This window comes from Melanaphis sacchari, unplaced genomic scaffold (genome assembly GCF_002803265.2).
Source record: "Melanaphis sacchari strain LSU unplaced genomic scaffold, SCAv2.0 Contig105_pilon_pilon, whole genome shotgun sequence".
Lineage (NCBI taxonomy): Eukaryota > Metazoa > Arthropoda > Insecta > Hemiptera > Aphididae > Melanaphis > Melanaphis sacchari.
In genome coordinates, this window is record NW_020270395.1 from 1,237,075 (window position 1) to 1,347,369 (window position 110,295).

The 110,295-nt window shown below is 25.5% G+C and overlaps 8 protein-coding genes across 18 annotated transcripts; 4 read left to right on the forward strand and 4 right to left on the reverse strand.

Moving 5' to 3' along the window:
* Nucleotides 1-1,201: 1,201 nt before the first annotated feature.
* Nucleotides 1,202-14,357, reverse strand: LOC112602739 (vigilin). The gene is made up of 24 exons (XM_025350984.1): nucleotides 14,196-14,357; nucleotides 11,150-11,456; nucleotides 10,798-11,013; nucleotides 8,236-8,442; nucleotides 7,939-8,154; nucleotides 7,537-7,720; nucleotides 7,345-7,475; nucleotides 7,084-7,252; nucleotides 6,865-6,977; nucleotides 6,597-6,750; nucleotides 6,350-6,528; nucleotides 6,159-6,290; nucleotides 5,945-6,091; nucleotides 5,050-5,205; nucleotides 4,632-4,982; nucleotides 4,286-4,504; nucleotides 3,978-4,196; nucleotides 3,785-3,914; nucleotides 3,510-3,670; nucleotides 3,275-3,403; nucleotides 2,941-3,051; nucleotides 1,951-2,151; nucleotides 1,635-1,865; nucleotides 1,202-1,519 (listed from the first exon to the last, which is right to left on the reverse strand). Exons 2-24 carry the CDS (start codon nucleotides 11,381-11,383, stop codon nucleotides 1,265-1,267), a joined length of 4,245 nt encoding a protein of 1,414 aa, XP_025206769.1. The 5' UTR covers nucleotides 11,384-11,456; nucleotides 14,196-14,357; the 3' UTR covers nucleotides 1,202-1,264.
* A 3,824-nt stretch (nucleotides 14,358-18,181) lies between these two features.
* On the forward strand, nucleotides 18,182-18,659 carry LOC112603109 (coiled-coil-helix-coiled-coil-helix domain-containing protein 1). The gene has a single exon (XM_025351541.1). The coding sequence runs from the start codon at nucleotides 18,231-18,233 to the stop codon at nucleotides 18,594-18,596; it is 366 nt and encodes a 121-aa protein (XP_025207326.1). The 5' UTR covers nucleotides 18,182-18,230; the 3' UTR covers nucleotides 18,597-18,659.
* Nucleotides 18,660-21,556: 2,897 nt separating this feature from the next.
* LOC112602748 (UDP-N-acetylglucosamine--peptide N-acetylglucosaminyltransferase 110 kDa subunit-like) lies at nucleotides 21,557-34,454 on the forward strand. 7 transcript variants are annotated; one of them, XM_025351006.1, is made up of 9 exons: nucleotides 21,557-21,827; nucleotides 25,599-25,697; nucleotides 25,885-26,054; nucleotides 26,290-26,372; nucleotides 28,329-28,464; nucleotides 28,538-28,556; nucleotides 29,603-30,749; nucleotides 32,087-33,058; nucleotides 33,308-34,453. In XM_025351006.1, exons 4-9 carry the CDS (start codon nucleotides 26,293-26,295, stop codon nucleotides 34,395-34,397), a joined length of 3,444 nt encoding a protein of 1,147 aa, XP_025206791.1. In that variant the 5' UTR covers nucleotides 21,557-21,827; nucleotides 25,599-25,697; nucleotides 25,885-26,054; nucleotides 26,290-26,292; the 3' UTR covers nucleotides 34,398-34,453. The 7 variants fall into 7 exon arrangements, with proteins under 7 accessions (XP_025206791.1, XP_025206800.1, XP_025206781.1 ...); XM_025351015.1 differs by having other exon boundaries at nucleotides 25,932-26,054; XM_025350996.1 differs by lacking the exon at nucleotides 25,885-26,054 and having other exon boundaries at nucleotides 33,308-34,454.
* Nucleotides 34,455-38,645: 4,191 nt separating this feature from the next.
* LOC112603063 (thymidine phosphorylase-like) lies at nucleotides 38,646-42,939 on the forward strand. The gene is made up of 7 exons (XM_025351467.1): nucleotides 38,646-39,001; nucleotides 39,565-39,837; nucleotides 39,938-40,096; nucleotides 40,171-40,289; nucleotides 41,959-42,121; nucleotides 42,206-42,427; nucleotides 42,600-42,939. Exons 1-7 carry the CDS (start codon nucleotides 38,887-38,889, stop codon nucleotides 42,881-42,883), a joined length of 1,335 nt encoding a protein of 444 aa, XP_025207252.1. The 5' UTR covers nucleotides 38,646-38,886; the 3' UTR covers nucleotides 42,884-42,939.
* Nucleotides 42,940-45,186: 2,247 nt separating this feature from the next.
* On the reverse strand, nucleotides 45,187-58,902 carry LOC112602995. 2 transcript variants are annotated; one of them, XM_025351392.1, is made up of 9 exons: nucleotides 58,819-58,902; nucleotides 51,433-51,677; nucleotides 47,764-48,053; nucleotides 47,261-47,473; nucleotides 46,892-47,185; nucleotides 46,596-46,820; nucleotides 46,174-46,503; nucleotides 45,902-46,105; nucleotides 45,566-45,751 (listed from the first exon to the last, which is right to left on the reverse strand). In XM_025351392.1, exons 2-9 carry the CDS (start codon nucleotides 51,653-51,655, stop codon nucleotides 45,566-45,568), a joined length of 1,965 nt encoding a protein of 654 aa, XP_025207177.1. In that variant the 5' UTR covers nucleotides 51,656-51,677; nucleotides 58,819-58,902. The 2 variants fall into 2 exon arrangements, with proteins under 2 accessions (XP_025207182.1, XP_025207177.1); XM_025351397.1 differs by lacking the exon at nucleotides 58,819-58,902 and having other exon boundaries at nucleotides 45,187-45,751; nucleotides 51,433-51,655.
* Nucleotides 58,903-65,989: 7,087 nt separating this feature from the next.
* Nucleotides 65,990-70,953, reverse strand: LOC112603310 (E3 SUMO-protein ligase PIAS2-like). Of its 2 annotated transcripts, none has more exons than XM_025351823.1 (3): nucleotides 70,441-70,953; nucleotides 67,833-68,591; nucleotides 65,990-67,763 (listed from the first exon to the last, which is right to left on the reverse strand). In XM_025351823.1, exons 2-3 carry the CDS (start codon nucleotides 68,584-68,586, stop codon nucleotides 66,598-66,600), a joined length of 1,920 nt encoding a protein of 639 aa, XP_025207608.1. In that variant the 5' UTR covers nucleotides 68,587-68,591; nucleotides 70,441-70,953; the 3' UTR covers nucleotides 65,990-66,597. The 2 variants fall into 2 exon arrangements, with proteins under 2 accessions (XP_025207608.1, XP_025207609.1); XM_025351824.1 differs by lacking the exon at nucleotides 70,441-70,953 and having other exon boundaries at nucleotides 65,991-67,763; nucleotides 67,833-68,326; nucleotides 68,401-68,493.
* A 205-nt stretch (nucleotides 70,954-71,158) lies between these two features.
* LOC112603311 (zinc finger CCCH domain-containing protein 18) lies at nucleotides 71,159-77,779 on the forward strand. 3 transcript variants are annotated; one of them, XM_025351826.1, is made up of 16 exons: nucleotides 71,159-71,313; nucleotides 71,647-72,199; nucleotides 72,698-72,843; nucleotides 73,106-73,651; nucleotides 73,727-74,070; nucleotides 74,138-74,267; nucleotides 74,330-74,419; nucleotides 74,513-74,679; nucleotides 74,748-75,062; nucleotides 75,126-75,293; nucleotides 75,340-75,494; nucleotides 75,932-76,058; nucleotides 76,132-76,357; nucleotides 76,416-76,485; nucleotides 76,588-76,664; nucleotides 77,612-77,779. In XM_025351826.1, exons 4-16 carry the CDS (start codon nucleotides 73,130-73,132, stop codon nucleotides 77,708-77,710), a joined length of 2,490 nt encoding a protein of 829 aa, XP_025207611.1. In that variant the 5' UTR covers nucleotides 71,159-71,313; nucleotides 71,647-72,199; nucleotides 72,698-72,843; nucleotides 73,106-73,129; the 3' UTR covers nucleotides 77,711-77,779. The 3 variants fall into 3 exon arrangements, with proteins under 3 accessions (XP_025207611.1, XP_025207610.1, XP_025207612.1); XM_025351825.1 differs by lacking the exon at nucleotides 72,698-72,843; XM_025351827.1 differs by lacking the exon at nucleotides 72,698-72,843 and having other exon boundaries at nucleotides 71,162-71,313; nucleotides 75,352-75,494.
* A 1,541-nt stretch (nucleotides 77,780-79,320) lies between these two features.
* LOC112602978 (heparan sulfate 2-O-sulfotransferase pipe) lies at nucleotides 79,321-107,386 on the reverse strand. The gene is made up of 9 exons (XM_025351373.1): nucleotides 107,119-107,386; nucleotides 104,483-104,604; nucleotides 95,317-95,369; nucleotides 91,138-91,329; nucleotides 86,345-86,424; nucleotides 85,984-86,140; nucleotides 85,729-85,853; nucleotides 79,803-79,957; nucleotides 79,321-79,730 (listed from the first exon to the last, which is right to left on the reverse strand). The coding sequence occupies exons 1-9, from the start codon at nucleotides 107,217-107,219 to the stop codon at nucleotides 79,573-79,575; spliced, it is 1,143 nt and encodes a 380-aa protein (XP_025207158.1). The 5' UTR covers nucleotides 107,220-107,386; the 3' UTR covers nucleotides 79,321-79,572.
* Nucleotides 107,387-110,295: the final 2,909 nt, after the last annotated feature.

Here is a 110,295-nt window from a genome sequence, read left to right on the forward strand (position 1 = left end):
TCAAACGTACATTAAAAAATAATTTTAATACATTAATGGTTTGAGATAAATAAATTATAACCAAATTTGTTTAAATAAAATTAGTTAAGTTAAGTTAAGTTCATCTAACAGTATATTAAATAATATATATTTATTAGAAATTAAGTTTTTTCATAATATAAGAACTTTGTCAAATAAAATGAAACCAAATTTATATTAAACTGAAAAAAATAAATACTGATGTTCAAATTATTGTCTATAAATTAAACAATTTAATGCATAACTGGTAACTGTAGATTAAGTAAACATTTATTTGGAAAATGAAATCTAAATAATAATCTTGTAATTAAAATTTAGTTTGTGTCAATATGTCGTATAAATCTCATTCATTGCGTTTAATATATACAATTTATTGAAAAAGTCAACATTTGGCTTAGTAAATAAATCAATTTAGATACATTGTGCTACTATTTTTAAAAACCAGATCCAAAAAGAAATAATAATTATTATTGTAACAAAAAAATAACATGAAGTAACATGGAAATTTGTGTTATTAGAACTTAAATAGGCTAAAATGTTTGTAAAAAACAAATATAAAATTAATAGACAAATCTGATTATAATTACCTAATAAAGGTAATTAATATTTTGATGTTATTATTCACTATGAAAAAACCCTTTATGTTTGGGCCTCTTCGATTTAACAAATACCGTGTCACTATATCTGTTGAAACAGATGAAATATAATTTTTAAATACAAATAATTACGGAATATTTTTCAATTCAGTTTAAAAAAAAATCCAGAAAAATGTTAAAAACAAAGAGAAAAAATAACGCTAAAGGCATAACAAAATATGTTAACATTTTTTTTAGACTTAACATTACATTATAATGATATAAAAACATTTTATTTAGTATAATAATCTGTTAAAAAAACATAGCGGACACAAGAAAAAATGAGACCCAAATGGTTACAATCTATTATTTTTTACAGCAATTTTTTTTCACAGCCTGGAAAATATAGAATTTTTTTCCACCTAATGTTACAAAAAAAAAATATATATATATAAATGAATATATATTTTTTTTTTTTTTTGTTTTCTATTAAATAACACATTTTTTCTAAACATATTCTATTCTTAAAATATAATTATATTGTAATTTAATTACTTGGGAGAAATTCAGTTTAGTGACAACCAGACACTATATATATATATTTATAATTGAAATCGCAAAAAAATATTTAATTATTGGAAACAATAATTTTATAAATCGATTAAAAATAACTAACGACGCCCACTTCCCCAACTTGGAAGATTGGTCTTATCAGAACCAGCATTATTAGCAGATGTTGCAATACCAGCAAATGATGGAAAATCTCTGGTACTATTTGTATCAGGATGAGCTTTTTCCCACGGTGCACCATTGCCCATTACAAATCCAGCACCTCCTTGCGAGTTATGATTACCATTGGGAACAGATTGGCTCTCAGCTTTTGGTTTTAAGTTTGCTCTTGCTTCATTTTCTAATAAGTCAGTCAACTGTAAAAACAAAAAAAAAAAAAAAAAAAAAATATATTTCAATATTAATAAAAGTGAAAAATGCATAGATAATATACAATATGCTCTAAATAAAATATAAAATAAAAACAATTACATAGTCTTGTTGAATCATTTCTAAATAATCCATACAATCCAAAACATCATCCTGAGTGGCATCTTCACGGGCATATACAACTACTAAATCTGGATTAGAACTATCAGATTTTGAAAATCTAATATCTACATGATATTTATCCATAATTTGTGAAATATTACGTCCACGAAAACCAATCAATCTTGAATGAATTCTACTATCAATATAAATTTCTTCCTTATAAACATTTTTCTAAATAAAATATTAAACAGAATAAGTCAACAACTATAAATTTATGTAACCAGTTTTAAATACATAAAAAAAAAAATCAACTTACAAGTTTATCAACCATTTCTTGAATTTCATCTCTTGCTGATTCAGCATTTTGTTGGTACCCGACAACTGTCACTATGTTTTCATTGTTTCCTTCACCTCTTCTAGGTAGATTAACTTGAACACCATATTTGTTACGTAAATTGCGAACAGTATCTCCCTTTTTACCAATGATCATGGGATGGAATTCTGGTTCAATTGTCATCTAAAATTATAAAATTTATTGTCAATATTATTAGTAATATTTAACACTTAGTTAAATGATATATTTACAAGCAGTTTACAGGTAAATATCAAAAATCTGTTCAAGAAATTATTAAATAGAAAAATTGAATTTTGATTAACCATAATTCCTAAACAATAATAAATAGTAAAACTTATAATTGTAATAATACAATGTTCGGTATATAATAGAACTTTGATTGACCATAATTGTCAAAAAAAAAAAAAAAACTCTGCTAGCACCAGGAATTGCGTTGCGAGAGAATTGAAATCAAATTTCAACTATATAAAGTGTACTATTATTCTATATAGATCTTGTCAAATCAATCTAATATTGTTTTAACAAGATATGAAGATTGAAGCTATACATATTATACAATATTAAACTAAATTAATAAAATACAATATTATATACATATACAATGGACTGTCTGTAAACACACAAATGTGTAAATAAAATAATTGAAAAATTATTATTAAGTCTTTGATAAATCTTTAACCATAATCTTGATGGTGAAAGACCAGCAAAATTCTACTCTAACTAAATAAGAAAAAGAATAGACATTGAAGGAATAATATTAAATATCATCCACACATATTATATTCTACCTGTACTATCTACCATTCTAACTACAGATAATAGGCTTGATATCAATATAATACAATTCTTCATCAATTAAAATACTTAAAACATCCTGTCATACCTATTATCATCATTAATTGATTTTTTTTTTTTTTTAACATACAATTTGGTTTTAAATAATGAAAATACCTGAATTTCATATGAACGCAATTGCCTATCTTCTTTATCAGCATCATATAATCTCATTTCTTCTTTAATGGCTGCAACCACTTCATCAATATCCTTTTGCACCCCAGTAATCTAAACAACAAAAAGTACAATAACATTTTATAATAAAATAATTAATTTTTGTTATATTATTAAAAGAAAAAATATTTAAGTACAGTTTTTAAACTTTAAACTCACAATTTTTTTGATAGAAAATATACATTTTGCTAACCAATATATTTAGTACTAAATGATTAATATATATTTATCAATAAGATTAAAATACATTATTACTATTTAGTAATATAGGAATTACCTTTATAATATCAGCATTTTGTTCTTGGTTTGGAACTTTAATCTGAACATTATAATCATCACTAAGCTTTCGGATTGTGGCACCCTTAGAACCAATCAATGATCTATGATATTCAGATGGTACATTTAACTAAAAAAATAATAATTAAAAATATAAAATTTAATAGAATTCTGCGATAGTGAATATTCAAAAATTCATGAGCAAGTTCAGATATATTTTACAAAAAAAAACTTACATCAATAGTTTTGGGTATATTATCAATTAATATTTGTTTAGCTTTTTCACAATTTTCAGGTTTTCCAAAGATTGTGACTATATCATTGACACTAGGGGTTCGATTATCATCAGTATCTTCTCCAACATTAACATCTTCAGGTTCACGATTATACTGGTCTTCTATTAATTAAGACAAACATCAAGCAAAATATGAATTTAACTTTTATGAAAACTATTTTTAGCATTAATATCTTATTTTATCTATTTTTAAAATAATTAAAATTACTAAATTACCTGGAGGTCTTTCAGGAAACTTAATCCAAACATCTAAATCTCGTCTCATGCCTTCCAATAAATCTCTATTTCTCATCAAAACTCTATGCATTCTTTGAGGTATAATTACTTCAACAGTGATACGTTGCTCCTAAAAATAAAAATAAATTGTTTAAACCAATTATCAAAAACAATAGAAGAACAATTAAATTACCAAGTCCATAACAATATTATTGATTTTATTTTTGACCTTTTCAACATAATCTTTGTGACCTTTAATTAAAACTTCACTAGAGTTAGAATTAACTTGTGGAAATGTTACAGTAACTCCATTAAATTCTGCACTTATTTGATTTATAACTTCAGCACGGCGAGCAACAAAGTGTCGATGGTGTTTAGGAGGAACACTCATAGTTATTTCAACAATATTTTCCTAAAACATAAATTCAAACATAATTTAATAATTTTTTTCTAAAATTTTTAATTATTTAGAGTGATATATTTTTTTTTGACAATGCTCACCAAATCCTTAACAATCTCTTCAATTCTACGTTTTGCTTCTTCGGCATTAGATTTGTCACCTTTGATTATAACAACATCATCATTAGATGCTAGTTTAGGGAATGTTATAGAGACTCCATTACAATCATCAATGATTCTATTAATTATTTCACCACGTCTTGCAACAAAATGACGATGGTACTTAGGGTCAACATTAACTTCAACTTGAATAGTGTTTTCCTAAATAAAAAAACAAATAATTGTTTATAATAATAGAATAACAATGAATTAATTTTTAATAACAAAAATAATTTTAATTATCTATCAATATGATTAGATAAATGTAAAAACAAAATAATATACATACCAAAACTTTTGCATGGTCTAAAAGTCTCTGTTTAGCAATAGCAACATTTGCTTTGCTGCCTTTCAGTACAACTTTATCCCCACCACCAGGCTTGGGGAATGATATCTTAACACCACCACATTCTTCTTCCAATTTATGTAAAAATTCGCCACGTTTAGCCACAAAACTTTTATGATATTTTTCATTTATTTCTACACGGTCTTCAACAACATTACTGATATCAGTTATCATTGCTTCAAATTCTAATTTTGCCTTGTCAACATTTTCTTTTTTACCAACAATAGTAATATTTTCATTAACAGAATCAGTTTCGGGGGGGAAAATAATTCTTGTATTAGTTAAATCTCGAATCTGTAACCAAATATACAGAAATAAACATTATCAAATATTTATAAACATGATTAATTTAACAACATACCCTTTTAACATTAGCTCGTTTTTTCCCAATCAAATATTTGTGGAATTCTGGCTTTACTTTTAGATCAATAACTGAATTATGAACTTCATCCACCATTGTCTGAATTTGTGCTATAGCACTGTCTACATCATCTTCAGGTCCTTTGATAACGATAGTCTATAAATTAAAATATTTAAAAAAACAATTGTTTAAAGTTTTAGATAAAAATAAATGAATACTATAACTTTAAAATCTAAGAACATTAGAGTTTGCTTTTATAATATAAATATAAACTCCCACATCCATTTGTTAATTTTTCATTGATACTGTAATGCAGTATGATATAGATAAATTAATAAAAGCCATATAATAATAGTATTGGATAAAATATTAATATTCTGAAAGCAGAAGCTTTCATGATTAAGCTTAAAATCTGATAACTGCAGCCCAAGAGAGGAGTAAATTGTCTTCCAACCAAAACGCAAATAATTTCACGTATCCCTCCCTATTTAACATGCCAGTAACATCATGGTACATCACTAATAAGTCACATAATGGGGAAACACTGCCACAGTATGTGCACAAAACAATTTACTTCTCTCATGGAGCAGAGTATAAATAGCAATATTGAAATTATTTATTGTAGATATATTTTTAAATAATTTATGAAATTGAGTGTGATTTTGAATGTAAAAATTGTCCATAGACAACTTGTATTTCATACAAGTACTTAACAAATATGTACTATGATCTATTTATTAAAAAAATACTAAAATAGTTAATTAAATGAGATAAATTTAGGAATTTAGTTATTTTGAATGAAATTATATTAATGATTAACGACTACACATTACATGCATTTTATTAATCTAATTATATTTAAATAAATTCATTAAGTGAAATATATAATACTTACATTATCGCCTTTAACAGCTGGTAACTTTAATGACACATTACCTCCACAATCTTCTTTGATAGACTGAATAAACTTATTCCCAAGATTTACAATAACATTGCGGACTTTAACATTTCCTAACATAATTTCTTTTGTGACAATATCTCCCTAATAAATAAATGAGTTTATTAAATTCAACTTAAATTGAAATGCAATTATTTAATAAGTTACCAACCATTTCATTTTGTATTTTTTTTATCATATCACAAGCAATTAAAACCTTTTCTTTATTACCCATGACTTTGATAGTATCACTATCTTCACCTTCGCGGGGTAAATCAATTCTGGTATCAGTTTCTTCTCTGATCTAAAAAAAAAAGACAAATTTTAATAAATTAAACTTTAAGATAAAATAGTTAATAAGACCTTTTTAATATTAGCTCCTCCTTTTCCGACAACAAGCTTATGGAATTGTTTAAAAACAGGAATTTCTAATACATAATTGGCTTCATCTAATTCTTTCGCCAATTTAGCTAAAGACTTAAATGCTTTATTTACATCATCATTTAAACCACGTATTTTGACTAAATTGCTTTTAGCTTCAACTAAAATAAAATTATCAATACATAAATATTCTTTTTAATTTAATCATATGAATATAACATTATTTTACCAGAACTAGGAAATGTAATTTGAACGTTAAAAGCTTCTTGAAGTTCTCTAACTTTTTCACCTTTGACTCCAATTATAGCACGATGGTGACGTTGGTCAATTGATATTTCTTTTTCAACTTCATTCTCTAACTTATAAATCATTTCTCCCAATTCCTATTAAAAAGTATTTATTCAAAAATAATATTAAGGTTTTATAATAAATATAAATAATTTTTAGCCATAACAAACAAATTTAATTAATTAATTAATAATATGCTTAGAGCTTACACTTTTAGCTAATTCCACTCCATCTTTTCGTCCTTCAATTCTAATTATGTTAGAGTTATTATCAGACTCAGAAATATTGATTATAACGCCAGCATCATTTTTTACGCGATTAACTAAATAAAAAAATGTTTGATTATCAATAACTTATCTTCAGTTTTAAGAAGAAAATAAATATTTCGTCACTTTTAATGAACCTAGACATAATAAATATTTACTTACTATTGCTTCCATTTTTCCCAATTATATGTTTGAAAAACTTTGGATCAACTACAAGTTCAGTAGAAACATAGCAGTCAATAGCTTTTTTTAACGAATCAATTACTTTAGGTATCATATTAGTTGGTCCTTCCACAATTATCTTATTATCATCAGAAAATTCAACATGTACCTTTAAAATATAATGATATGTAATAAATTTTTCAAATAAAACAATCATAACTAATAATACTAGGTAATTTATTTATTTTAATTAATAAGCACCTTTTCATTATCTTCAATCAACTCTCTTAAATTGGAACCATTCTTTCCTATCAAAAATCTGTGCATCCATCCTGGACACTCAATTGTTTCAGCAGTCATGCTGTTTGCTTTTTCATACAACTTTGTTAACCCTACAATAAAAAAAATTAATTATATTTTAAATATAACAAATAATTCAAAAATAATATTTACCAGTGCCTAAATCCTTATACAACCCTCTTAAAGTAACAGTTTCTTTATCTGAATCTTGTTGAGGCATTTCTACACTAACATTAGTTTCCAATAATATATCTTGAATACCATTTCCTTTTTGTGCCATTAAATATTTATGTTTCTGTTTTGGTATCTCAACAAACACTGTTGCTGATTCTTTTTCCTACAATAAAAATTATGTTACTTATTAAAATTATTAATATTTCTACAAAAATTTAAAGTGTGTTAATAAAATATTACAATCATTTTTAAGTTATGACTGATAGAAAAGAATGTCTATATACTTTCTTAAAATGTTGAGGATTGTATAATGATAACTAATTTATCATGATGAACTTTTAATCTTGTGATATTGTTAATGAAATATAAAATATTACATACCATTTTTGCATAAACCTGTTTAATCTGTTCAATGGCTGATTGAACTCCTTCTTTATCTCCCGCAATTGTAATTTCATCTCTGTTAACTGACGGTGGGGGAACATGGATTTTAACACCAGTTTCTTTCATTAAATTATTGAGTTTTTCATTATGACCACCAGTAATAAAAGGATGAAAAATTTTTGGAATTTCAATCCTTTCAAATGCTTTTTTAGACTATGAAAAATTGTATTTTATTAGTAAGATAAATACCAAACTAATTAATATACATTTATTTTCATTATAAGAATAACTTACCAACTCATCTGAAATCATGCGAATTTCCTGAACAGCTTTCTCCACTGCATCTCTAGTTCCAGTAACATTGATAATATCAGAAGTATCTTGAATACTTGGCATTTGAATACGTGCACCAGTGCGCTGTTCAATTTCCTTACGACGAGTTCCTTGTTTTCCCATAACTTGACAATGATGTTCCTTTGGAACAGGAACTGCACTAGTAGCCTAAAATATTATGATAAATAAAAATTATAGTAATAAATATTATGAAACTTCTTTTAAATAATTTTGTTAATCAAATTATTTCATTTATTTAGCTTAATTAGCTTTAATATTAAAATGAAACGACTTATTATTAAACTTAAAGGTAAAAACTTAATCGGTGTTCATATTTTATAAATGTTCCATTTTTAAGCAAATTATGAGCATTATTAAACTGCACTATTTCATATAAATAAAAATTGAATATTGTTAAAAGCCAACACTTGAATACAAATAAACTTCTCACTATTAAATTTCATAAAGATTGATTCACTCTAATATAAAACTGACAAAGCTAAAATTTAACTGCTGAATGTAAATTTACTATGTTACACATTTGTACAACAAACACAAGTAAAGCATTCTTTTTAACATTGTATAAACAATTTTAATAAAATTAAAATTAACTATGCTAGCATTTCTTAACCTTTTTACGTGTATATACCCCTTGACCTCTCATCATATAACTTCAAATCCCCAAGGCTAGGGGGGGGATACCAATCACCTATGTTATGTTATACTTTTTATATTATGCACTTAAAATTATTAACCCTGATTTTTGTCTCGATAATTAAATTATTTAATATTTCACATAAATAAATCATTTAAAATACATCAAATTAAATTTTTGCATTCATAACACTTTTATTTTTTAATACCATCATCTCATACTTTCTCATGTACCACCAGTTAAGAAATGCTGGAACTATGTTAAAAATTCTAAAACAGAATGTCCCAAAAATAAATGACCTGTAATTTAAAATGTTCTTTTTTTTAAATCTCCTTACATACAAAGTAAAAACTACAAAATTAAATGAATAAATGAGATTTCAAAATATATGTAATTAATTTATATTTTTCCAGAATAATTTTTTAATATTAAGCTATTATTTGAAATTATGTAGAAACATTTTTATACGGTATAAAATTCAGATATTTATTTGCCAATACCTATATTTAACTTTGGAACATTTAGTAATGGGAGATAGATAGTAATGATAGTACGAGTATTTATAATCCTATCATCAATAAACTTTACAATATTGTTAGATAATTGGAAAAATAGATATCATTAATATAGGAATTTCAGATCTTCTCAATTGCACTTCATTAATCGATTGAAATTAACTCTTTCAAGAATGTCACATCTACATATTACAAACGGACAATATAACAAATTTATGTTAAAGATATTATAAACATTATTTGTGTACTCTTGTTGATTTTTTGTAACAAATTTATTTTTAAGAAAGCATTTTAAAGAATATTGTAAATTTATATTCATTTAAGAATTAAAGTAGAATAATAATAATAATAATAAAAAAAAAAACAGTAAATGTTGATGTCATGTATTAGTAAGACTGAAATGATACGGGCAGATATGACATAAACAAATGCCTATGAATCATGATTAATAACTTGAACACATAAAAATCAATTTAAGTAATAACAACAATCGTTTTTAGAAAATAATTTACTATTCATGTTCATGGTACAAATTTTAAATCGATCAAAAATAATAACATGGAACTATCTTTTGTATAAAATATTAGGACTTAAATCATCATAATCAGTGTCCAAAGTCAAAAATGGAGTATTTTGTTTTTCATGACATTACATTCTATGGAAGAGTAACATATAAAATTGAATATAAAATTTAGAGATTTTCCCTGATTTGATGACAATAATATAATAATTTGTTATAGTTAGACTAAGAGCTAAGATTTCTGGATATTATATTTGTCAACTATTTCTATAAATAATTGTTATGAATTATGAAAGTTATCTGAAATTCTTTCAAAATTTGCATCTATTCTTGCAACTACTGTCAAGATAATTATTTATTTGATTAATGTCCTTTTTGTGTCATCATTCAATATACTAAGCACTATACATACACGTTAGTGTTAGTGAAAGAATTAATTACTAATGGTTAGTTTTTCACATTATCTAAAAGATAATTATTTTTATTTCTGTTTTTAGAATACTTTAAGTATAATAATCATTTAAACTAATTAAATGTTCTTAATTGATATTTCTCAAGTCATATATTTTTTTTTTCATAAAATAATATGAACTAGGAAACCAATCAAATTATATTTTCTAGTTATTTATTTAATTTTTTTAGGCAATATTTTTAATGGGACATTATTTTTAGGATATATAATTTATGACCTTTGGTTGGGAAATTTTTTCACAGACATTTTATTCTGAAACCTATAAATTTTTTTTTATTTAATAAAACATTCTCTTAAATTTAACTTATGTTAGCAAAAAATATCAATAAGAAACAGAGTAACATTAAAAACAAAAATTTACTTGAGTTTGAAAGCTTGCAATAATTCTGCGTTTAGCTTCAATGACATCTGCATCTTTACCTCTCACAAGAAAAGTCAAATTCATATTCTTTGATGTAGAAATCTCAATTTCAGCTCCAGTTTCTCTTGTAATTTGACTACAAATGCGTTTAGATTCTCCCTCACCAAATTTTTCACTATTATCTGATTTACGGTCTTGAACAGAAATAGTGAATACCTAAAATAATTTAACATACTATTATAATTAATTTAATTTATGAAAAATGTTTTAAGATGAATTAATCTTTTAAAATTACTATAATTTATAGTTTTATCATTGGATTGATAATATTAAAAATAATAAAATTCTTTACATTATTGACAGTAGATGTGCGAACTTTGCTCCATCCTTTTGGTGGTACATTTGAAGATGCACATTGACCATTGACTCCAATATTCTTAGGTGCCAATGTTTTTGAGTCAGGTAAAGCTGGAAACACTAGGTCATAGCTGTTACCATTGTTACCTCCATCTTCTTGACCAGTGCTGTTAGACACTGTGCGTTCACTCTTCAACTTAGGGATATCTTGCTGTTGCAACTCCAACATAATGGCTATAGCTTCCTTACCAAACGTTTAGTCCAAATAAAACGAGTACCAAAGGTCTCTCCTTATTGAAACACTAAAATAAAAATGAATGTCTTATATTATATATGAAGATGTATAAATTAAGTAACAATATATTAGACATGTATCATATTAAAAACATCAAAAATAATTATATTAATATCAATTGACATAATATATTGAAGAATATAATATAATAAAATTATAAAATGTAAATAATAAAAAAAAAAAAAGTTAAAAAAGTTAATCGATGGTTCCCTAAACGCCCCTTCACTGCTCGTCCAAGTAAACTTTAAAGTTCCTCATCGGGCCACAAGGTCTCGAGTTCCTTTTGCTGTACCTCTCCACTGTACCAATTACGGTAAAAACAAACCAATTGACCGCATAATGCGGTTGGCTAACGAGGACCCCTCCTTTCTCAGTTTACCTTAATATTGTGTTATTTGTGCGCATTTATTGTATGTAATTTTACTTGTGTCCTAATTATTTTTAGTTTATATTTATTGTGCCTGTAATTCTGCTGTATTATTTTTTTTTTTTTTTTTTTTTAAAAAGTATAACACACCTTGTATATGTTAGCATCTTATTTTACTGAATTATTGTTATGTACTGTACTAAATAAGGAATTTTATTCCGTGAATTAATTAATAAATTAAATTAAATTAAATTAAATAATGTTACCCATCTAAAATTATATCATTGATAAAATTTTAATAGTAGATACAGCTTTTTATACATTTCAATTAATAAAAACAAGATAGGTAATACTTAAATAAAATTTTAATCGAAATGTTTAGATGGATTACCCAACTTTTAATAGTATACAATATAACTATATAACAATTTTGAAAAAATAAATATATAATAAACATATTAAAGGTAGGTATATAAGATTTTCAAAAAAATTATTATTAATACATTAAATAATAATAGCTAGTTGTATCAACAAAAACATATTTATATTAATACAAAGTGACAACTACACTAATCCAAAACTTTAAGATTAGGTTTTCATCGTTTTAATCTAGATAAGTGTTTTATTATTGTTATGAAAATTCAATTGAAACCCCTCAAAAGATTACTGCAATTATAAATTATAAAATTTAAAAGCAAATCAAAAGTTACCGAGTAAAATAAAAAAATCACTTGAATGATTTTAGTTATAGATTTTCATGTTAAAATAGTTTACTACCTACTTTATCTAATCAAAATTAACAACCACCTATAATTCAGAAAAAATAAAATTATAAGAAACAGTTTTAATGAAATTTTAGTATGCCACTATCAATGATTGTATCATAATACTTGGGTTAACAAATGGTAAGTAATAGTTTTTTTCTCTTAATATTGTACTGACAATTTTCAAATGTAACCTCTCAGATGCATCAATTAGATCTTATTATCTACCAAAACCCTCTCTTGAAGTAGATGAATTGAGCATTTTTCTACTATAAAGTAAAAAAGCACATAGGTAGTGTAAAATTAACATATTTTTCATTCCACTTGAATCTAAAATTATAATAATTTAATTTTTTGAGTATTAAGTAAAAGAAGATGTAGTAGTGATTTTACTAATTAGTCAAATCTTGGAAACTTAAATCAATAAAGGGGGTTTTCACCATTAGTCTGATACTATGTTTCATTTGAAGAAAATAGATTAATTTGAAAGTCTAACAAGTATTTATCATAGTTTTAGGCATAAATTCAAATTTAAACTCCATACAACTAAACTGTTTTTTAAATAAAAAAATAATTTAAAATTTTGCAACTGATGAATAGATTTGAATATGTTTTATAGTTATATTCTTAAGTAAAAAAAATTTAAAAAATTTTCCAGGACAACCAAGTTAAATATTTGTCAAAGATTAACCTAAGTGGTGATAATAGGGTTATAAAGTTGTTTAAGCTAATTGATATATCTTAACATTTCATAATTCTAACGTAAGAAAATAATTAAATGCAAGTATAATTTGTATGGTAGTAAAATTAAACACAAGTGAAATTATTAAAAATACTGTGATTATTTGATGACAGAACTTGGCAACTCCAATATACCAATGTTAATATGTGGATCTGTATGAAAAGTGAACAAAAATATGGATGAGACAGCAGAAGAGTATAATAACCCAACAGATCAAATAGAAAGTAATGAAGAATGCATCCAGTGCAACATCCTATGCCATGAGTAGCTCTAAGTACATAATTATTAATGATTTCATGATTCTAAATGGTTTTAAACGAAATGGCAATAAAAAAAAGAATCACAATCATTGATATTGTTGGTACGGGCTGCCACGGTGATCAAAGACCTAAAAAAACGTGGGTCAGCTCAGAATTTTAAAACGAACGCGATTAGGGGCAATTGCAATCCTCTAGGGAGAAAGGGTTTTTAACTCGCGCTTAGTAGACTAAATGACGAGCCCAATAGAAAAGAAATTAAACAGACCCTGTGACACACTGGATTGCGGGTGACGGGGGGTGGTCCTAAAAACCAACGGCACCACGGTGACCTCCCCATCGACGAGTGCGTGGCAGTGAACGGGTACGGACTTAGTTAGACAAGGACCTAGGACCTAGGCCCTAGCAGCCCAAATAATAAAAGGCCCGATCCACAAGGAGTTGACGTGTCAACCCACCGCGCTTGTTGTATGTGTGGTGTGCGTACGTGTGCGCGTGTACTCGCGCGCCGCACGCATAACCCCAGACCGATCGCATTGCCATGAGGTTTAACAACCGTCGGTGGGCCGCACCGGACAAGGCGGTGAGCACCATCGGTTAACGCAAAATCACTTACTGTAATCACGTTGTATGCCTGCCGCGAGAACGAGACGGTGTGTGTGAGATAGGTATTTGCGAGACGCGTAAGCACGAAAGAAACGAGCGAACGACAATTCGATGCAAAACCGAAACGATTTTAACACTGCAAAGTAACCAGCCGCACCGCTATCAAACCATTACACATGTAAAAGATTTTTTTTCACCTTTCCGCAATGCTGCCACCACACCGGTAGAGAAATTTTTAGACCACCGGCGTTCCACCAGCCGACACTACGTTCGACGTCGATGCCTTCCACTGCGGCGACAGTGAATAGTTGTATAATTTAATATTTATTTTAATCTGGGGGAGTCACCCCACGTCACCACCAGTACCGCTGACTCGACCTTTTGAGCCGTTGCCCTTTGCGCTATTTTACACACAATAATAATAATATCAAATATGGTTATATTTATGTCGAATGTCGATGTTAGTTACATGATTACTTGAGAGTTCAATCATCATTAGCGGGTGTACCTACATAAAGGCTACGTAAACACAATCTTAGAACTGCACTAGGATTAAATAATGCATTACTATTTATTCATATTGTTTTCTTCATAAAAATGTCTTTAAAATGATTATACATGTTTATATTTTTTACTTTTATTTAGAAGCTTAAGTACAGCTAAAAACCAACTTTCCAATAGAACGATATATTTTTAGCTTTGAAACTTAATTTTAAAAGTGAAGCGTCATATTATATTAATGTTATTCGCGAATAAATTATCATAAACCCGTTAAAAAGTTATGTATCACTGTACAATACATATTAGCATTACCCCAAAACTGAAAGTATTAAAATATACTAATAGGTACATAGTTGACAGTCCGTACATGTTCCATGTTCTATTATGAAAGAATGTAATTTCGTATAGGTACATAATAAATGGACAAATCATAAATAGTTATTTTCTGTAAAATCGTTCCTTCCAAATTTCACACATGTATTCTTCATATTTTTAATTTTTGCCTTTCTTTCCAAATATATTATATTACTACGGAGTCGACCACCCTCGTTATATATTTTTATGTATATGACTTTGTTCTTTACTTTTCCTTTACTAAAGCTATTTTTTGTTTAAATGTGTTTAGTTTTCTATTCTTAAACGATAAGCTTTTGTACGTGGAAGTTATGTTTTAATAACTTAATAACTCGTAGAATAAGTACTAGGATTTGGGATTTATACGGTATTTTTTGTACCGCTAAATTGACGACGAACAGTTATGACGACATTAGATCCACGACGCGGTGATGTCACACAGTCACACTCGTCGCGGTAACCAACACGTTAACACGAATGTACGTGGAAAGTGGAAATGCATTATTCAAATAATTGACAGACTAAATTGTATCTACTAAAGTAAAGGAGTGTGTGTTATAGAGTATTGACATCTACAAATATTGAATGATTATAATGTATAGGTTTACACTTTACGTATATATACAGGTATACTATAATATAAATTATAATAATAGATCATACAATATGGTATAATACTGTATACCCAATACTATAATATTATACATACATCTGTCATATTAAAAAAGTATCTATATACATTTATCATATGTTTATTTATCATAATGTCATGTAGTTGCATAGTGCGTATTGCGTAAGTACCTACCTACTAAACAACTGATTTTATATAATATTATTTCGATTATTTCGATTTAACTCTCCGAGGTTAAAAACAACACGCTCAGAAATAATATATGTATAATATAATACTACTACGTATGCAATTTATACAAGTAGTGACTAATACATAATATTTTATTCGTACGTTTTCCTATTGTAATTTCATAGGTTCATAGGTAAAATTGATCGATTGTAAATTATAAATGGATACCTCTATTTAATGACAACTGACAAGTGACAGTAAATTATATTTGATCGGCATTTATGAAAATTTGTACGTGTCTGAAAGTTTCATCGTTTTCCTATATATTAATTCAAATATTATTTAATATAGTGATACGTATTAATAAAACTTATTTTTTACGATAATATCTAGTTCATTTTTTCCTATTTGAGCATATTTTTCTAATTTACATTATAATAATTAGGTACCTACTCTTTACACCTACTTTTTTCGTTCCTCGAGATGAGATTAAGAAGTATGTGATTGTCTTAGAGTTCATCTACTGATTAGCAGATATTTAGTTGAGAGTTATTTTATTATTTTAATAATATTTTAACTTTTTAAATTATTAATTGCAATATCTGGCGTGGCTCTGGGATATATAAAAAAAATGCAACCTAACCGTGGCACTATAAAGCTGATTGGTTTTGTATAAAATTATTATAATTTAATTACATAATTGTTTTATTTCCAACTGGTGTCTACAATGAATTAAGATACAATTTAGATACCTACTTACGAATATTAAACTATGTATTATACCTATTATTATAGATATAGGTTTTTTTAATGGTCAGTCGATTCAAATTACTTATATTTTTAATTGAACGATGGTAGTTTTGGTAAGTGTAATAATTTTAGCTAAAAAATTAATGGTTTCATTTAGTTAACTGTCTCTCAGGGGCGGAATAGCCCACCAGGCAACCATGGGACAATGCTCGGTGGTCTGGTTTGCTTAATTAAAGAAATAGCCTGGTCCTAGAGTGATGAAAGTAATTCAATTAATCAATCTATTTATTAAATGAACTATTCTATTCATCGTTTTACAATTATATAATAATTAAAGTTTTAAATATATTATGTAAAATCAAAATAAGAAATAAAAGGACAATAAATCTTGAAAAAACGTTAAATGCATATTAATTATTTTATTAGGTATAGGTATCTAATGGGTATTTGAAGTATTTCTTCAATTATTAGTAAAAACGTTATAAATGGTTTTTGTATCATCAGTATTTATTAATTTTACATAGTACATTCTTTAGAAATTTATTTATTATCTTTATAAATTTTGATTAGGTAATCTTGATAAATATTATATTTAACGCTGTGTTGACTGACACAAACATCAAAAAAAATTGTTTTTCTTAACAATAAACTAGGTTAATGAGACATTAATTGATCTTAATTCTTACTGAAAATTAATAATAATTTTTAGTTTAATTAAAGCTAAAATAATGTATGTTATCATTTATTTATGAGTGTTTTCTAATTTATTTCCACGTCGGAAAGTCAAATCATTTTTGGATGACCATTTTAAATTTAAAATTTTTACAATATTGGATATTTTAATATTTACCAATATAATAATTAGGTACCTATTTCACTTTCACCTCAAATAATTTTTATTTTTGGTAGTAATTATAAATAAATAAATATAAATATAATTTAAATTATTTCTATTAACTTTTTAAGGTAAATCAACATAAGTGAAATAGCCAGTTGGGCAACAAAATGATTTTTGAAGGAATTTATATGTTGAGGGTTTACATTTTCGGCATTTTCCTGTATTGTACAAAAACTTGCCATTTACTTGGCATTTACAATATTTACATATATTTAATTAAATATGGTTAAAATAATTTATAAATTCTACAGTTTGTTATATTATAGCCACACTGATATACCAGTTGGTCCAGAAGATACATCACATTGTTTTATGCTATACACTTCTGTATTGAGGAAACATGCTTGATGCCTGTACATGTAATCAACAATTTTACATAAACCATATGACATAACCCCATATCTATTTTGTAACATAACCTCATTTTTTATAGATAACGATATTCAGTACATTTAATGTACAATAAATACAATAATAATATATTATTTTTAATAATTTTGATAACTGTTATGATAAAGGCAAGGTTTATAGATAATAATAATATCATTTATAGACCTTGTGATTGTGATAAAGGATAGATCGTAATAAACATAAAATTATATTAAATTATTTTGCTATTTCAATAGTTTAATTTATTATTTTTAAAAGTAAAAAAAAAAGATACTCTTTAAATATTTTCAATTTTTTTTTTTTTTAAATTTAATAGTTAACTATAGTATTTGTATAATAATTACTTAAATATGCGTTTAAACAACATTTTGAATTATCGCGATATGCGCCGATATACAAAAAATCCACTTGAAGTGAAATTTGAAGAACTGTTGCCGCTTAAATTGAAAAATAAAGTATCTGGCAAAGGAGATAGATCCAAAGAACGTGCATGTGTTCATGAAATATCTGTTATGTTTGCCTGTTTCAAAAAAAATGAATTTGACCAAGCTCGCTGTTCAGATGAAATAACCAAGTTTCAAGCATGTGCTACTAAAAATTATGCTGACAAGTTCAAAAGAAAACAAGACAGGCAAGAAGGAAATATTTCGTTGGGGAAGGATAATCTTACACCTAGAGAAATCAATTATCTTCTGAAAAAATATCCAAATCCGTAAAATTTGTATTTAGGTATATAGGACTTATGTGTAGCTATTTAAACTTAAATATTTATTTAAAATTTACAATTTGTTTGTCAAAATTGTATTTCATATGGAAATATATAAGTTTAAATTTTTGTTACTATTAATATATTGATGGATTTAAAAAAAATGTTTGTTATTGATAAATTGATACAATCATTTACTTTTTTTGTTTTATTTTTTGTTCTTATCACAATTAAATGTTATTAATGATACTTTTAAAAGAATAAACTGAGTAGTGAGTAATATAGAAAATATACTAAATTTATTTAAGTTATTTCTTGAGCATTTATATTAAATGTCTATCCTAAATAGTAAATCAATATCAACTGTTGTCAATGTATCTTTACTTAACTTATTTTTTTTAAACATAACTAATTTTTAAATTAATTTTACTTTTTGTAATTACTGTAATATCCACTAATATCTATACAATATTTAACATATAAGATCATTTTAATCAATAGTTAACTTTTGTTAATACAATTTAAGAGGATGTTACACAAGCATTTTTTGTCTCTGTCTTACAAGTGTGTAATATAGCAATTTACATTCAACAATCAGGTTAAGCTTCATTAGTTTAAAAATTAGAGTTAATCGACTTATAATGAAACTTGATGGTAAGAATATTTTCTTTGCTTGTATGTAGGTTTTTACGATAATTCAATTTTTTAAATGAGTTATGGGCATTTTTAATTTAGTATATTTTACATTCACTAAAAAATTGAACTATCGTAAAACACCCAGGTACAAACACAGATAATCTTCTCACCATTAAGTTTCATTATAGGTAAATTTACTCTAATTTTTAAGCTAATAAAGCTAAACCTAATCTACTGATCGTAAATTTGTTATTTTACACACTTGTAAGATAGAGACAACAAATGTCTGTATAGCATCCTCTTAAGGTGTTTATTAAAAGGTACTTCTACACATTTTAAGTAAGTAGTGGATAGATGGAAATGAGTAAACATAGTATTCCAAATTAGAATAATGAACAAGGATAATCACCAATATCTAATCTGTGTATACATGGTGATTTATTAAATATACCAATCTCTTTCAATTATTTGAATTCTATTTCTTGATATTGTTGAGTTTGTTTAAAAAAACCTATTTTAAACACTTACATTTTTTTTTATGAATTTGGAATTACCTTGGAGTGAAAGGTTGATTTTTTTTTTTTTTTATGAAAACTGACAACTGCTTATTACTTATTTTATTATTTATATTAATAAATAATATTTTATTATGTATGGTATCTTGACCTAAACACTTGATCCCTTTTCAAAAGTTCAAAAAAAAAAAAATCAAATATAAAGTGTAACCACTGATTTAATTTTTTTTGATGTAATTCATGTTATATTTATTTATAGCTCATATTATTATTGTAAATTAAGTTTTACAGATTGTATAAATAAATTTAAAAAAAAAATAAATATTTTATTACCAGTTGTATAATGTTAATTGAGCATATTTGTTATTATATTTCCAAATATATTAACGAATCAATGTCACACATAGAAAGGAAAGGATTAAGACATTAAGAGGTTACAAAATTGGGAAAGCTAAATATCATTCTACATCAAAATTTATTTCTAGAAAATAATATGTAATCTCGGAAAAATTATTATTAACGACACAATAGCTCTTCCACACAAAAAATTCTGAGTTATACTGCAAGTACCACATATCTTATTAACTCATTGTCTATTATTTGTCTTGTATTTGCATAACAATTCCTTATTAGCCTGATAAGCACAGAAGTCTTAGCTTAATAACTAGCTTCTTGTTAAATCAAATATTAAATATTTGTTTTTTAATTTTTGTATTATATATTATATTAATTCATTATTTATGCTTTTTTACTTATTAATTACTCGAAATGAATTGCCGTCTAACAGAAATACATAAAAACCATTGGTTTTTAAATACAGTTCACATAAATAGGTATATTATAAAATCAATGATTAATACCAGAATACATCGAACATTCGAACCAAACCAGGATAGGTCGGGTGATTTATAGTTGCCCTAGAACTAATAATACCTATACCTAGTAGTAATATAATAAATCAATAAAATTGTTAAACTTTAACTACATCTTTGTATTATCGGTCTATTGGGTTGAATACTTGAATGGTATAGTACGTTATAGCATAATAAATAATAATTATAGTAATTGTATGATCATTCTTTATACTCATTGTTGTGGGCCTATGATTAACGACAGCAACTACATTATTAGTTAGAACTTAGAAAGCTATACTACCACAGACATTATCATGAATTATTTTATTTTTTTGTCGTACTTATTATTGGCTATATTATGTGATTCTGCTCTGTTTAAAAAATTTAAAACCAGCAGGTAGCTAATCTGAATCTGAATAGTAATCTCGTTTTCAAAGCAGGCGGCACTGGCTAAGGCCTGACAGGGAATCACGATTAAAGATAATATCTAATGAAGTAATGACTAATCTCAACACAATCCGCGCCAGTACGCAAGTCGTAACCAAAAAAGTAAAAAAAAACAAAAGTTACTCATAAAAGAGTAAAATACTGACGTTCGGACTGTTCAGAGAGGCATGTGACAAGGTTCATAGTGTTCATACTTCGTACCGCCCTCAGAGATTGGAGTTAGGACTAGACGTGACAGTCACAGCAGACGGAGTCATAACTCATATTTCATAAGTCATAACACTCATAACCGACATAAACATTGTGCCGGTTCATGTTTCTATGCAATATGCATGTATATGTTATTTTAAATCATGTTTATAGGCGGAACACCCGGCTCACGGGCCAATGGCGTTGGTTCATTGTTTATTGATTATTTGTATCAGCACGGCGTTATCGGTGCGCGGTACACCAAATAATAGTATACGATATATATGTATATTCTATAGAACAAAATAACAAACATCCTTATCATTTTATTATTGATGAATTTTCCATGTCTAATTTGGTCTATAGCTGTGAAAGTTTGTTTACTTCGCTGGGATTAGTGGGATTAAATATTTATTAATTATTTAACGTTTGAAATAAATTATAGTGGTTTGGCGGGGTACGTGAGTCTGAAACTATAATTTGTTTTTTACGTCTAGAATTGGAATATCTTTAATACAATCTGTATTTTTGTGCCTTGCGTTCTTGTTGCTGCTGCCTGCTGAATACTACTATTATTATACTTGTAAACAGATATATCTTGTAAGTATGAACGCTTTTATTATTATCATAAGTTGTTTTATTTTATTAAATTAATACCTTGTAAGATTGTCGTTAAATCTACAATTTTAACCATAAACGTAAAGTACTTAAAACTACATATTATGATTGCGTCGCTCCAGGATCGAAAACTAAATTATATAAGACAATAAACAATAATACAACACTTAAATGTTGTTTTCAACTAGATAGACATTACTAATTAGTGATTTTTTGATGTGTAAGTATGTAGATATTCTTATATTCTTTAGTTTTATCTTGACTACTATATGAGTTGTATACATTGGTCATACAATATTATAGACATGGTATGTTAATATATTGTCATTAACAAAACCAGTTATTTTGGTAAATTTTTGTTGATTTTGAATTTATTTTCAAGTTGATGTCATGCCCAAATATGTTGTATTTGTCTTACTAACACTCAATATAGTAAATTTGTGTTCAGTAGAATCCATTTTATGCTATTAGCTTTTATATTATAGTCAATTAACCTATAATTAAACTGAAAGCCATCATTAATAACTTGGAAATCACATCTTAGGCTTTAATTGATATTTTCATTTTTAACTGAATTATAACTATGTAAAATACTTTTTTTTTATTTTTAAACAAGAGAATTGTACAATCTGTAATTTAAGGTTTACAATAAGCACAAGTGATAATAGAATAATATAGAAAAGACGAAATAACAGGGTAATAGAACATGTAAAATACTAAAAATTTAAAATGTTCATTACTCTTTAAAATGTAAATATTAATAATTGCCTATGTGATCTACTGGTGCTGACTTGTATTTAATTTAGTGGTGCAAAGTATAAAAATTAGTTACCACCGTTCACCACCACCCACTAACTTAGAGTAAAATAATGACTGGCTACATAATTAAATTGTAAATACTACCACCACAAAAACGTTACTATCTTATGATTATACCTTTATCATACATTCATACCTCAACCTTTAATATTGATATATATAAAACATCAATGTTACAGACTATAGCCTAAAAGTATTATTGTTAAACCTACATTTTTAGTATTTTTTTTAAATATTTTCTATATTTTTTTCGATAAGTGTATAACATTTAAAGTTCAGAGTATTCAGAAATATAACTTGTTAATAGTAGTGTATAAAATAACTAACAAATAATTAAGACAGAAATAATTATCATTGCACATATATTATTTTCAAATGATGATTCACGGGGCTATTGGTAATTTAACTATCTTAAAATTTTATAAGATGTGATTTGTATATTGAATCACTTTTAAACATTGATAGGTGCTTAACTTCGTCATGTTTTTAATGCCAAATAGTTTTATACGTCAATACGTGTCTTTATACTATATAAAAACGTGCATTGACAAAGACAGAAAATGCCGATATCTGCATCATATTGCTCTATCATATCATAGTATTCTGCTGTCTACTGATTGACTGTTATGTAATTTGTTTATTCCTAAGATTTAAAAACTAGAATGTCTTGGTTTAAGCTAATTTTATTTCAAACATTTTTATCATATATTTTATCAAAATTTAATATTTATTATTTGTTGAAGTAAATATAAATTGTATACTGTTTTTAAGTTCTATAAAGGTGTAAAATAATACTTTGTCAAGTAGAAAATTCTAGTATGTATCTAATTAATATTATTGATTAAGAGCCTTTTGTTTTTTGGTAAGTCAATATTAATTTTATCTACTTAATAGAAAGTTAACTTTCTTGTTTGATATCTTGTAGTAATCTTAGTAATGTAATAATGTTATTACAAAGAACCTTCTCAAAAAAATTATATTTTTTTATCACAAATATTCAACGCCATTTTCAGACTATCATACATTCCTAACACTTGGAAATACTCGGTCGTTATTCTAATACCTAAGCCCAATAAACCACCACAAGATCCTGCCTCTTACAGACCCAAAAGTCTTCTCCCAACCTTTTCTAAAATTTTTGAGAAAATTCTTTTAAAAAGACTCATTCATTTTGCTTCTTCAAAAAACATAATTCCACACACTGAATTCAGATTCAGATCAAAACATTCTAGATTGCACCAATTACACAGAACAGTCGATATCATATCCAGCTCCCTGGAAAAAAACAGTTCCCAAGCCTTTGATTGGGTTTGGCACGACGGACTAATGTACAAACTTAAAAAGTTCTTACTCACCCCTCTTTTCCTCTTGATAAAATCATATCTGTGAAATCGTTTTTTTACTGTTCGCCTAAACAATACCTACTCAACCCGTTACATTATTAGAGCTGGAGTCCCATAAGGAAGCGACATCGTCTCATTCCTTTACTCGATTTTCACTCATGACATACCCAAGACATTTTATACATCTTTAGGTATATACGCTGATCACACGCTAATAACTGCCCCCCTACGAAAGCTATGTCACACCCAGTGAAATGATCCAAAACCATTTAAATGTTTGCTTGTGGGCAAACAGATGGAAAATCAAAATAAACGAAGCTAAATCTGTTCAAGTAACTTTTTTATTACGTAATCTCGATTCTCCACCTGTTACATTAAACAATATAACAATTCCTAAGGTAAATAAAGTTAAATACCTTGGGCTAACTCTGGACAATTGCTTAACCTGGAGCCCACACATTAAACTTAAACTTAAAACTGTTAACTCTAGACTTCATATCCTTAGACCACTCTTAGAATCCAAACTTTCCCTTTCCAATAAACTTACTATATACAAATTAATAATTTGACTTGCTTGGACATATGGTATCCAGTTATGGAGCTCCGCAAAGCCCTCTAACACTAACAAGCTTCAAGCTTTTCAATCTATCTGCCTACGATTAATAATATTTCCTTAGTATTTCACAAACAATAATCTTCATAAAGACCTAAAAATTCCTACACTTAATCAATTAGCAAAAGTACATTACTTTAAATTTCACTCCAACTTATACTTTCACAGTAATCCATTAATAAAGCAACTTTCTTCCACCTCATTTCCTGGCAATGTACACAGAAGACTCAAAAGACAGTAGCCTAAAGACCTACTAATATAATAAAAAAAAAACGACATTTAAAATGTTCACGGGTGGTGCTGCTGAGTGCCTACCCACAAATGTTAAATTCTGTTACTTTATATTACATTAACTATCAAATTTGCTCATTGTACATAATGTTGTATAGATTGTAAATTACTTAAATATATAAATAAAAAAAAAAGAAAATATGAATGAAAAATAATACCAATATTAAAAGTAAAATTCAAGTATTCATTTAAAAAAAGTAATTTTAAATTATAGAACACATTGAAATTTATTTAAAAGACTGCTTTGATTATTTTTATATTTTAAGATTTTCTAGTATAGAATAAATCATTTAAAACAGTAAATTTAATGTTAACTTTTTTTATTATTGTTCAAAAAGTAAATTGTATTAGTTATTTAAATGTTAAGTTTTAAAATATATCAGTCATTTTAAATTTTAGTGCAATTTTTATTACCTATCTATTAAAAAATGTTTGGAAATTTTAGTTTCTAAAGCTCTGCTACATCTTTTATTTTTACAAATGATAACATGAAAGTATTGTCAAAGAATGTAGTCTGGACAGACAATATTTTTAGATTGTCCTTAATGATCACTATTAAATAGTTATGTACATATCTTATTAAAATTATTTGTTGTTTATTAGTGTAAATCATAATATAAAGATATTATGTATTAATTGTATTTACTGTAATACAATTATTAAAACAAGTATTTTATTTATTTGCAGTTTATTGTCAAAAGCCTAATCATAAGTTTATGTGGATCATTAAAAACTATTTTTATTTAAAAATTCACTCGTGTTTGAACTATGAATACATTACCATCTGTAAGTAATGTATTAATAAATTAATTACATGGGTATATTTCTGGGATTTTTGTACTAACATACGATAATGATATTATGTTAATGAATAAAATCCTATTTTGAGATTTGGGATTTTTGAAGTCTTTAATTACTGAATTGATAAGCTTTTATTGTTAGATATTGTAATGAAAAGTAGATTCCCTTACAGATTATGTGTTCTTCAAAATTCCCATTGTGATGTGTAACAATATTGAGGTTTTCAGATGCTGGCATGACATTCTTTATTATGAAATATGAAATATCATAAATTACAAATTTTGTTTATATGTTTATAATTAAGAGAATACCACATCCACATTTGTTGTCTTAATATTACAAGTGAGTAACAGTAAATTAATAAGGATAAATGTGAGCTGTTGTACATACATTTGCTATTTTATATTAGCATACATAGGAGTTTTTTTAAATATTAAATAAGGTAGTTGTCTAAAAATTTCACTTTTGAAATAAATTACTGTAAGGTTTTGATAAAGACAAAGTTAATTTTATTTTATAATTTTTGATAAGCTAGTAAAACTAATTATGTTAATTATAATGTTTATATTATTTACAGCATATGTTTTGTTCAAAACATTCAGACTGTGAAGCACCAATATCTGTTTTAACAGATATCTTGTCAGAAAATGATCCTATAAAGTAAATAATTACCAATATTATTGTGTATTAGGTTCTAGATTTCCTTTTTTTAAATCTAAATACTTTTATCTGTTAAAAATATGATTCACAAGTATTTATTTAAGTCTTATACAAATTATGAATTCTCGATTTATATTTATATGATTTGGATATAATACCATATACTATTAAATATACTAGATTTTAATCATTTACTATAATTTACTTTTTAATGAAATGAAAATTTAAAATGTATTTTATTAGTTAAATAATGTTCAAATGTTTTACTTTCATACTATACTACTGCCAGAGGAAAAGAAGTTAGGAATTATCTCTCTCTTTTCATTGTTATATTTTTTAGCTATCCTATAAGAGCTGTTATTACTCATTAATTATTATCTAGTACTTACCTACTATATTTTATATTATAATATAACAGTACACATTTAAAACCATATTAAATTTGGTACCTATTAGTAAACTTGTGTGTAATCGCTAGGGCTATGGACTTATACAAGTTAGCATAATTTCCAGTTATCATTCAAAATAAAGCTAGATAATATAAACATTTGTTTGTAGTATTATGAATTTATGGTAATTTTTTTTTTTTCATAATTAACATATTTTAACTCTTGTTCAAATGTGTTGGTGTATATTTTACATATTTTTGAATTGGAATTAAATTTTTCTTTTTTTTTTTTTTATTATTGGAATAAATGCCAATCAGCATAAACAATTTGAATAAAATATAACTAAAGTATAGTACAAGTTGAAAGAATAAAATGATGAGATGATAGAGTAGATACAATATAAAATCAATAATATATAGATGAATAAAGTATTACAACAAAAAGGGGAAAGCAAAGGTCATACTTAATTGGCCTTCCTAAATATTCTATTCATTGGATGATTTTTACCGTAAGAATGTAAAATGGAGTTTCATTTCTATGTGAAAAAAACTTAAAATGTAATATGGTAGAGGTTAGATGTATTAATTAAATTATTGAGAAGAGCATAAAATAATCTGATATTCAATATTTCCCAATGAGAGGACAGCGAAAGAATATGTAGGTAAAGGCTAATATCTGAGTTGTATGTTAAGTTTAAAACAATTCTAAAAGCAACATAAGAGAAATTTATGCTAAATTTTTAAATCATCAGTATATAGAAAGAATTGAGTTTTCTTAAGGTAACTTGAAATAGAATTGACACATAGTAAAAAGAAGAGCGCATTCAAGTATACTTTGTGAGACCCCAGAAGTGAAATCAACTAGGCTTGATAAGGCACCAACTTAATTTGACAAATTGCCTCTAGTTCAAAAGGTATAAGCAGAACCAAGATAGTAGAAGATCACTAATTCTAAAACGGTTAAATTTATTGATTAGATTTTGATGAATAAAGTCAAAAACTTAAAAAAATTAGTGAAAATTACAGCATCTTGTGAATCTTAGCTAAAGCAATCAAAGATAAAAGAAAAAGAGACACATTATAGGTAATGGTTATTTTTCCAGAATAGAATTCATGCTGTTGTGGGATAAGAAAATGATGAAGCTTAAGAGCTCAATTGTATTGTAGACAATACGTTAAAATTATTTAATAATGTGATGTAAAATGGATATTGGCTGATGATTATTTATGAGATGACATGAAAATAAGAATGATAGAGAAGATTTTTCTAACTGATGGAAAAATATCTTTGTTTTAAACATTCTAAATAAAATGCTTAAAGGGAAGAACTCTAAAAGACGACAGTGAAGAGAAGGTTTGCTAAAATGTTGTTAGGGTCATAAGAAACATGTTTTAACTTATTGAGTGCATAAAAAATGTGCTTCAAAAGTTTAATGTAGTCATAATCATTTTGGAATATAATGATTTATTATTACTTCCAAATTTAGTATTGTAACACTAATATTACATGTTTCCTCATTCAATTATTACCAATTTATTTTATAATAAAATGTTTTTGTTTTTTTAAGATTCAAAAAAATCTCCGAGGAATTTGAAGTATTAGGATTTAAAAAAGTTAAAGATTTGGCACAAACCACCTTTGGAAAAGCCAGTTCGATAAAGTTGTGTGGAGATTCATTAACACTGCTTTATAAAGCTTTAGAGGTAAGAATTAATAGCAATAAAATTCAACATTTTTAAGATTATATTTTAATAATTTATTGTTTTTTTTTTTTAGATGTATGATGAACACCTTGGTAAGTTTTTCGCAAAAATAATTATCAATATTATAAATTTCTATGCTATACTCTGTCCATCAAGAAAACCTGCATTGGTCTAACAAATTATTGTTTAGTAGAACCTATTTTGTGTTGTTTGATTTTATAATAGAGTGAATTTATTTATTATAAAAGCAAAAGGTTAGAACATTATCTATTTAAAAGCAATTGTCTTTTTTCAAATTATATTTATTAAGTTAGATACTATGAGCATTTCTAATTTGTAATATTTTACTATACTCATATTATGCTTAATAATTAAAATATTACTTTTGATATATTTATATAATAATATAAAAGTAATACCCAAAAAATTGGTTCTACTAAACATAGATTTATTATGTTGAACGTTTGTAATATGAAGATAATGTATGCGAGTGTACTGTTCTCTTAATTTGGCATCCATTTTAGTACACTTGCCCCCTTCTCTTAGCATGACCTTGATTGGATTTTATTAAACATACTGATTAAGCTAATAACACAATTTATAAAGATTTAAAAGAATTTCATATAATATTATTATGTAATTTAAATTCATCATTTATAAAAAGTATAATGTATTCATTATTCTCATCTTTTTTTTACTTTTTTTATATTATTTTTGATTACAGTTAATATTTTAACTATCTATTAGATTTCTGGAATTAAAATTAAAAGAGCTACACAATTTTAGAATATTAGAAGAATGACAATGTCCTCTGTCTGAACAAAAGAATTTTGACTGGTTAGGTAACTTGAAAATGAAAATGAGACCTCAACAAGTGCTTAGTTATTATGCACAAAATCAGTGTGTTGTCTTGATGGACAAAGTATAGTTTTAATCTTTCCACAAATCTATGGATTAGGGTAATCTATTTTAGCTTTGGTTCTGTCACATTTTGTCATAGAATGAAACTATTTAAATTTAACTGCTATTATATTAATATATTTATTACAGAAATAACCTAATATTAAATAGTTAAATGTTTTTAAATACACTTATATATGTATATATATTTACTTTATTTATTTATTTATTTATTTAGATAATCTTCTAAAATCAGCAAAATTAGAAAATAAAAATGGAAATTTTAACAAAACTCAACAAATATGTGAAGAAATACTTCAGCATAAACCTGATGATTTAAATGTTATAATTCTAATGGCTGAATCATTTTTTAAAAGTAGAAACTATGAAAAGTCTATTAGTTTCTTGAAATTAGCTAAAACTTTGAATCCAAATTCTTTTGAAGTGTTGAATAACATTGCATCTAATTATTGGAAACAATCTCAATATGATTTAGCAAAATATTACTTATCTGAAGCTATTTTTAAGAAACCTTTTTATAATAATGGTTGGATTAATTATGCTGAAGCATTATTTAAAACAAATGATATAAAATCTGCTGAATATGTTTATATCCAAATTTTAAATTTAAAACCAGATTCATATACTGTAAGAAACAAGTATGGAAAATTTCTGCTATCCATAAATAAAAACAAAAATGCTAAACAGCAATTTAAAATTGCCCAGAAAAGTGCGCCAGAATTTCAAGAAACTTTATGTAATTTAGGAGACGTATATTTTAAGACTGATAAATTTGACAAAGCTATTTTAAATTATCATAAAGCTTTAGAAGTAAATTCTAATTTAAAAAATACTTTAGTTAATTTAGGATTAGCGTATCTCAAAGTAACAGAGTACTCGAAAGCAATTACGTCATTTGAAAAAGCTATTGAATTGGATCCAGATAATATCTCTGCTTTAAGATACTTAGCAGTTACATATTGTTATCAAGATAACATGTTATTATCTGTTGAAACCTACAAAAAATGTTTAAAACTTCAACCTGATAATTTAGATATTAATTTAGAATTGGCTTTGGTTTACTTTCATAATCTAGAAAATTTTCAAGAAGCTGAAAAGTATTTTGAAAAATGTATTGAATTGAATTCACAAAGAGAAGATCTGTATAAATATCTTTTTGCAGTAAACCAAAAGTTAAATAAATATAAAAATGCATCAGATATTTGCATTTCATTGGGCGATTTATATTTGGATAGATTTGATCTAGAAAATGCAAGAAATGCATTTACTACTGCTGTGTATTTTAATCCTGAGAATGCGCATGGTCATTGGAAAGTTGGACTTACTATGCATAATCTGGGTCAATTTGATTTGGCTTTAATGAGGTAATTATTAATCAACATAATAGTCAATAAATAAATTTTTATCTAGTAATATACTGATCATCTATGATATCTTGGTAAACTTAAGTTTAAACAATTTAATTTATAGATGAGTTCTACTATAAATTTTACATAAAAATAATTTTTATTTATTTTAGTTATTAGCTTATAAATATATCTTATCCCTTCTGTTGGTTTTTATTCTCAACTTGTTAAAAACTTCATATTTATTTAGTATAAAATTTTGCCTTTCTTATCTTCATATTTATTTGCTTATTATCAGTAAGTATTCACCCTCCTCATTTTTTATTTTTATTTTTTTACATGATTTAATGTTTTAAGCATATTTAAAATTTGAAAGAGCCCCCTCAGTTATGAAATTAACACAATCAAATATTTTTCATGTTTATTTACAATTTAGAAGTAATTAAATAAAAATAATTTTTATTGTTTTACTTATATTTATTATTTAAATAAATAATTATCAGGTGATACATTTGTGTATGCAAATAATTATAAATTGATTTTATTTTACATATTTTACAATATTTGATGTGTCAAGTGTTTATATTTGCATGTATACATATAATTAGTGGCTAGTGCTTTGCTTTGATTGTTGATTATTAATTGAGTATTACTGTTTTATTTAATTTTATAATTCAGTATAAGATATTGTATTTGAAATATGTCAATTAGTATTATCTTCTTTGTTATTAATTTCTTTAACATATTACTTGGTTTAATTAACTTTTATAGGATGTCTCTAAAAGAATGCCTGACTTACAACAACTATTATTCAAATTTATTTATATAAAAATAACAACAAAAAACATATCATTCTATTCAGATGAGATTGAGGTTTTAACATGAAAAATATCAGGCATATACCCTCTCCTATCTTGCCTTATATGTGATCACTCAGTCCATGAAATTCTTCATCGTCTGATCACGTATTGCCCTATCAAGTAAGTGCATGGCGACCAAACCTACTCACTTCGATCTTGTGTTTTGAAACTGTGTGATTTTTTCCTTTGGGGATTCACTAAGTTACAAGTTTACTTGAACCACACAATTTGCTGGATTTTAAAGAAGAAATTGCTCTCTACAAATTTGATGACATATACCCGATATTTTTTCCATGTTTAAACCTCAATCTCTTCTAAAGAGAATGATGTTTTTCTGTTAGTTTTACATAAATAAATTTGATCTATAGCAGTTTTAAATCCAGCGTTATTTTTAAAACATCCTATATTATTATTATTTATTATCCTTTTAAAATGCATTTATTTAACATAATTAAGCATAATTATTAATTTTATCATAATTTTTATTTTTAACAGGTATAGGAAAGCTATTGAATTGAAACCAAACTTTGCCCATGCTTACTGTGATAGCGCAATAATTTATGAAAAATATGATCTTTACGAAAAGGCTTTAAAATATTATAAAATGGCCCTTCAACTTCAACCAGACCATTTAAATGCTTTGATTAATATGTCACTTCTAAAACAAAAATTAGGCCAGTTTGATGATATTGTTGATATTTATAAAAGAATTCTTCAAATTGATGAATCTGATGCTTTTGATGTACATATGAATTTAGCAAATATTTTGCACAAAGAAATTGGAAATCTTAATGATGCTCTTTTTCATTATGAGAAAGCTTTGGCATATGACAATACATTTGTTGAAATTTATGTACGTATGGGTATTATATGTACTGAGTTAAACATGAGTAAAAAAGCATTAAGTTATCTTTATACAGCAATCCAACTTGATTCGCAGTGTTTAGAAGCTTTTATTAAGGTGGGTTCTATACATAAAGATAGTGATAATTTCATCGATGCGATTCGGGCTTATGAAACTGTGTTAAAACTAAAACCAGATTTTCCAGAAGTATATTGTAATTTAGTACAATGTTTACAAAAAGTTTGTGATTGGTCAGATTATGATTCACATATGGCTAAGTTAAAAGAAATAGTTAACCAGGAACTTGAAGATGATCAAGTTTTGTCCTTATTACCTCATGATTCATTGTTGTTACCGCTATCGTTTGAAGTACAAAAAAAAATTGCTACTAAGTATGCTCAACATTGTGTTGAGAAATTGAAAAAATCAATTGAAGAACCTCAACAGTTTATTTATCCTACATCTATAAAATTTACAGCTGGAAATCTAAGGATTGGTTTTGTATCAACCAACTTTAATAAATACCCAATAACAACGATTATGGAATTCTTATCCCGGTTAAATGACGACCAAATATTTGTCATTTGTTATTCTATATCTGCAAATGATAATATTCCATCCTGGTAAATATTTGATTTAAATTATATTACTAAAATGATTTTAAAATTATAATAACTAAAGAATTTTATTATCATGTAGTTCAGATCTCTTAAAATCGGTAACCTTTACTTTATAATTAAAAATAAACTAATTTATTCAAAACATTTATTGTGTAATAATAAATTATGTATATTACTTTGCCATTAAACTATTTAATAACATTTAATCAGTCATTCATTATTACTGTTTAAAATATTTTTTTTAAATTTCAGGTTGAATCTCTTAAGTAACTTTAAGTATAAAGATTTGTCACACCTTAAAGTAAATGATGCTGCTAAAATTATAAATAATGATGCAATCCATGTATTGGTTGACATGTGTGGTTATTCAAAAGGTTCTAAACCTGAAATATTTGCTTTAAGACCGGCTCCAGTTCAAGTTTCATGGTTTGGTTATCCTAATACTAGTGGTGCATCATTTATGGATTACTTAATTACAGATAGAGTATGTTCTCCTTCTGAACTTCAAAATTTATATACTGAAAAATTGGCTTATATCAATCAAACTATTTTTATTGGCGATCATAAACAGAAGTTTTCTAATTTACGTCAACTCAAAGTCGTAGATACTACAAATGATATTTCACATAAAAACATTTATCTTAATGGAAACAGTTTTAATGAAATGGAATCAGCTGAAACCATTTGTATTGATGAAGAACCCTCAACATCTGTAATATCTTACTCTAAATCACGGTTCAACTTACCAGAAAATGTTGTTGTATTTTGTAATTTCAGTAAGCTATATAAAATAGACCCATTTACTTTTCGTACATGGCTCACTATTTTAAATAATGTTCCTAATTCTGTACTATGGCTTCTACATTTGAATGATGCTGCTGAAAATAACTTAAAGAAATTTGCTGATGACTTAAATTTTGATTCATCACGTATAATTTTTGCTGACTTTATTCCTAAATATCAACATTTGAATCGAATCCAGTTGGCCGATATTTATTTGGATACACGTTTATATAATGGACACATGGCTTGTTTGGATGCATTATGGGCAGGAGTTCCAGTAGTAACATTACCTGGAGAAACATATGCATCTCGTGTAACAGCTTCACAATTGACTTCTTTAGGGATTACAAATACTATTGCTCAAAATGAAGGAAATTATATTGAAATTGCAATACAATTGGGGTTAAACAAACAAGTCTTGGAAAATATTAAAAGAAATATTTGGGAACTTAAAATGCAAAGTGATGTGTTTGATATAAATACCTATGCAAAAGAAATTATTTTAATTTTAAAAAGTATGTGGAATAACTATTTGTCTATACATGAATTGGATATGTAGAAATGAAAATGAAAAAATCTGCTATTTAAAATGTTTAAAAGTTCAATTTTTTTTTTATTTTTTTTATTGTAAATATTAGTAGTTTTAATTTTAAAACTTAAATTGTTTTTATTTATTTAATTTATAAGTTGTACACATAATGTGTAACATTTTATATTTTCAGACTAGTAAAAGTAAAAGTATATTAAGTATAATTTATTTATTAAAAACTAGATAGTAAATATTAATAAGTTTAATGATTTACAGATTATTTACTCATTATTTATTTCTCACTCAGTAAATTTATTTAATTATTTTTTATTTTGGAGGAGATGTTAGCCACCTCTCTAGGACCGTCTCATTATACATCTAGTTTCCATCCATCCCAGTTATTTGTGCTTTTCAATCTGTTTCTCTCTTTCTCCTAGTTCTTCTACATCATTCTTTACTACATTTTCTCACCTCATCCTCTGTCTTTCAATGAATCTTTTACCTATTGGATTCTTCTCTAGTACTGTATGGGTAATAGATTTTGGCTTCTCCAAGCGTGTGCCCTGCCTATTGAAGTCTCTTATTTTTGATTGCTTCACCAATATTCAGTGTTTGACAAAGTGATTTTAACTCCTCGTTTTACCTTAATTCTCTAATCATTAGTTATGCTGTCTTTCACAGGTTTGAAAATTCTTCTCATGATCTTTTCAAAAATGAAGAGTTTGCTCTCGCCGGTTTTTATGCTCAGATTTCACTGTATGTAACCATTGATCTAATAAAAGTAGTTTAACTAAATGCAAGAATGTTGAGAATCTCATTAAGCTATACATTAATGGTATAGTCGGCAGTCAAATTTTAAATCGCGATATTTACGTTGTTATATCGTGTTCGATTGTGTTAGTTTATGAATGCAGGTTTAAGTTTATAGGGTCTGTAAAATAAAACTATTTGTATTGATTCAACTACTTGATTCTCAAGACGTACTTAATAAATATAATCACGTTGCAGCATACAAGGTTTTGTGTTTTATTAGTTATTATATTATATTACTTACATATGTAGTATTTATGGTTCCATTATTTTGCATTAGTATTTTAATATTTTATTCACAATCGATTTTTGATCAGTGCTTCAGATTTTAATCACAAAATTTCATATTGTTATTCATAGGGGTTTGTTGTGGCAGTGGCACAAAAATAAAAAAAATAGCAAATATATATTAAATATCAAACACCAGAAGCATGTGTACTTGATTTTAAACCCTAACCTTTCAATATATTGAAATTTGAGACCTTTAAGGTTATATTTTATATTCTGAGCAGAGGAATGAATTTATTTAGTATGGATAATTTAAATAATTTTTTTTTTTTTTAATAAAATAAGTTTTACGTGGTTAAAAATTGAAAATTTAATACAAGGTTTCTCATATTTTAAAAATAAAAATTTTTGCCGGAAAATCAAATTAATTTTTGATGAGCATTTGAAGTTCATATTTTAATGACGGTAAATATTCACTTGTATCATACTATTTCTCTTAAAATAATTTTTGATATTTTCCTGTAATTATAAAACTACACTTTCTTACAAATCAGTTGTAATGTGCTTTAATTGAATTTTGTTTTTAATTTTCATAGTTGTTTTAAGTTATTAAAAAATTTAGATGACTTTAAACAGTTACCTATATTTTATTTATCTAGTCATATTTTTTGATTAAAACTTAATGCAAAGGCTTAGATATATTGTTCATACTTTATAGTTTATTAGACTTAGCGATTAGCGACTACAATAGACGTTGATGTAACGCGGTTCCGCGTAATATCCGTTTGAATTCAAACGGCCTTTACGCGGAAAACCGCGGAATCGCTTCTCTATCCAACCGCCAGTCGACGACGGACGACGTCGACGCACGATAACGGCGTCGAAACGTCTTGATCGCCGACACCGCGAACTGGTCCTAGGACTGGAATTAGTTAAACCCACCACACCGTACACGATCGTGCTTTTGACCAATTCCATACAGTGAACATTTTTCAAATATATTTCTCGTTTTCTCAAATTGTCAACTTTAGTTACCATCGCTTAATTTGTCACTTCGAGTCTTATGCGGTTTTTTTATTTTAATAAACAGAAAAACACATTTAAAGTAACCGAACCTGTTTTTTTTTTATTGCATTTAAAACCTTCTCGTCGCTGTTCTCCTTCCTGTCAAAGATAACACCAGGTTCGCAACAGATGTATATAGGCTACTTTGCTATACAGTAAAACGCCGATTATCAAGTTAATTAATGATAAATATGGTCCGCAAATATCTAAATAATTGAAATAAAAAACATTAAATTATTATTATTATTTTTTATTTTACATTGATATTTATTAGGTAGGTAATTATTACGTGCATAATATGTAAAAAAGTTTTAAACGTACAAAGATTTGAAAAATGATGGATTTTAGTCAGATTCATAGTTGTTCAATATCTACGATAAAAGTCATTATTAAAAGACCTTTTAAAAATAACAATTTAATGTTTTACACTTCAATTATTGGAATATTTGTGGACCAACCCTCAACATTAATTTGCTTGATAACCGGCATTTTCTGTATAAGTTTAACAAAGTAACCTATACATAAACGTGTATTGTGTAGGTACGTATAGATACTGCAATTAAATCTAGAATTTATTTAATGTATTTACGAAATCTATCAAAAACGCGAAAATTTGTAAGTAATGTTGAAGTTGAAAAATCATAAAATTGTTTGTGTTTATAACTAAGGATTAAAAATACTACACTATGTTTTCCCTAAGTTTTCCTTCAAGTAGCTATAGTGTAAAAACTCAAAGCATCATTATTGGAAAAATTTTAAGTGCGTTTGAATTTAAAATTTTTACGAAATAGCGTAACGATAACGATTTATCCTTAAACGATTTTAAATATTTGTTAATATTCAAAAAAGTATAAGTCGTAGATACTTGAAAATTTTACCAGTTATTTAGATTGGCATATAGTTGAACTATTCAATACTCAAAAAAGACATTAAACTAAACATTAGAAATATGATTGATTATTTGCTTCTAAAAAGCAAAAGCTTTTAGATTTTTAAATTTAACTTGAATAATAAAGTTACATTCTTATCATGAATGAGTATTCTATTTAATTCTGATTTATGGTATTAACTGTTAAGATATTTAGGTATATTATATATTAGATTTTCACCACACAAATAAAAAAAAATGTTGATTATCATTTTATATTAAAAATACATTTTTACTACTCTTATTATTTGTCTTAAACGCGTGTTTTTTTTGTTCTAAAAATTACTAAGTATATCTAATGAATAATGTTAAAATTAGTGATATCTTCCAAAACAAATATTTGGATTACTGATTTAGACATTGTATTTGTATTCATGTACCTATACAATGAATAGAATAAAATTATTAAACGGCATAGTTAGCCTATTAAATATTAAGCAACTACAGAATATGTAATTTTTGAGTAGGTACCTATATTTATATTTTTTTTAAATTAAAAAAGTAGATTTTTCTTATAATTGATACGTGCCGAAGTATACGATATCTTTCATTGTGAACTAATAAATAAATAAATAAATAAATAAATAATTGCATATTACTATAAAGAAGACCGAAAAATAAGTTCACTCATATATCACATATGTAGGCGGGTAAGTACGGGTACTGGGTAGCAGTGCAGCTTGTTAATCATAATAACATGGTTGATTGACCATACATTCCCCTGTTTTCGAAAACCAAATTATTTGCAATACTCATAATTTTATAAATTTTATCAATCATTTTTTTTTTTTTTTTTTATTCACTTCACGTACTATACCATATCATAGGCCATAACATATATCTGTAGTCGGTATATTATGTTAGTATTCAATTTATAAAATTAGTATATAATTTTACCAAGCTATGTATAACAAACGTATACATATTTGTATTAGACATGTGTGCACTCCCGGGCAGTGTTTGGTATTTAAAATAATAGTACGAGTATATTTAAAAAAATAATTTAATTTAAACTTTGCTCTTTTAATTAAAATAGAATAAAAAAATAATAAATCCCAGTAAATTTTTATTATTTTATATAGAAAAGAATAAAATGCATCTATCTATTATTTATGTAGATAACATTTTATATTATAAAACTTACAACAAACGCGTAGCTTATTAATATTTATTAATATTAATTATCTCTTATATTATAATAAAAGAACAGGTTATAGGTATGCATCGATATAGGTATAACATCGTTGAAATAATTTATGACCGTGATAGTTTTCTACAAAACATCTTCATTTCCACAACTGCATACAATATAATCATTAAATCGAATAAAAGATTAACCATGCGGACCAATAGCAACGGAGTTCCATACAAACGTGTACCCACTTACCTAATACTGTATAATATTATTTTAATAGCAGTTTACATTGCGCGAGCTACTGCAAACTAACGTTATTTGATCGATTGATGCATATATTATAAAATTACGCGATGAATATCATATCGATAATAAAAAAAAAATGCCAAAAAAATGAATTGACCGAAGAGGAAATCAATTTTTTTGTAAAATGTACAGTGGACGGATGTATAGACCAATGTCAAATCGGTAAAGTAAACTATTAACATTTTTGAAAATATTATTTTTTTTCATAATTTTCAGGTCATTGTAAATTTGTAAAACAATATTTTTGAAAACAAAATTATTTTCATTACTTTATATCTTCATAATCTTTTAAGGTTTTTTTTTTTTTTTTTGAAACGAACATTTTAATTTTATTTTTCGAAGTCAATTATTATTATTTGGAGTAATTTGATGTATTTTAGGGTATTTGGGTATTTTTGCTTTTTAAGATTTAATGTTAAAAATTATGTTGCACGAGAATTTTGAATTTTGAGTTAGTTGTTATTTTTATTTATTATCAAAACTTGTTAAGTTATAAAATTATAAACATGAACGTCAAATTTTGAAAAAAAAAATACAATACAACTATAGGTAGTAGGTCTATAAGTATATTATAATATATCAAACATGAATATCATATAATATGTGGGACTATCTTTTTTTCATCCTGTACAAATGGTGTAAGTTGTTGTAAGTGGTAACATTTTTTGATGCCAAGGTACTATTGACTATGTTATAAAATAATCGTTGAGTATTAATTTACGCAGGAGCGATGTTAATGGCTTTGTATTTAAATGAATTGACTAATGCTGAAATCTCTAATATGACCATGGCCATGGCGAATTCGGGCACAACACTCAAATTTAGACCGTCCGCAATAATTGTGGACAAACACAGCACCGGAGGCGTTGGTGATAAAGTCTCGATACCGCTCGTACCTGCTCTGAGCGCTGTACAAGAAGATTTTATCATACCTATGGTGTCTGGCAGGGGACTCGAATTTACCGGTGGCACTTTAGATAAGCTCGAGAGTATTCCTGGTTAGAACAGTAGTTTAAATATATTAACGTATCCGTTTATTATAGATAAATAATAATAATATATCTTATCACAATAATACTAATAACTATATCGTTTTAGGATTTTCAGCGTTTAGTTTCGACGATCAACAACTGTTGGATATAGGTAATAATTTCGGATGTTTTATCGTTGGCTCAGACGATTTATCACCGGCTGATTCTGTTCTTTACAAAGCTCGAGACGTTACTGCCACTGTCGACAACGCTGGATTAATTATAGGTAAATAATTTAATACCTCTATAAATAAAAAAAAAAATTGTTTGAATAATACATGTTTTTCCCCATTTTACTAGCATCCATCATATCTAAAAAAGCAGCTGCTGGTATTAGATATTTAATACTTGATTTAAAAGTAGGAACAGCAAGTTTTTTCCAATCAATCGACGAAGCTAAAACCTTTGGAAAGCAATTTGTGAGTTATACTAATAGTTTAACATATAATATTATTAACTTATTAGTTGAGTACCTATATTATAAATTAACTATAATTTATACAGTTCATCTTGCAATATTTATTGAAGTATATTTATATATTTAATAGTATATTAATATTAATATAATTTGAATTGTAATAGGTTTTAATAACTTCTGTATTTAAAAGGAATGGAATTGGAAACGATGATTTTATGTCTATCTTATACTAGCTACACAATATATAGGAATTTAGATATTTTAAAATATCGTTTTCAATTTAATGATGCGAAGAACACTTAAAAAACAGATTTTAATTTCTGTCGTAAAGTTTACTTGAGATCGATTTTCCTACATTTTAAATGTTTGCCTCAAATTTGTTAAAAAACGTAATGACAGATTAAAAGTTCTCATTTATCTATTTAACTTTGATGTAGGCGTGTAGCAATAAAGATAAAATCAAAGGGAAAGTCAATTTTAAATAAATTGTTTATTTATGAAAAAGGTTAAGGGGACTGTAGTTGCTGTATAAAAATGTGTAATTTAATATTCAGGCATATCATATTGAAAAAACTTTATAGATTTAAGGTTAGACAGATTTTAATTTTTTAAGCTAATTTCAATTAATTAAAAAGTTTACTATATTTAATTACGGCCATTTTAATATCGTTAGCATGTGTGAGTTAGTCAATAACTTATTTGAAATTTGTAAGACGCTTTTTTTTTTATCACATTTGATTATTGTCTGTTAATGATGTTTGGTAACATAATTTGTTGCTATGATTAACGCATAAATAATACATAATTTTTAATTTTTTTTGTTTTGCAATTAAAATAAATATGTTTATGATTCAATATCTATCCTAACGACGAGAATAATCATTATAATATATTTTTATTGATTTATTCAATCGCTATGTTGGAAACGTTTAAAAACATAATAAGTAAATTACTATTATAATCAAAGGTGGGGCATGTTAATGAAAATAATTAACTCAAATTAAGTTATGTTAAAAGAACATAATATCGGTAAATTAAAGTTATCTCTTAACAATAAAATTAAAATTTAATATGGAGAAAAAATTAACTTGACTCAAATTTCTTTTCTAATTTACTAAATAATTATAAAAAACAATTTTATTGAACTTTTATTATAATGTGTATTGTACAGTGTAAATACCTTTTTACCTTACATGCGGTTATTATTTATTAATTTAAACTATACACATCTCAAATTAATAATTTAACAAATATTTTTTTTTTATTTAATGTAGCAATTGAAGTTCATTTAACATTAAAACAATACAATTTATAATTTTACTAAAAAAGTGTTTAATATCAACTGCAAAAAGCTAAGTTATACTGACTATTTAATGGCTATTGTGTGTGTAACGGGCAGGACAACACATTGAACAAATCACCACTTCAAATCCCTTTTATTGAAATTATAGCAAGATAAAATAAAGATATTACAGTTATTCGAAAGGGAGAAGTAAATACTCATTATTATTTACCTATATTATTAAATTCACTTTTATCTCCTCTATTTGTGTATGTTTTTTAGGGAAATAACTGTTGACGTTGCGGACATTAAATATTTCAATTCTATATTACCTATATGTGTTTATTATACATTTATATAATAAGACGTAATTTATGTAACGTTGTAGGTTCTAGTGGCTAAATTGATGGGTATTGAATGTAGAGTGTTGATGACTAGAATGTCAGCTCCAATCGGTAATTATGTCGGTAATTCTTTGGAAATATTAGAATCTATAAACTGTTTAAAGGGAAAAGGGCCAAGTGATTTACAAACGCTCCTTGAACTAATCGGTATTTATATATATTTTTAAAGAAGATAATTATACTAATGGATTATATTGTTGTAAATAATAATTATTACACTAAATTTAATAGGTGGACATTTATTACAAATGACGCATAAAGTAAGTTCGGTGAATGAAGGTCGTAAGCGGATGGTCGAGTCGTTAACTAACGGAACAGCTTTAGAAAAGTTTAAACAAATGTTAGTCGAATTGAGTGTCAATGAGTCGATAGCACACGAGTTATGTTATGGAAATACAACTGCCGTTTTACCAATGGCCAAGTACAAAATCGAAATAAAGTCTCTAACATCAGGTAAATACAATTGAATATTTTAAATTTGGTAATATATTTTTGTATTGATACGATGAGAGAGATAAGTGTACCTATTTAAATAACGGTTTTGAATATAAAACTAGTAGGCAAAAAAAAAAATAAAAATATTCTATTTTAATATAGTATACCTGCTTTATATTTACCGTTATAGGTTACGTGAATAACATAAATGGTATGACTATTGCTAAAGTTTGTAACAAATTGGGTGCCGGGAGACAGTTTTCTAATCAAGCAATTGATCCAGCGGTTGGCATTCGTTTGCTTGTAAAAAAAGGCAATTATGTGGAAATTGATACTGTTTCTATGATTTTGTATCACAATGAGACTGATTTAAACGAATCATATTTAATTTTATTACAACAATCGATCGAATTGGTGAATGAAATTAAAGAACCGGAAGATATTTTGTTAGGAGTTATTGATTATAGTTTATAATTTTCATGATCATTTTAATTTCAAATGTTGTTTAAGGCCTAATTAATAATTATAATGTGTATATCTATTTTTACGTTTGATTGAAATAATATGAATTATTATTATACATTTTATTTATAGTGTTAACTGTTAAATAATTTATCAATACTTAATCTATAAGATTGTTAAAATATTGAGCTATTAAATGAAATATAAAAAATAAAATTATTTTAATACTCTAGACATTAGGGATCAGTATATAACAGTAACTAACGATAAAAATGTTGTACCGGCAAAGCGCGTATAATTATGTGTTTCATGTGTTAAAAAAAAAAAATTATTATTTATTAATTTTTTTATCAAAAATTACTAAAAAAAAAAGGATCACGATTATTTTAATATTTATATGTTTACCCGTGAACTTATTGTTTTTATAAATGTGATTTTTTCAAAGAAATATAAAAAAAATATATTATCACGGTTTTGTTTTTAGCTAATATATATATATATATACCTCGTATATGTTTTAATTAAATTAAATGGGGTAAAACAATGTAGTACAGCAGAGAGAATTGTAACATTTTGTTATAAGTATAAAATAGTTATAATAGTTAATTCACTTCAAATGCTTATAAAAAAATTCGTACCTTGTATCTATAATATTTTGAAATAGCTACATAATAACAACTTATATGCAAACCTTGTAAATTGTAGCTATTCAATTTTTAAGCAGTTTGATATAGTGAAAATTTTTATCAATGTTTATCAGTATATGTATCTACAAATAGCCTAATTATTTTGAAAATAATCCAAGGTTATTTATTATTGAGTTATACAAAAAATCAAAATCAATTTTGTTAAAATATTGGTTTTACGTACAATTTCCCGTTTTTCCTTGATTTGTATTTGTTAGTTTGAAAAACACTAAGAATATCTTTGATCTCCCAAAGCACCGATTAGACCTAATTATCAACCAGAAACCTTTTTCAAAGTTTAAAATTGAAGAATCTTCACTATTTAAAAAAATAATAACAAACAACAAAAAACAAGTCATTGTTTAATTAATATATTCACCGTTTCGGATATAATGTAATATCAATAATCTGTATATTATGTATCATTATTGTATATTACACCAAAAACTGAGTTAAAATAAATTAGCTTATTTTCATAGAAGTTTGGATATCGAATAATTAAAAAATAAATAAATAGTATGATCCGATATCATAATATATTTACAATTTTAAGTTTGGATATTTAATACATATGCAAATACGATTGCATTATAAGCAATTTTATTCATACATGTTTGGACAAAACACATTGGTACCAAGAAATTTAGTTAGAGGGATAATTTAATATAAAATAAACATGTATTAATTGTAATAAGTAGAATATTTTCAATAGATTTATTTATTTAACAAACAAAGATATATAGATAATTCAAATTTATTAAATATTTAACAACTGTAAAATATAATTATATATAAAAAAAAAAAAACATTATTATAACTATTGCATTGTTTGTCCTTGGAGCGACTTTATGGCTTATAATATATATTATATTATATTATATTTAACATAATATCACATTTTTCCTATATTTTTATTAGCGCAGTAAGTAATAAGCGCTTATAAATTACTACAATTATATAACAATTAACATTTTATTACAGAGGTATTTTAATACTATACAGGTACATTTATACTACGTTAAAATATATTCTATAGATATTGATCCCCATTTTTTCGACTTTGACTAGTTAATTTTTACATTTAAAATTTTGTTTAGAACACTATGCACTACGTGTGCAGATTTAATTTATATCAAATAAATAATAATATAAACTAATAAATAACAAGATTTAATTTTACATATACGTTCCTATGATACACTTAGTTAATATATATGAATATATATACGCACCTATAGTGAATGATTATCTCGAAGACTCCTCAACACTGAGGAGTTAATATATTATAATATAATAGGAAACATTAAATACCAAAATAAGATACTTCAAAATTTTAAAATATTAAATTTTTTTTCAATTTATTATATAATACTTAATATGTAAGAGATCTAATTTAAATAGAAACATTTCCTAAAGCGAACCACAAGAATATATAAAGTACCCTTATACAGTGAATTATTTACTCCATTTTTTATTTGAAAATTAAATTAGATAATCGTTTTTAAATAAAATTCAACTATTGGTGTTAAATAACAATAATAATTCAAGATCTGAGCATTTAAATTTGATTGGTTTTATACCCTACTTAGTACATAGTGGAAGTCCTAAAATTTAAAGTTTTTAAAAATATTTTATATAATTGTTTTTCATGCACTAATAAGATAGCATATCATGACTATGCAATCATTACAATTTAAAATTTATTGAAAAATAATCTAAATTTTATGTGCATATTTATACAACTAATACAATTATATCTACAATTTGTGAGGAATTTGTGCCATAAAATTACATATATCTTTATTAGCTGACAATATGCTATTAAATGATTTGAACAATTTATAGAAATACGTTTTACACCATATAATGGTAAGAACTCAAAAGTAAGTTAGTTAAGTCTTTTAAAGAGTTAGCCCTTCAATTCAAGAAGAAATATCTGAGCTAAGGAAGCACAGATTAAAAGATGTTCAACCCTATACATAGGATAATTCAAAAACTGAAACACCATTTAGATCTGAGTGAGCAGTTGTTCCCTAGGTAATCCTAAAAAATTGTCTTTAGCATAAACAGTACTCTTACAAATATGTATTTTAGGACGGTAATCTTGAGCAGATTGTGCGACAAATATATTAGTTGCTTCTTGTAATTTTCTTGTAGATTGTACTAACCTTATTTCTTCTTTTTCACAACTTAACTAAATTGAAAAAAAAAATTATTGTTACTGCTTTTAAATTTCAGTATCTATACATATTATATTCAATATTTATATTAATTAATCATATTAATACTTATGCGTTTATATATTTTTTTTTCATTAATAATATAATCAATTTATGAATAATACCTTGGACTTAAATGGATTTGAACATCCCAACATTTTCTGTAAAATATGCCTTTTATTTTTGTGTTTCCTTTTACGTAATTCTCGAAGTAAAATCGAGTATTCGCCTTTTAACTGATTTACATGTCTTATTCCGTCATCGTTATAAACGCCTAGTTCTTTAGCCATTTGTAGTTGTAACTGAACATCTTTCATTTTCCCTATAAGCTAATATATATATATATTCTTTAATTATCCTTAATAGCAATAAGGTATATTTTTATTTTGACATTTACCCCTTCAATATCTATTAATGATAAATCTTTAAAATTATTTGATATTAAAAAATTGCTCTTTAAATCCTTTGGTATTCTTCTGTATCTTAATAGCTCGTACATCTGGTCAATTTGACGTTTTATGTTGAGCAATAAAGTTTCACCAAATCCTTCACCAATCGCACTGTCTGCACTAACACTAATAAATATATCATCAGTGTATGTAAATACTGAAACTGAAACGCCAATTGTCTGTTGAGACGGCAGTACAGAGTAAACTGTTTTTAATGGAGATCCTTTGATTATAATTCTTGACCTTGGGCCAGAGACCCAGCTAAACTGTAGACATGCCTTAAAATATAATACATAGGGTTTCAATTTGTATATTTATATAACACATTTAACATTGATAGCATAGTTATAGTTAAGTATTATATTTTTACCAAATTGTCTGTGAGTCCAGATAACAGTGTTCTGGTCCCCGAAGAATGGAGTGGCATTAATAAAGAAACTATTGCTGGCAGTAAGGTTTGATCCGATCGATACATATTTTGCATTGCTTTTTTAGTAAACCACAATCTTGGTATGGCACCTTCAATACCTATTGGTAAACGAATGAGAACTGGTGACGAGTGATCAGTGTTCCCTGTTTGCACAGGGTAAACAATCTAAAAATAAAAAAATATAATTAGTTTAAAATAACAAATTATTGTGTTTAATTGAAAATATATTGCAATACATTCATGTTGTCGAGTTGTCGTAGTCCAATAACTTTCATCATGACATGCAACGATCCGGCAATAGCTGACAAAACCACATAACTATTTGGAGTTTTAGTCACTTGATTAATTCGGTTTACTTTAGATAGAGTACCTTGAAAACAAGACCAACTTATGTTATAATTTAACGATAGCGGATCAGGAGTCACTATGTTATTATCGTCGATCGGGGTAATCATTTTCCATAATATTTCTGCAGGTCCAGTCATTATAGTTCTTGCTACACTTGTCCAATATCGAATTTTTGTTGGATTCTGAAAGACCATTACTTATATTTTAATCTCTGTTGTTAAATTACTAAAGTTATTAGGTAAGTTAAGTTTTTATACTTCTGAAGTATGGTAGTATGGTTTTGTATCTGATAAACAAGTGCACAATAATTTAGCCAAAGAAATCCAATCTGATAAACACCGGTGAGCAAGAAATACCATCACTGCATCCCGTTTTCCCGGCATCACTTCATCACGTTGAGACAACAAATGCAATTCCCAAGGTGGTTTGTCTATTGATAAACCTCCAGAAACTAATTCCCCAATATATTTCTAAAAATTGCATATTACAATTTTAAAAAATTATATACATACATTCATATAGAAGATATTTTTAACATGAAAAGGGAACATTGTTGTTTAGAAAATATGTAATTTAAATTATGCTTTTTTAAAGACTTTTGAAAAACCAATCATAAGTAAATTGTAAATAATATAACCAATAAATTATATATAAATCGTGTTTTGCAGCTCAAAAAACAATTAACATAAATTATAGGTGATAAGTATTATAATGACCTATATGTATTGATAAATTATTAACATATTGAAATATATATTACTTGAAGCTCATGTTTTTCCATTGTGTTTTCACACGATTTGAACACGTGTTGGTTAATATCGAATGAATTACGATCAGACATCCAATAATACGAATTCCCAAATAGATTTGTCAGGATTACAGGTTTTTCAGTTAATCGTGGACACTGTGGTAATACTTTTTTCACGACGAGTTGTTGTAAAAATTGTAATTCCATTTCGTTGTCAAGAATGAAAATTGCAAACACGGTAGAATGACGCCAAGAACCACCCAACCAACGAATTTCATTGTTTGTCATTACGTTTCCTAAAACTAGTAATAAGAAATTACACATTTCAAAAAGTTTAATTATACAGGTTATACATTAGTTTTATCATAATAATATAATGATAAATATAAATTTATTCAAATTTACAAATAATAATTAAAAAATGAGCTAAATTCGATTTATGCAAGCAGCTAATGATGAAGGATGATTATTTATTTTATAATTGTTAAATCTGATTAATTTTAAGTCTGAATAGAGAGATGAATATACTAATTTTACAATGCTGTATGTGTTTTTATTATTTGTCATCACCTTTAAAAGCAGTAAAAATGTCCAGAACTTTCCAAAGTAATAGGTAAACCAAAAAAAATAATAAAGAAAACAGAAATTTTTACGAAAACTCAGTTTTTGACAAAATTGATTTGGTTTATTTTATGTACCTAACTTAAAAAAAATAGCCACAGATACTTAAAAATATCATTATATGTTCCAAATTTTTATGCTAACCACTTTTTGTATATAATATAATTTTCAAAATATTTTGAGTTATTTTTAAACACTTAAAATTTTCTATTTTTTAAGTTTTATTTCTGTAAATATTTCTAAAAATTTTCAATCAATCGAAAAGTATTAAAATCCAATACAAAATCCCTCTCATATTGTTCTTATAGCTATATGAAAATATTTAAAATACATAATCATAAATTATTTTGACTAAAATTAATTTAACTTATTATATTATTAACAGTTAAATAAATACCTAATACCCTATGGCCTATAGCAATATCAAAAACATAACATGAAATAAAATTAGTGATTTAGGCTGAAAACCGTTTCTAATGGTAATATATTATTGAATCCAATTTTAATATATCCATCACAATGATCCAATCGACACCAACTATTCGCCATAATAACACCCAATCGCTTAACTTTTAAAATTCTAAGCAGTGTGTGATGTATGATGATTTTATAATAAATTATGTATTTTTTTACATGTATACGCGTTAAGTTGCCAAAAAATATTATTTTATTTTCTACTATGAGATGAGAGTAGATTTGGATATAAAATTAGATCTAATTTGTACTTAAGAGAAATTTTTGGTAGGTATTTTACAAAAAAAAAAAAAAAGAACAAACTGTACATGAAATTTTCAACAAATGTTAGCATTTCCTTCACATTATATAATTTTCAAAATATCCTTACTATTTTAAGTTTTTTTCTTACGTTTAAGACTTCTATTTAATTTTTTTAGTTTTATTTCTGTAATTGTTGTTGAAAATTTTTTCGCTTAGTCAAGAAGTGTAAAATTTAATATAATATCCCACATAAGTTGTTCTTATAAACACGTAAAATACTTTAAAAATATTTAAAATACATAAATAGGCATTTAAAGTTAAACGTTGACAAAATTCGTTGAGATTACTAAAATTTGTAAATTGCTATGAAGTTAAAAAATATATATAATGCTTAATTTGTATTGTGGAGATTTGAAAAATTAACAAAACATTCCTTATAAGTATTTCATATTTAAATCGAAAAATCTAAAAAAATGTATGAGTACAGTTTTATTTATAGACATTTAAGTTCAAATTTGAACGAAATTACATATTTAAACTATAAATAACGATATTTATATTTTAAAAACATTGTTTGTAGAAATATACAACTTTTACATACCTATATCTATATCATATATATTAAATATACATAATGATATTTTCAAATTCAATGTTTCGGAAAAAATTAATTCAACCTATTAAATTACTAATAGATAAAAAAAATACTTGGTGATATACTGATATAGACTGATAGATCATCACCATTTTCGCCTAGAATCGTTTTTTTTTTCAATTAAAGTATCATTAAATTCAAATTTAACACATCTAGATGTATGTTAAAAGATTATTTATTATTTAATCGTTCTGTGATATAATTCATTTTATTCATTCACATTGCTTTACTGTATAATGTATACATTTATATTATAAAAATACTAAAATACTATATGTATCAATAAATATCTTAATTTCACTAAATTAAGATTTAAAATAACCATAGATAGATACAATATTATTATGGGTATAATCCATTATTTTTAAAAAGATATTTTCACATTATTTATACTAAAATATATATTAACAACAATTAAAAATTCTTAAAATTAAATAAAATATATTAAAATTTAAAAACAAAATTCTAATACATATAGTAGATATTTTGTACAAATTACTTGTTCCAAGTTATAAGTATTAAATAATTTATAATCTATATTACAGTGTTTCTCAACTTTTGTGTTATAGCAATTGGTGATACACTATTAAAATATTTCATACTTAATAACTAGAGCGCGGATTTCTATGCAATTGCATATTTTTTTCCTTTTAATATTTTTGGATTTTTGTCAGTTATCTCCACGAATCATCATAATTTGAAGCTAATGGTGAAATCTTTTTTTGCATATTTCTGCATATTTAAAGGTTATTGCATATTTTTGCATATTTTGGCAAAATTCAAAATTTATTGCATATTGAAGCGAAAATTTAAAAAAATTTAAAAAAGTGTATAAGATAATATTTTGACAAGTAGAATGATTTAACATTTATATCTACTCATTTGGCATTTTTAGTGATAGTCATAAAAAAAACTGAAAACTCGAAATATAACTTTACATCTAAGCTTTTCAATAATTGACGAAACGAAAGAAAAAATGCATTCTATTTCTGGATCGAAAGGTGTAACACTTACAACAAAATTAAACGAGCTTTCCAATAAAAATGAAGGTCTGAAAATTCTACGGAAAATTAATTCAGTGTTATTAGGCGAAAACGTTCAGCTCAAAGAACTTTATCAAGATCCGATAATACTAAGTTGCTTCAAATATGCCCCAATAACTTCGGTTGACGTCGAACGTTCGTTCTCAGTCTTTAAAAATATGTAAACCGATAAACAATACAGCTTCACAGAAGAAAAACTTGAAATGCATATGATTATTCATTTTAATAATAAATACAATTTTAAAAATAAATTAAGTTTAGAAAATTCCCTAAATTTTTTATTATTAAGTATTTAAGTAATTAATTATTATAAGTTTTATTGTAAATTTTAAATAAATAAAAAATTCTTGCATATTTTCATAATTTTGACTGCATATTTTCATGATTTTTACTGCATATTATATGGCATATTTCGATACTTTTAAGTGCATAAAAATCCGCGCTTTATTAATAACACATAATAAACAAATAACACTAATGGATAATATTTAATTTTAATTGGTAAATATGTTGATGATCAAAAATGTTTGAATATTTTGTGTCATTTAATATATTAATAATATACTTTGTTACACATTTTGACTTATTCAACGATAAATTGGTTGAGAAACACTGATCTATAGTATACATGTATATGGCACATACCTCCTAGACAAGCAATTCTATGAGCCAAAGACACGATCCATTTGAACACAAGAGTGATTGGTATGATAAGGAATAATAATATAACTATTGGAAAGCTGATAGCGAAATTGATAGTTTTCATAAAACTTGCAGTAATCAGTCTCCATATTTTAGAATATCTTTTAAACGATATTCTTATAGGACTTTGTTTCTGTCTACTACCGCGTCGTAATTGATAGTACATGTGGGTAGTAAATCAAACTTCCCTGAAAATTATGATTTAAATAAAAAAATATTAATAAAAGGTATATAATAAAAGAGGACCTACACACAAAAAATAAGATTTAATTAATAATTTTAATGTATTTTATTGATTATTTGTGCATAGAATATTGTTTTGTTACAAATAATAATATTATACAATTTTATTATTATGGACCAATAAGTGCAGTAATAATTGTGTAAATACGCACTTTAACAACATAGAGATAGTTTTCTATGTTCATAGATCTCTATTAAATTTATAAATGTTATAAATAGATATAAATTTATTTCAATAATATAATTATCAAAACACGAGAATAATATGATAAATTAAATGTTTTACATGCTAATTTCTTATGTTATTTTTGAAGAATTACTTTTATAAATTGAATAAAATATTCTACGTACCCACGTATATACAGAATTGATTGTTATCAATATCCGTATATTTATTTATACACGTGACTATACTAGCACACTACAAATTACTTTAAATAATATATATTATAAGAAGCCTTTCGCAAGGTGAAAAGTTAACGTTGTCCGGTAAGTGGTAGCTTTTAAAATATATTATAATCAATTATGATATTTTATGTTATTATAATGGTATATGATATACGTATAATTATTATTATATATATGTTTTATCATAATTATACATAAATACATTACTCCAGTGATAAAACTCTAAGTAGGTATACACACGCAACAGTAAACGAATTAATTATAGGTATAATTGATTGTAATAAACTTTTATAAATATTAAATCATATTCTGATACTTATTAAATGAATGAACAAATAACTTTGTAATTCTATAGGTAGTACCTAAACACATATAGGAAATAGATTAGTTTTATTTATTAATTTTTTTTATAGATATTTAGGTACTTATAAATTAATAATATTATTATCATAAATGATAGGTAATTCTAAATTTTAACAAGTGTCCTATGATGCGGACGGCTGTACTGTCTACAAAAAAAATTAAGATAACTAAACATCATAGTTTGAAAGTATGTTGTAGTATTTAATTATAATTAATGGCAATAATATTTAATATGCAAATGTTGAAAAATAATCTATTATTTATAACTACTAAGCACTAAAGTGTTTATTTTATAGTTTAAATATTATGGCCGATATGGGATGAGTTATTAACGCGGCATATGTATACTATTTCTTACAGAATTCAGTTACACTACTTTCCTGTTTCTTAAATTCTTATAAATCAAACATTTTCCATAAAATATTAATAAATCAAAAAATAGAACACACACAAGAAAATTATTTGTTTTAATTTATGAAATAAAATTTAATGTATAGGTTGCCATATAAAATAGAAGTATGAAAAAAAAAACTTTATGTTGATTTTATAAAATAATATAAGCGTACCTACTACATAAGTACTAGGTACATTAAAATAATTCGTACACGAAAAAGAAATCTGATAATATTATATGAGCGTCCTCCATATAACAAATTAGGGCCTGTCTATAGGTAAGTATTATTGCAGATATCAGCATTAATTAATATAAATGTTTAAATAAAATCAAGAAACTTTTACAATTTACTTCGTAAGTATAATATTTTAGGTTTATAGCTACCTATTTAATCATATTCATGAAGAGATAAATTAATGATAAACAATTTAAGACAAAATATTTTAATACCTATATAGTTTTTACAATCAGGGGGTTGATTTAGATAATACAATTATTATGGAACACAATCGACTATAACAATAAATTTACTAATTTTTTTTAAAACATTTTTATTTTATTTACCAACTATACTGATTGCTAGGTGTTACGAAAAGGTAATTATTTAAATAATTGTTTAACGGCCTACATAATTTGAACATCATGGTGTATTAAATTAATATTACATTCATTTAAGTTTTATTGATTTAGACTTTGGCCTAAATATTAGATTAATAGTATCTTTGCATTTCATATTATTTTGTTTCGGATTCTTGAACTGTGATAATATTATGTTTATAAATAATTTAAAAACAATACCTACCAAAATTTATTATTTTTTGAATATAAAAACTTTGCGACGCCCGGGATTATAATATTATCTAATAAGGGACCCATCAACCAAAATATGCATTATATATACGTACTAAACAAACTTAAAGGTTTTTGATTAAAATAATAAAATGACAGCAATTTATTGTTGTGGCACAGATACTACAAAAATCTATAAAAAAAACATTTTGTCAAGCTGCATTACTAAAATTGTTTTTATTAAATTCGGTCAATAAGTCCATTTAAATCAATAATTATTATCATAATAGTGTATGAATTTTCTCGTTTAAAATCTGCTGTTTTGTTATCAAAAATAATTTATGTTTCAATATAATTTTAACTATAATTGTTACAAGTGTACTTAAAGTTTGGTTAATTATTACGGAAAATAATGTTACCTAACGATCAACGCGAAATTCATTTTCGGTACCTAAACAAACATTCCAACTATAATAAGTATCTATATAATAATAATAATAATAATAATAATTTAATAAACTTTCAACTATCATGATTTTGTCATGTGTATAGTGTATACATAATAATAAGAATATTATATAGGTTGCAAATATGTAAATACGATATTACATTTAAATAACATAATTATGGTTGAAATATTGTGCTACGGTTGCCGACGGGTGATACACGCTGATACTGCGTGACCTATAAAATCTATGCTGCAGAAGGGGTGGCTTTTTCGAGGAATTGCGTTCAAGGCAACCCCCGGTCAGCAGCCGATCGTTCTTCCCGCAGTCCCGCGAGCTATTTTATAATAATATTTTTTTAATGCGTCCGGGACAATACTTAAGGGACCGTATAATTATAAATATCAGAATATATGCGCACTTATTATCAAAAAATTCCTTGTGTATTTCAACAATATAAAATACATATTGTTTTATCATTATAAATATGCTGCATATGTTATATAAATTGCATACGCCGTATATTGTTCCGTACCAATTATGGCCTTTAATAATGGGCGCATAAACATTATTATTGTATAGTGTAAATGCGTGTAAATAAAAGTGATAACTACTGAATTCTGCATATTATTATAAAATCTTATGTATGTATTATTCAGATATTTCTATATTTTGAAGAATTTTCATTTATTGTTATATGTTATTTACACGCATCCTGAGCGCATGCACAATAAACACACATACCTACACGTTTAAATATACATTTATTTTTACGGGTTTGTGTATTACTGTTCTACTCGTAGAAAAATAACTATTACATTTTTGTAAGAGTTTTACTCCCTGCCTACAGCAATAGCGAACAGTTTAATGTAGGGTAAGATTTTTACGAACAACGATTCAACGCATGTAGAATATTATTCGTAAACAAACAGCAAATAACCTTTGCCGAGGATTCGTACGAATAGTGTGTTATTGATATATATTTTGGTAAATCAAATAATAGGGTATTAAATTTATTAATATTAAATTGGTTTTTCAACTTTTTACCGAGATATTCACAAACCATTAAGCGCGCGAGATTAAATTTTTTTTAAGACTTGAAATGACTACCTTTACCACAAAAAAATAAAATAGGTCGTGTTTGTGTTTAACATTTCAACTCAATTGGTATTTCGAAGCAAAACGTAAATACATTTTTATTATTATCATCATTTTTTTTTTTTTAAGTATTGAAATGTGTTATAACATAATGATTGATGTAGGTATAGGTATACTTAATATTATATACTGCAGTAAAAATATAGTTTATCCGTAGACATACGAAATGGGTACGAATAAAACGTGGGATTTTTGATAGATGAATACGATATAATCAACGATACGGTATTACACAACATATAATTTACTATACTTTATATAAAATATATATTAATACGCTTTGGTATGTGGTACAAATATTATTTTTCCGATAAAACATTTAGTATAGAGAATATATTTTTCATACATATGCGCTACCGATAGCGTGCAATAAAGTAATTCGATAATCAAATGCAATATTGTGTCGCAAATTGAAACGCGTAGTTTTTTCGATTTTTTTTTTCGTTTTTTATCGATTAAACAAACATAAAATCTACAGCCTACAATGCAAACAAGACAACTCTTGTGTACTACTAGAAAAAAACAAATTTACAAAGTTTACAAAATCATAGTTATTTTTTTAACTTAATTTAATTTTATAAAACACACACGAATGCGCGTACTATTACGTTATTTGTGAAGGATTTAAAAATATTTTATAGCATTTCTATATAGCAGAAACTAGTGAGTTTTAATAATCATTTAAGTAAGTATCGGGTAAATGGTTCGAATATATAATATAAAGCTTTTGTGAGAAAAGAAAAAAAAGAAAATTATATCATTAATCTTAATTATTTAGTACCTATCAATGTTGCGTACACTTGTTCAAGCACGGGTAATTATACAGAGTATTTGGAGAATCAAATCACTCAGAACTATTTTTTTTTTTTTTGAAAATGTTTATTTGTTTAAGAAAAAAATTAAATGAGTAGTTTCTGAATTATTAAACTTTGTGTACTATATATATTTTTTATACATAAAATTTACCTACAAGATATAGTCTAGTATATTTATTACAGTCAGATAGTTTTTAAAAATATTATAAAATCATATTATACATTAATACTACCTAAAATAGTATGTTTCAATTACTATAATTTTCACATAATCACTACTTTCGCTGGGTTCTACAGATATAAACCTATTATAACGAGCTTTTTTTCTTAATGCCTACATAAAACTTAATAATTCTATAGAAATTCACATAATTTTTAATTAAAATATGTCAACATTTTTAAAAATCTTCGTCTGCCTTACAATGTATGTGGTTCTAATTTGTAAAAAAATTAATATTGTTACAAAGCATACAAATACTAAATATTTTATGTACGGTATTTAATTAACCATAAACTTAATACTTCCAAAATCAGAATAATTTAAATAAATAGATAATATATGAGGGGCTTGATGAATTGCTCTGTATGACGAACTTTCATATGATAATAATTAAATATTAATACGTCACGCTAAAAATTTTCTAATGACTAAAACTGATTTTAAAATAAATTTTTATAATTTGTAAACATATTATTCGCCGATCGTATGATGAACATATGTATATATATATATATTATATATAATAGAAGGAGACTCGTATAATAGATTAGGTACCGGTGAGAGGCAATGCTGAAACGAGATCAATATTACTGGGCCAGACGGCTGTACATGACCCACAAAGGCAGTCCGTCGCTGCAGCGAGTTAATTAATACATAGCTTTTACTAATGGATGTTTTAAATATATATATTTTTTTTTAAATTTTTTTTTTATCTTTCAAAACTATTATTTAATATAAGCATTTATATAATATGTGTGTGTATAAGTGAGGGGGTAAATATTTTATATATTTCTATATTATTATTGATTGTTGTTATTATTTTCATTTAACGCGGTCGGCACAAAATTAAAAAGCTTATTCTATATTTATTATATTTAATAAAAAATAAATACAAATGAAATCAAACCGATTTTTTTTTTTTAAATAGATAACTACTACCTCTATGTATATACATTTATATTGTATTAAAATACACTCGAAATCCATTACTAGTAAGTAATAACTATTAACTATAATATGTATATAATTATGCATACATTTATTAGGAATCCAATATATATATAGTATCGTATATACATGTTTGCGTTTTTCTGTATGTTTAAGTGTATAATTGTAATATTGTGTGTAGGTTTGTATATATTTACTTAAAAATCACAGCGTGTTTAAACGTTCCAATGGTAATATATAACGATAAAAATTTACCTAAACTCTGTGTAATGGGTTTGAAAATGAATAAAATAATAAATATATTTTGGTATAGACGATATGTTTTGTTTGACGTAATAACGTAAACATACCTATTATACAATAATATACACATAACACACGCATATAATATTTAATATAATATATTACCATTAATTTCTATTATAATTATATTATATCAATAATTATCAAATACCTAACTAATAATTGGGTGGGTAGTAGGTAAATGTATTTGTTTCATAAATACAAAATATATAGGTGTATATTATTAAGATGTAAGATTTGACTAAAGTGCCTATACAGTTTACACATTATATTATGTTCTAAACAATACACACATAATAAATTACAGTAAATATACGAGCGTATATTTCAACAAGACGCCAATTAAATTCCTATTCTGAATAATTAGGTATATCTAATTATAGCGTTTTATGCGATTACACGTGTGATGATCTGACCTTTAATGAATTATCCCGCAACATTTAAACACTATAGCAGTAATATACATAATGTACATTGTATATATTATATATGTATTACATAATAAATCATACTCTCGTCTTGTTAATTGTAGCCTGTAAGGTATATTTAAATATTTATATTTTTACTACACGTAACAAACAGATAATAATTTATAAATATTTTTAATAAAAAAATTAAGCATCTATACATCTAATAATATGACACCGAATAATATGTAAATACTTAACATAATATTAATTATTCTGAGTACTTAATCTTATCATAATCAAACGTCTCCAAAGAGTCTAATAATCACACGAAACTCGAGCGTTATTTTATTAGATGATAAATACAAAATACTTATATACCAATTGTAAAAACTTCAAAAATTTACAACATTTTGATATCTACTTATTAAAATTTACAAGTCAAAACTATTTATTATAGTTTAATCCTGGGCAATACTTTATTGTTATACAATACTCATACATAGTCACACTCGTTTAGCCATGTAGGTATAGTTACTAATTATTTTGATTCGTCTAGAAGATATGATATATTTAAATGCAAAATCTTCTAAAAACAACATATTTTACTATATCATATGAGATGAGAATATTATATCGGATATTTTCCCGCGAAAACCTATAAGTATATTATATCAAATAATATACGTATATACGGAAATACAATTCAAATCGTATGCATACAATCGCTACACTAGGACAGTTTAACACATAAATAATATATACATATTATATATAAATTAATAATAAAATAAAATTGATTTAACTGAAGATGAAAAACGTGGTGTAATATTACCTGCATGTGTGTGTGGCGCGTGCGAACAGCGCAGTTGAACTTTCGCGGTAGCCGACAACAGAACGCGTACTACTGCCTCGGCGCGTTTGAACTTTAATTATGGCCTGCACACGCAACGCGCACAGCGTGTACCAAACGCGGTGACAAAACAAACAACGAAAAATCAGTTTGGGTAGCCTTTAAATTCGAAGTGCCGTCACTCCAGGATGAATGATGGTTTTCTACTTTCGAGTCATTCGAATAAATATTATCATTTACGATATTATTATATCGTACGTGCACATACATTATGTAGTATATAATATATAGGCACAGAAGAATGATAGAAAATTTCGATTTGAAATTAAAATAATAATAAAAAAGGCGGACAAGTGGACAAGGTTCTGTTGTAAGGTATGTGTAAAGTGAGTCACTGTGATGGATGTGTGAAGTTTTTGAATTCAATGATACATAATATTGTATATACGAAAAACGATTTTGAGCGAAGACAGTAATATGCATACCTCTACATAACATTTCATGTTTTTTTTTTTTTTATTATATTGCTATTAGGTAAAGTAAGTTATTTTACTATTAATAATACTGCAAGTTGAATTCATTTTTTCCAAAACAATACATTTGAATATTATTATAATATATTATAAAATGTTTTTTTTCTAACAAATGATGTTTTTAAACTAAAAAAAAAATAATATTTATCATTATTCATGTTTGAATATGTAATTTCATTAACATTAAAACTTAAATGTCTATAAAAAATACTATGCTTAAATAATTTTTAGATTTTTGATAACAAAATTAATTACTTATATGAGGAACTTTTAATTACATTTTCAAGTCTCAGGTATAAAAATTAAGCATTATAAAAATTTTCAACTACAAAACAATTTTATTTACAAATTACCCATTTATTTACTGCTTAAATAAAAATAATTGAAAATTTAAAATGACTATAAATAGCTCGAAAAAATGCAAGCTTTTTTAAATTTATATCATGTATAGAAAATCATCATATAAACATTTGGTGAAAAATTCATATATATTATCGTTTATTCATTTTCAATTTCATTAAAAATACCCATTTTTCCTTTTTTTTTAAAATTTTTTTTTTTACTCAGTTATTTTGATACATGTATAATTTACATACAGTTTTCTTTCCAAACCACTTTCAAAGTTAAAAATCAAATCATTTTTTAGATTACCTTTTTACTGTATACATAAACCAAAAAAACTGTCATTATAAATTATAATATCAATATCGCTCCGCTCAAAATCTAAAAATTGTAGTCTTCTATCATCCATGACATTACATATACATAATAGGTGTTTACCGACTTTCAGCTTAATATAATAATTAAACATGTTGTTATAAAAATTTAAAAAGCACAAAAAACAAAATTGAATTTTCTTAAAAAAAAATTAAACAAGAACAAAATATTTGTATTCAGTTGCTGTAGTTAAATTGAAATACCTGAGTCATAAAATAGTTACTCGTGTTTTTTGCGTTTAATACAGGGGTCTTCAAACTTTTTTATCCGAGAGCCATATAAAATAAAAAAAGCTCTTAGCGAACCAAAATGTATGAACACATATAATTTATAAATTATAGCTGATACAGCTGACAATTGCACGTGCGCGCGATAACGACTTTGAAAACTATACACATTTTTAGAATATTTGCTGTCATTTGGCTAGCTGATGAAAACTTGTTCACCGTTCACGGGCCGTAGTTTAAAGACCCCTGGTTTAATAGATAGAAATACCTACTATTCAAAATGCATAAAAAATGCATACTTAGTTAAAATTACTAATAATCAACTGCAAATTATATTGTCAATGAAAAAAGGAAACATATAAATAAATTTATTATACGGCCCCACTGTGAAAAAAGATTTAGCCACCACTACTATGAAATTAAAAAAAAGTATTAATAAATTAAATGTTGTGTTCGGGGCGCAAAATTCCTAAATACGGCCCTGATAAGTACCGGGTATATAACAACTTTCTTTGAATAACATTGAATTAAGTCCTAAATATTGAATTTGAGTTTCGCAAATACTTTTGGGTTATTGGAATTGAGTCCGACCAATATTGTTAGGTTATTTGAGTTGAGCACCTATAGAAGCATTATAGAAAGTATACTAATTTGGTATACATTAAACAATTTATATAGTAATCTATAAATTCTGAAATTACTCAAGTAAAAAAAAAAAAACGCTATTTAAATAAATAAAATTTTATAAAATTTTATTATTGTGAACAGAGTCATGCTAAAAAAATTACTGTACATACCGTTTACGTGGTAATTTCATATTAACACCTCAAAATTTTTAATAGCATCATCGAATTTTTATTGGTTAAAATTATTTAATTATAATATTATGTTAATATTTCATAGACATTAAGATAGATTTGATTCTAGGACTTTTCATCTTCATAATAATAATAATAATAAAACATACCGATCACTGATCAGAATAATATAGAAAATATTATTGTCAATTTATAGTTTATATTATGAATTATGATAAATAAATTATTATGTATTAATTACTTAAAATAATTTTATAAAACGATTATCGATAAGTCGATAACGATTACGCCGAAACGTCTTTCGACTATTTGTAGTAAGTAGAAAACAGTTATTAATATTGAGAGAGATCTAAGAACTAAAATTAGTTAAGACAAAATAATAAATAATTTTAGTATGTCTCAAAGACGTATATCTTTAATATAATATTTAAATAAAAATAAAAAATGTAATTACTTAACAGTTATACTTACAATTATTGTTTTATTTTCTTTGTTTATATTTTGTTTTATTAATACATAACGTAACGAAAATGAATGAATGGTGAATGGTAGGAAAGTAGTGCGAAGGAAAAGTCATCCACAGGTCGTTTTGGTCAACATAATGTAGCACTCCCATACAATTAATGCAAATTGCGTAATAATAAATAATAATTACTATACATATAATGCACATTATATTATTATACTACCGTCTACTACGGCGGTCTTTGATATATTCGAAGCCACATTCGTGTGTGTCGCCGATTTTAGAATTTTCATACAGCAATACGTATGCACTATCTCGTCTGTCATCGTCTTACAAAAGCACTGCACATTATAGGAAATTTGCATTCAGCAGACCTTGTTATTTGTCAACTATTCTTTACATGTAGTAAATTTACCTGTAATAAAACTGAAAGGTAAAAATACTATCTATGGAATCTTTGCAATATTAATGCTCATAAACCGCATTAAAATTTAAATATCAATAAAAACATACTCGATGCCGTAGATTATATTTTTACTTTTAAATGTAATAATAGGTCAATTTATTTAAATATTAAAGCTATTAACAACACAAAATTGGTTCAACTAAACGTAAATTTGCTGTTGTACGGTTTTAAAATGATGTCGTTAAGACATACTAATACTATTACTGATATTATACTATTGAATTTTGATTTTAATTATCTCAGCAAAAAGAATATTTTTTGAACATTTTGACATATGTATTATTTAACGAATGTATCGGGCTAATTGTTTAACCATATTTCTATTTCTTAGAATTGAAGAGAAGACAAGGTTATAGTCTAAAAATACACAAAGAAATGTTTACCTCTGGCTCTCCTCATTCATCTGTAGGTCTTAACTTAAATCGTTATGACTTGTGATTACTATAAACCATTTGTCAGTTGTATCCAATATTAGATTTATATTATCGATTAAAACCATAACAGATTTTAAATCCATGGGCAGGACTATTCGCTTTTCGCCCAAATATGATGTTAAAACTTATTTTCTTTTTGCTCAAGAATAGGTATTATAACACTTTCAAATTAAATTTTTTTAATACATTGCACTTGCGGAAACACTCTAATATTTATTTTTGTAAATTAATTTTATAAAACCATTTAGCATTACCCAGAGAGTACCACAAGTTATTGGCTTTTATTACTCTTCGTAAATGTATTGTGTATTTTTCAATTATTACAATGATGCGTTAAGAATAAAAAAGAATGGATTTGTGTTAAGAATATTATAAATTTAAAAAAAAAATGTGATATGAAAAATATATTTATTAAATTTGTAATTTATCTATAAGTAATTAAAATTAATTGTTTACTAAAGTATGTGACAAGTGTCATAAAAATGTTATCAAAAAGTGCTATACTATTTTTGGGCTTAAAAAGAAAATAATTTAAAAATATTTGGGCAAACGGAGACTTGCCTTAAATTTAGTAAGATTTACTATATAAATGTAGTGGAGGTATACCTACCTAAAAAAAAATTTTATTTCATTTTAGTTTCTTAGTGGACCACACAATAATAATAGTCAATAAAATATTACGATTTTTTAAAATGAGTGTAGTTATGAATAAAAATTAGATTTATAATTTATGTAATATTAGAGAAATCAAAATAAAAAATTCTCTACTTTGTTACAATTGAAAAAATTGAAAAAATTTAGGAAAACAGTAATTTTTGGTATTGGCCAGCGATATATACTATTAATTATCGATATTGTATTTATTTTTTTCCAATATAATATCGTAAAATTAGAATAATACCGGCATTAATATCGATTTAAATAACAACATATTTATTAACAAGTTACATTTTATACAATTTAGTTTATTGAAAGCATATTAAAAGTATAGAATACATATTACGAGTATATAAACAACAGCACATTTGCACTGTTTACAAAAACTTAATTTTTATTTAATACAATCCCCTTTGGCCTTTTTATTAACTTTAAAATCAAAATGTTGCTACATATCACTCCTAGCGCTAAACAACAGAACTAATTTAAAGTTTTCACTCATTTTGTTTAATAAAAATAATAAATATAAAATAATACAAAATAAAATAATTACGACGTCTCATCGCGAGTTAACAACCGACACTGAATTTAGTTTAAATTGTTTAGTATAGTGGTGAATTATTCCTTTGAAACATATCGCCTCGTATCATAATTTAGTATTTACTTTATACATTTATAGATAGATATTATAATTTTATTTTATACTGTTTACTCAGTTTAGTGTTTAATCGTCCGTAAAATCTCGAACCTAGATTAACCCCGATATCGCTATATTTTTGATATTTATATTTAAATATCTATATCGAAATTATTAAGAAAATACCCACGATATCAATATTGTTAGCTAACACTAGTAATTTTTACGCAAATCAATTTTTGATAAAATCGATTTTGTTTTTGTTTTTGATGCGATTAGAAAACAAAAAAATTATAGATATTTAAAATTTTCAAAATATTTTGAATAATTTTAAGCTATTTAAAGGTATAATAAATTTTCATTTTTCTAGTTTTTTCATTCTATAAATTTCGATTGTAAATTATTCACTGGGTAGAAAATTGAGAAAATTTAACTTAAAGCTTTTCATAAGTTGTAAAATTTCTCGATTAAAAAAAAATCGAAAATATTTATTTTTATAAATATTCAAAGTTAGAACTTTGAAAAAATTCCTAAAATCCACAAATATCAATAAATTACTTTGTAGTTAAAAATTTACAAAATATTTGTTTTTATACCTAAGATTTGAAAATGTAATACAAGATTCATTATAAGTTTTTCATCCTATAAGTAAAAAAAAAACCTATCGGATAACTCTTTCCTACCTTTTATTACTTTTAAAATATATTTTTGTTGTCGTCTGATACTCCAAAAATCTACCAGCTACTAAAAGCAAACTGAAAACAGTAATGCATTACCATATATAAAAAAAATGTAATTATAAAAATATCATTATTTTTACTTATCTTTATATTGCGTTTGTAAAAATTACAAACACGAAATATGGATTAAGTTAAGTCGTGAAAATGCAAAAAATGATAAAAAAAAAAAAAATATAAAAAAATAATAATATATTTATATTTTTAAATATAAAAATCATAAAAATTGATAATAGCTTACTAAATTTTAAAATTTTAAAAATAATCGTATCCACGCGTTACATTTGTCGGGAATATATGATAAAATTAAATTACATTAGTGCTTGTGATGGATAATCAGAAACATTATCGGAAACACAAGTTCCAGATGAATGTACCTATTCTTTAGTGGCTTAATCACGGATAAAAAAAATTGTATTCTTAAAAGCTTATATTTACTTGTACTAGGTATTCCTTTGTTCATAGTCTATTACTCTATTCGAAACCGTACTATCGGGTTTTTGTTTTTACATAGGTATCATAAATGATGCGATTTTTAAGGCCTAGAACCATGTGATTATTCTAATACTGAAAAGTGGTGAAAGATGAGTAGCACCAACGAAAATTTATTAATTTTTTTCTTTTATGTTTATACATGTACTATAGTAGAGTAGTGCGTACCTACGTGTCTACAACGAGTTACAAACGGTGGTTACCGTCACAACTAATAGTTTTGTATAAAATAATAATAAAACATATTAGTCACTATACTATACTTATATCTGATGCTATTGATATGAAGTTAAATCAAAATGCTGTCAATAGCCATCAATCATCATACACATAACTTGACTATCATTGAATTCAAATTAAACATACCCAGAATAATGTGTTTATTCCAGATCTTCTAACCCGTGAGGGAGGGGGAATCGTACATTTTTAAGAGGGTACAATAAAATAAGAGCAAATAGTGGAGGGAAGTAAAAATAAATCTAAATTACATACAATATTTTGTTCACACAAGAAGTGTCCTCAATAATTGATTAATTAATTATTAATGAGTAATGGCCAATACAATAACCTATAACCTCTATCATAATATTTAATTTTATTGTTAGTTGATATAGCAAGTTTTACATTTTTCTCTGGAGATGGGGGTAATAATACCCCCCGGGCCCCCCAATGATCATCCCCCCCACGAAATAATTTCGATCAACAACAGGGCGGTTTGTTCTAGTCTGCATTTTTCAATCTGATATTACATATCAACATGGAAATAAGAAAATAGCATTTATAGATACATTTATATATTTCAAAAATCATTAAAAATAAAAAAATATAATTATAAGCCTAATTTAATTATTGTAGCACCAAGTTTTATTCAAAATAAGGAAAAAATAATACATAATAAAATGGATAGAATATGTTGTAGGATCATGTAGTGTTTAAAAAAAATTAGTTAATTAATATAGGTAAATATTTATTTAATTTATATTGAACTGCAATTACAAAGATATTTTTTAGATAACATTTTTGCTAAGTGTTATTTAAAAATATTCTACTAAAGGGTGATAAATGTCCTAACATTCAGTTGGTAATCTTTGATTAATAACATACTAAATAAAATAATTTTGAATATTTTTAAATTCATTATTACTCGTAGTCTTATGTGCGATATCTAAGTATATGAAATATGTAGGTCAGTGACTAATTTATTAGATATCCTTAGGTTGTTCTTAAGTGATGGGATTTATTATTTTAATTATTTATTATAATAACCATTTTTATAAGAATAATATTGTAACTTTTCTTCTACAAGGCCCAATATTACACGGGAACCATGTTACTATATTCAATTTAAACTAAATTAGTTAATAAATTATTAAATATTCCAATATTAAGAAAGAATATAAAATTAATATTTTAATACTTATTAAATATGTCATTAAAAAAAATATATTAATCTTAAATATACTGATGCTACAAGGATTGAACTAAATAATCAAAATTTAAATGTTTATAGATATCAAAATTTTAAATATTAATAGATATCAAAATTGATTACAATATTAAATAAAAATAAAAATAAATTAGGAAGCTTCAGTCGTAGGGGTAGGACTTGAAGGAGGAGATGGACTGTCTATTTCAATTACTACTCCTTGTTCAGAGCTGGTAACAGCTTGTTGCGGTTGTACTTGAGCTTGCGGTTTTAAATCAACTACAGCAATTGGTTCTATAGCGTCAGCTGCTTGGGCTTCATTTTCTTGTTTATCTTTTTCTTTTGGCGGTTCTTCATCGTCACTTAATGTCAAATCGATAAAAGATGACTTTAAGTTTTCAGATTCTGGGGGTCTAGAACTTTCAGGGCAAGGTTCTGTTTTTGGTTCAATGCATTTTTCATCGTCACTGTCTAAGTCTACAGAATCAATAGGTTTTACTTTGGTATCAGGAGTACTATTGGTGTTTTTTGTCTCTTTATTTTCTTCATAAACTATCCATGTGCCATCAGCCAAAATTTCAATTTCCTTACTGCAATATTTGAGTGTTGGACTTGAAACAATGTCCAAAAAATAATTTTCTATTTGTATATCATCATACAAACAAGGTTTATTGCAAGTTGGACACATCCATGTTGGCTTTTTCTCATTCATTAAAATAAATGTACTAGCATCAAAACATTGTAAATGATCACAATGAATAGATTTTGCTGGTATCTTCATTCTCATTTTACCCAATGGACACACCAAGGAAAAACGATAAGATGTAGTGGCCAAATCTGGATCAACATCAGCTAACTTTTTAATTATATAGTTTTTAGTTTCTTCAGAACTCCTCCCTCCTTTATCTTGAAGTTTTTTTAGTAAAGTTTCTGCAGTCAATTTTTTTACAATATACATTGCTAGAACGTAATTTTTTCCATCAGGAGTCCAATTTATAGTGATTGTGTTACTAACGATTGGAGAAAGTTTAACAAGTTGAGTGCAATTGATAGGTCTTGCAGTTCGTCTAGATTCAGTTCCTGGTCGAGTATTAGGAGCAGTAGGTGGTAATGGACATGCTTTTAAACCAAGTCGTATGTGTAATCCAAGAGGCATATAATCAGTACACTCGCTAGTTATAGGCTCTACCAACTGACAGATTCGAATCTGGAACTGATAGATATATTCATTTTTTCCAGGAGAAATGTCACGATTCATGGCAACGAGATTGGCGTGTTCACATGACAAAAGAAGTTTAAATGTAGTTTCTTTCATACCTGAAATAAAATAAATATTATAAATTTAATAAAATTAAATTTAAAAAAATAATCATAAAATATTACTACCTCTAGGAGCGTTTTGTAATGTATTTCTGTCCATGCCAGTTAGAAGAGTTGGCTTAATAACTTCATCAACAACATCATAAAATGGTAATTTTTTGAACTTGATTTGGGCTACAGTTTCAAGAGATGGGGTGTAAGAATTGTTTCCACTACCCGATGTTTTCATATCATATCCCAATGCATCTTGTGATACCATATTTATTTGTTGATTTGAAGGTAATTGAGATGATACTATAGTAGTACGAGGTCCAGATGGCTGATAACTGCCAGATATATACTGAATATTATTGTTAGCCATAGTATTTCCAGGAATAGAATTTGCTCCTATGTGGTTACTATACATGCCTCTTTGCATTTGAGGCATAACTTGAGGTAATCCAGCTCGTGCCATATGCATCGGTTGTTGAGGATATTGTGGTGGTTGATACATTCTTTGTGGCGGGTTCTGTATCTGATTAATAGATACCATCTGCCTTTGTTGTTGATTTTGCAATAAACTACGCATCATAATATCATTATTAGGAGGCATATCATTTTGCATGGAACGATATATATCATATATTTTTCCTACATATGATGAATAACTCATTCCAGGTGGTCTAGATCTTAACAATTCAATTGCTCGATCTTTTAATTCAGATTTTCGGCCTGCTTTATTTCGACCAAAAGCTCCCAATAGTGTTTGCAAATCATTAGTCCGGAAACTACTTAGCATATTTTTATAACCGTCATCAGCATAATTAGCCAAATTATTCATTGTTCCTAAAAAAAAATAATTAAATTATTAAATTTCTAGTTTTAATAATTACATAATAATAATAAATATATTATCTATAAAATATAATACATAACATGGGTATAAGATATAATAATATCTATTATCTTTTTAGATTTATAATAAATTTAAAGTATGGTAACTAGATAAAATCCTATGAAGGGTGACACAAATATTTGAAAGCTTGCCTCAGAACAGATCAATCTGATTTTTTTTGTTACTAGATGTCAGATAGGCTCATAGAACAATTATATTTATAAGATATTATATTATTTATTATAGCGTGAACAGAATTTAAATAAGTAAAATTGTGATTAAAATAAATAAATGTATTAGCGAAGTTGCTAGGATAACTTAATTAAATTATTGGTATTTTTCTCATATGCGGTCTACCGCACACTTGTCGTCTACAACACATATTTTTACACGTTATACACAGTCTACCCAATTTTTTGTCAATTACACCAATGGTACACAGACACAACATGTAGAAAGTTTATAGGGAAATTTAAAAAAAATGCACGGTACATCGCCATCATTGCTGCCCTTATATTTGGCAGAACAATAATGACAACACATTTGAATTTTTTTTAAGAGATGTAAAATTATACCTATTTATAATTTAAATAATAAAAATAGTCACTTTTATATATTAACATATATATAATGTATTAATATATATCTTTTTATATAGAAAATTAGATTATGACATGTATTATCAAATTATTGCTTTAATTGTGTTTTATTAAATATATTATAATCCTACATTTGTATTCATTAATAAAATTGTTTTATCTATGTGGTAGACTATGTGGACGTGTATTAAAGGGCGATACTTAATACCTATGATAAGAATATCAAATTAGATAGTAGTTGTTTGGGACAATCTAGGTACCTACTGTAATGTAAAATTGGTCAGAAAAAAAGTTCACAAAAAAAAAAAAAAAAAAAAAATGTCTAGATAAAATATTTATGGAACTATGTACAAGAAAGGGAATTTTATTAGTTTTCTAAGTATTTCGAAATACATTGACATTTGAAAATTACTAATTATTTCATACTTAAAAATAGATTATTTCTAATAATATAAATTTTTTGTGTGATACATTAGTTCTTTTTTAATTTATACTTTATTTAATGGATTTATTATTGTGAATAGAAAAAGTGCACAATAGCAATTCACTGTTATGCTCTTGTTCTTCATAAGGTATTTTGATATCATTTCTTTTTAAACATATTCTTTTTTTCTTTTTTATTACAAAATTTTAATTTTATCTTTTATTTTACTAATTGAATAACGGGTAATTTAACTTTTGACATATTTTTATTAGTATTTAAGTAAAATTAATGTTTTACACATTAACTGCTACTGATTGTTAAAATTAACAATTTTTGCTGAATAATTAATCCAATAAGTTATCAATCTGCCAGCATAATAAACAACAAATAAATGTTAACAGATTGATTTGTTATTTATTACTACAAATGTCTCTGGTTATTACTTATTACATCATCTTCATAACTTATCGCTATACTTGTTTAAAATAAAATTATGATCAATTAGGCGAAACATACATTGAAACTAACCATGTACCTATTAGTAGCTAGAAATAATTAAATGTCTTATTAGTTATTACAATCATAACTACATACAATAATCACAACAATAACTATTTTAATATCAACAATCGTAACTATGTATTGGTAACAAAAAAATGTTCTAAACTTAAGTTCAAAAAATTTAAAAATGAGCATTGGCAACAAAACAGCATTTATGCCTTAATGCTATAATTCTAAAAATTATATTGAAATATTTAGTAAGCGCTAAACAATTACCTGATATATTATCTCTTTTCTCTAGATTGAATTGTACGTCAAAAATAATTTGAACAATCTAAACAACGGTAGAGATTTAGTAGAATCTTAGCAAGACGCCATGACGCGTTTGTAAACATGCGTTTATGACTTTATGTTAACTGATGAAACTTGTTTTGCTGTGATAGTGTGGTACCGAGTGACCAAGTACGAAAAACGGAAACGCGGTTACAGCTGTGTGCTGCTAAACGCTAAAGTGAACGCGAAAAATAAAAATCGTTCGTTACACATTCGACGTAGCCCGTAGGATGAATAACAATCACCGGTCATCGGCAAAAAATCAATAACAATTAAATAGAGGCCAGAGAGACACTTTGAACTGAGAATGCCGAATACAGGGAAAACTCGAGAGGGACGCTTAGCAGTATGCACTGATTGTACTACTGTAGTAACTAGTAAATACTAAATAGTAATGTACCAAATATTTAACAAAAGTAAATCGTTTAAATCGTCGAGTCAGGGTCCAATGTCCATGGAGTGATAATATCTGATGCCACCATGGACATTGTAAATTATAATTATGGCAATTATGTGGTCTATGGAGGCTACCTTGCAATATTACAATATTACTAACCAATAATAGTGTAGCACTGTAGGTCTGGCGTCCCGACTCCCTTCCGCGTAACGACCAGTCAAGTACTCGAGTACGACAATTTCATGGCTAAAGATCGCGCGCACACACAACCAATTTGAAATCTATGACCGGACAGGGAATTTTTATTTGTTATGTGTACGTGTCACTATCTAGCAGATTAATATTTGAATTATCAATTCGCCACTCTTTAGTGTATCAATCAAGGCTCAAGAATACGACGTCGGATCATTATTGAGTAGGTAGGTCATTATCAAAAAATAAAAATGAGTAAAATAAGTTCGAATTCAATGATATTTAAAGATAAATAAATGAATATGATAAACTAAACAACTTACTAAATTAAATTAATTTGCTAAATATCTCTATCAAATCCAATTTACTACCAGAAAGTCCAGAAATTATCATTAAATAAAACCAATATATTCATTTTCCCAAAAAAATCCAAAACATAAACTAAAATTGCACCAAAAGTTATATAAATAAAATTATTTTGTTAAATTAAATTTAACTCGAGAGTTTTCCAATTGTATACTTATTGTAAACGATAACTTCTTAATTTTTTATCTCAATAGTCATTACGAATATTACGATCGTCCGCTATTCACTTGGAGACCGGACACCGCGGTAATGCATCGCCGCAGCCGGTGCACGCACTGCGCCGCGTCGCTAGTTCGCTCGCTCGACGTCCGTCACTCCGTCGGGGCATCCACAGTCGAATACACCTACAAATTAATATTACGACAGTACGACGACGAGTGACCACCCCAGCACTATTGGACCTACAACCGCCATTAATCGCCAACACTAGCCATTTGTTAAGTCGCCCCAGCGATTTCGTCATACGACCATTTTGATTGCCGTCTTCGCCTTCAATCGTGTTGCCAGAGTGTGTGTGTGTGTGTTCGGCGGCTGTTCATCGTGCAACACATTCCGTTCCTGAGTGGTCCCGCTGACCATCATCATCGGGCGGTTCGAGAACAACGCTGTCACACTAGGACCCATGTTTTAGCCCCTATTTCGTCTCGTGTGTGAGCAACGGGCCCTCATCGCCCTACTCACGACGCCGCCTACCGCCAGAGTCCGGCCCCGATCAATTCAGAGACCATCGGGAAACTTACCCAAGAGGTGAGCGAATTGGTGTCCTAGCTCGAACTGGGTGATGGACCAATTTTTAAAAAAAAATTTATAATAATAATATATTATGAGGTAAATGACGACGCAGACACACACCGGCAATCGTGTCTGTATACACCGTGCTCGTGGCACGCACGATTCGCCGCCAATCGTTTGGTGTGTGTGTGTGTGTGTCATTTCGTTATCGTTGTTATTAATTATTATTTTCTTATGACGATTATAATAATTATAATAATAATAAATGATGTCGAAATATATATCATAATAATATATTATTAACCATTTTAATATTATGCATTATAATAACAATAATAATAATATAAATAATTTATTTGTGCATTTTATCTTCTTCTTTCTTCAATTAGTTTTCAGCGAAAAAAATAAGAGTATTTTTTTTTATCGACGGCTTTTTTAAACTTAATTCAAGCTAAGAGTACATTTAGATATGCCGGATATCTGATTAAATTTTTTATTTTTTACATTAATCAGTTAGTTTGTGTCGTGAAAGTCTCGTCGATCGCGTGTTGCTCTGTCTTCCGTAAACTTGTTCTAAGTATTAAAGTCATGTATTTATCGACAAAAAGTGTGTTCCCGTTATATATTTCGGCACCTCGATATGCTCGCTGCGATGGAAGGTAAGATCTACCAGAAAACAGCGATCTTTGGGTGGGTTGGGCCATTTCAGGATAAATGGACGTTCTACTGATATAATATAAATTTCATAACTTTTATTTATTTGTTTAATTTAAACTTTTTCAATGTTCTAATACATAAAGGTTTTATTACAAGTTCAGGATTATATTTTTAGACAAATTTCACCTATGCTTCTTATCCTGAACTTCATAATATTCATTATTTTAAGTATAGAAGTTTCTAATGGAAATTATTTATGCATAGGAGTAGTGTATTTAACGTGCACAAATGGAATCAGACAATTCTACAAATTCTGATGACTCACAATCAAATAACTCAAGCCAATCTGCATCACCAGAAACTGTAACTAGAGAGCAATCTGTTAGCGGTTCACCTTCTGCATCCAGTCATAATTCTGCCCCACCGAGCCCTGACAATAACACTTCTGGGTCTCAGAGCATAGATAATGGAGTACAAAGTCCAGAACAAGACAATGATGATGATGATGATGATCCTCAGTCACCTGATAGTTCAACATCTAAATCTAAAAGTCCTGCTATTGAACCTTGTAGTCCTGAACATCAACAAAATGATGAGCCACAAAGTCCGAGTTCAGAATCTAGTTCATCGAGTCGTGTATCTTCTACAGCTGCTTCTCCTGACAGAAATAGTCATTCTCGACCTTCATCCAAAGTTTCTTCAAGAAGCAATGAATCTGATAAAGAAACAAAAGAACCTCATGATAATTATTTATCAGATGTTTCTGATGAAGACTCAATGGATAATATAAATGATGATAATACTTCTCAAGTAAAAAAAAAATATTTACATAATTAAATGATAGTGGATATGTATCATATATTATTTTATTTATTTTTTTTACAGAAAAGTGCAAAAGAATGGAAAAGTGATAATGATACTCATTCTTCTTCGAAAGAAATTGTTATTCCAGTTAACGGCCATAATAATGTGGATGCTAAGACTGAGCCTAATGTAGTTAATGACCCTGAAGAACCTTTAGATTTTGAAGCTGAAGATGGGGAAGACGGGGAATGTGATGAACCAAAACCAGTTAAAGACGAGACTGAGGTTGAAGAAGAAAAAGAACCTGAAGAACTTGAAGAGGGTGAAGTTTCTGATGAAGGTGAACATCGGCCAGAAGAGACAGAACCCAGACCAATATGTCGATTTTACTCGAGAGGACAATGTACTTGGGGTGCAAGCTGTCGGTGAGTAATATGCTGATGTAAAAATATTTAAGGACCTAAATGAATCTATCAAGAATGGTCTATTTAGATTTTTGCATCCGGGTGTCGCGGACAAAGGCAATTATTCAATGTTTGAAATGGTACGCCCAATACCACCACCTGGTAGTTTACCATCGTTTTATCCAAATGATTCTTATCGAACACATGAAAGAACTTTGGTAAATATTGTTTTTACTTATTTCTTTTTTAAACTATAACATAAGGGAGTTATATTGAATAGATTCCTGGAGGTCCGATTGCTCCAATAAAAAAAGATGATATACCACCTGTTGAAACTGCTTGGGAAAGAGGATTACGTCAAGCTAAAGAGGTAAAGAGAATACTTTATAATAAAAAAATTGTAAAATGATAATTAGATGAAACAATAATTCTGAAATTAAATATTTATATTATATATTATTAGATACTTAAAAAATCTAATAAAAAAAAAGAAACTGATATTGACTTTGAAGAAAAAAAAATGAACTTAACATCAAATCAAGAAGAAGTAGAGAAAGAAAATGATTACTATGCGCAGCGTCCAACTAGTCCAACTGCTTCACCTGCACTAAGCCCTCCTATTGAAAGATTGTAAGTACAAAAAAAAAAAAAAAAAGAATTGAATAAGATATTTTATTTTAATTTTATTATTTTTATAGTAAACCTGATTTAGAAGCTCGGCATCATAGGGGTCCTCTTCCAGATGCTTATGTGGACGAATTTATGCCACCACAAGTAGATTTTTATCATCACCGACCAGAATTTTGGCCTCCTCATCATGGTCGCCCTTTACCTCATTTTCCACCTGGACATCCAATTGATTTTCATGCTCCTCCACGGAGAAATCCATATTATCCATATCCACCTCCTGAACCTTATTATCATCCAGGTTTGAAACCTCACCATCGAGGCTTACCTCCTAAATACCCTCCTAATAGAGAAGTAATAATGCAGCGTTCTGAGAAATCTTATAGGTAATCATTTAATTTATTAGAATGTTCATTAATAGTTTTATAAATTCAATAAATTAAATGTAGCCCTCAACCTTCTGGTCATCGTAATAGAAGAGATAGGTCATCTAGTCGACCACGTAGAGGAGATGATTGGTCTGATCCATGGATGAGATCTAAATCACCTGGAGGTCGTTCTAAACTTAGAGGAAGAAAGAAGTCTTATTCTTCACATTCTTCGTTCTCGTCATCAAGGTACTAAATAATTTTAATATTTTATCTACTAAATTACATCTTACAGTAATGTTAACAGATCCAGCAGTAGTTCAAGTAATTCAAGCTATAGCTCACGGAGTCGTTCAAGAGGTAGATCTAATTCAATTACAAAAAATAGGAAGAAAGCACCTCCATTATCATTTAAAACTTCTCCTGGCCGTAAAACAAATAGAAAGCCAGGTAATTATTGTTAATTTAATTCATAAAATAAAGAAATTTAACTTGCTTAAAATTGGACTTGGCTTATAATATATTTTAAATACAAAATCAGTTATTATATTGTAGATATATTTTAGCATTTTGACATTGTTTATTGATGTCTGTGTATGAATTAAAATTTAAAGAAAATAATTATTGTTAATGTGTTTAAAGATATATTTTAGATTTATTAAGTAACTAATTTACTTAATTTAAGTTCAAAATAAATAATAGGTAACTAAAGATATTTTTCATATTTTTTGTCTATTTTATAAGTAATGTTTCGATATCTGTTGTCAATAAATACCAAAAGGGTATTTTGAAAAAATATTTTTTTTCTGATGTCCTTTAATTAATTTAAAATACTATTTTAATTAATATTTATGTTATATGCATGCCATTAATAATTTATATTTTAGAGAGGAATCCTTCTCCAGATGCATTTGACAAAAAACCAATGAATCGATCTATGAATCCCCCAGTGCCAACTAATAGATGGTCTGTTTCTCCAACTAATACACCAGCTTCTATACAACCTGTACAAAGGTAAACATTTTTTATTTTTTTTTTTTTACTGCATATATCATTGTTATGAAATATTATGTTTTTTTTTTTTTAGAGCTAGACAAATGCCAATGCCACCTAGATTTGCAGTAAATAAATCAAGTGGAGCTAAGTCTCCAGCTACTACTCATACTTCTTCATCTTCTTCAAGCAGTGAATCAGCCTCTGGATCAGGTTCTTCAGAATCTTCTGACTCAAGTGGTTCAGAATCTTCATCTGAAGGAGGAAGTCCGAAACAAAAAAAACTAGGATTGTCTCCAGACAAATTGCTTAAAAAAAAAGTATGTACATACATACAAGTCAATTTTTAATATTTATGTAATTATCAATTTTGTTTAGATGCAGAAAGCACAATTAAAATTAAATAAGAAGAAAATGACAGCTCCAATTGTTCCTCCAGTTAAAAAAGGTTAAATTTATAAAATATATATTAATAGTTCACATACAATAATATTGATATTTATACTAAATAGAGTTAAATTATACATTATTATATTTTAAATTTTTTTAGAAAAATCAGTTTCTCAAGGAAAAAAGAGATCATTAGAATCCGATAATGATGATACTAAAAGTTCTTCTCCGCCAAGAGTAAGTATTATCATATTAGGTACCATTTTGGAGCACTCTTTATTCTTATGTTTCCATATAACAAATGTCAAAAAAAAAAATTCGTTCAGCAGAACTAATTTTGCTTTATTGACTTAAATATTAGAGTAAATTTAATTTTTATCAAATGTAGATAGGTTTAAATATTACCTAGAACACTTAAGGTATTTACTGACATTTTTAAATTTTTAAAGAGATCTTAAATATTATAATTTTAAAATGTCTATAACTTGCTTTCAAATTTAAACATAAATTTTTGTTTACATTTTAACATTAAAACTGTCTTAAATACTTATGTACATTAAATACATAATTCCACGTAAACTTAGAACTATTTTAATGTTTCCATTTAAATATTATAAATTAAAGCCTATGAGTTTCCTAATGATGCCAATGACTATGGATAAGTAATGCAAATGCAATACCTAGTTTATAGGTAGGTGCCACGGTGGACATTGAGTCTGTAAGATATAGGGTATACAAATTATAGATATTTGAATGTAACTACATAATATTTGTTTGATATTTTAATTCTGTAAATTTAATATTTACTAGTATTAATTTGTATACTGTTCTCAAAATCTAAGTTATATTTTATTGAGTAGACGATTTTAATAATAAATATAGATAAAGAATCTATCATCATTTGGCTATTAATTATTAGTTTAATAATTTTTTAATGGGAAGAAATTTTTTTATACATAATCTTATTGTAATTTTTTTTTAAATCTAAATATTTTGATAATTTCTACAGCTTATTATAATATGGCAAGCCTGTTGTACTACTTTTTTGTGAATCCAATCAATAAAAATTGAAATTATTGAATGTAAAAAAGTTAAAAACTATTATAGTTTTTTTCGCATTTTGATAATTTTTCAGTTAAGTTTACTAATAGTTGGCTAATTCAATTAATATTATTTTGTTATAGAAGAAAGGAGCAGCACCATCAAGACGAGAAGAGTTGTTAAAACAACTAAAGGCTGTAGAAGATGCCATTGCTCGGAAAAAGTCCAAAGTAGCATTGTAAATAATTTAATTTATTTAAACAATATTAATTCTCGACTTAATAGTTGATTATTCTATATTATGTATATAGTTTTAAGTACGCTAGTATTTTAACATTAAATGATTTTTATCTCATATACATATAATTTAAAAAACAAAATATTTTAATCTTAAATTATATTGTATGTGAGATTGTCAATTTTTTTATATATAAATATATATGACAATATTAATGATATTATTAAAAAAAATTTGAAAAAATGAATGATTTGAGTGTTTTAAGTCAAGGTTACATTCCAAATGCATTTCTTCATATTAATAATTTGAATACAATTGGAGAATCGGTCTTAAATTTTTGTGTTTCTAAAATTAGAATTAATACTCAATTTAGTATAATATGTTTATCTTAAATGTATTTTGTTTTATAATTGTTGTTCTTTATTGACGAATTGAAATGTTGAATTATTTAAATGTACAACATAATTGTTAATTGGTTAAATTGAAATATATCTTATAATTTCTAATATTGTGTAAAATAAAACAAAAATTGCATAACACTTGCAAGTTCTAAGGTTGAAGTATATGAGGAAATTTTTATAGACGTTCATAGAATATTTATAATTATTTAAATTTTATTTTCATTGTATATTTCAATATTTATTTTGGATATAATTTATCAGTTCTGCAACGTAAATAATATGATGACGAATTCGATTATTGCAGTACAATGCGTCTGACCAATGTTTTAAAGATAACCAAATTAATAGAATAAATTGTCCAATGTTATCGGTGATAACAACCGATAACGTATCTACCATTTGAAAACTAATATATAAGTTTTCCTTCGCATATTTGTATACTTTATTAGAGTTTATTTTTATTTTCCTTTATTACGTAGGTACAAAACTACAAATATGCTTATAAATAGCACTTAAAATTTTAAATTAGTAAAATAACACTAGAAACTGTAAATATGCACTAATCAGCAAAATTAAATTTCTTGTATGACATTAATAAATTGTGAAACAAATTGTCTTATTCTTATTGTTCTGTGATTCGCCGAAAAAAATATATCGTATGAATTTGCTAAAACTCCGAGCCCTACTAATTAATATCGTGAAGTAAGATGCGTACTTACCAATTTTTAAATGAAAAATCAAATTCGAATTTTTGGCGAGTCCCTCGTAAATAAAGAAAACAATTTTTAAATAAAAAATAATAAAAATAAGCAATTGAATAAATTTAAAATAAAACTTGTTAGAAAAGAAATCGCTATAAATAAACTGGCAAACAAAAAAATATTGGTCAATAAAAACCGGACTTGTTTTTGTGTCGCAGGAAATGATTTGTCGACTATTTGGAGAAAAAAAATACAATAAGTAGCCACAGTAGGTAAATTAAGTATGTAATGAAATTGATTTATCTTTGATTCGTAATAATTATTTATTATTTAAAATTAATTTTAGCACATAGTTAAAAATTATTATTTCATAATCTGGTACATAAAAATAAACACAAAATGTCAGTGCAGTGGTACATAATATTATAATGTTAAAAATTATCATGTTACGTTTAAACTTTTAATTGATTAATCATGAAGGAAAAACAATAAATATAGTATCATTATTATTTTTTATCGCTAAAATTTAAATCTATACTCGACTTAATATGATATTATGTATGTTTGTCTTAAATATATTTTGCCTTGTAATTGTTGGTTAAATAATCAAGTATACAACATAACTGTTAAGAAATAAAACTAAAACATAATTTCTAATATTGTATAACGAAAAATAATAATTATTGTATAACACGCGCGAGTTTGAGGGTTGTAGTGTACGAGGAACTTTTTATCGACATTCAGAAAAGATGTAGTTCGTTGTGTTACAAATTTAACGCTAGTCTCTGTCTGTATAGTCGTTGCCTGCAAAATTGATAAAATTCTATTTCTCTGGTAAAATTTTTCCTCACTATGTCTTTCACAGCTTCGCTGACTAGCGGCTTGAATGCATTGTGATTGATCTTGTGTAGTCCCATGTCTCCTGTTAACGAAATGGGTGGTTTTACGATAAACATGTAATTTAGTTTTATTCGAACATAGAATTTAAATTTACCGTAGTATACTTGGGACGCTCCTTTGAAGAATCTCGGTATGTAATGTTCGAACACTGTTAGCGTGACGTTGAAGTCTTCCAACACGCCAACGACCGCGTACTGTTGTTCCACAGAACGTTTTGCCCTTTCCAAAGCTCCTTCCGAGTTGAACGGACTATGGTGTAAAAAAAAAAAAGAAAAAAAATGACGATAAAAAACACAATTTTTAAATTTTTAATCCAATGGTTACCGAATCGTACCCGTTTGACTTATTATTATTTATATTAATCTCAGTTATTATACATATATTTGTGCATTAACTGTACACAAATAGTCGGTCATACGCCGACTTAATTTTATGTACGCGTATACTCACCACAACAAAACGTTAAACAAAAGTATATTATATCGTTTACAATTAATTTATATATTTTATTATTTCCTCGAAAATAATCACAAATAAAAATTTAATTTCTTAAAGATCTTTAAATTGTGATTTATAAATAAATGTGTTGTAGAGATCCATAGTGACGTTAACCCTTGTAAAACTTTTTACTTAGTCTCAGTCTTATTTTTTCGACATATTGTGGCTGCACGATTGAGTTACCATGATATAATATAATCTGCTTATTTCTGCGATTTAATTTGTTTTAATACCACTGTGTGTAATATTTTTAATTGTTTAGACGTTACTTTTCCAGCTCTATCCATAACATATTATACGTTCATATTATATACGAGTATGTGATATTATAAATTCTAATACGCATAGTATTAATCGTAATACTGTGGACGAGAATGTTACCCGAATTTACTTGATGTACAGCTATAAGCATATTTGAGCTGTTATTATGCGTTAGATGCAACAATGTGGATTTGTCGAAACTGTAATAATAACAACACATAAATTTAATATAATAAAATGTTAACGTAAACTATTCGTATGTTGAATGCGCGTGTAAGGCGTGTAATATTGACAATACATCGTCTATTAGTTTCTATCTTCATCGATAGTGAATATCTTAGCAGTAAATAAGACGTGTTTACGGTACTGTCCATTAATATCAATATACCCATAACGAACCCGTTTAGTAACGTGTAAGGCCGGATTTGTTAGGAACTGTGGGTGGGTGCTGCGCTACTACTTAAGCTATTCATTTTTCGTATTCCGAATGCACGTCCGAATAAACAGCCAGAATACAATATTGTTGTAATTCAGAATACGTACCTATCCTAGTAAGTAGTATGTATTGATAGGTAAGCTAAACCCACTTTTCAAATATTAAATATTTTAAAATAACGGACAATGAGGCCACGACTGTACTAGACGAGATGTTTAAAAACTTAAAACGTCAATATAGTGAAACACGTCTCATTACTATCTATAGACACGTATATGGTGATGAGTGCGAGTAGTCTAAAATCAATACAGCTGACTATGTAGCTAAGTTCGCACAAAAATATATGGGTACGTTATATATATGATCTAATAATGTACAGAATTGTATATAGGGGTCGATAACAATTTTTTAATCGGAATATATTATAGATTACGGCTAAAAGACCAAAAATGTACTCTGGAATGTACTTTGATTACATATTTATGTGAATATTACCATAAATACCTAACCGAACGAGTGAATTACAAGCATAAAAATAAATACCTAGTCGAAATCGTTTTAAAACAATGGAAAATAGCACCTCGTATGTCGTTTGCTTAATTGTTTGTTGACGGTTTCACCGCAGAAGACCTAATAATTGTCATACGTCTATATTATAATGTATAATCTTATATAATCAGCTGTGGACTGTAGACTATAGAAAAAATAACATCACAATTATGTATATATAATATAATAACATGATAGTGTGACCAGAGACGGCTATGAAATTTGTCGAATGTCTGAATATCATAATATTATTTATTCCTAATCGTTATAACTTATAACATTAGGCTACTGCAGTTCAAATTGGTTATTAATACATCGAGACTCAAACACTTACTATATTGTACGTAGGTAGCGCCTATATAAATAGCCAAATAGGTTATAAATGTTATAATATAGACACCATTACACTATTATTATGTACACACAGTAATTTTGTTAAAGCTTTAAAGGTAACCAGTAAGGTAGTAATTACTTATCTTTTCGAAAAGTATTAACGATCTAGGAAATATTTTGAAGTCATTATTTGTTACAAAATTCATAATATATTTTATTTTATAATTATATATTTTTTAAATCTTTACTCTTTTGAATAATATATTTTATTTATTTCAAAACAAAATATTTTTATGCACATTCAATACATAGTTAAATTATATCAAACAAGATATTAAATATATACACCTATCTTTTAAGTACTTATGACAATGACTTGGATTTTAATAACCAACAAATTACAATTTTAAAGAAAAATTAACTGTATAAGTTAAGTATTTTTATGTTTAATGAACCATAGTAGGTATACAAAACTTAGTACTTAAAAATTAAAAATATCAAGTTTAAAGTATAAATACTAAATTTAAAGAGTTCAATATAAAAAAAAATATGTAACCCTTAAGAGCTGATTCCATCTCGCACAAAAACGCATTTTAATTGAGAGATGGATTTTCCGACCTAAAATCCGCGGCAGAAAAATATTTAAAAACATTCTGTACATTATGTACAGAACAATTGAAAATACAATTTACAGTTTTAAAATTTCCTATGTCTAAATTGAATATTATACTTTGAATACTGTGATATGGAAAATAATTAAGAAAAAAAAAAATACAATACAATCCTATCACTTCAGCTTAGACTAATTAATTACTTATTATACAATTTAAAATTTAATTTTTGTATAAAAATCAATAAAAAAATAATTGCTTTGAATTATTTATCGTTAAAAACGTATGCTGCCAGTTGAATAAATAAACATTAAAAAAAAAAAAAAAAAAAATAGAAAAAATTATTATTTTATTTATGAAAATGTTGATTTGTAATGAACTTTGACATTTAAATTATGCAAAATAAATAGTATAACTCGTTAATTCATCTTGATGAAATGTGTTCCGCTTTAAAATTATCTCCTTAATTTTATTTTATATTATTCTATACACAGTAGTTACGGATGTAGGAGGCGTAAACATATAGACGATTTAGGTATTCATAATACCACTAGTATTTATAATCAATGATAATAACGTATTCATAGGTACTTATAGTTACATATTATCTGTCTCGTACATATTAACCATCACAATAACTTAGTATCGAGGGACATTTATCAGAAATCGTGTGTGAAAAAAAATAATAAAATAAAAAAACACTAGAAAGTTTTGACGGAGAGAGTATATCCTATATATAGGTATCTAGCTATATGTATTATAATAATATATTATATTATTATGGCATGCCATATACTTGACTATATAATATTAGTCCATAATAGTACATTACCAGCTGCAATATTAGCTATTGCCTATTAGTTATTAGAGTTGTATCTTGTGTGTATAATATATGTGTGAATACTGCGGGATCGTGCAGTATACATCGTACTACAGACGTGAACCATTATTAAAGTTATTCGTCATTATACCTACATATAGTACGTTGCCGCAAAAATATCAAATCGCGGTTTATCGGACGTCGCGTCGGTGTATAATAATTATGTAGTTATAATAATAATAATAATCCCACCCACAAAAAATTATTTTATTGTAATCACGATAATGTCCGTGCTGCACGAAATTTGAGCAATTCTCATCATTAAGGTATGATAATATATCAAACCGATAGCCAAATGACTTCTACTACAACATGATGTATATTATTAATTCATGTGCAATTTATCAGAATTAACCTTACTCAAGAGTGACATATGATTCAAACACTCTATCAAAACTTGATTCAATGTTGATGATTTTTATGGAACAGAACTTTGCGTTATAAGTAAAATACAATTAAATTATCGAAAAATTCAAAATTTTACATCCCAAAATAAAACGACACTTATAGAATTGTAGGTTTTTTTACAGGTGTTGTAAGTACTTTATTGATATTAATGAAATCATAAATACATACCATCCACGTGATGTATTATTATTAGATATAAGTCTTAAAATATGTGATAATTAATTATTCGATTAGAAATCAATGTTTTTTTTTATTTATTTATTTAAGTTAGTCATATGATAATAAATATTCCTATTTTAAGAGGATAAGCTAAAAATGCCACGCCTGTATAACCCTTAAAATTTTTTTTGCTATTTCTATGTGTATTATTGGGATGATCACTTAGACTCCAATAGTGATAGGCGATAGCCTATCACATCTAATAAAACATTCACTGGAATATACTTTTTACATAATATGTTTTTTTCAAATTTTTAACGATCTTAAAAATCTCAAAGGCAACTAAATTTATGTTAACGGTTATATGGTTCTTGTTTTTTTCTACATATTTCTCTTGAAAATTTATGTTTAATTTTTAGTTTTAAAATGTTTAGAATACTATTTACTAATATTTTACTATTACCTACTTTCCTATTATTTTTTAATTATAATCTTGAATATTAAGTCCCCTATGTAGGTATGCTCATTTATTTTACCGCTATGCATATAACGGTTATAATTTATAATTTTTTTTAAATAATTTCTATCCCTGATGGTCTAGGATGTACCGTTTATCAAATCTACATATTTATAATATACTACATATACGGTGTAGATTCGTATATTATATTTTAAATATGTTACGATTGTTATATAATATGTTGAATATCGAACTTGTGACAGGTTTTGTTTTAACCGGTTCATATAATACTTATGTATGGAAAAATTGTATCAGTAAAATATATTACAATTTACAGGTTAAGGTGCATTTTTAGATACCTATCAGATAAAAATAATGGAATATCAAGTGATCTAATAGTATTGGCTACTTAGTACTTAATATAGGTTCTGTTTTTTTTTTTTACTCACATATGCTATATAATAGATATGTATATTTAACGAAATTAACATGAATAGATATACGTTTCAAATCCAATTTATTTATTTTGATTCAAAACATTTTTTATATAATTTAAGTATTTTGTAAGAATTAAATACCTACAGTTCTAGGTGATTATTAAAATAAGCTATTTATGAGAATGGTAAACACAGGCCACAGCCCGATAAATCTATTGCTTTCCAGAAAAACATTGAAAAAATCACGAAACGGCACTGATTAAATTATTTGAATGTGGGCTGTATAAAGATGTTAAAAAAACATTTCCATTTGAAAATTTAAATTAATAAAATGTTTTTAATTACTATTTATTATTCAAAGTAATTGAAATGAAAATTGTAATATTAACAATTTTTTTTTACTCGTACTAATAAATTTAAAGCAATTTTAAAGTATATTTAGCACATATAATAATGTTTTACAAGTTCACAACGCATAAGTACGTTTCGATAATTTTTATTGTATTCATTTTCGGGACCTATAATATAACCACATATAATTACATCCGATTATTATAATTTCCATGGATGGCTTGTAATAATAAAATAAGTATAATAATATAAAAGCCTTAGGTATCTTATTAGTTATTAGATATATATACTTACATAAATTATAATATGAACATTGCATCTAAATACTTAATTAGAATTGTAACTTATGTTAAATGTATAACTCGATGTCATGACAATAAAATCGTACCTTCGTGTACGTCAATTATTAAAACCCTTAATACGACTTTAATTTGACGGTTATTTATATTTTTTTAACGCACTGTTTTATAAATGTCATTATATTTACGTTTGAAAGAAAATTCTCATACAAGTAGGTCAAGCACCTAGTTATATAAAGTAATTATTAAATTTAACCTATACACAAAACCCTCTCCGGCGTTATATATTTATAATATATGAGTATATGGCTAAAATTTGTAATGCAGTATTTACTCACGTGCATTCCTCGTCGTGTCCGCAAAAGAACATCGTCTGTCGCCTGTGGTCACTGATCCCTTCGCGTTTCTCTCCTTGCGTGTATCTACACTCTCGATCGCCGCGAAGAACACAAGTTTCGAAATCCTATAAAAAATGAAAAAAAAAGCAAAATCAACTCATCGTCATTTGACAAACACGCATTCACGCATTCAATCGCGAATCGGTTAGAAATTTAATATGCATGTGCCGTAAAATAACGGTATTTTTTTTTTACTTTTTTTAACCAATTCGGATCAGGCAACGGCGTATCGGGAAACGCGTGCTTCCTCTCTACATAGTACCATGGCGCTCTAATGTAGTAGTACCATGAGATTACCCGTTCCACAGGGTCCCTCACCAAGTTAATGTAAATGGGTTCGGGCAGGTAAAATCTAAATTCATACAGCGGCACAAACAAAAAACATGCACTAATTATAATACAATATAAGAAAACGTGTTAAACTCTCCATCATTCCCTTTCTATTTCTTTCTCACTTCTCTCTTATACTCTCTCACTCTTTCTCTCTCTCTGTTTCTCTCTATACGAACCATCATTATGGTATGAACATTTATATTTATACTCATAATATTATTACTTGGTAAAATTGACGAAAGATATATGTTTTATGAATACTGAAGGCGTATCGTACTTTGACACCATGGACGCCACGCGAAGCTGAAATCAAATAAATAAAAGAGTTATACACAGTTACATACGAAATATGTATATTAAAGAGACAACCAGCCAGGGAGTAACCGTGGAATTATATTTAATGGTTTATGAAAAACTGTATAAATATGTATATTATGATGAATAAAATATGAAATATTATCTTTAAAAGTGATTGAAAATATTCTAAAAGTTTACAAGCAATAAAGTATTAAAACAATATATATATCGTTTATGTTATAATACGTAAGAAATTATAATTTTGAAAATAATCATATTTATTAATTATTTAAACAGCAAAAATGTATAAGGATAAATAAACTTACTATTAAATTATATTATACATGGATTCAAGTAAAAATATACTGTAAATTATTGTAATTTATTGACTAAAGAAAGAAACAAACAAACGGTTTCCAATTGCTTGATTAAAATTTAAATAGCAGTTTATTTTCAATCCTGAGAATCATTATACTTAATATTTTAAACTTTCTTCTCTAAAACATTTGAGCATTTTCCGATATATACGTCTATTTTATTTAAGGAAAGTATAATTGTACGAAAATATCGAAATATTCCTAAAATATTAAATTTATTTTGTACATTGTATCTATATAGGTTATATATATTTTTGATCATAATTTTAATATTTTGATCATTCAAAGTCATAACTTTTATTGAATCATTAAAGATATAACTAAAATAATTAATTACTGATCAGTATCGTAGAATAATCAATTTTAAAGTACATATCAGTAATTTTTGTTGTAAACGTTTAATTGAGTTGAACGTACAACCTGTCTATACGTCCAATTCATATTGACATTCGATGACTGTTACAATAAGAAACAGTGGTCCAAAAAGTATAGGTATTATTTTGAAAATCATAGTTTTTAGACCACAATATTTTTTTTTATATCATAATGATTGCGAGTGTTGAAATGAACTAGATAGTTTATGCATAAAATAACAATCAAATGGTTAAAACGCGATTGGAATGCGATATTATAAATTCATGAAAACAATAAATTGATTAAAAACCTGCACAAATTACTCCATGATGCGTTTCACTTTGTGGATTGTCGTTTACCGAATCGGAGACAAATGACAAAAACAATGGACAATGGACCTATGTTATAGCAATTATACAGGTAGTTTGAAAAAAAGTAATAAAACAAAATAGACTATGCTTATGTATTAAGTGGATGACTTTCGTTTATTCGCGATCATATAGTGGTACCTATGATATATAGAAAATTATACATCTGCGGGTGCATGCAAGAAGTCAAAAAAATCAACTACTAAGTATATAGATAATTATAGTATTACTATAATTTACAATTGATTAATTATCTGATTCACAGAAGCCATTACTAAAAATAATGAATTTAATAATTATATATTATTCACTGAATAATGTACCTATGAATTTATAATAAATTATTTAAATTCAGTTATTAATGACATGATTAAATATATATAATTTATATTGCAATTTTTGTTACATGCTTATCTGACCAATTACGAAAACTTTAAATCAAACACTCATTATGTCTAATAATTTCAAATTCAAAAGTAATAATTGAATAATTTAAATTCAGACATAAACTTAATATTTATTTTATTTTCTTATGTTAAGTAAATAATTTATAGAAACCGTTTATACTTAGAAATAGCTATTAAATAAAAAAATAAAATAAAATCTTTTATAATACTTATAACTCTAATAGTTTATAAGCAGTTAGAATATTATAGCACTCTAAAAATTTAAAATATTTAAATCGTATAAAAGTATTAAATATTATTCTGAAAAACCTTAACAAAAAATTGAAGATTTATTTATTATCTTTTATTATTTGAATTTGATACATACATATATATAAAACATTTGATCCATGCATATATGACGGTATTACAGGTTATAGTTTGTTAAAAATTACGAACTATAAAATGTATTCATTTATTATACATACGTATATATTGTTCATCATAATGAATAGTAGTGGTAGGTTACTGTAGGTCTGATTAGTTGAACTTTAGATTAATATTCCAATTAAAGAATTTAAAAATAAAAAAATTACCTATAATCTGTTTAATAATCTATCTTTAGATTTAAACTATCCTTTATTTTCAACAGAGATAAAAACATAACTAATTTTATAATAAATACTTAATTATTTTCTATTAAATTTGAGGTATTGAATAAACCGACAGTATATCACAGACATGCTTTCAGTCATCATCTTTAAATTTTATAAAAGGGTCAATCCACCTTACTATTAACCTAGAATCAACAATTTTGATTACGCGGAACGCGAATTAGTTGTGTCACGCGTATGATAGACAAAATAGTAAAGATGACAAATCTCCAGTGTACCACATCCTTTAAATAATAACCAACTAATATTTTTTAACATTGAAATCAATTATTCTTTTATAAAATTATTTGAAATGTAATTTAATGTAATTTTCGTAATAATATTTCTTTGATATGTACAATTTATTGTTGTTCAATTGTACAATGAAATATTTTTTATTCTACTGAAATAACAATTTATAAGTTTTAAAACTGGAAGATATTTTTATTATTTTAATAAAATATGGAAACCGTTAACTAAAATGACAAGTATCTAAAACCTTAGATACATGTTCAATATTACCACACTAAGAATACAAATCTTTTTTCCAAACATTCATCATTCATACACGTACTTATATTAATCAGTGTATACACCTACTTAATTAAATTACAGTATCAGTATAATTTTTCTAACCTATTGCACATAAAAATTAGAATTCTCCTCTAAATATTTGAATTTTTATTTTTTTTTTAGTAGATATTATGCGAGTGTAACCTACCAATGTCTAGTGTGGACTGTATTAATAGTAGGTACGTTTACCAAATCAAGTGTAATATACAAAAGTATTATCACCATGGGTACAACACGTAGAAATTATATATTTTAGTTAAATCTAATTTCTAAAATACTCATTTATATTTTCTACATTAGTGTAGGAAGTAGATTATGTTATAATTATATTTTATTTAATGAGAATTTTATACCTTATGTTGGGAATTGTGTATGATTACATTTCATTTTTTTTTTTTTGTTCTTAAATGAATTTAAAACACAATAGTGTGTGAAATAGTATATATTATTTTAATTTCTTGTACAAGTTGATTACTTAAATTTTTTTTTTGTTTTTCAAAAGATAAATACAAATTTTATTTACATATATTTTTTTTTTTTTAACACTTTTTAAATCTTTTGAAACATTCAAAAAGTAGTTGATATACCATAATACATTTAATTATTTTAAGTACATTTGATATACAAATCATAAATATATGAATAAATAAATTAATATGAATGTATTTATTTTTTAATTTCAGTGTTCAAAACTTTTTTTATAATTTTACAGTGTATTCTTAATACCAATTCTTAAATGTTTATCGCAATTATTAATTAAAATTTTCACGTGCAAGTAGAAGCATATTTTTCAAATTTATGATTAGGAACAATTTTGGCCTGCAGTGTAAACATTGTAAACACGTTATTCCTTATTAGTTATTATCATATTAATTATAAGTGATTGACGTTACAACTGTTGGTAACAATACCGGTAACTATAATTGGTAATAGTTTAATGTAACAATGTAATAAAGAAAGAAAAAATAATATCCATCGTTATAATTGTATTAATATATAAACTTTATAATATGTGCAATGATTAAAAGGTTTAAAACTTTTGACTTAAATAACACTTAATATTGTTTAAAAATTACAAACAAATATCAAGAAAAATTATGTTGGAAATGTTGTCATTAAATTTGATACGCCAATCACGATAATGTATTAATTTGTTTTTATTTTTAGCATAAAAATATAAAGATTTTTATTATCAAATACGGTATAAGTGTATTGAATTCATGTTCTATTTAAAAGATATTAGTTTTTTTTATAGATATTATAAGTTATAATTATACGTTCCTTCATCAATTTTGTACGCACTCGAGAATTAAGCAAAATATTTTAACGTTTTATATTTATTTTACGAAAATTTACGTTTTAAATTATTCACTATCGAACAAGAAGCTAATGATTTTTCATTAATCATAATAAAAATGGGTTTTAACTGTATTTTTAATTTTTAATAATCTATTTAATAATTATTTTTATTCATATTTCCGTTGATATGATCATGTACGGTTTACGCAATTGGTAATCACGAAATAAAAAATATAAATAAAAACGTTTTTATTATTATTACTATTATTTACAAAATATAACTTTATAAATAATAACCTTAATTTGTTTACACATATATAAATAGGCGTACAGCGATTTTATAATATTAATATAATAATGAAGGTATATCTGCTCTATCTATTTTTTTATTACATGCATCGAAATAAATATAATTGTATGATGTATAATAGTAGGTATTTACATGTTGTAAGTGAAACAACGAATAATACAAATAATAAATAGAATTCTTTTATATGAATACAAAAGTACCGTGTACATATTTTTTTTTTTTTTTTAGAGGATGCAGTAATTAAAACAAAATTAGTCACGATTTTTTATAGTCAACGCTGTGCCCCAGTTACAGCATAATACTATAAAAAGGGAATTTCATAATTTTCATGTTACTTTTATAAACATAAACGTTTATTAGAATATGCATGTGGGGTACCTATATAAGAATTATATTCACCTGTTCGGTTTCAGCCAGACGAATGGTTTCGACCCTTTGTACGTGATCTTGATAGAATACAAACTGATTTCTCAGAGACAGCAATCTCAATATTTCCATAAACGTCTGACTGCCCACTTTAGGCACTCGATTGAAAAAAATCAACTCTTTTTTCGCGTGACCCGTGTTGTTCAATGAATATGCTTCCAACTTCTAAAAAAATAAACATTATTAATGTGTATATATTGCACATTTTATATGCACATTGAATACATGACTAATAATAATTTAAAAAAAATTACAATCTTTATTACACTAAAATATGTATTGACTATACGTTTATACTCAATAATATGGTCGTATGAATGACGCGTATTTAATATTTATGAAAATCAGAAAATATATAAATGTATAATGTATACTTAAAATCAAGTACGTAGTCAGTGGAGGTATTTTGGATGTTAAAACATCATTCCCTCGGCGATAATAAGTTATAATTCAAAAATATATTAAATGCAAAAATAATTTAGGATATTACAAAGTATGTAATTTACAGCTGCTATTGGAAATGTTAACGACAAACGACGTGACCTTATTATCTGAAGATTTGGCATGAGTGGCATTTGACTATTATTATAAATATTCTTATAATTTTGTATTTATCAATATTTAATATTATATAATTATATATTTTGTTTAAAGAAATATTTAAAAGTTAAACGTATTTTGTGATTTATTAATGTAACAGTATGACTCCATGATAGATATGTGAACCAATCCCATCTCTAAGTTGTATTTAAATATTAAATTACAACACCTCACTTTAAAAAAATTTGCATCTGTGTAAAATGTATTATTCAACGTGAAAATTAATCTTAAACATCATTTAATTTTTATCTGGTTTCAAAGTATAAAGCTTATACACAAGCTTAAAATATAACTTACGTGTTTATATATACGAGATACTCGTATGTATATATGTATGTATGTTTATATTTAATCAATATTTTTTTGTCTCTATAAAATTTTAATTTCAATTTAGTTTAATGAATAAGTTAATTGAAAAATCTTATAATAAAACAAAAATAAAAAACAAAAATTAACGAAAGTACTAAGTGTTTAGTAATTTTATACTAAAATCAATTCATCATTTTCACGGTGTATTTTTTACAGCAGCCAATACTTGAATGTGTTTTAGACAGAGACGAGTTTGGTTCATTTATAGGTACAAGTCTTTTTTTCGTTCATTTCCGTAAAAATATTGTTTTTTTTTAGCAACAAAAGTAAGATTTCTTACGATTTTCTCTTTAGGTAGTAGACTATTGATTAATTTAAATTTCACAAAAACATTTTTTTTTAACTGCATCATTGCATAAAAAATAAGAACTAACATAATCAGTGTATACTACTTGCCTTCAAAAATAAACGGATTGCCTCCCATCTCTATCCTAAATAAAAAAATAATCATACTAGTTGTCTCCGATGACTAGGTAGTTCATAATTTATTATATACGAGTTGCTTCTTTTATAAAATTAATTAGTGGTTCATAAATTTAATAATTATAAAACGTTTATATATGATTATAGTTATTAAAAATTATTTAATTTTTTTAATTTTTTTCACATTATTTAATATTTTATTATTATTTAAAATATTACTCTTAGGTATATATATTTTATACATTTATAAAAATTATAGGTACACAATGAAAACTAAACTTAAGACCTTTAATTATTTTAACATATTAGCCCTTTTTATTAATCATGTTTCGCACTTCACTTTGATCCATTTTAAAACCTAGTTCAAAAATTTTAAAACTACTTAATGATTTTTAAAAATAATAAAATCATACAACGAGAACGAATGTTGAAAATCAACAAAACGATACTCGATCACTTACGATAGCGTACATTACTTGTTATACCTAATCTGGTTTGGATTATATCTTATCATTACATAAGAAAGTATATTATCTGAACTTTTAGTCGTATAGGTATAGTCGCATCTAATATCAAATATAACTCAATATTATAATATGTACTTGTAATAAGTATTTTTTTTTTTTTATCCAAATATTTAATATTAGATGTGTAAAAAAAAAAAAATATTATTGTAATCATAATTATTTAATATAGTAGTATATAATTATGATAATATACTAATATTATTATATACTATTATATACTATAAAGTTGTGATGTTACGAACCTTGATTTTTAAGGTCGAACCGAACCCGTACCAAATTCTTTTTTAAATTAACGAATTCGAACAGATCCGAACCTACATATTTTTAATCGAACTCGAACCGAACTTTTTAAAATATTTTATCGAACTCGAACCGAACAGCCGCGCGTTATAGGAATTCCGTACCCAAAGCCGCGCGGCCAAAAAATCGACAGCGCGACTGGGATTTGAATCGCGACGCGCCACGGCGCGTCTACAGACGCGTTCATAGGAATCACATCTTAATAATTATTAATTACAATAATAATGTTGGATCGTCCGATCGTCGACTTGTTTTTAAATTCTCTAGATTGGTTGTCGAACCGAACTATTAGGTATTTGGTTCGGTTTGACTATTTACAATTTTTAGTTCGAAAATCAAATAGTTCGTAACATCACTATAATATATTAGTATATTACTATTTATTCAATATTAGAATCCTCGTTGTCGCAACCGCATGTACTTTTTTAGTTTTCTAATATTAATCGACGTCGATTGGGGTGCAATATGTTCTTTAAGTGACTAAAGGACCTTTCTACGTCTACAGAAGTTATAGGTGCAAATTTATAAACTTCTAATTCAGAAGGACTGAAATCACGGCAAGATAATGTATTGCTACTACTGTGCACGTTTGCAATAGATTCAATTATTGTCTTCAATCCGATTGGCGCAGAATATTTTTAACCCAATTTAACGCCGACAACCGTGATTTTTTTAATACAGGGAAATATTTAACAAAAATGTGTAATAAAAGTAAATTATGTTAAAATATGTAAGTAAGCTTAAATATGTAAAAATATTTAAATATGTAGTATTAACCATACTTTAAAGCATTCAGATAGTTCTGAAACGTATTTTTGTAGAAGAATCGTTCGATTACCATCATTCATCACAAATATGTATTAACAAATTCGCGCCCTAATAATATGTAACTATTTAATTGACTTGAGTCGTTTGAAAGGGAACCATATTGTATACACTAATAGTAGGTACATACAAGAGATTTCTTTTTATAATTTAGCTTATGAATTCAGAATTTATTTTTAAATATAGCAGAAAATATTCTGATGAGTAATTAGAAAGAACATAGCTGTATATTTATAATTTATTGAAGTGTTTGAATAGCTTTAGGTAGAATATTAATAATGAGCTTTTTCTAGTTAATTTGCTGCAATGCTGTAAGTGAATGGATTTGGACAAAGACATTATTTTTATATGTATAGAGCACGAACATACGAACTACAAACACCTATAATAATAAGTCTTAATAAGTAATTGTTTAGAAAGCTTATAATATGTCGAAGGTTTGACAGATACACATAATATTTGATCCTCATGTGCCCAAACCGAATGACTGATTACAGTTTTTTTTTATCTATATTATGCTAATTTAAAATTTCAGAATGATCGTACGATGTATAGGTGAAGGTGAGTATTGACTTGATTACGTATTCGTTTAGTAAAGTGAGACCAAGTCAATCTTTTGTCAGAAGTATAATTAAGTCTTTCGGTATGATTTAATTGGTGAGTGGAGTTTATTTTTTTGAACAGGGGACATTCATTATGATTTAAGCGAGGAATAATTTTGGTTTCAAGTTATACAAGTTATAAGAACTAATACCACCAACTTTACTTTTAAATATAAAGATAAAGTGTGCTAAGCTATTATACAAGATACATTTATTTTATGAAAAACTAGATAATTTATTAATTTATTTAACAACGATTAGGTTTTAAGTTATGCATACATATTTATTTGTTAATTACATCTTTATTTTTGACTAAATACATTTTACAAGAAAGTTCTTACGGGGTTTTAATTTAAAATTTTCAATTTCGATAGTTTTGAACTATTTTTTCATTAATTTGAATATATAACCAACAGTAATAGTTTTATTATACTTCTATACAAAATATTTTTTATAATGTAATAATGATCTATAAGACTATAAATATTATTGAGACACATCTTTACCTGGTCATGTTGAATGAAATTATCAATATCGTTTTCCATTGCGGTAGAATCACCTAGAAAAAAAATATATACTAGTTTAAATATTATTTTTTAAGAAACATATATAAACTTCTAATGCATATATTATTAAATTCCTGTTTTATGTATCTCTACAAATTACGGGTACACTATAAATAAGTCCAAACATTTCAACATCCCGTTATATACGTGAATTTGATTTTAATTTTTACGAAACCGTGAAATACATACAATTGAGATTGATGTACGAATGTTGTATTGCTATTATAATAATATAATTCATTTTTGCCATAACAATTGCATATTATTTTTACTATTTTTCTCATTTAATATACAACTAGGTATACACATGTACTATAATTTCGTGCTACATTAAAATTATTAAGGTCTATATAGAATTAGATGTTTTTTCACACTATTAGTTAGAGAAATAAGAACAACAACAGCAAAATCGTCTGCCTAAATTTTGCAAATTGACAATTACCGTGATACCTGTAATTAAATTGTTGATGCACCCGAGCATAATGTATTTGACAACCACTAGGTACTATATATAATTATAAGTAGGATCTCATCAACCCCAATAAAAAATTTATTAAACAGTATACCTATACTCTTTTTTTTTTTTTTTTATTAAAAGAATATTTACAATCTGTATACATCATTAAACAATAAGCAAATTATGAAGGGCTTAAAAAAAAAACAAAAGACATGTAGACTTGATAGAAGAAGGTGTCCAGTGACACCACTTCAATACCTACTCTTATAGAAGGTATGTCTTTTAAAATTTTCAAATATACGTTTATTACTTTTTTACGTTTATAGTTTCAGTGATATATCACAATAAGTATATTATGTTACTAAGCGAGTCAAAAAAATAAATAACAATAGTTTTAAGGTCACGTGATTATTGATTTAAAAGTCACTCATTCGTGACATTGAATCAAAAATTAAATTAAAAAAACACATCATCAAATTTTTTCTAAGTCTCTGACTGGGATTTTCAAGAAAGTGACAGTATACAATTTAAAAAATTAACTTTTTTTAAGATCAGTTACCTATTCAAAAATTCAAACTAATTATATGATAAACACTTTACGGTATTTATTGGGTATTTTAATCTAAATGGATTCAGGTTATACCGTGAAATATCTTTGAATGGACTACCTAAAAAATCAAATTCCTAGTTGAGTTAATAATATATAATACCGCTTTAGTAGCAGGAATAATGACAAGTCTTCTTAAAAATCTGTCTATTTTTCTTCCATTTGCGAATCAATACAACTGTTATTTTTAGATTTTTAAACATAAGTATGTATATAGGTAATAGATAACTGTTTCAAAAAGTTAAGTAATAGTAGTTTAGTAGTATTTATTCTATAGGCATATTTTATTATTATTATTTTTTTTCTTTATACAATAGCTCTTTTTATAGGAAGGTTCATAAGCATTTTTACTATTTTAATTCATAATATGCTTATAAAAACCAAACGAAATGTATTTTTAATTAGTGGCGTATTTTAACTGTATAACAGTAAATAGATGATTGTCAATATTTTATTAATAATTAGATACTATAGAATATCTCTATATAATATATATCTTATAAATTATAATATTATAATGAATCAATACTAAACTGTGTCTATATAATAATCTATATATATATATATATATATATATATATATATATATAACAGTACATGTTATTCAACACTGATTAAAAATATTATCTAGTATCTAGCAATTTATAATTGATTCATAATGTAAAGTTATATCATAAATACTGGTTTCTATTGAATTAAATACTCAATATAAATATTCACAATCATATCAAATTATTTATAAAATATATTAAATGTATGATACAAGTATACAATTAAGGTTGATTTGATTTAATGTCATTAAAAGAAAGTATAAACCAATAGTATCAATAATTAAAAATGTTCAAGTACATTATTATTTATAAAACTAACATTTTATTGACAATATTTTTGAAAATATTATTATAAGCTTAAATTAAATCTTTAAAAAAGATAAGGTATATCTGAAAAACTTAATTTTTTATTTTAAGGTCAGTTGTATACCTACCGTGTTTTCAAACACAATGTGACCAATAGTTGAAGTTTTGTTCTCATTATTAAAATTAGTTAGGTATTCTTACTGTTGAAGTACCTATTTATATGTATTCTTTACGGCCAATTTAATTTCTTGTATGATATTTGTAAATAAACATTTGTATGTTTTTTGACCATAACATAAAATAGCTAGATATAATTATGTTCATCAAGGACGAATATAATTTGTCACAAACATTTTTAAAATCTAAAATATTAGAAACTAAACTTAATATATTTTTTCTATCAAAAACAAAACATGAAGTACGTATATATTATATAGGTTTATAGGTATATGTAAAAATAAAATGAAATTAAATATTATAGTATAATGTAGACATATAATCATTAATGCTAAGTGCTAAGATAATATAATTATTAAATAATTTAACTTTTAATTTTATTAAAAAGATTTAAGGCTAAAAATCTAATTTTTTTTAATAAATATTTTTTTTTAGTTTAAATAGATACTAAATATTAAATATTTTAATACGTTTATAATTCACACTCTTAACTTTTTTACTTATAAATAACACGAATTACAAGAACTTTATCACAAAGATGCATCTAAATTGAATTCATATACTTTCATAATTTATTGAATAATAATTATTTTATAGAATATAGATACAAAAATAAAACTCAGAAAATTCCAATACAATTGATAAAATATTACATAGGTACACGAAAAATCTATATAATATATTAGAGTATATACAATCATTAGATAATATTATACTACAATAACAATATAATTTGAAAGAAAATCTATCAAATGTACACAATACATGTTTAGATTTCATACTATAACAATAAACAATAAATATTATATAGGCATTTCAATCATGAACGTTTGTAAATAAATTGTAATGACTCGTTCATTTTTATAATTCTTGCTATACTAGTAGAATATAATACAATTTTTACTTTTTTTAATATGTTTATAGATAGGAAAATATTAGGTACTTAACAGTAGATTAAAACTATACATTTCTTGAATAAACTTCACATTAAAAATTAAGCAAGACAACAATATTTGACGCAGTCATAAGTTAGGTATAACTTAACTAGTGTAATAGATTTCTTATGAATCAGTCAACAATCGATTAAAAACATTGTTAATACTGTAGTTATTTTATAAAAATAATAAATAAAATATAAACTGATTTTACAATCTTAAGATTTTAAACCGATGCAACAAAAGTCAGTGAAATCGTAAAATTCTGTGCTTTAATTATATTTGAAAATAATAATAATAATAATTATTATTATTTTATTTAGTATAAAAATAGTACTTTTGACAAAACAGGAGTTAAATACAGCATACAAGAAACCAGGAATATGTCAAAAAGGAAATTGTTGTTTACCTATATAGTTTAATATCGGAAAATTTGATACAACACAAGTACTATCTGCACCTACGTAACATTAAAATACAAAAAATAAGTATTTTAGTCTATAATTAAAATTTTTTTTTTTTGTGTTATTTAATTTAAAATTATATAGATTGAAAATTCTTGAGTATTTGATATTATACATCATATTATCGTAGTGTACACTATAGTATTAAATTAATACTAAATACTACTAAGCTAATAAGTATAGATACTTCAAAACAATGGTTATATTTATACATCTATACTTTGAAAATTCTAACCTTTATACTTTCTACACTTTATATAAATAATATGTTACAATTTAATTTTTCTCTTAACTACGAAACAAATACTCTTTTTAATAATGTTCTTGTATAGATAATATAAATATAACGCAGTACTACTACTGCCTAACGTATTGTTCAACATGAAGGTATGACAGCATAATAAGTTGTTGGTATAATCTTAACGTCAAATTCGAGTAGACCACTTGGCTACGTAAGCATTTCAATGACTTAGTTCAGATAAAGAGAGGAAACGATGTACAATGTACATATTATAAACATTTGTGTATATACAATATACGTTTACAATCCAGGCTATTATTTCGAAACGGTCATTACATTGAGTTTATAAAAAGTGAATGCTTTCTTTTGATTTAATCTTGAAAATGTAACTTAAAAAAAAATTATGTAAAATGTTATTGGAACAAAATAATATATAAAATGATTACCTAGGTTATCATTTAATTTACAAATGTAAACTAAATATTTAATTTCCTATAATATGATTAATTTTCCTAGTTTTAATCGACAATAAATTATAAAATACAATATTATAGGTAGGCATTATTGATGAACTAATATAATAATTATAATTGATTTCTGTTATGTTTGTTATTAATATTGTTATATTAGTAGCATGCTACTAAATTAATAAATAAATTAAATACAATATAACATATTCATAACAATTAATTTAAAAAAATAAGAAACTTAATATTTATAACTAGGACTAGGATTTTGATGCAAAGGCATTTTTTTCTGGTGTTTTAAAATATTGGTTTGTAAGTATAAAATGTGTTTTGAGTGATACTAATTATTTTAAAGTAAATTTTTTTTGCATTTTTTGACAAAACTAACCTCAAATGCATTTTTAGGACATTTTTTTGACGATTTTAGTGCATTTTCTTAATTTTTAGAACATTTTTCACAATTTTTTCATAAAATGAACAAAAATTGTTGTGATTAACAAAAGACTTTCGGCAAACTGCCGACAGTACAAACAATAAATTATATAGCACGAAAAGTTATCGTTGATAACATTTTTTTTTTTTAATTATTATTTTAAAATGAATGATTAAAAAAACAGAAGTACGATAGAACTAAACAAGTAACAACAAACAATACTATTAAAAAAAAATGCACAACTTTAATATCATTTTAAATTTTTTTCCAATTTTTAAGCTATAATAAATATAATTTAAATTCATTTTTATAGTGTATTTTTCGAGTTTTTAAGTTATTTTTGCATTTTTTTAAGGGCATTTTCTGAATTTTTTTAGGCCATTGAAATCCCAGTCTTATTTATAACTGTTTTCAAAAACAATAAAACCTTCGGTAAATATTTTTTGGAAGTATAGTTTGTTTTATACTACTAAATACTCCTAATTTATTTGAGAATTTGTTTTCCTTTTTAAAATATAGTATTTGCACAACGTTTTGATTAATCAAATAATATGATATTATTATTAATTACTTATTATTGATCCATATGTTACGATTATAAAATATGTTTTTTAGATCAGCTGTCTATTAATGAGAACAGATATATTTTATTTTATACACGATACATCATAGATCAAGTTTCGTAAATACCTAATTTTATGTCATTAATATAAAATAATATAATAAATACGAATATTGAATTTTACCTTAAGGCATTATCGTGTCAAAAGTAAAGGTCAAGAGTAGTGTTCGTCTACTTTCTCTCAACAATTTTCGGAAATACTCGTATGTTTGATTTTTTATAAGGTTTGCGTGAATATTTTACAAATGAAAGCACAGTTTATTTTTCATCCATAATCCGTATTATATTAACATAATACTAAATGTCTTAAAATAAATATGCTTTCACTGAAAAATCCAAAAATTAAATTTAAATTATAAACCAAACATACCTTATGATGCATTACATTACAAGCTATATTTTATTATTATTATAATGATATGTTTATTATATGTATAATCATTGTAATCATATTATTTATTAAAAACGAAAGATGAAAGCTACTTCTTAAATATTCTAGTAGATGTTATTAAATAAGTTATTTTTACTATTATGAAAAATAATATAACAGTAAAAAAATGTTTATTTATTTCTTGAAATTATAAATTTAAGAGAAGGTCTATTAAAAAGTATTGTGTTTAACAATAATAAAACCATGTGATTAATTAAAATTATAATTTAAACATTTCAAACAAGATTTTGATTGAATGTATTATTATTTCATTTATTATTAAGTAGGTAATACAATATACACGTATTATGTAATATATTCTAATATTGAATTCTGTATAATAAAATATATGTATATAATGCGTCAATACATATAAGATACGTTTTAAAATACATAGATATTAGGTACTTAGTATAACAATAAATAGGATTTTTATTTTTTATTTAAATATTTGAAATTTGTAAAACTTTTTTTTAAATAAAATAAAATTGCATGCTAAACAATTTAATATTTATTTTCTAAAATAGTACCTACTATTATATTGTTTTGATGCTAAATAAATCAAATAAATTAATATCTCATTCTAAAAACTGCACTATTCGTATCTGTATTGTAAGACAAAATCAGTTTTTACTTATTTTTAAGATGTCAAACTTAATATTAATTTACGGATAGTGTGAAGTGTCGCCATTAGATTGCTTCTTTTCTCATGTGTCTCATATCAAAAATAAATATAATTATATAGCCACATGGTACATACTAAATATTACATATTACTTGTTTTAAAATAAAGTTAAAAAATAATAATATATTTAAATATATACAGATAATGTGATAGCCATATATACTATATAAATACTTTATAATATGGGTAGGTACCAATATGAATAAATATAGTTCTTATAAATGTCAATTTTTTTTAATAATACTATAATTATATATATGTATGTATAATTTATTATGTATTTATAATACTTATTATATTATATCGGCTATATTCCGAGTAATATTAAGTTTATCACTAGTTTATGTACCTATTAATTTTACTAAAACAATTAAAGAAATCAACATATGGGATATATTTTTAATTTTTAAATCGTAAAAATTCCAATATTTATACATTTTTATATAGGTATATTGATAAATCATTAAATTTAAAACAATGATACAATGTAATGGTAAATTAAGTCATTACATAATAAATAATAATGTGATATACAAATTAAATAAAAATTAGATAGTTAGATACTTCAAGATTTAGTACAAGATCTTTTTAAATCATTGAGCTTAAATACTTATACTCATATAGTGAAATTCGCACACCGCACACATGCAATCGTAAATCGTACAATGGAACGGTTAGCCTACATTGATTTTTTAACGAAAATTTTGGCATTTACCTATAAGTTAAGTTATAATACAAAATAGGTATAAATTACTTGTAAAATAATAGTAAAACTAATATACGATTTTTCTAAAAAATAGCATTTTATAGTTATTAATTATTATTTTTTTAATTACACTATTATATTTTCGCACCCGTAGTAAGATTACAAAAGAGAAAGTCTAGTTGGTCTTTATTTAATCTCATTTTTGAATAGGCGGCGGGAGCAAAAATAAAGTTTTTAAATAATGAAATGTCGTGTCGTCTCAATGTAGGGCACGGGGCATATAGTGTCAGTTCCATAAAGATGTACATACACATTTATTTGTAACATTATTTCTTTTAAAAACAACGATCGCGAGTCGCGACTAATGATGGTCAGTCGTCCAGTGGGAACAGAACAAAAACGGTCATCTTTTGTCAGGCCAGTCCGTCGTACGTGAACGTATTGCTTAATGTCTTTCAGTATACTCGCACTATACATAAATCGTGAGTCACTGTATAGTGTATACCCACCTCAAAAGTAAAAACGAGAACAAAAACTTGTTGTGCACAATAAATTTAGTTTAAAATTTAAGAAAATTAAATACTTAGAATTATCAATCATTTTACAGACAATTTTCAATAAAAAATTTTAATTGAAATAAATATTGCTTAATGTATTAAAATGTAATACTTATTTTTATATAACAGACATATTTAAGTCCAATCAAATTCAAGCCAAATAATATTAAATGTTTGAATTTATAGCAAAAAAAAAAAATTACTACGAATTAAAAATTAAATTAATTTATCTTTAAATCTTAAACTTATATGTAGGTAATTACTGTTTATAATCCATACAAGATATAAACTCTAAAATCTAAATAATACAAATGTCTGAAGTGAAGAATTCTAATACATATAAATTGGTTAAATATTATTATAAGAATCCATTGTTATTATGTTATCCATTACACTTACATAAATATACTAATTATTATGTATACATTATGATTATTGAATATTTAAACGTATAAGACTATTTAATAGCGTAATTATTAAAAGAAGCTAACTAGCTTGGTGTGAGATTATATCACTTATTCTAAAATTATTATTTGATAATATTTTCAAAGCTAAAATATTTTTAACACACATTGAGTAATAAATTATTTTCTAAATTTTAATATGATACTTACAATTAACATGACTAGATTCAAATAAATAAATTAGTATAATTTAACTATTTTTAATTTACTTACTTGAAGTAACATAAAATGTTGGTACTTACTAACTTAAATGTTTATACCCTCAATTTTGTTTCATCAAAATAATTTTAATATTTAATAAAAAATTTTTAATTAAATATTAAATACAATTTTATTTATATCAAAATATTTTAGTTAAAAAATTATGGTGAATTATAATTTATATTAGGTGCCAAAACTATTTTAAAAAAATTTACACGTATAAGAGTTTAAAAAATAAACGTTTCTAAAATATTATAATAAATTCAAAATAATTACTTGGTATGTAATTATAGCTTATGAATCGCTAAAATTTGTATATGCATACGCCAATGTGTTTTAAAATTATTATTTATTTATAAAAAAATATGTTAAGCTAAAATTATTGAAAATAACGCCTAGTCATTTTTAGTTCATTAAGATGATTGCTTAATTTACCAGTCATCAGATCAAATTCGTTGTGTTATTGATTACATGCAATCAACACTTTGATTACAAATAATTATAGAATTTTATTTTGATAATATTTGTATAGGTAACCGTCTACATGCTAAGTTTAAAAATTATTTTCGAAAAATAAATACATTATTATATTATATTATTTCAACTTTCAAGTAAAACTGTTTACATCAAGAATAAATGAACAATTTAAATTGTAATTAAATCTAAAAAACATATCAAGATAATGTATCATCATAACAACTTTTATCGATCACTTGATTACCATTGAATATATGATTTTGCATTATTAAACAATAAAACCTATTAAGTTTAAATAAACTGTTTTTACATAAACTGAAATTTACCTGAAGTTGATGCAGAATTTGTGACAGATTGTAATGACCTAAGTCGAGTATGCAGATCTCTGGTGTGTAAAAATAAAAATAAAGTTGATGAAATTGCCATGAGTGCAACAAGTTCACTGGTTCTGAAAACAAAAGCATATAACTTTATTGTACATATTTAATTGCGTTATTTACAAATTCAAAACTCATGGTTAAAATAGTATAAAGTTAAACAAAACAAATAAAATCTCCGGACCCAGCATGCAAATGACAAAGCATATTATTAAAATGTTCTTAATATTAAAAATTGCTTCACCCCTTTTGTAATAAAATCTCAATGGGACATATAATTACAAATAAAAAAAAACGGTATATATGTTTTAAACTTATATATTTCTTAACATAACATGTTATTTGGATTAACAAACATCTTGCGAGCATATTTTTCACTCAAAATAAATAATGAATTTATTTACTTCATTATGATCATCATACTTATTTAGTTATAAGTGACAAATTTAAGTTGGTTATTAAAAATCAAAGAGTAAGTTAATAAATAACTGTATTAATTTTTTGTTTATCAAAATTCATTGAAGAATTTTATAAGATAATTGAAATTTGTAGTATATAATTTATAAGTTATTATAACATTTTATTATTTCATCAAAAAAAAACATACCTTCGCAGATTAATTTAGAATTTATTATAATTTTATAATTTGAATTGCTCGGCAATAATTAGTCGTTTTAATTTTTTTTTTTTTTTTTTAGTTAAAACAATACTATAACAATGAGTTTAAGCCTATGATGGTGAAGTTGTGGAAGTTATAACTCCCTCTAAAATTTAAACTGGACAACACCCTTTTAATATTTAACTATAATTAGAAAAATATTTTATCAAAAATGTATTTTTAATTTGAACGTTTTAGTTTTAAAAATTGAGTAATAAAAAAAATTCGATTAATTTATTAACTTTTCTTTAAATGAGAATCGCACTTTTTTGTATAAACTCTAAAACATAAGATTTTTTTGAAAGTTTCAATTAAATAATTTTTGAATCATTCTAACTTTATTTTCTAAAGACTTAAAGTAATTAATTTGAAAAATATAATGATTTAAAAATTGTAATAACCAATTTTAATCTATTAACAATTTATAGCTTGTAAAAATGATATGACTTTAATAAGTAAGTACCTACTGGATTAAATATTATATTTATTTAATGTTTATGTGAAATAAGTTTTAAGAACTTAATTATTTATCGTATATGAATTTAAAAAATCAGAAACTAATAGTTTAAAATTTTATTTAATACATTTAAATATTAAAAAAAAAAAATATTTAACAAAACTTTTACAGTAAAAAAGTCGATTTTCATTAAAAAAAAAAATGAACTTTAGATATATCACCATAAAATATTCCTTAAAATGTATATGAAATCTAAGTTCTTAGATCCTTCATTATATTTAAAAATTTCAAAAATCAAAATTTTAAAGTACATTATTAAATAAACATAAAAGTAAGTATGTTAAGTATATCACTCAGTTATAAACATAAAGTAGTAAGCAGAATAGTTTCATTCATTGAGTTTTATAAAATATAATAAATATTTAACCAAGATAATATTATGTACTCGTAATATACCACAAGTCAAGTAATTAAGTACTGACTAAGTTTCCCATAACCCCAATACAAATTTCCTATGTTACTTCAGTGATTCAAATAATATATCTGAACGTACGTAGTATAAGATATTGATAAAATTTAAACAAACAACCAATTTTATCCATTGAATACTATTTTTAAATTACTCTCGATGAACTAAGTTAAGTTTCAAGTGATTACAACTCATTGAACTTATATAATATTATAATGTATAACTAAAAATACAAATATAGTAGGTATTCAAAACTGATTTTATTCATCTTTGTTACAACCTAATACTCAATGACTACATAGAGGTAATATGAATATCATAATAAAATAGATTATATCAACGGTTAACTATTTTTAAATTATGTGTATTATTATCTTTGTCTTTATAGCCATTCAATTAATAAATTATAATTAATCGTTAATCGTAAAGTCCGTATTAAACTATGACCTGAAATGGAATATAAATCAAAGAAATCTTGAAAAATTAAAAAATTGAACACTGATATAGAACATACTCATTATAAATATGAATTGTCTATTATACTGGTACTCTTATATACTTAACCATAGTTCATGAGTTGTTGAAAATCAACAATTGGATTAGATCTTAAAGTTGCATGTTCTATTGTTATTACTTAAATGTTACAAAATAACAGTAAATTAATTCCTAATTTTAATATTTTCAAAATTCTAATATTATATTTACATTATGAATTAAATCAAGAGGTGCTATTCTTTTTAAAAAATATTTTTATTTCCTTTTAAAATAATTTTAAACATTTATTATTTAAAAAAACTTTTATATTGTAAAAAAATAAATATATATTAAATTAAAATGGTACTAAATACTAATGATATAATTTAAATATATTTTTCCTTTTTATTAGGAAGCATAATTAATTTTTATAAGTGTATGTTTACACTTGCTAATAACATATAATTAAAAAAGTTCTAGTGACTGTTTAGAAGTATTATTAAATTAAATAATAAAAATCGTATTACCTTTTGGAAATAAAAATTCGTTTGTGTTTAGCAGTTTCTACCGATCTACTGCACGTAGAAAGGATATTAATCCTAGTATACCCCTTGTCCGAACAAGTCATGGTGAAGTCTGATCAGAATTTACATTTAAAATTAAATTATTATAAATAAACTAAGCGGAATAAAATAAACAATGAAAAATACGAAATACGAAAATCATAAAAAAATCTTTTACGTGAGCAATATATTATGAAGACCGTCCCGCGTAAACACTACACCGCTAGTGAAGGTGTCTACAATTCGACTGTTCATAACTAGCATAGCGTGATACTCGTTGGATCTATTAACTACACTACTCCCTAACAATCTAATAACTACTTACCATGTATTATGCGTATGATCTAGAGCGAAATTTGTGTCATCTATAAGGACTTTATTTATTATGCAATTATAATTCTCATAATAGTATAATACAAATATACATGTATGTGCCTGTCTGTACATCAAACAGTTGGTACATTGTTAGATTGTCTTATTACAAAGAAGAAATTCTTAAAATTATTATTACAATAGTTTATACAATTATGTATAACAAATAATAATAATAATAATGTATAAACAGTTAACATTATTAGATTACAATAATTTAAAAAACTAATGAATAAAAATATTTTGCGGGTGATTATGTAACTATTTTTTTATAAAAATAATTTTTTTCAAAATAATCAATTTATAATTTATATTTTTTAGATACTAAGTGGAGTGAAGAATGCATTAAATTTTTATGATGTAAATTTTTATTTTTTGATGTCGATAAAAATGTTTTTTGCATTGAAAAAATTAAATATTTAAATAAAGAATAACAATTTTAGTTATTATGTAGTATTTCAAAAATATTATTTTCAAAGACTTTCAAATGCAATATTTTTGGCAAAAAAAAAAATCAATATACCATATAACTGATATTAAAATAAATTACTTTTTAGAAATATAAACTGACAGTCCTTTTACGCTCAAAATTTGCTTTCGTGTACAAAGATTTATCATTAAATTCAAATTAACTAATAGATACATTACATGACTTTCTCAATTATCGTAGTTCACTCGACACCTACTAATGAACAGCAGAACGGTTATCTACTCTCTCACATTTTTAATTAAGAAGTAGACCATTTACAATAAGAATGTTTGGTTAATGAATTTACAGATGTGAAAGAATTGTTTAAAGTAGCCACTTTATATGAATTAAGTAGATTATATGTATACTACGTTTAATGTTAAGCAAATATTATAGGTCACAACGCCAGACAACATTTTCACAATCATTTACATTTTAATTTTATTTAATATCATTTAAAATTACGTGTTAATGAATAATATTAACATTGTACATCATATTGATAACTATAATATAGCCTAATAAATAATAATTTACGTGAATAGAAAAATAGTTTCAAGTCATATTATGATTAATATTTTTGAAATTTTAATTTACAACAAAATAATTGAAATCACTATATTTTGTTGAAATATCCAATTTTGTAAAAATTTGATCTTCAAACGCTTGATAAAAAAATTGTACTATAATATCTTTTCAATCCTTATAAATTGCTAAATAATATAACTTGTAAGTTAAAAAGAGCCTGGTATTAAATTTTTTTAACCAATTTAAAAATTATTATCAACATCTTTTTATTTTATTTTTATTTTTTTTTTTTTTGTACAATCTGTGAAATATTTTTACAATAAGTACAAGTGATAATAGTAGTTATGATCTTTTGACTAAAAAAAAAAAAAAAATGTTATGACTATACACACAAATAGATTGCATTATTAGTTTAAATATAATGATATTTTTATCGAGAATAGAAAATTATAATTTAATTTATAGAGAAATGTTTCAAGTTTTTATGGTTAATATTTTTTTAACTAACTTAAAATATCTATAAGTAACATAAAAAGAGCTAAAATATTTTGAAATTTATAACATTTATTCATGTCTAAAAAATGCTCATATTAACACTTGATAAAAAATGTCTTTCTCCACAAGTCATCATATCTTATTCGTTTATTAATAACAACAAAAACAAATTCAATTTTATCAAAAACTAGTTTTATTAAAAAATACATGTTTGTCCATATTATTTTTCTCCGATTTTTTATTAGAAACCACTCCCGAAGTGAATGCTATTGAAGCATTTTTACTGTTCCAAAATGTGATGATAATCACAAAAAAAAACCTATTATTTTAATCTCAATATATTCACCGCTTGGGTTAGATTCTAAAAATAAATTTGTCGACCAGTTAGACTCATACTTAGACCCAAAAATCTTTTAGAACGCTTTAAACTTTAAACGGAATAACTAAAAATTAAATAAGCTTAAAGTATATCAATTTTATAAGTACTAATTATAAAATTATATCTCATATGATTTCTGTAATAATAATTTTTATATAGATTGTATAATTTAACTAAATTTTTATGATCACAATTCACAATAATATAAACTGTTCATACCTACGTAACTAATAATACTATTTTGTTACTCTAAACAGAATATTGAAATATATTTAATGTTTGTTAATACAACACTGGAGTGATAAAATAGTTGTATATGATGCGCCGTATAAAAATCGTGTCCTATCAGAGTATGTACCTATACTCACCATTTGTACCATTTGTAGATAAATATACCTCTTAACAATTACATGTAATTAACAAACAACACTACAAAAGTGGAAAAATATAATTTACCAGAATTTCATGAAATTCTGTATTTAATAATACATAGAACACATAAATATAATCATATCCAAACTATTTGTCACATTTCGTATCGTAGACTACCTAGTAGTTATTTTCGTAAATTTATGGAAGAACTGATATATTATATAGGATGATTCGCACCCTGTTTTTTACTCAAATAATAAATTTATTCAAATTTTAATTTTTGGAATTTTTAAATATACTTTTATAAGTATTTTTTGTTAAATGCAAAGTTTCACACCGTAACCCATGTATACCTAAAAACGCAGCTAAGTGTTTTTAGGCCCACAATATTGTTTTGATCGTCATACCAGCAGCATACCTGTAAAGAAGGTGACATGGGCATTGCTCCCCCACGGGCTGTATAACATATGTGCATTGTAATTAATTTTTACATATTTAGATACAAAGAAATTAGTACACCAGTTAA

What these genes read in the sequence shown, in the direction of transcription:
- LOC112602739 (XM_025350984.1), bottom strand. Translation starts at nt 11,383, where the DNA reads ATGTTGGAGTTGCAACAGCAAGATATCCCTAAGTTGAAGAGTGAACGC. An exon ending in ATATACCCAAAACTATTGAT is followed by an intron (nt 3,404 to 3,509) that starts GTAAGTTTTTTT and finishes TTATTTTTTTAG; the next exon opens with TTAAATGTACCATCTGAATA. An exon ending in AAGAAATGGTTGATAAACTT is followed by an intron (nt 1,866 to 1,950) that starts GTAAGTTGATTT and finishes TATTTTATTTAG; the next exon opens with AAAAATGTTTATAAGGAAGA.
- LOC112603109 (XM_025351541.1), top strand. Translation starts at nt 18,231, where the DNA reads ATGCGTTTAAACAACATTTTGAATTATCGCGATATGCGCCGATATACA.
- LOC112602748 (XM_025350996.1), top strand. An exon ending in TTTGATTTGGCTTTAATGAG is followed by an intron (nt 30,750 to 32,086) that starts GTAATTATTAAT and finishes TATTTTTAACAG; the next exon opens with GTATAGGAAAGCTATTGAAT. An exon ending in AATGATAATATTCCATCCTG is followed by an intron (nt 33,059 to 33,307) that starts GTAAATATTTGA and finishes TTTAAATTTCAG; the next exon opens with GTTGAATCTCTTAAGTAACT.
- LOC112603063 (XM_025351467.1), top strand. Translation starts at nt 38,887, where the DNA reads ATGAATATCATATCGATAATAAAAAAAAAATGCCAAAAAAATGAATTG. An exon ending in TATAGACCAATGTCAAATCG is followed by an intron (nt 39,002 to 39,564) that starts GTAAAGTAAACT and finishes TAATTTACGCAG; the next exon opens with GAGCGATGTTAATGGCTTTG. An exon ending in TAAGCTCGAGAGTATTCCTG is followed by an intron (nt 39,838 to 39,937) that starts GTTAGAACAGTA and finishes ATATCGTTTTAG; the next exon opens with GATTTTCAGCGTTTAGTTTC.
- LOC112602995 (XM_025351397.1), bottom strand. Translation starts at nt 51,655, where the DNA reads ATGTACTATCAATTACGACGCGGTAGTAGACAGAAACAAAGTCCTATA. An exon ending in CTGGACTCACAGACAATTTG is followed by an intron (nt 46,504 to 46,595) that starts GTAAAAATATAA and finishes TTATATTTTAAG; the next exon opens with GCATGTCTACAGTTTAGCTG. An exon ending in CATTAATAGATATTGAAGGG is followed by an intron (nt 46,106 to 46,173) that starts GTAAATGTCAAA and finishes TATATATATTAG; the next exon opens with CTTATAGGGAAAATGAAAGA.
- LOC112603310 (XM_025351823.1), bottom strand. Translation starts at nt 68,586, where the DNA reads ATGAATAATTTGGCTAATTATGCTGATGACGGTTATAAAAATATGCTA. An exon ending in ATTACAAAACGCTCCTAGAG is followed by an intron (nt 67,764 to 67,832) that starts GTAGTAATATTT and finishes ATTTTATTTCAG; the next exon opens with GTATGAAAGAAACTACATTT.
- LOC112603311 (XM_025351826.1), top strand. Translation starts at nt 73,130, where the DNA reads ATGGAATCAGACAATTCTACAAATTCTGATGACTCACAATCAAATAAC. An exon ending in GATTACGTCAAGCTAAAGAG is followed by an intron (nt 74,420 to 74,512) that starts GTAAAGAGAATA and finishes ATATATTATTAG; the next exon opens with ATACTTAAAAAATCTAATAA. An exon ending in AAAGTTCTTCTCCGCCAAGA is followed by an intron (nt 76,665 to 77,611) that starts GTAAGTATTATC and finishes ATTTTGTTATAG; the next exon opens with AAGAAAGGAGCAGCACCATC.
- LOC112602978 (XM_025351373.1), bottom strand. Translation starts at nt 107,219, where the DNA reads ATGACTTGTTCGGACAAGGGGTATACTAGGATTAATATCCTTTCTACG. An exon ending in ATTTCATTCAACATGACCAG is followed by an intron (nt 91,330 to 95,316) that starts GTAAAGATGTGT and finishes TTATTTTTTTAG; the next exon opens with AAGTTGGAAGCATATTCATT. An exon ending in GTCTGGCTGAAACCGAACAG is followed by an intron (nt 86,425 to 91,137) that starts GTGAATATAATT and finishes ATTTGATTTCAG; the next exon opens with CTTCGCGTGGCGTCCATGGT.